The sequence below is a fragment of the Sapajus apella genome, unplaced genomic scaffold (genome assembly GCF_009761245.1).
Source record: "Sapajus apella isolate SASKATOON/1434 unplaced genomic scaffold, GSC_monkey_1.0 scaffold27, whole genome shotgun sequence".
NCBI lineage: Eukaryota > Metazoa > Chordata > Mammalia > Primates > Cebidae > Sapajus > Sapajus apella.
Window position 1 is genome coordinate 19,065,989 of NW_022436967.1, and position 144,179 is coordinate 19,210,167.

Below are 144,179 nucleotides of genomic sequence, written 5' to 3' on the forward strand. Positions count from 1 at the left end.
GGTCTGAGAGACTGTTTGCTATGATTTCAGTTCTTTTGTATTTGCTGAGAAGTGTTTTACTTCCAATTATGTGGCCAATTTTAGAGTAAGTGCCATGTGGCACTAAGAAGAATGTATACCTTATTGTTTTGGGGTAGAGAGTTCTGTAGATATCTGTTAGGTCCACTTGATCCAGAGCTGAGTTTAAGTCCTAAATATTCTTGTTGACTTTCCATCTCATTGATCTATCTAATATTGACAGTGGGATATTAAACTCTCTCACTGTTATTGTGTAGGAGTCCAGTTCTCTTTGTAGGTCTCTAAGAACTTGTTTTATGAATCTGGGTGCTCCTGTGTTGGGTGCATATATATTTAGAATAGTTAGCACTTCTCATTAAATTGATCCCTTTACCATTATGTAATGTCCTTCTTTGTCTTCTTTGATATCTGTTGGTTTAAAATCAGTTTTGTCAGAGACTAAGATTGCAAACCCTGCTTCTTTCTACTTTCCATTTGCTTGGTAAATTTTCCTCCATTCTTTTATTTTGAGCCTATGCAAATCTTTGCACACTAGATATGTCTCTTGAATACTGCATACCAATGGGTCTTGACTGTTTATCCAATATGCCAGTGTGTGTCTTTTAATTGGGGTATTTAGTCCATTTACATTTAAGGTTAATATTTTTATGTGTGAATTTGATCCTGCCATCATGATGGTAGCTGGTTATTTTGCACACTAGTTGATGCTGTTTCTTCATAGTGTCATTGGTATTTATATTTTCATGTGCTTTGCAGTGGCTGGTACTGGGTTTTCCTTTCCATATTTCATATCCTTCAGGAGCCCTTGCAAGGCAGGCCTAGTGGTGATGACTTCCCTCAGCATTTGCTTGTCTGGAAAGGAGATTTTATTTCTCCTTCACTTATGATGCTTAGTTTGGCCAGATAGGAAATTCTGGGCCTTTAAGAAATTCTTTTCTTTAAGAATGTTGGCTATTGGCTCCCACTGTCTTCTGGTTTGTAGTTTCTTCTGAGAGATCCACTGATAGTCTGATGGGCTTCCCTTTGTAGGTAACCAGACCTTTCTCTCTGGCTTCTCTTAACATTTTTTTCTTCATTTCAACCTTGGAGTAGCTGATAATTATGTGTCTTTGGGTGGGTCATCTCATACAATATCTTAGTGGGGCTTTCTGTATTTCCTGAATTTGATTATTGGCCAATCTTGCTAGGTTGGGTAAGTTCTCCTGTATAACATCCTGAAGTGTGTTTTCCAACTTGGTTCCATTCTCCCTATCTCTTTCACATACTCCAATCAGTTGTAGGTTCAGTCTTTTTACATATTCCCATATTTCTCAGAGGTTTTGTTCATTCCCTTTCATTCTTTTTTCTCTAATTTTGTGTGCCTGCCTTATTTTAGCAAGATAATCTTCCATCTCTGATATTGTTTCTTCCACTTGATCAATTCAGCTATTGATACTTGTGTATGCTTCACGAAGTTCTCTTGCTGCATTTTTCAGCTCCATCAGGTCATTTATGTTCCTTTCTAAACTGGTTATTCTAATTAGCAGCTCCTTTAATCTTTGATCAGGTTCTTAGCCTCTTTGAATTGGGTTAGAATATGCTCTTTTACCTCAGCAAAGTTTGTTATTAGCCACCTTCTGAAGCCTACTTCTATCAATTAGTCTATCTTATCCTTTGTACAGTTCTGCACCCTTGCTGGAGAGGTGTTGTGATCATCTGGAGAAGAGGCACTCTCACCTTTTAGGTTTTCAGCATTTTTTTTGTTGTTGATTCTTTCTCATCTTCATGAGTTTGTCTAGTTTTGACCTTTGAGGCTGCTGATCCTTGGATGAGGTTTTTGTGGGACTTTTTTTTGTTGATGCTCTTGTTGTTGCTTTCTGCTTGTTTGCCTTTAAATAGTCAGGTCCCTTTTCTGTAGGGCTGCTGCAGTTTTCTGGGGTTTCACTTCAGGCCCTATTCATCTGGTTCACTCCCACACCTGCAGATGTCACTTGAGGAGGCCGGAGAACAGCAAAGGTGGGTACCTGCTCCTTCCTCTGTGATCTCTGACCTCCCAGGAATGCTCCTGTATAGGATGTCTGACAGCCTTTGTTGGGGGTTCTCACCAAGTTGGATGGCAGTAAGCAGGACCCATTTATTGAGGCATTTTGGGTGTCTCTTGGTGGAGATGTGCTTTGCTGGGGGGAAACCCACTCATCTGGGCTGCCCAGATTCCTCAGAGCTAGCAGGAGAAATGGCTAATCGTGCTGGTTTGCTGAGACTACAGCCACACCTCCTCCTAGGGGTTCAGGATTAGGGAGATCAAAGTCCTGTCCCTGAGCCCCTGGCTGGAGTTGGTGTTCCTGCAAGGAAGTTCTGCATATACAGTGTTGGCTGCCCCACCTCCCCCAAGGAACTCAGAGGGCTTAGACTGCAGGCAGTCACAGCAGTGGTGATAGAAAAAGCATGGTTTCCTAGGCTAGGCAGCACAATCACTCACTGCCTCCCTTGACTGGGAGTGAGGGCTCTCCTGCCCGTGTGGCTCTCAGGTGGGCCACCGTACCACACTGCTCTTGCTTCCTCACCTTGGGTCATGCCAGCTACCTAAGCAGCCCTAATGGACAGAACCTGGATACCTCAGTTGCCAGTGCATAATTTGCACATTGTTTTGGATCTTTTTGATGGGAGTCTCTGATCGCCATTACTTCTAGTTGGCCATCTTGGCCCTACGTGTAGATAGTTTTTATAAGGTATCGTAATGCCGTTTGTACATTTGGGGAATTGACACTTATGGGGGTTAAACAACTTTTCCAAATCCATGTGATTGAATAGAAGATATAGTCTGTTTTTCTTCAAAGCTGCTTACCTCAAAATGCCTCTCCTAAAGTGGGTGATGTAGACCCTGTTACCAATCAAATAATGAATTAAGATCCCATAATGTAGTAAGAATAAGGTAGTAAGGTAGTAAGAAGAAAACTGGGTATTGGATCTTATTAAAAGGACTTTCAGCAGGCAAATCATTGTACTTAAAAAAGGATGATTTTAGGCTATTACATGTTTTTATTTCTGAAAATAATGATATGGAATTTTTTGATTTTTTTTCTGTTTTTCTCTTTTGATTAATTAGGTTTTAAAAATATCTGCTTTTTTTGAATGCTGGATATACCAAAAGAAGAAATAGCCTGTATTAATTTATATAGCTAGACTTTAATAAAGCAAATCATAGATCTTAGTGCACATTCTTATGAAAAGTTCCATTAATGGTAGCATGTTTTTAAAGAGCAGCTTTTTCATCACCTTCCTCCCTAAAAATACAAATCTCATGTTATTAGATTACATCATTTACCTTTCACTGTTACTGTCATCAAACTGAACACCAGATCTCACCTCATTTCCCTCTGATTTTAACTTTTATTATTTCCAGCATTTCTCTTAAGTTTTGGTAATTTGGATATACATATAGATTTTCCTTCCAATAATTTGGCTTCCCAGTTTCTTGACCTTCTCTTTTCTAATGATATTATGTCCTCTTTTACTAGAGACTCATCCCCATAGTCATTGTCCGTGCCTTGTCGTTGCTAAAAGCAGCTACATCCACCATAGTCTCAAGTTCATTTCTCTTTCATTCTGACCACTGCTTTTTATTAGCTATTTCCAGCTCATTTCTTCTAATTCTATTTCCAAGCATCTGGGACCTCCAACCAATTCATCCAGCCACCTTCTAACTGTACCTCATTTCCACATATCTTCTATTTTCTCTTTATCAAGTTTAAATTTCATGATCAATTATTATAATAATCTGGCATACCACCTCAACTTTCTTGCCCCTTTCTTGTTCCACTATACTAACCTACAAAATCACACCCGAATAAATAGAGCTCTTCTACTCTGTGCATGCACCCACAGTGCTGAGTATAGCTGAAGAAAATATACCATTGTCCTGACCATTTTCCCTGCTAAGTACATGACTGTGGCCCTTAAGTGGGCCATAGATGCTTCCAAGAATCGCAATCTATTCGCTCTTCCAATCTACATAATGATTATTACACTTTCTTCTTAAACCTCTAAAATCTCCTCCTTGACTATTATTTTTAGCCTTAATTTCTGCTTTGTGAAAAAAATTTAGCCAAACAGAGAAGTACTTTTACTAGAATTTCTTCACTTCTTTATCTATCTATCTATAATAATCTGTACACTTACTCTGTTTTCCCATCTGTTGCTAAAGAACGGTGGTTTTCAAATTTGGTATGCATCTAAATTAACTAGAGGACTCAATAGATCACAGATTATTGGGCACCATTGCCAGAATCTCTGATTCAGTAGATTTCGGGCCAGGGCCTGAGAATGTGTATTTCAAAAAGCTTCCCTGATGGTGCTGATGTTGCTAATAGAAGTACTACACTTGAGAACCATTAATAAAGAACTAATTTTGTTCCATCTAAAGCAAATCCCCTCACTTGGACACTATATTCAATCCACTTACGCATTTTCAAGGACCTCACTCTAGTAATTATCTCTCTTCTGCGTTATTAACTTTCCATTCTCTACTGAATCATCCTAGTGGTAGATTATATTGTTGGGAATACTTTTCCCCTTCTCAAGTTCATTTCTCCTCTCTGACCACTGCTTTTTATTAGCTATTTCCAGTTCATTTATTAACTATTATGCATTTTTCACCATTGACTTCAGGTATCACTATGTGACTTGTTTGGCCAATTAAATGTGAGAAGAGTTGTTATGTACCACTTCTAAGTAGAAGTGTTAAGTCTCATTGAGTGGTTCTGCCACGTTCTCCTTTCCCTCTTCCATGATGAAAGTAACCGCCCAGATGGAGAGTTCTCTTTCAACCTGGATCCCAGAGTAAACCCAACATGACAGAGATGTAGTTAAATCAGTAATGAACACATAGCATGAACAAGAAATAAACCATTTTGTAGCAAGCCACTAAAATTTCAGGGTCACTTATTCTCATAATGTAACTTACTCTAAACTGGCTGATACTACTATTAGCATATAAACTTGTGTCTATTTACCTCATTTTTAAAAAACCTCTTGAGCCTATTTCTCCTAGAAGCAAACATTTCTTGCCAATTCCGTGCTTCCAGTCAATCAGACAAAAAAATGTGGCTATATTCCTGTCTGCTCCTTCTCTCGTATTCCACACCCAATCCACTGAGATATCCTGTTGTTTCTACCTTTCAAATACATTTAGAATCTGATCACTTATCATAATCTCAAAACACCTTTAGTCTGTAACACAGCATCTCTTGCCTAGTTTACCACAATATCCTTTTAACTGTTCTTTCTGCTTCCACTCTCATTATTATTCTCAGCACAACAGCTACAGTGATTTCTTTGATCATGCAATTCTTTCCTCAAAACCTTTCAGTAGCTTCCCATCTAATTAATAGTAAAAGCCAACTTGCTTAGAATGTCTGATATGGTTTGATTCTGTGTTTCCACTCATATCTAATGATAAATTTTAATCTCCAGTGTTGGAGGAAGGGGCCGATGGAGGTGATTGAATCATGGTGGTGAACTTCCTCCTTGAAGTTCTCATGATAGTGAGTTCTCAGGAAATCTTGTTCAAAAGTGTGTAGCACTTCCCCCTTCACTTTATCTCTCCTGATATGCTTGCCTCCCCTTCACCTTCTACGGTGATTGTAAGTTTCCTGAAGCCTCCCAAGCCATGCTTCCTGAACAGCCTATGGAACTGTGAGTCAACTAAACCTCTTTGTTCCATAAGTTACCCAGTCTCAAGTAGTTCTTTATAGAAATGTGGAACAAAACAGAAAATTTGTACCAGGAGAGAGGGGATTTGCTATAAAGATATCCGAAAATGTGGAAGCAACTTTGGATCTGGGTAATGGGCAGAGGTTGAAACAGTTTAGAGGGCTCAGAAGGAGACAGAAACATGAAGGAAAGTTTGAAACTTCCTAGAGACTTGTTACATTGTAGTGATATGGACAATAAAGTCCAGTCTAAGGTGGTCTCAGATGGAGATGAGGAACTTATTGGGAAGCAGAGTAAAGGTGACTCCTGCTATGCTTTAGCTAGAGACTGGCAGCATTGTGCCCTTGCCCTAGATTGAGAGAGATGATTTAGGGTATCTGGTGGAAGAAATTTCTAAGCAGCAAAGTGTTCAAGATATAGCCTAGCTGATTCTAATAGCATATGCTTATATTTGTGAGCAAAGAGATAATCTGAAACTGGAGTTTATATTCAAAAGGGAAGCAGAATGTAGAAGTTTGAAAACTTTGCAGGCTGGGCATGTGATAGAAAAGAAAAACCCATTTTCTGAGGAGAAATTCAAGCTGGTTGGAGAAATTTGCACAAATGAAAAGGGACCAAATGTTATTGCAATAGCCAAGACAATGGGGAAAATGCCTTGGAGACATTTCAGAGATCTTCATGGCAGCCCCTCTCATCACAGGCCTGAAGGTCTAGAAAGGAAGAATGGTTTTGTGGGACAGGCCCAAGGACTCCACTGCCCCGCACAACCTTGGGACATAATACCCCGTATTCCAGCTTTCCCAGCTCCAGCTGAGGATAAAAGGGCCCCAGATATGTCGCGGGCTGCTGCTCGAGAGGTTGCAAGTCCCAATCTTGCATGTGGTATTATGACTGCAGGTGTGCATCAGGCAAAAGTTGAGGTTTGGGAGCCTCTACCTAGGTTTCAGAGGATGTATGGAGACATCTGTATATCCAGGCAGAAGTCTGCTGCAGGGCAGAGCCCTCATAGAGAACCTCTACTAGGGCAGTGTGGAGAAGAAATGTGGGGTTGGAGCTCCCACACAGAGTTCCCACTGGGGCATTCCCTAGTGGAGCTGTGAGAAGATCACCATCTTCCAGATCCCCAGATGGTAGATCCGCTGAAAGCTTACACCATGCACCTGGAAAATGCACTCAGGCATTCAATGCCAGCCTGTGAAAGTAGCTGAGGTGGTGGTACCCTGCAGGGAGACAGGAGCAGAGCTGCCCAAGGCCTTGGGAGCCCACTCCTTGCATAAATATGGTCTGGATGTGAGACATAGTCAAAGGAGGTTATTTTGGAGTTATGAGATTTAACGGCTGCCATGATGGATTTTGGACTTGCATGGGACATGTAGCCCCTTTATTTTGGCTGATTTTTCCCTCTTGGAATGTATTTACCCAATGTCTGAACCCTGATTGCATATTAGAAGTAACTAACTTGTTTTTGATTTTACAGGCTCATAGGTGGAAGGGATTTGCCTTGTCTCAGATGGGACTTGGACTATGGACTTTGTAAGTGTCCACTGGTGGATGAATGGATAAAGAATATGTGACACACATATATGCAGTAAAATTATTCAGACCTAAAACGGAATGAGATCTCACCATTTGCCACTATGCAGATGAGTTTGGAAGACTCAGATGAGTTTGGAAGTCAAATAAGCCAGACACATAAAGAATAGCACATGATCTCACTTACATTTGCAATCTGAAAAAAAAATCAAACATGCAGAGACAGAAGAGTAGTTACCCGATGGGGTTTGGGTAGATGGAAATGGAGAGGAAATGGAGCTACAAACCTGTACATGTTACTGTACTGAATGCTGTAGGCAATTATAACACAATGGTATTTGTATATCTAAACATAGAAAAGGTACAGTAAAAATAAGGCATAAATAATGAAAAAATGGCACACTTGTAAAGGGCAGCTTTATCATAATCTTTTGGAACCACCATCATATATGTGGTCCATTGTTGACTGAAACATCATTATGCAGTTCATGGCTATATGTACACTTATGTAAAAGTTTTGTGTAGACATATGCTAGAAGTAGAATTTCTGGGTCACACGGCGCCTCTGTGTTTAACCTTTGGGAAACTGCAATACTATTTTCCAAAACAGCTGCATTATTTTACATTCCCATGGGCAGATTATGAGAGTTTCAGTTTCGTCAGCTCCTCACCAATATCTCTTACTTTGTGTCTTTTTTTCTCCGCAACCATCCTAGTGGGTCTGAGCACTGCTGAGACTCTTTTCATGTGTTTATTGGCCATCTGTAAATCTTCTTTGGAGAAATGTCTATTCAGGTTTAAGGTTTGTTTTTAGTTGGGCTATGTGTCTTTTTATTATTAAGTTGTAAGAGTTTCTTATGTATTCTAGATACAAATCCCGTATCAGATATATGATTTTCAAATATTTTCTCCAATTTGAGGGTAGTCTTTTCATTTTCCTGATATTTTTTGAAGCACAAAAACTTTTTATTTTTATAAAGTCCAATTTATATATTTTTTTCTTTTGTGCTTGGTACTTTTGCCTAATCCCAGGTCATGAAGACTTATGCCTGTATTACATTTAGACCTATGATCCAGTTTGAATTAACTTCTGTGTATGGTGTGGGGAGGGGGTCCAACTTCCTCTTTTGCATGTGAGTATCTATTTGTCCCAAAATCATTTGTTGAAAAAACTACTCTTTTTCCATTGAATTGTCATGACACCCTTGCCCAAAATAAATTGATTATAAATGTAACAGTTTAGCAGTGGGCTCTCAGTTCTATTCCATTGCCTATATGTCAATTTTTCTGTAAGTTGTACATTGTCTTGATTATGTAGCTTTACAGTAAACTTTGAAATGGGGAAGTGCAAGTCCTTCAACTTTGTTCTTTTTCAGGATTCTTTTGCCTACTCTGGGTCTCTTAAATATAAATTTTAGTGCCAGCATCTGAAGTTATGTAACTTATTATTTATTATTTGACAGTCTTGTAACCCAGACACTTTTATAAATTCAAACTATTGTATTTCCTACCTGCAAATTTATATTGATGATTTGTATATATTCTGAGACACTGGAAATATTAATTGTGAATTTTTGAAATTAAAAAATGACATCAACTTAAGTTCAGCTTTCAGGGTAGAAATAGTCTTCATGTAGCAGTGATGGATCTCATTATTATATGAAGAATGTCTTTGAAAATGGCAATGTATTTAAAAATATATATTTGAGGGAGATAAAACATACTTCCCCAAATAGGTCACATGTGTCTCTGTTTAAAAATTACTTTATTAAAACACAACTTTTAGTGTGCACATATTTATATCATTAATGCTATCAAGAAAGACCCTCCGAGGAGGCAACATTTGAATAGAAACTTGACGAATGAGGGGGTGACGTTCTGTGTGAAGACCTGGGCAAATTATACCCTAACAGAAGGAATAGCGTATATGAATCCCTGAAGCAAGAACAAGCTTGTTATGTTGGCAGAATAGCAGGAAATCTGGCATAGCTGAAGCAGAGTAACAAGAAGGAGGAATAGCAAGTAAGGTTATTAAAGTAATTAAAGACCAGATCATGAGGGGCCTTGTTTACCACAGTAAGAAGTTAGAACTGTATTCTAATTTTATTAGCATGATTTAAGCAGAGGAGTGACATGATGCAATTTAATCTTTAATAAAATCACCCTGGCTGCTGTGTGGAGAAGAGACTGCAGAAAGCCAAGAGTTCAGGGGGGCAACTTAGAAGTCCAGATTAGGAATGATTATGAATTGAACCAGCATAGTAGCCTAGAAGATGATGAGATCAGATCCAAGACATGTACATATGTATTTATTTGTTTGCTTGTTTATTTATTTATTTATTTATTTATTTATATTTTCAATATAGTGCCACAGGGATTGGCTAATTAATTCAATACAAAGTGTGAGGATTTATATGTTTGTTCAAGGGTGACTTCAAGATGTCTTACTTGAGCATCTGAAACAATAGAGATGCCATTTATGAGTCTGTAAAACCTTGGGACAAATGTTTGTATAGAGAGGAGACAAAAGAGCTATATTTTGGGCTTATTAATTTTGAAATAATTAGATTTCCAGATGGAGATGTTGAAAAACTTTAGTTTGAAGCTCAGAGGCCAAAACTGAAAACACGCATTTGGGAAACAAAAAAAATTAAAGCCACCTAGAGAGAGAGTGGCTGAAGACAGCATCTTGGAGCATCCCCTAAAATTGGAAATAACCAAAATAAAGAAGATAGATACACCAACAGAGACTGAAACTGGATATCTATGGGAAAAGGATTAAACTGGGAAAAGCTTGGTTTCCTGAATTGCAAGTAAATAAAGTCATTGAGGAAGGTAGTGTGGTCAAATGTTTTCAAGAACTCCCGAAAATCAAATTAGATGCAGACTGAGAATTGACCATTGAATTTGGCAATATAGAGATCTTTGATAAGATTAGATTCAGTGGAGAGGAGAGTCAAATCTTACTGAAGCCAGATCAAAACAGAACGGAGTTGAAAAAGTAGGAATAATAAGCAAATTTTTATAAGGAACATCATTATATATAAAAAGAAATCACTGTAAGGGAGGCAAACAATTTCAATGGCAACCAGATGAGGTTATAGATAAAGGAAGCCTTCTATTTAAATGTGGAAAATAGTACAGCAAACATACGCTGATGAGAATGATGGAATAGATGGGAAAATTTGATGATGCAGAAGAGTAAATAATTGTAAAAGCAAAATGCTTGAAATGATGAGATGTGAAGTGGCAAGCTGCACGAATGAAAAGGTTGAACTCAGTGAAGACCAGAGGGAATAGTGAATATGCATGTTTAGATGAAGGTAGGCTGATATATTTGGTGGTGAAAACATAATTGCAAATGTAATTGCATTGTGAATGAAGTTGTAACCGTGCATTTTTCTCCAGCTGCATTGAGCTACTTTGTCGTAGGTGTGGGATATGTAAAGTGGTAGATTTAACTAAGGTTGACTTTGTGCCAGCAAGTAGGACAGAGGGGCAGAGGGGCAAGGTTGCCAAGAATGTATAAGAGATGAATTGTAATAAAGGATCATTGTGAGGAAGGTGAGTAGGAAATGAACTCTTTTGTGGTACTTGCACTTTATGTTAGAAATTTTACAAGTTTGGGCAAAAGCTTTGGCAGGGTGGATCAAATGCTCAGGCCAGCAGAGCTAGATTGGCCTTGTAGGCAACGAGTAGGAATATAGAATAGTCAGAATAAAAGGAAATCAGGGGTGAAAGAAGAGAGCAGGCAGACTACGCTAGCCTTGAAGTGTCAGTGGCCAGCAATTAGCTAGGTTGGATTGAGGCAACAGCTGGAATAGAATAACTCACCATGGGATGTTTTGCCCTTACAGAGACAGATACCAAATACTCTCTATTATGAGGTGTGTCAGCACATCCCTGAGCAATATTTCAAGCTATCATACTTGTAAAAAAAAATCCAAATAATCAAGAGTCCAACCCCAATGACAAAGATGCTTTAACTCAGTTCTCTCGTGCTGGCTCACAGGGTTAGTGTTTATTGTGTCCCCAAAGCTAGGACAAGGTCTCCAATACCTTGGTATTTGACTGGGTTGCTGACAATAATGTTCTTTTCTGACACAAATCCAAGTATCAACAAAAGAAGTTTTTTTCCTATCATTTTCCCACGATGATTCATTAGTATATTTTATCTTTTTCATATACCTTGTTAATCAGCAGGGTGAATGATACGTAAAAGATAATAAACTTTTCTTGTAATAGGAAACTATTTTCATGTAGTTCAAGTAGAATGTGTATCATTTATTAATTTTTTACCAGAAACCAGTCTACCTAAGCTCCTTACATACTTGCCTCCTTTATTTATTTCTATCTCCCTACAAGGTAGGTATTATCATGATCCTCTTTTTTACATATAAAATAATTGAAGCCCAAAAAGTATAGCCAACCTGCCAAAAGTCAGATGGCTCATAAGGATAGGAGCCAGTGCTGAAGACCGAAACTTTTCGAAAGTCTTTTCTCTCAGCCTGTATGGTGTTTTGACTCAGAATGGAACTGGAGATAATTACGGGAGGAGATACTCCTGTCTTCCTCACCACACAGTTCACTCAATTGCCTTGTTCCACAGCACATAAATTACTTGACTACAGAAGGAGCAGTTATACTTGAATTTCAACTACAACAACAACCATGATGATGATTATAATAGCAAAAATAACAACATTAGCAACTATGCATTTGCTTACTTACTGGATGTCAGAAATTTGAGGTCTGCAATCCTGACCTGAAATTTGAGATCCAAAATTCTGATCCATATATTGTCCAATGCCTTGTCTCCTATAACAATAGGCCATATAACAATCAAAAACTCTTCCATGAAAACACATGCAAAATTTGTAGAAAGCTGAATATACAGAACCTACAATTTTTAAATAGTCCATTTGATCTGGGGCTAATTGCCATATTAAAATAACCCTCTATCAAGAATTCAAATTGAGATCTTAAAGAAATACTTTATTTATTCCACATTCATTCCACCACTATTCACAATAGCCAAGATGTGGATACAACCTAAATGTCCATTAACAGATGCATGGATAAAGTAAATGTGGTATATACATAAAACCGAATATTATTCAGCCCTAAAAATGAAGAAATTTCTGGTACATATGACAACATGGATGAACCTTGAGGAAATTATGCTAAGTAAATAAGCAAGTCATAGAAGGACAAATACTGTGAAGTGTCACTTATGTGAAGTATCTAAAATCAAACATGAAAGCAGAGAGTAGAATGATGGTTGTTAGGGGCTGTGGGCAGGAGGAAATGGGAAGTTGCTATTCAATGGGCGTAATTGTTCAGTTCTGCAAGATGATTAAGGTCTAGAGATCTGCTGTACAACATTGGGTCTATAGTTAACAGTAATGTATTGCACATCTAAAAATTTGTTAAGAGGGTAGCTTTCATGTTAAGTATTCTTATCACAATAAAAAAGAATCACTTTCTGTCAGCTACTATTTTTTATGTGTTGGTTTCTTGTTTAATAAAACTTACACATTTTATTTCACTTGACTATGAATTCTAATTCTCTTTATTTAAACTTAATTCAAATCTTACCTTTATTTTGTAAAACTAGGACATATTAGTTTTGTGAAAACATTATTTCTAATTGTCTGCTAATGTCCCTCTTTCCCTTCTATCTCCAATAGAAGGAACTTGATCTTTATGCAAAGATATTCTAATGATGTAATAAAGATGTTACAGAGCAGCATATTATGTCATTTCTGTTGTGTAATTTATTTTAGTGTTTCTATTCATCAAAATACAGTATTTGTATGAGGTTCCTCTAAGAAGTTTCTTTTTCCTTGTGGATAGGCATATAAAAATTAAGTATTTGCTTGAGAACATGTAATCAGGCTGACATATGTTCTTAGTTGGGAATTTATATAGAGTTTTTTTCCAAAGAGTGCATTTAAAAATTTTTGAAGATGATAAAGATAAAAATTCTAATGTGAAGTTTATAAAGAAGGTTTTAATTAAGAAGAGGGCTGACAAATTTTACTGGTGATGACAACTCTGACATCTTTACATTTATTTGTGAGAACAGTGAGAGAAAGGAGGATGCTTTTTTTAAAGTCATCGTTATTATTACCCAAGGCAAAGAGCTGTTAAGTACAAGCTTAATTATGAACTCTGTTCATCATCCTGATACTTACTAATGCACCAGATGCACTTTTCCAGCTCTGCCCACTGTCTGCCCTGTCAGTTGAACTGAGCCTTCACTGTCAAATGAGTGGCTGTCTTCCATTTTCTGAGGAGATAGATAGTTTACTCACATCTAGCCCCAAGCAAAGGCTAACTCATTTTCTTCTCAAAATACCTTGTTCCCTGGGACAGATTCCACCAGAAATTAGACTGGAAATTTGCTTGCTGACTTGTCATGTCGTAGATCATAAGAAGCAGGAGGAAAAATCTTCATCTTTAAGACGATTTCTCAGATGACAGAATAATTTTAAGAGAAAAAGCCTTTTTTTTTTGACATGGAAACTTTCAAGAAGCTTTACTAGCTCAATGAGTTAATGAAAATATTACATCCTGCACAGATAAAGCAAAGGAGCGCAATTAATTCTAGTGCTTCTCTGATATGAACAATTCCTTAAAAGTCTTTCATTTATTTTTCAGAAGGGGTGAGCTCAAGTTGAATAAAGAACTGTATTTTTTTAAAGGCAAGGAACAAGGAGTTACAAAAAAAAAAAAACATATTGATTCTTATAAGTGGAAAGATGTAAATTAACATTATAAAATTCTAAACTATCCCTCACTGATGAAAAAAACAAATATCCTGTTTTCAAAGGATAAAAATTAATATTAAATTCCAAATTTTCTTACCAATCAAATAAACTTGCAACTCTTTCAGGTGCTCACCATTTTCTTATTTTGAGTTTTAATAGGAAAATTAGACCAGAGTTTAGGTAAAACAGCAGCCCTACAATTTTTTGTTGTTCGGTGAAGTGTTCTTTTCCTGCATATCTTCAAAGCTCAAGGATTAGTCTTCAGTGTTGTACTGACAAATATGGTCTAGGTAACATATGCAGCTATTTTTGTCTTGCAGAGTAAAAGACCTTGTTCTTCAACACACACACACACACACACACACACACACACACACACACCGACAACTTGAAAATTGAGCTTCTGCCAGGCCCCTTTGCCATCTGCCTACGGAAGAAATCAGTAATTTGATAGACTTTTTCATATAGACTGACCATCTGCAATCCTGGTAACTGTATTTAAGCTCTGAGCTCCCTGTAGGAAATCTGTCCAAATGCTTTGTCAGGTCATCCGGTACTTTATGTTTTAAGGATTGTAAAACTAAATAAACAGGTAACTTTGGCTATATTGTGAGAAATTTCCTTTCAAATAGAGAATGATCCAATTAAGCACTTCTGCAGATTATATCCAGTTGCATACAATTTGACATTGTGCCTTTTTGGGAAAATGTGAGACTAGTTGAAAATATCAGTCAGAAAACAGGGATTATGACAAGTTATGTTCAAATAATATAGAAATTGATTTTAGCACATTCATAGAATTAATATATTTTTGTTAAAATATTAGATAATCTTAGTTATTTGGAATTATTATAAATTAACATGGTTTACCTACTTTCAGAAAATTAACTCCCTATAACAGAAGCTAGACTCTCTATGCTGCATTAATAAGTGGCCCTTTTATAATACATAGTGAATGTACTGTACTAAACATAGTAGATGATAGCTTCAAGGAAAGTCCCATGACAAAAGTCATTTCTATAAATTATAGAAAGAACCATTAGTTTCCTCTCATACATACATAATAAGAATGCTTAATTTGTGTGAGTTAAAAAAAACACACACACAAAAGCTATGCAATAAATATTTAATTATTAGGTTGGTGCAAAATTATTTCCAGTTTTTGCAAATGGTGCATTTTACAAAGGTATATTTTTATGTCTAGTACCTAATTCAGTCTTAGAAAAACGCTTTTGTGTTCTTCAATCTTACAAAACTGAATGTACAAGGATGAGTTTGATTTTACCGTTTGTTCTCTATAAAAACACATATAGCTGCAAACAATCCAAGCCTATTCCTGATATTATTAAGTCCTATAGAATCACCAAAAGCATCTATGGCTCCAACATCAGAACCCAGCTTTCTGACTGTGGCAGGGAGTCACCTACAGCCAGTAGGCAACATCGAATGGAGCAGAGCGTAAATATCTGCTCCTCAGGATCAGTGATCACTAAGCCTGGAGCCCCTCCTAGCAATTCTCTTATCTCTTCCACTCTGGATCACGTTTTGCTTCTCTACTCCTCCCCTCCTTAGTCAAACTCTCTGACTACCGCTCTTTGTCTCCTTAAACTTTTTATATCTTCTAGCCCTTTTCTCTCATCCATAATCCCTTTCTGGCCCTCGTGGCCATCTTACCCAACTGTCACTTAACACCTTACGATGGTAACATATGTCTTTCTCCTCTTTGATTAAAGTTCCTCCAGGGTACACACCACGTGGTATGCCCCAGTGTGATCCCATGTAACCCTACAAAATACTTTGGTAATTAAATACTCAGTAAATTTATATTAATTTGGTCCCTAGGACATACAATTTCAACATCAAATATGTTGGACTTGACCAGAGATGATCAGTAGAGTTTAATTTGCATAATGCTCTGGTTTATTGGAGTTGACTGCATGAAGAGCTCTACAGAAAATAACTGATAAAAATATCTGCTGTGTTAGCAGAAGATGGGAATGACACACATGTAAATGTTTGTTCTCCAAGACTAAATGATGCCATGAATTAGGCATAAAAAGTTGCAGCTTCTCATCTAAATGTTTTCAAAAGATTTTGTTGAAGTTGTCTTTATATGAACTTTTATAGAATAATACATGTTCCTGGCCATGCTCTGCTTCTGTATTCTGAATATTTATTTCCTGTAGACCAGTGGGACACAATTCTGCTCAGGAGTCTGGGAAATGGGCTAGGCTGGGTATAGCCTAAAGTGAATGTTTGCTTTTGGAAGTAAGCCTTTAGAAGTGAATGAGACTACCCTTTAAAATTCATCTCTATCCTTATCTGTAACAATGGGCAGTGTAAAAGGATATTCAGCCTCTACAAGGGACCCTTTATGGTTTCAGATTTTGTAGTAATATAACAATAATAATTTTTGTAGTAATATAACAATAACATAACAATAAGAATTTCCTGACTCAGAAAACAGATTCTGCTTCATTTTATCTGATTTGTTAGCAATCGTTGACTTTTTTTATGCTGCTCATAAAACTGGAGGTCAAGACAAGTGGGCTGACTTGTATAAGTTTTGAAAGTAAAATAAACCATACTTTGCTCTTCCCAGAACTTCCTAACCCTACAAATAGCAAAGAAACAAGAGTGTCACTAAGTGTGAGGCTGGGGCTTTCATGTCTTTGTTACACATTGTCACATTGCACTACAGTTAAAGCCAATCTTGATTAAAGTTTCTTGTTTGTGTTCTCATCACAAGGCACCATAGTCCACACTAAAAAGTTAAGAAGTCAGCCAAGTTGCCATTTGCCTTTCATCACTGTCTTAAATCTTGGAAGTTTAGATTTCCAAAGGCCAAACAGTACCACTTGGAATTATAATGCATTATGTAACCAAGTCCATTGCCTAAGAAAGGAAGAGCTAACGTGACAGTTGCCTACCTGTGCCAAATGACCTACAGGTGCTTTGATTTTACTCCATTTATTTTCAGGACCTCTCAGCTGCTATTTCTCAAGAGTTGCCTGAAAGCACCACTTTTTCTAAATCTACAGAGCTCTTAGAATGTGGGTGTAATTCTCCTCTTAATTGGAGTATACAGTAAACAGACAAAGTCAGCGTCTTTGGTGGTACAAGGGTGATACAAACAAGATAAACATAAAATAATTTATAGTTGGAGAAATAATGACCTATTTGTTATGGAAAAAAACAGAAGCATAAAACGTACAAATAGTAATCAAGCATAGAAATGAAAAATATTCATAGCACATACAAATGTGTTAGCTCATATGTGAAATAATAAACTGAAGAAAATATGTTCCATTTTTACTTCTCTATACCCATCAAAGTTAATACTGCATAAAAGTATTTGTTATTTTGATAATCTTATTTATAAAGAAGACCTTTGCATACTTTTCTGTGCCCTTTTCTTTTTCTGATAGGAATTTTCCTACATGCATTTTATTTATATCTCTGTTAATAGTTTCTGCAGGTCAGTGTGACAATAAATTTATTTTCTCTTTAACAAAAAAGTATGCAAAACAACCTAAGTTTTAAGGAATAAAGAAAAGATGCTGCAGATACATAATGGAGTACTCTTCAACCATAAAAAAATGAGATCCTGTCATTTGCACCAACATGGATGAAACTGGAGGTCGTTATGTTAAGTGAAATAAGTCAGGCACAGAAAGACAAACTTTGCATGATATCACTTAATATTACTTAAGGTTACTTTTCATCCTGATTTTGTGGGAGCTAAAAGTTAAAACAATAGAATTCATGAAGATAGCAAGTAAGAATGATGGTTACCAGAGGCTGGGAAGAGAAGTGGGGATGTAGGGAAAGAAGTGGAGATGGTTAATGGTTACGCAAATATACTGAGAATAAAAAAGACATAGTACATGTCAGCACAACAGGGTGACTACAATCAATAATAATTTATTGTGCATTTTAAAATAACTAAAAAGGATAATTAGATTGTTTATAACACAAAGAAAGGATAAATGTGTGAGGTGATGGATACCCCATTTATCCTGATGTGATTATTATTCATTGAATGCCTGTATCAAAATATATCTTGTACCCCCTAGATATATATACCTAATATGTACCCACAAAAATTAAAAATAATTTTTTTAAAAAAGAGAGAAAAACAGGTGTGCTATTTTTCAAAAGAACTTTAAATAAGTTATTTAATTTTTTAAAGATTTATTTAGTTTTTTATGAGGAAATTGATAGAGAAAGTTTATAATTATTAGGTATACTTTTCTCAATATCTTGACATGGTTTTATTTCTCTTTAGGCGTGTTGGAGTATGAGCCATTTAAACACTCAGATGGTGTGATATTCTAGATGATATAGTGACAAATATCTTTTTAAACAAAAATCTAGTTAGTGCTTAGCTTTGTGAGGGAAGTGCTGAACTGAAGGCAGAGAACTGGTTTTCCATTTTCAACATACACATTTAAGAAGTAGTTGTATATTACATTCTCTAGAGTCTTTCCAGTTTCATGGCCCAGTAATTTAAAATGTGCACAGTATGATTTCTCTTCTTAAGGAGCTTAAACCTAAGTGACATACTTACAGATTTTCCCCATCACCTTCCCACTCACCTCCTTTTTCTCTCACTAAACAGATTACATAAGTTTACTTTTTACCCTGACTTTGAAATTGTCAGTACTTTGTATTCATATTATTTTAATTTTGTAGGAAATTAGATTATTTTATATTCTCTCCACTGGAGTGGGAAAGGGGTAGAGGAGATAGAAAACAACTTTTCAAAAACTAGATCAAAGCTAACCTGGCATCTTGACACTACCAGGTCTCACCTGCATCAGGGTTACAAAGAACCTAGTTGTTCTCTGTTGAGGACCTACCAGGTAAGAATAACTTGAATTCACATATAGTGTGCAAGTGAATATTTGCAAATGTGAAGATTCCATAAAATGTAGTTATACTAGAGATGAATAAACTGTCAAAGCAAGAAATGCAATACCCTTTGATATTACTATCCGAATGTTTGTAAATTGATTTTAACTTTTTCAAGTTAATAGCATCTGTGGTTTTGACTATCACTGAGAAGATTGAGAATATATCGATAATAAAATATTGAATGCTATATAACTCTGTAAATAATGTAACTTGTTTTAGATATATTTTCCACGGGCATAATATCTTTTGTCTGCCTCCGTTTTTACTCAAAAGTATTCATCAGATATCAATTACTTTCTATAAACATTTCACATTAAATTTTCTATTTGATTAATCAATTTGTTTTTTATATCCACTTTTACATTTTATAGGTTTTGCCTTTATGAAAGTTCTTTGGAAGCTTTCTAAAGAAATGATGTAGTGCTATAATTTAACTGACCACATTTTTTTCATAGTGACACATAAAATCATGGTACATTTGACATTAACTTTTTTAAGAGTCAGTGAAAGAGTAATTTAATTTTCCATATACATATATGTTTGCTTTTGACATAATGTACAAATTCACTATTGCAGAGAGCAAATGAAGTAGGTTGTAAAAGGTGATTTCCTTTGAGCATGTGACTAATTATTTAGTTAATTATTTTAGTTAAGGTAAGTTTGAGTGGAATGGAAAGGATCTAATAGGAGAAGGAACAAATGCCTTCTAGCTACTGAACTGAAGCCAAATGGGAAAATGACATACACAAATTTGTGCCCAGTGATGTGACCTTGAGTGTACTTTGTCCCTGTTATTGTGATCTTCATTTGCTCTCTGCAGTAGTAAATTTGTACATTATTAACTAAATAATTAGTCACATGCTCAAAGGAAATCACCTTTTACCCTTTTCTTTTCTTCTTTTTTTTCCCCCTTTGTTAACTATCACATTTAAAAGAAGTTATTGTGTCCCGACCCAGTGCCAGACACAGAACATGAGCTAAATAAATGCTAATGAAAAAGTTGATGTAAATGAAAAAAAAAAAAAAAGCCCATGAATAGGCAGATTCTATTCTCAAAATGTAAGAGATTAAAGAAACCAGTAGTTTTCCAAAGCAAAGGGTATCGTGCATTTATAGTCAGGTCTGAAAATACCATATCATCTCAATATTTTGCAAGTGTTCTGGATCATTTGATACTGATTTTCACTTCCAGTTTATTGGTTCATCTGTGGAAAAAATCTGCCAACAAAAATAATCTATATTTTGTTTGTGTATTATTTTAAGTTAAAGCAGTCATTCAAAAAGTGCATACAGCTCAATCGAAACATTGAAAGTAGCTGGAAATATGCAGCTGATATTAATAGCATTTTTTACAGGTAAATTCTTCTTTCATAGCAAGGAAAGAAGACAGAAAAGAGAGGGGAAAATCCACAAATCTGTTCCCTCTGAAAGTTGTAGAAACTGTATAGACCAGGATAATTAGAAAGCAAGTTGAATTGTTTGCAAAAAGTAGCAAAACATTCCTAATGACATAAATCCCTAGAGGTTTAGTGTCCCTGAATAACTATGGACAGAAACAAACAGGCCTAAACCTTGAGAAAAAAATTGGAGAAGTGGAAGACTGATAAACAAATTTAAAATTATAAAAGAAGAAGAGAAAAAGTAATGATGATAATTATAATGATTTGAGAAATACACAAAGTAAATTTGCATATAATATTAGAAAGTAGTGTTCAGGGTTTATGGAATAGCTGGAATTCATGAGGAAAATGCTAGAGAATAGGAAGATGTTCAGAGATTGAATACCAGAAATCTTCATTGGGTCCCCTATGAAGTTTTGGCCAAATACCATTTTTTAGTACATACAGGGCAAGATTTTACAAGGACTAGAACAAAACAGCTACTGGCTGACTGTGTGAGAATACTGATTCCAGAGATGATACGGTATGGGGAAAAATTAGAATTCCAACCATCCACAATGGAGATAACTTTCTAAATATCCTGGACATTCAGTTGACAGTATAGAGAGAATATGTTTGAGAAGTGAGGTTACACTAAGGGTTATGCTAGTCACAACCAAATAAAGTCTAATAGCCTTAAAGCAAGCCTCAATGGGATCAAGCTGATCCTCCATTAATTTAACTGCTCATAGTGCAAAGCTCAATGATCTTCATGGGAAGATAAGAAAATCCAGACTCTTGATAACAGCATCCACAAACTCCCTGCAGATAATAAAACATTACTATATATGAGAAGACATAAGGAAATATAATGTGGTTATGAAAAATAACAGACAAAAGTAACAATCACAGTGATGACACAGATCCTGGAATTGGTAGACAACATTATCTAAAGCTAGCATAAATAAATGAAGGGATAAAAATGTACATTTCAAGATGCTAAAGAGCCAAGTCATCAAGAAGTCATAATAATCCTCTTTCATATGCACCAAACAATAAAGTTTTAAACTACATGAAGAAAAAAGCATATTAAATAAAGAAAAATATTGACAAATTCACAATTATTATTGATATTTTAAACATTCCTCTACCGGTAATCAATAGAATAAGTTAACTGAAATATCTGGAAGAGTATAAAAGACAATTTAACCTAACTGACATTTATGGAATACTACACACCTGGTTCTTAGACAATACATATTATTTCAAAGTGCACATGTAGTATTTAGTAAGACAGATCATACACTGGACAACAGAAAAAGTCTCAATAAATGTAACTTTATTAGAGTCATGCAGAGTATGCTTTCAGACCATAATAAAATAAAATTTAAAATTAACACAAAGCTATTGGGAAAATTTCAAATTGAGAAACACATTTCTAAATAACATATACATCCAAAAACAAAATGTAAAGATAATTATGAAATATTTTGAAGTATGTGATAATGAAAACACAACAGGTCAAAATTTGTGTGATACTGCTAAAATAGTGCTTACGGAAAAACTTACAGTTCTCTTTTTGAAGAAAAGAAGTTCTAAGCTTCAACTTTAGCTGGAAAACAAAGACTAAATTAAATGCTAATACATGAAAAATGAATAAAATAATAAACATGTAAGTGGAATCAAGGAAGTAGAATATAAGCAAGCACTAATCAGCAAAGCCAATGTTGATTCTTTGAAAAGATTAATAAAATTGAAAAACTCATAACTAGACTGATCAAGAATAAAAGAGAAACAAATACTAATATTAGGAATAGTGAGGGTAAGAGTAAGGAAACTGAAGACATTATAATAAGATAATGCTATTAAAAACTTTATGCTTGCCGGGCACAGTGGCTCACGCCTATAATCCCAGCACTTTGGGAGGCCGAGGCAGGTGGATCATGAGGTCAAGAGATCGAGACCATCCTGGTCAACATGGTGAAACCCCATCTCTACTAAAAATACAAAAATTAGCTGGGCATGGTGGCGCGCGCCTGTAATCCCAGGTACTCGGGAGGCTGAGGCAGGAGAATTGCTTGAACCCAGGAGGCGGAGGTTGTGGTAAGCCGAGATCTCACCATTGCACTCCAGCCTGGGTAACAAGAAGCTAAACTCTGTCTAAAAAAAAAAAACCAAAAACCTTTATGCCAAAACCTAGACAATTCAGATGAAATGCAAAAACTCCTTTGAAGGGAAAAACACAAATTGTCAAAACAGATACAAAAAGTTAGAAAATCTAAATAGCTCCATATTTGTTTGAATTTGTAATTAATAGCTTTTCCTCAAAGACATTTTCAGGCCAATCTCTGAGGAATCCCACAAGCACTTAAGGAAGATATAAGACTAATTATATACTTTATTTCCTTTCAGGAAATAGAGGAAGAGAAAGAGAGAACACCTTCCAACTCATTTTATGAGACTGAGATAATCTTAACACTTAAACCTGATAAGAAAAGTACAAAAATTTTTTTCACATACCAATAACTCTTATGAACATAGACACAAAAAATCCTTACAAAATACAAGAAATTTAAATCTAGCAATCTATAAAAAAGAAAATATAACCAAGTGAAGCTTTGTACAGGAAGGCAAAGGTGGTTCAACATTCAAACATCAATTAATTGTTGATGTTAACTATATAAACACAATAAAAAGGGAAAATAATAATCATCTCAATAGAGGCAGAAACAGCACTTGAAGAAATTCAAAACCTATTCATGATTTTTGGAAACTTAACAAACTAGGAATAGACTCATAAAAGTTATTTGTACAAAATTTACAGCTAAAATTATACTTGATGGTTAAAGACTGACACTGCTTTCTCCCAAGGAGATTGGGAACAAGCATAATATTCACTCTTACTAGTCCTATTCAACACCTTTCTTGAGGCCTTAGCCAGTGTAACAAGGGAAAGCAGACGAAGTATTAAGACTGGAAAAAGAAAATGGAAACTCTATTTACATATAATATTATTGCTTATGTAGAAAATCCCTAAGAACAAAGCTGTTAGAAATATTAAGTGGATTTAGCAAGGTTGGAGGTTACCAGTAGGTCGAATACAAAAATTAATTGATTTCCTAGATTTTAGCAATGCACAATTAGAAAATAAAATTTAAAACCTCAATATTACTTATAACTAAATAATGAAGAAAATATTTAAAAAGAAAATGTGAAAACTACTATATATAAATAGCATTAAAGATCACAAAACATAAAATTCATAGGGATAAATTTAATAAAATATGTGCAAGAACTTCTCACTGAAAACTACAAATCTGAGAAAAAAAATTAAAGGATATTTGAGCTAACAGAGAGATACACCATATCCATGAATCAGAAAACTCAGTATTGTTAAAATGTTATTTTTTCCCCAAATTGATCTGTAGACTTAAAACAGCCCCAACCAAAATCCCAGCACGTTTTTTTAAAGGTTTGTTTTGTTTTTAGAAACTGGCAATCTGATTTCAAAATACATATGAAAATGGAAAGTATCTAGAAAACCCAGTCTTGAAAAAGGAGAGTAAGATTAAAGAACTGACACTATTTAATTTAAAGACACACTGTAAAGCTACAATAGTCAATAGTACTAGCATAATGATAGACAAATCTGTCAAAGGAAAAGCATACAAATTTCAGAAATAGACTCACATTGACTTTTTAACACAGGAACTGAAACTATTCAATAGAAGAAAGAAAGCCTTTGTTTTGAATAAGTGGTGCTGGAACAACTATCTATCGATTGAAAAAAAATTAACTTAACCTCTATTTCATACAAAAATTAATTAAATTTATATTATAAACCTAAAAGAAAAAGCTAAAATGTTTAATAGATCTAGGGGAAAAAAGCGAGACATTCTTCACTAACTTGAGTTGGCAAACACTTATTAGGAGACAGCACTAATCTTTAATAAAACAAAACTGAACTTTGTTAAAATTAAAAACTTCAGCTCATCAAGAGGTACCACTAAAAAAATTAATAAACGAGTCACAGGCCAGGAGATAATGTTTGCAAAACATGTATCAGACATAAGAAAGTTATGTCTAGAATAAAGAAATCTCAAAAATCACTCATTATAAAAGGAATTTAATTTGCAAAAGATTGAAAAAAAATTTGCAAAAGATTGAAAAGATGCTTTATAAAGGAAAATATATAATAAGACATGAAAAGTGGGCTTAACATTGTTAGTCAGCAGGAAAATTAAAACTGAACGCAAAATACAATACCACTACACACTTACTAGAATGGCTAAAATTAAAACAATGACAATATTAAGTGTTGGTGAGAATGCGGAACAACTAGAACTCACATTGCTAGTGGAAGGGTGAAATGTCACGAACATTGGAAAACAGTTTTGTAGTATCTTATAAAGTTAAATGGATACCTACCTATGTCACATTAATTTTCTATGTATTTATCCAATACTAAGGTAAATATATATCCACAGAGATTCATACAAGAATGTTCACAGCAACTTTAAAACGTCATCACACACTCAGGGTGCTCTGTTCAGTTCTATCAAGGCTTTGGTTTTGCTGATCTTAATGCATTTCATGTACTCAATGAACACACATTTTAAAAACACAATTTTTTCTCTAGATGTTTAGGTTTTTGTCATACTTTTCTTTCACTTGAGAAACACTAAATAATCTTACTGTGGAGACTCTGATCAGTGACTACAATGGGATTGTTTTTAGTGGGGGCATTAATCCCTTTTCTGAGTCATTAAACCTTGTCCACATATCTTGCAGCTTGGTAATAGACTACCTGCCATCGAAATATCATGTTCTGTGTTTTTGAGCTTGGGTACCTTTTTTCACCTTTGTGCTTGTTTTTTTTCTGTGCTCTCAATGTGGGATTGCTTTTTCTTTTCATGCCTTCCTCATCAATTCAACAAATAGTTATTGTCTGTCTACCATGTGTCAGGTGATGAGTGACACTATGTAAGATGTTAAGCAGTGGGAAAAAAAAAGAAAGAAAGAAGAAAGAAAGAAACAAAGAAAGAAAAGAGAAGAGAACAAAAGAGAAGAGAAGAAAAGAAAAGAAAGAGAAAGAAAGCCACCATGCAGAGGACTTTGTCCTCTTTGAAATTATACTCTGGCATATTTGGGTTCAGACTATAACTAAATAATCTAACAGGTTTGAGTATAATTAGAACTGTGAAACAGCACAACACAACACAAACATTGGAAAGAAAAGTTAAGTGGCACATGAGAGCATTTAACAAGCAGATTTCAAGTTCAATATAAGAAGCAGATTTTGTCTGATGAGATAAATTTTGAACTGTAGTCAAGAGGATTTGTAAACACAAAGTAGGAAATACAGATGAGATGCTGGATGGCATAAGTTTCAGACAGTGGGAGCTGTATCGTATGCCAGGTGGGGAGCTCCACAAAGGAGCTACAGGAAGGCCAGGGCAGTTAGGGAGCAGAGAGCAAAGAGCAGCCCAGGACAAGCTCAAGTTAGAGAGACAGTGTGCTATATTTTAGTCTTTGTTCTCAAACAGTGGGAAGCCTCCAAAGGGTTTTAAGCATGTGTTAGAAAGAAGAAACAGTTTTTGAAAACATTTGGGTTTTGAAATTGTCACTTTAGCAGTCAATTCTTCAAAGTTCTTTTATACCATTAAACCTTTCCCCTCAAGTGGAGGTGATTTCTGTCTGCTATGAACACCATAGCCATTTTTTGTATCTCTTATAAAATCTTTAGAATAGTTTTGTCTTGTACCATTGCATACTTGTTTTATCACTTCTACACTATAAACATTTTGAAGGTGGGGAATTCTTATTTCATTTTAAAATGTTCTGCTGTGCTCAACAGGGTAGTGGGGTCTCAATACATTTGTTGTTGAATCTATGAGAAAAAGTAAGGGGAAAGGTATGATTTATGCTTACCCAATGACCAAACACAGGATGAGCCAGAGCATTCCATACTTAGGGTGATCAGTGTTGCAGTGAAGATAGAACATATGGCAGTGAAGTCAGTTGTCTCTCAAGAGAGATCTGTTGGCTGCCTGACAGACCCCCATAGACAGGAAGACCATTGCACCATTGTCTCATTTCAGTTCAACTTTCGTGGTCTGAGATTTTTACTACAGGTACACCCAGAGGAAATCAGAACAGGAGTTGGTGACTCCCAGCAACTAAACACAGAAACAACTTTAAAACAACTTTATTTTTTAAAAGTTTATTTATTATACTGTAAGTTCTGGGGTACGTGTGCAGATTGTGCAGGTTTGTTACATAAGTATACATGTGCCATGGTGGTGGTTTGCTGCATCCATCGCCCCGTCATCTACATTAGGTATTTCTCCTAATATTATACCTCTCCAATCCCCTCAACCCCTGCCCTGGTGTGTGATGTTCCCCTCCCTGTGTCCTTGTGTGACACAACTTAAGAAAAAAGGATGCTATTCTTATCTACAGAGAACAACACAATTGTGAAGGGAACTAGGTACTTGTGTTCAGTTATTAGCAAATTTTCTTGGTATAGGTAAGTATACCCAGGAAGCCAAATTATATGCAGAATATTACTTGAAAAATCAAGAAACAGAATGAAGGAAGTTAATTGTTTCCTCTCCATGGCCAGAGTTACCAAGCTATGCCATTAGGATTATGGCAAGGACCACATAATCATATTTGTTGGCCACGGCAAGCTTTTTCTGGTTATTGCTGGGGGCACCATGAGAAAATTTCCTTACAAACTTTTTTCTCCTGGAAAGAGTAACTAACCCCATTAATTAATTAATTTATTTATTTATTTATTTTTGAGACATAGTGTAGCTCTGTTACCCAGGCTGGAGTGCAGTGGCACAATCTTGGCTCACTCCAACCTCCACCTGCTGGGCTCAAGTGATCCTCCCACCTCAGCCTCCTGAGTAGCTGAGACTACAGGCACGTGACACCATGCCTGACTAATTTTTGTAGTTTTTGGTAGACACAGGGTTTCACCATGTTGTCCAGGCTGGTCTCGAACTCCTGAGATCAAGCAATCTGTTCCCCTCACCTTCTCAAAGTGCTGGAATGAAGGTGTGAACCTGGCCATGTGTTATATTATTTTCTTCAGTGTGTTAAGAGTTTCCATTAGATTGTGGCTAAGCCTTGAACTAAGGGGTATATATTTAAAAAATCATTTAAAACAATGCCCAATGAATAATTATCTGATTCATTTAAGGTAATGTATTGAATACCTAGTCTCTGGTCCAATATAAATAAATTTAATAATTTAGCTTTGAGAGGCAATCTTATTTCTTCACTTTCATGTTCTTGAGCACAGAGAAGGTCCTTCCTTATTCCTTATTAAGAGCAAGTGTGGCATTGTGACTAAGCACAGCAGTCAAACAGGCAATATTTCCCAAATAGTGCAATGGATTATTCTAATAGTTTAAAAGATTTAATTAAGAATCCTACTGTGCCTAAATTACCTCCCCCACCCCCCAAGATAAACTCAGTCTTTATTAGGAAGCCTCTCAGTAGGAACATAAGTTTGTCAGAGCCCGCAGTTGTAACCTTCAACTTTATGGAGGTTAAATTTGTACAATTTATGAAATATCTATCTGGTAAGAGTGTCAGCACACTCCAAGATAGATTAGAACAAGGTTGTTTAATATTGTTCAATTTTATAAGAAACTAGCAATTACCTAGAGGTGTGTGTTAACATATTCCACCATGGTTATGAATTTGTAAATTTTGTCTTTATATATTTTGAGTTTATTTTTTTAGGAATACTATAAATTTAGGATTTTTACATATTCCTAGATAATAGTATCAAAACATTGTTACCCGTTGACCCCAATAACACATTTTGCCTTAAATGGTACTAGCTAAAATTCACACACATTTTTTGGTCTGTTTTATTGTCCTTGTACTTCCAACTTGTTCTTATGTTTTCAATGTGTTTCTTATAGATGGCACAAAATTATATCGTTTAACTTTTATTCCATGTTTAGGGATACATGTGCAGGATTGTTATATTGGTAAACTGTGTGTCATGGGGGTTTGGTGTACAGATGAGTTAGTCATCCAGGTAATAACTACAATACCTAATAGGTATTTTTCTTCCTCTCCCACTTCCTACCCTTCACCCTCAAGCTGGCCCTGTTTTTCCCTAATTTGTGTCCATGTATTCTTGTTTAGCTCCCACTTAACAAGTGATAACATGCGGTATTTGGTTTTCTATTCCTGCATTAGTTTGCTTAAGATAATGGTCTCCAGCTTTGTCTATGTTACTGCAAATGACACGGTCTTATTCTTTTTAATGTTTGTATAGTATTTCATGGTGTATATGTACCACATTTTCTTTAACCAGTCTACATTAATGGGTATTTGGGTTGATTCTATGCCATTGCTACTGTGAACAGTGCTGTAATAAACATACCTGTACATGTGCATTTATGATAAAAATAAATTATATTACTATGGGTATATACTCAATAATGTGATTGCTTGGTTGGACTGTAATTCTGTTTTAAGTTCTTTGAGAAATCACCACACAGCTTTCCCCAATGGCTGAACTAATTTACATACCCACCAGCAGTGCATAAGCATTCTCTTTTCTCCAGAACTTTGCCAGTATCCTATTTTTTGACTTTTTAATAATTACCACTCTGACTGGTGTGAGATAGCATCTCATTGTGATTTTGACTTGCATTTCTCAATGATGAGTGGATACTGAGCATTTTTCATAGGCTTGTTGGCTGCATGTACATCTTTAGAAAAGTATGTGTTCATGTCCTTTGCCCACTTTTTAATGGGGTTGTTTCTTTTTTTTTCTTGTTTATTTGTTTAAGTTCCTTATTGATGCTGGATATTAGACCTTTGTCAGATGCATAGTTTGCAAAAATTTTCTCCCATTCTGAAGGTTATCTGTTTACTCTGTTGATAGTTGCTTTTGTTGTACAGAAGCTTGATAGTATGATTAGGTCCCATTTGTCAACTTTTGTTTGTGTTGCAGTTGCTTTTGGAGTCTTTATCATGAAACCTTTGCCAGTTCTATGTCCAGAATGGTATTGCCCAGGTTTTCTTTTAGAGTTTTTGTAGTTTTAGGGTTTACATTTAAGTCTTTAATACATCTTGAGTTGATTTTTATATATGGTGTAAGGAAGGGGTCCAGTTTCCATCTTCTGCATGTAACTAGCCAGTTATCCCAGCATGATTTGTTGAATAGGAACTCCTTTCTTCATTGTTTATTTTTGTCAAGTTTGTTAATGATCAGACAGTTGCAGGTGTGAGGTCTTGTTTCTGGGTTCTCTATTTTGTTCCACTGGTCTGTGTGTCTGTTCTTATACCAGTACTGTATTAGTCCATTTTCACACTGCTGATAAAGACAAACCCAAGACTTGACAATTTACAAAGAAATTTAATGGAGAACTCATAGTTCCACATGGCTGGGGAAGCCTCACAATCATGGTGGAAGACAAAAGGAAGCAAGTCACATCTTATATGGATGATAGCAGGCAAAGAGAGTTATGCAGGGAAACTCCATCTTATAAAGCCATCAAATCTCATGAGACTTATTTACTATCATGAGAACAGCATGGGAAAAACTTGCCCCCTTGAATCATTTACCTCCCACTGGGTCCCTCCCATAGCACCTTGGAATTCAAGATGAGATTTGAGTGGGAACACAGCCAAACAATATAAAATATCACATTGGTTACTGTAGCCCTGTAGTATAGTTGGAAGTCAGGTAACATGATGCCTCCAGTTTTGTTCTTTTTGCTTAGGATTGTCTTAGCTATTTGGGCTCTTTTTTTGGTTCTATATGATTTTAAAAGAGCTTTTTCTAGATCTATGAAGAATGTCATCTGTAGTTGGATAGAAATAACATTGAATCTATAAATTACTTTAGACAGTATAGCCATTTTAATGGTTTTGACGCTTCCTATCCATGAGCATGGAATGTTTTTTGTTTGTGTCATCTGATTTCATTGAGCAGTGTTTTGCAATTCTCATTGTAGAGGTATTTTACTTCCATGGTTAGCTGTATTCCTAGATATTTTATTATTTTTGTGGCAATAGTGAATGAGATTGCATTCTGGATCTGACTGTCAGCTTGGATGTTGTTGGTGTAAGGGAATGCTACTGACTTTTGTACATTGATTTTGTACCTGTAACTTCTGAAGCTGTTTATTGGATCAAGAAGCTTTTGGATAGAGACTATGGAGTTTTTTAGGTGCAGAATCATGTCATCTACAAACAAGGATAGTTTGACTTCCTCTCTTTCTGTTCAGATACCTTTTATTTCTTTCTCTTGCATGATTGCTCTGGCCAGAATGACTAGTACTAGGTTGCACACCAGAGGTAAGAGAATACAATTGTATTTTTTTTTAATCCAGTCCTATAATGTAAGTCTCAAAGTATGATTTTCAAATTGTGGTCTAGAGCCCCTAAAGATCCCCAAGAACTTTTGATGGTGTTGGGGTATGTGAAGTCAAAATGCTTTCTAAATAAGAGTAAGACATTATTTGCCTTTGTCACTGTCATTCTTTCATGTGCACAGTGGAATTTCCCAGAAGCTGGGTAATGTATGACAAGAAATTGAATGCAGAAGCAGGTATGCAAATCCAGCCAAACCGTAAAGCCAGACATTAAAGAGATTTGTAAAAATACAAAACAGTGCTACTCTTCTTACTTAATACCATAGACCCAAAAAATCTGAGATAGGTCTCAGATTAGTTTAGGAAGTTTATTTTGCCAAGATTGAGGATGAACATCTGTGACACAGCCTCAGGAAGTCCTGACGTCTTGTGTCCAACGTGGTCGGGGCACAGCTTGATTCCCAGCTTGAACTTTCCCTGCTTAGTGATTCTGGCAGCCCAAGATATTTTCCTTTCTCAATACATTTTTGTTTTGGGAAATAGTTATTTTCACGGAAATTACCATTTATGTCAACATATGATAAGCTTATTACTGTTGTTTTAAATAAATTAAGAAGTATTTTAAATTTTTTTCTTTTAGTTTTTAATACGGTAAATGTTGATAGATGTGAAACCCATAAATAAAATCTACATGAAGTCGTTACTAACTTTAACATTTTTTTAAGCGTCCAGAATCAAAAATTTGAGAACCACAGCCTTAACATTTTAAAGCCTTTAAAACTTTAAAATTTTTAAGCTTTAAAATGGACTAATTTTATACTGTTGACTCAGTGTATTTATCCCTCCTTTTAATTATTTAAGGCCTACTGCACTGATTTCAATGACTCCATTTTATCTTGGCACTTGTGTGGTGATTTAACTGACGTAGAATGGCAGGTAATATATTCTGCCACTATTTTGAAGGTATATTCCATTGTTGTCTAATTTCTTTATTGTAGTAAATTGGTTGGGTTGGCTGAAATTCTTGGTAATATAATCTTGATATTTTATTACCTGTTGACTTTATCTCATGGAGTAAGTGTTTTCTTATGTGCTGTGATTTACTTGTCTTCATTGGGACCTAATAGCTGAACAGCCTGGAATGAGAGAGCCGGTCACTCCAAAGACATTTTGTGGAAGCTCCCTTCAAGTGAGTGCTTTGGAGTTACCATCGATCTGAGACCACTTCTTTTTTTATTGTGGTAAAATATATGTAACAAAATGTTTATCATTTTAACCACTTGTAAGTATACAATTCAGTGGCATTAGAGACATTTTCAGTGTTATAGAACCATCAGCATTATCTGTGCCCAAAATTTGTTATCATCTCCAATATAAGCACTGTACTCATTAAACAATAACTCTAATTCCCTTCTCGTCTCAACACTTGCTAACCTCTATTCTGCTTTCCATTCCTATAAATATGCCTATTCTAGATATCTCACATAAGTGGATTTATATAATATTTGCCCTTCTATGCCTACTTTATTTTACTCAATGTTTTCAAGGTTCATCCATGTTGTAGCATTTATCAAACTTTCATTTTGTTTGTGGCTCAATTTCTTTTAATTTAGTTTGATTTTAAGTTCCAGGATACATGTGCAGGGCGTGTAGATTTGTTGTACAGGTAAATATGCCATAGTGGTTTGTTGCACCTATCAAGCCATCACCTAGGTATTAAGCCCCACATGCATTAGCTATTTTTCCTGATACGCCTTCTCCTCCACATCCCTGACAGGCTCCAGTGTGTGTTGTTCCCCTCCATATGTCCATGTTTTCTCATTGTTCAGCTCCCATTTATAAGTAAAAACATGCAGTGTTTGGTTTCCTGTTCCTGTGTTAGTTTGCTGAGGATAATGGCTTTATTTTATTGTAGGTATATATTATAGTTTGTCTATCTATTCGTCTTTTGATGGACATTAGTTATTTCCACCTTTTGGCTTTTATAAACACAAATTGTAGTATACAAATATCTTTTTGTGTCCTTGCTTTCTATTCTTTTGGATGTACTCTTAGGAGTGGAATTGCTGAGTTATATGCAAGATTTTGAGGACCTGCCAAGCTGTTTTCCACAGGAACGGCACCATTTCACATTCCCACCAGAATGCACGAGGGTTCCAATTTCTCCACATTCTCACTAACAATTGTTATTTTCTGTTTTATTGATTATAGTCACCTTAGTAGGTGTGAAATGGGGACCACTTTCTATGTTAATTTCTTGTCTTGGGGTTACCTGGATCTCACAGGTGGTTCATACTCAAGATCCAAACTTGTGTGAGGTCTGACTAATGCAAGTAATTCTCCAAGCATATGACTTTTTCCATATAGAGCCTATGCATATCCCAACAAGCTTTTCCCCATCAGCTCATTGCTTCAGTGGGCAGATTTTTCTCAGATTTCACTGAAGTGTAGACTTTCAAGAGTCCCAAATGAAGTGTTAGGATTCAATCTACTTCTCTCTTAGCTCCCTTTTTCCAGGGCTCCAACAAGATTGGGTGACAGATTTCTTGCTACAGTTCCACTTGCTCAGTCTCCACACCACAAACCTGTTCCACATGCTCCCTTCATCTGTGACCCATGGGAATTTCCGTTACTTTGTTGCAATTTCAGTTACACTCTCAAAATATGTTCATTTTATTTTCCTTTTTGTGTGTGTGTTTTATTTTGTGTGAGAATATTTTCAGGTTACCTAATTCATCTATTGTCAAATTATCCCCCCCCAAAAAAATTATGTTCGATCTTCAGGCTTAATTTTCAAAAACCAATTATACTATGTGATTGACAAATAGAAATATAGTTATGGCTCTATTCATCTTTTAAAGATGTGTTCAATTCGTCAATAATAATGAGGGACTGTGTTAAAGGAAAAATCCTGTCTTCCCTGGTCCACAAGGGGTGTGATTTTAAAGGCAAGAACTTCCCAGCGCCATGCCTCCATCCACCTCTCCATCAGGGAACCTAGAGTTCTTTGTCTAACTTTGCTGCCTTGGGCTAGGTTAAATTTCAGGTGTGCTCCTTTGTTTTTTAAAAAGCCCGCGAAAAACTCTGGGAGGAAGGGCCTCTGTTCTGGGCCGGACAGCCAAACCAACATCAGAGTCTAAGATCAATCACTCCTGAGGAAGTTTGAAAGAACTCCTTTCATTGAACAAGAGCATGAATGGGGTGGGAATAACATCAAAGCTAAAACTCCACTGCACCTTGCCTGTGCAGATTTCCCTCTCTGGGATCCCCTCCCACAACAACGTGGGAGCTGTCTTTCCCTCTCTACCTGTGCGGTTAGAACCTCGGACTCACCGGGAAAAGAATCAGATGGGGAGGGAGCTGAGTGCATCCCCCTGCCAATCAGGGAATTGGAAGCGTCTTCAGACGCCTCTCCGCTCTCCCCTTCATCCAGCAACCCGGTTATAATAATATTTATAGATCTTTATATAAGTAGGTTGGAAATTACATCATGATCAAAGCTTGGATTATTGACATATTGCAATATTTCTCTGAGTGAGTTTTGTAAAACAGTTTCCAAAATAGACTAACATCTTAAATATGAAAATAGTTGTTCCATGATCAAGTTAGTAAAATATTTTGTTAAGCTTGATTAAACAGATTTCTTCACTGCAGGATTTACATGTAATATATGTAATGCATATGTAAATACTTTATCTCTAAGAAAGGATTTCTCAAATGTATCTGCTTGGAGCATCATGTGGTACTAAATATTCAAAGACACACAACTTCTGGAAACCTTGACATTCATATTTAAAGATGAAATTTCTAACTTTTCCATCAAGCTATATAATTAGGCCATTATCATTTCTGCATCATGACATAAATGATTCAGAAGCTTATGAATTAATGATAGGCTCTGATTCTTAGTAGCTACAATATTATGATATCTTAAGCTTTTATTTCTTTTTCATTTTGTTCTTACATAATCTCTGATACGTATTTCTGTATATCAATAATATTAATAAAATGCAAAATTGGAATACTTATCTATTTTGTTATACAAGATTATGGGAGTATGGAAAAGGAATTAGAGATTTCAATACAGAAGGGAAAACACACACTTAAGAAATTAGTTTTCCATAGCAACAGAGCCCTATTTGCTCCATAGTGATTATACCAAAATAACTTATCTGAATGCTCTGGACACTTCAAATTAATGGAAAAATTGAAGAGAACATTAAAGTCTCATTACCCTATATGGTGATTTATGGATTAGGTTTAATAGCCTAAATAGTCTCCCATCTGCTTAGAAATATATCTTTAGAGGTTTAAAGTTAATTTTAATAATTCCAGTTCTGAATGCAGTTTTTTACTTATCAAACTCATTAAAAGATTTTGCAACACTTCTGTGGGAAAATCTCTAAAGTTTAACATAATTGAAATGAGCTCAGAAATATAAAAACAAAAGGACCCTGAAAATATATGTAAATATCAAAAGAATGGAAATTACTTCATAAAAAGTCAGATAATTTATTGTTTATTAAGGGACTAATTTTTTCCAGTTTGTTGGGTGTTACATTTCTTAGAGTCTTCTCCTGACTTTTCCTACAAACTAGTCATGTCCCTGTTAATTAATAACTATATCAAAATGTAGTCAAAACTAAAAGCTTTAGAAAAATCACAACATATTTGAGTAGAAAAAGTCTTCACAGGGGATCTATTGAGGCCACTTATTTACAAATAAGGAGACATGGCAGGTGAGGTAAAAGATTTACCCATGTTTATTGAGATTCTTTATCACACTGCTGAAAATTTTCAGTGATCGATGTATAAATAGGCCACTAATTCTCCCCCAAAATATTTCATTTGTATATGTGTGTATATACCACTGACCCTCCAAAAGTATAAATCTGAAACTACATAAATATCAGGCATTGAGCTACATGACCTACTAGTTATTCTCTCTAAAATAAGTTATGTTTTCTTTCTTTTTCTCCATTTCTATACATTTCTGTTTTTCTTTCAATCTCTTAGTTTCTGCATTGTTTAAATTTTAGTAAATTCCATTCCCATAAATCACTAAAACTCAAAACGAAATGACCTTTTGAAAAATCTCATTTCATGGTAATTTCAACCAGGCAATAGCAAAGAATCCTAGCACTGGTCTAAAAGAATTCCCTATCTGCAAAACGTATGACTTCAATTGGTCACAGTCCTTTAAAAAGTTAGTCAGCCCTCACACTAAGAATATAGCTGTGTTTCAGAATTTTGTTTTCGTTTTCTTTGAAATCTTAAAATGGTAATAAGTATACCTCCCTTTTAGGGCTATCAGGAGAATTGAATGAGATAATAGACCCAGAGTCCCTAGCTCACAGTCAGGAGCATAGTATGTGGTCAAAATAGATATTTCTTTACTTCTTTCTCTGCTTTGTAATTGCATCATTATTTCAATTCCATAAAGAGATGAAAAATATGTTTGGTTGAAATGTAATAAAAAATTTAAAAGTAGATGGAAGACTTTGTAACCCACTTCAAATTATTTTGTCCAAGCTACTCAGGAGTTAAAAAAGGATTGAGGAAACATAAGCAGAAAAGAAAAAGAAAGAATTATCCCACCTTACTTGGGCTTACTTGGAAGAACTAAGACCAGTCAAACTAAGGATCGAACATTTGTCATGAAGTGCTCAGTCTATGATTTTAGTACTGGGAAGGAGTCTGGGAGACAATTAGACATTCAGAGACCACTCTGATGCAGGCATTTTTCCATAGTCCTGTTTTTATTCAGGTCTTCAACATTACATTAAGCAGCTGCTGTGTAGTAGCCACTGGGATACTTGATGGTTGTCAAAGTTAATAAGAAACTAGTCATCTCTCTGTTAAAATAAGCAATTGTTCTCAGAAAGCTGACACATCTATTACAGCAATTAAACTCCATGTGGTAAATGAAATAAGAGAGAAATGAATAGGATTGGATAATAGCGCAGGGAGACCTCAGCCTGCTTGGAGGTAGAAGGAGAAATTTGGCCTTGGCTTAGTCTTTTAGAAGAGGAATTGACCAGTCCAAGAATTGGCGGAAAGGAGACTATTCCATCCAAGAGCCTTTAGAGACAAGAGGTCAAGTAGTGTGAAATAGAAAAGTATCACTAGTGCAAAACTAGCAGACTCAATGGAAATTTCCTGCTGTTATTGTGAAGTTCAATGACTTCTTTCAGATGGAAATGTAAGGTCTTCAGAGAAGAAGCTTGTCAAATGTAAATTTAAAACAACACCAACAAATGATCAGATACAAATTCCCATACAGATTATTGAATAAACAAAGAAAGTGATGTGACTGATAAGATGGTCAGAACTGGCTTCATAAGACCAGAAGGAAAAAAGAAGATGGATGAAGTATCTGAAATAAGAAAGATGTTGAGGCATTAGAGCAACAGGAAGAAAGCTGGAGTGGCCACAGAGGGAGGAAAACAGGCAAGAGTAAGTGAGAATGTGGTTGAGATATGTTTTGTATAGAATTAATTTTTTTCAAGCCAAAAAGACAACAGAGAAAATACATATTTAATTGTGAAGTTAGTTGAGTTTTTAATTTTAAGATGATCCCCTTTTATGTTTTAGATATTACTAGAAAAAAATTACAATCTAATTGTATATTAAGTTAGCTCAGGAGTTTGTAACCAGCCTGGCTAACATGGCAAAATTGTGTCTCTACCAGAAAAAAAAAAAAAAAATTACCTGGGCCTGGTGGTGGGTGCCTGTAGTCCCAGGAGACTACACTCAGGAGGCTGAGGCAGGAGAACTGCTTGAACCTGGGAGGTGGAGGCTGCAGTGAGCTGTGATTGTGCTACTGCACTTCAGCCTGGGCAACAAAGTGAGACTATGTCTCCAAAAAAAAAAAAATAAAATTAGCTCAGTATTTTCTTCTCCTAACAAATTAATTACTAGTTTACTTAGGTAGCAGTTTTTTCATAAACTATTTGAAATGTGATTCAGTTTGAGAAAAATTGATTTACATATATATTTTCAGGGCCATACACCTACGAGAAATGTATTTTATAATTCAACAATAATTTTTATTATGTTGTCACATTCATTTTAACTGATAAAAATCAGAAGAGACCTTAAATATACAGTCACACTCCAAAGATGGTTAGTCCTCTCAGGATTACCCAATTGTAAATAAGATTTGTTTACAATTGTTCCTGTCATATAAAATAATACCAGTAAAAATGTAATGTTTTTTGTCATTTAAAAAATTAACTTTATTTCAAGAATAAGCAGGCCGACCTAAATAGAAGTACAAAAATACCTATTTCTATCCATTTTTTACTTTTTAAAAAGTAATTTGAGGTGCTTATCATTGGAGAGATTAAATTAATAGTGGCAAAATATTTCAACTGTTTCAAAGTGGTCAGATCCAAACTAACCAGTTTTTGAAAAACATGAATTACATGTTACATCGTTGTCTATTTGACTTTTCCCTTTTGAATATACTCTAGTTCAAGGTAGATAATGCTTTGTATTTTATGGAAGAAAAACATTAAATAGCATGCATAAATTAAATGCTTAATAACTCTTTCATGATTGTTAAAGACTTATTGTTCTAATTCAATTTTTAATCTTAAAATGACCCATGGTAATTAAATAGTAATTGAATTCCAGCACTGGAAGAGTTAATAATTCAGTCCAAATTTCTCATTTTATACATAATGTAAATGAAGCCCAGAGAAATTCAATGACTTGGCTAAATTTTATAAACTAATACATAACACCTAGGTTTCTTTGACCTGCAAATTTTCTCTTCATACTCAAAGAAAATAATTTAGTCAGACATCACTTTTTCTGCCTCTAAATATGTACTGCCTGGTGGTTATCTTATTAGAATAGATGGAAAAAGAAAAGTATTTCATATTCAGTGTTAAAAAATAAAACAATGTTTATTCTGCTTTCAACTGTTAGAAAAAAAGGCAGGAAATATTTTAAAAAATGAAGATCTATAACGTGTGTATTTAATACCAACAAATAGCTTCAACAGGGTCAATGCTATTTTCTGGCGATAGGCAATTGCGAGTTTTTTATTCTTGCCTATTATTACAAAACTTCAAAAATCATCTACCTTCATAATCACTTTCTATCTTCAATCAAGGAATTTGCAGTTTACCTTACCCACAGAGTTTCTATATGTTGTTATTGCTGTTGTGTTAATGGTGACATCATCAGTTTGAGGCTATCCAGCCAAAGAATTGCCTCTGTCTTGACTTATGGAAAAGTTAAATAGACAACTAGATAAATTAAATCCAACTCTTGAAATGCATGGCCACTTTCTAAAATAAAAAGAATTTTACATTCACAAAGTAAAGAAACGTTTTGGTTTGGAGGACTTTTTCAGAAATCAGAGCTGAGGACTGATAGGGAAGACCTCCAGAGACCATCTCACTAATTAATCTCTCTGGTATCCAGAGGTTTATTGTCTCCATTGGCACCTATTTGTAGGAAGAAAATAATTCTGAAGGTAGATTCATTTTCAAGTTTTGTAATGCTGAACAATAAACCTAGTCATTACCCAATATATCACCTGTCTTTACTAAGAAATTACTTAACAGATTTGAGATGATGGGTGAATAATATATAAAATATTTAGATATTATGGAAAGTTACTGAATCAAGAGTTTAATTATGAATATATGAAAGGAAAGCATTTTAATATTAAAAGATTATCTAAAATTACAGATTCTACAATTTCTTGGCCACTTGATCCTTTTTAATCAAATTCAATTAATCTAAACTTAATAGAGCCACTTCAAATAGAAAAGTATCGCCCTAAAGAGACTTGGATTTAAATGTTCTTAGGGTTAAAGGTATATTTAGACATAAATTAATGTTTCATGAAGACAAAGTGGATTATAAATTAAGAGAAAAATTTTGGTTTGTCAAAACACTTTGTAATCTAGAAATCAAAATAATCATGTGGAGTATTTTTATAACCAAAAATTTACAATACAGTTCCTCCCTATTTTCTGAAGGACTAGATTAGCTCCCCCAGCAGTCACGTTATTCTCCCATACTTGTCTATTTTTGGTGTCTTCTATGTAGAAAATATGTTAACTTACTTTTCAGAGATAACATCCAGAGACAGTTAAAGAAGCAGAAAATTTCATAGTCAAAATCTTTACTGTCTGACATAGCTGAAACAATGTTTCTCTGAGTTGTCTTTTGGCCCCAAATAATATTTCTAGGAAAAAAACACAAGAGTATTGGGGTCATCAAAAGCAGAAGAGCTAACATGTCAGACTCCTACAGAGTTTTGCTATTTAAAGATAACCTAAACCCTATCCAACCATGTTTTCATGAAGGAGGTCCTTAACCTGAAGGCTGAAATAGCTGAGTGAATAATCTAAATGTCAGGTTCTTGAAATGTATTTTATTGATGAATTATATATATATAAAATACATTTTACTATTTTTTGTTTACATTCAGTACCTCTTTTGGAAAGAAATACACGTTATGCTTTCAATCTCAAATAGAGAAGACCAAATCAATCTTTCAGCTCTTGCTCTTACACTTGCCTTTTTCATGGTTCCATCTGCCTAGGCCTGGTCTGGAGTTCATCTGTATGATACTCTGAGGCTCACTCAAAATCATCATACCCTTTGGCACTGAGACCAATGGATGGGCACCTGGCCTAATCTGGGGAGTCGAAGGCAGGCTTCTCTTAGAAAAGGACATTTGAATAGCGATCTGAGTAGTAAGTCACAGATTTAAGAAGTAGAATGAGACTAGATAAGGAAGACTATTGCAGGTAGAAAGAACAGCCCGAAGGACACAAAAATAAGGAGGAAAGTAGCACAGAATGAACCCAGTTACAGGTGCCGAAGGCCACTGTGATGGGCTTTGTAGACCCCGTTAGTCAGAACTGGACATGGGGTAGGGAGGGAGAAGGATTATGAGAGGACTGCTAAATTTCTCACCGTCTATGAGAAGCAGACAAAAACATTTTTAACTTTGATTTCTGGATAACTATTATCTATTTGAAAAGATTTTTGAAAAAAATTAAAAGAAATCTTTTACACATTCTGAAATGTCAGTGAATTTATACGAGTGATAAGGAAATCAGTAAATATGGCAGTAAGAGAAATGTGTAATATGGCCAGGTAGCATAAGTATTAAAAGAGCAGGAGTATTGCCTGGAAATGGTAATAGTGAACACGAATAATGAGCCCATTCTAGGCCCCTACACATGTGAGGGGAGATGTAATAAACAACTTCAGGTAAGGTGAGACAGTAGTGATGACATTTGAAGACATGGTTGAAAAAGTAGAAGATTCTTATGACAATAGAAAATGAGTTATCCAAACGAGGGATTTTGAAGGAAAAGATGAACTAGATGAACAAATGAGAGGTAAAAAAATACAGAGAAAATATGATAATATTGTGTGTTTTCATGGAAATGGTTTCATAGAAATGGGGAAGGTAGTGATTAAAGTTGGGCTTTTCTTATAAAAATAACTATAGGAAGTATGGTAGAATTAGTCTACTATGCCCTCTCTAACTTCACTTTGTCACAGTTTTCCCACACACATGAACTTAGTTTCTATCTCCACACTCCAATGAAACTACTCTCTAAATTCACCAATGACTTCCATGCTACTCAGCCCAGTGGATAGACTTAACATCATCTAACCATCAGCAGCCTTAAGCATACTTGACCATGCTGACTTTCCTTTCCTGTGTCCCTGCTCTCAAGAATTCCCCACTGTTCCATGGCTACTATTTCTGTTTCCTTTATTGACTTTTCCTCTTACCCTACTCTGAGACTTCTTTATCTTTTTTCACCCTTTTTCTGGATAATATCAACCAATTTCATGAGTTTAAATACCATTGTAATGATCCCCAAATTTGTATTTCTAGCCCAGGCTTCCAGACTTTTCCTCTGAGTTTGAGTTACATTTATCCAACAGCTTACCTGACATCTCTATTTGCATGCCTAAAAAGCATTTCAAAATTAAATGATTCTCCAATTCCTTCCACTTCCATCCTGCTTCTACCATCACAATACTGTCAGTAAATAGAACAAATAATTAAAATGAAAAACTAGCAAGTATGAAAGGTACAGTCTGTGTCTCTTCTTGATTTTAATGAGAGAGATTTATTTTCTTTATTATAGTTATTAATGGCTTTTAGTTATTACTTTTCAGTATGAGTCAAATAAGATTAACATCTCACAATAGCACTGCTTAGTAACTTAGTAAACTAGAGCCACATTGAGCTTGCACCTTTTAGTTCGATTCTTGCTCCATTATGATTACTATGTTTTATTCTGTTTATCGTTATTCATCTTTTATGTGAAAGAAATCTTGTCCTTGTATAATTTCTCTCACATTTTTTTCTGGAGAATTATCCTTTATAGCAGCGATGTAGAGGGATGTGGCTCGTGGACTCCAGAGCCACACTGTCTGGATGCTCAGCCCACTTTCACATCTTTTCAGCCAAATAACTTGTCTCTGTTTCTTCATCTATGAAATGGTGGTGATACTGATATTAGCTACCTTGTGAAGATGATTTATTACACACAAAGCTCATAAAATGGTTTCTGACAAGTAAGTTGTCATAACTTATGTTTATTTATTACTCTTACTCAACCATACTGTTGTTTCTAATATGCCAGAGGAGGAAGAAGCCTATGCTATCACCCACTTCAGTTGTTTTCAACTAAATATTATTTTCATTATTAACATTATTTTTACCTTACTCTTATATCTACAGTTCCTGGGGGGAAAATTAACAAACTGATCTTTTTAAAAAGGCAGACTATGTTGAGAAACAACAAACCCATTAAATAAAACATCAGCCCATCTTTTATAAATCAAACCAATTACGTTTCAAAATAGTAAGACAATCAGGTAACTTGTTATAAATTTTCAGACCTCACTTTGAGTAAAATAATTCTTTAAGAAGTTATTTATTCCAACAACACAAATTGGGTCTAATAACGAAAAAAACAGAAAGTTACAAAATTGAATTGCATCACACTCCTCAGTTACAATATTCTTCTAATTTGAAAAAAAATGTTTTAAATAGTCTCTGAAAAAACTTAAAAAATTCCAAGTATATTCCAACATGAATTGATTAATCTCAAATCTAATTTCTAAAAATAAAAAAAGTTATTTAAATAATATAAAGTCAATCTCTGTACTTTATTTACTTTAACTTCATTTTTAAAGCCAAAAATTCTCAGGTTTTAAACATTGTATTCTTGTTAGAATTGGTCATCAGGTAAGTTTTAAAAATTCATATTAAACTCTACTAAAAACAGAAATTAAAAGGCAGCCTTGAAAACATAAACTTATCTTTTACCAAGTAAGGTCCAAGGAACATATTAAGCAATGCTAGGCTCAGGTGCCATTTTAAAATAGTTTTGGCACAACAATTGGAAAAATTGAGAGCTCAGAACGAACTGTGTCACACATAATGCCAGTAAGCTTTTATTTTGCCTAAGTGCATAGATGATAATCAGATGGATTGTTTTAATAAGAATTCTATAAAAGAAAACCATAATAGTTCTTCTAAGGTTTTATAAAATTTTGCTGGCTTTAAAAATGGCATGGAAGTGGTTCTTTGGATTATCTATCAATTATTACACTATGAAATATAAGTAATTTGAGTATGATGCCCTTCAACCTTGATAACTTTTCCTTCTTAAAATGCATGTAAAATAAAGTTAGTGCTTTCATCAGACATATGAGGAGTACCCAAAGCAAGTATAGTCTTATTGTAGGTTTTACGGAGTTTGCAATTCTGATAAAGACATAAATTTTTCTCACGAAGTCAATAATCAATTAGAAGAGAAGATCTGAAAATGTTTAAACCGAATATGGGCAGGGAACAGTGGCAAGCACCTGTATTCTTAGCTACTTCAAAGATGAGGTGGGAAGATCATTAGAGCCCAGGAGTTGGAGGTTTCAGGGAGCCATGATTGCAACACTGCATGCCAGCTTGGGTGACAGAGTGAGACCTTGTCTCAAAACTAAAATAAAGGAATAGGTGCCGTGGGGATACCATCAGTATTGTGGTTAAATTTCATATACTTTCTCATAGTCAAACACATTAAGATAATTAGTAGGCACCATTAAATGTAATAATCCTGGCCAAGATAATTTGCTTGTTGCTGTGAGAATATTCTACACTCATTAAAGTAATTAATTATTAAAATATATAAAAGGACAGATGAAGTTACCAGATATATTTTAATTTTAAATATTGAATTGTTGTAGTAATTATTCTCCTCACAGTAAAATAATGGAACAGGTCTTTACCTATCACCTTATGAAGTAAAGAAAAGAAAATTTCTTAAAGAGCAAATTTAACAAACACCACCAACTTCAGTGTCTCAAAAACTTCACTATAACTGCATGTTATAAAGACAGAAATTCACAAGCAAAACAAGAGAGGTGACAACAGTAACAAATTCTTGGAACCTGAAAAATACAATGAGAATGCTTCTTCCAAAATCTGCGGTAAATAAATATATACCATGGAATACTACTCAACAATTAAAATGAACAAACTACTGATACATGCAACAAAGATATGACATTGACAAATATGCTAATGAACAAAGCCATTTTAAAGATCTGCATGTTGTATGATTGTATGTATATCAAATTTCTATAAGAGACAAACTTATGGAGTCAGAAAACAGATCAATAGTTGTCTGATGCTGAGGGTAAAAGAAAAGATTGACTGCAAATGTGCAGAACTAACTTTTAAGAGAAAAGAAACAAATCAGAAAAGACTACATATGGTATGATTCCAACTATGTAACATAAAAAGCTAAAGCTATGGAGACAGTAAAAAGATCATTGGTTACCAGGGCCTCAAAGGATTGGAGATAGTTTGGCAATTTCCTATTTACAAACAAAAAGAGGGTCTGGGCGTGCTGGCTTATGCCCATAATCCCAGCACTTTGGGAGGCAACGGAGGGTAGATCACCTGAGGTCAGAAGTTTGAGACCAGCCTGACCAGCATGGTGAAACCTTGTCTCTACTAAAAATACAAAAATTAGCTGGGCATGGTGGCACGCACCTGCAATCCCAGCTACTCAGGAGGCTGAGGCAGGAGAATCTGTTGAACCTCAGAGGTGGAAGTTGTAGTGGGCAGAAATCACACCACTGCACTCCAGCCTGGGTGACAAAGCGAGACTCTGTCTCAAAAAAAAAGAGAGTTGGAGAAGGGATGAATAAGTGAAGCATGGAGATTTTTAGGATGCTAAAATTATTCTGCATTGAACTATTATGGTATTAATACATATATGACATCATGCATTTTTTAAAACTTATAAAACTGTACAATGGAAAGACTGAAACTTGATGTAAACCATGAGCTTCAGTTAAGAATAATATAGCAATTTTGTTCATGAATTATAACAAATATACCACACTAATGCAAGATATTAATAATAAGGGAAACTGTATACAGGATGGGGTGGGGGCAGGGTAAAGCAGGTATATAGAACTCCAGGCTACCACTCTGTCTACTATACCCTTACATTTTCTGTAAATCTAAAACTGTACAAAAAATAAATGCTTGGAATATTCTGAGTTTTAGTTTTTCAATAATAACTATTAAATAAAAGAATTTCAGATCTGTGAGGCATCCTTTCCCTTCTGGGCCCAAAGAATAAATATATACATTTCCCTCCTGCTACCATCAAATCTGTTTTCCTTTTCCTCACAGCAAATCTTCTTAAAAGAATTAACTATATTCAGTGTCTCCATCTCTTCCTCTCTATGCTATCTATACTGATTTTACATTTATTATTCTTGAAGAAGGCAATCAGTGACCTCCTTCCAATGGATGATTTTCAGTGCTGATATTTTACTTTATGCAGCATTTTTATATTTTTCTCAGGGCTTTCAGGGACAAATGAAATAGAATAGAATGTATAAATTTTAAATTTGTCTCTATAGCTTTTTAATATATGTATTCACCTCTGTGACAATCACCCTAATCAAGTGTTAGAACATTTTCATCGCACCAGAACATTCTGTTTTCCTTTTTCAACCTCCTTTTTCAAAAGTCTGACTTCTATTATCATTGCTTTGATTTATCTGTTCTAGAACTTTATATAAGTGGAGTAATAAAATATGTACCTTTTCATGTTTAGCTTTTTTCACTCAAAGCAGATATATTACTATGAGATGGATAACAAAAATAAACAGAAGCCTAGGATCCAGAGGTCCAAAAAAGCTGTCCAGCATAGACAGAGTCTTGAATGCTCATGCTCCATATCACACTGTAGCTGACGGTCCCCAAAAGCACTTTTCTCGGGCTTGCAGACCCTGGGCACCATTTGGCTTGCTGGCTGCAAGCATTGCAGACCATCCTATTCTAGGAGGATGATATGGTTTGGCTCTGTGTCCCCACACAAATCTCATTTTGTAGCTCCCATAATTCCTACATGTTGTAGGAGGGACCCTGTGGGAGATGACTGAATCATGGGGATGGGTCTTTCACATGCTGTTCTCATGATAGTGAATTGGTCTCATGAGATCTGGTGGTTTTAAAGATGGGAATTTCTCTGTACAAAATCTCTCTTTGCCTGCTGCCATCCATGTAAGATGTCACTTGCTCCTCCTTGCCTTCTGCCATGGTTGTGAGGCCTCCCCAGTCATGTGGAACTGTAAGTCCAATTAAGCCTCTTTCTTTTATAAATTGCCCAGTCTCATGTATATCTTTATCAGCAGTGTGAAAATGGACTGATACAGTAAATTGGTACCAGTAGAGTGGGGTGCTGCTGAAAAGACACCCAAAGATGTGGAAGCAACTTTGGAATTGGGTAACAGGTAAAGGTTGGAACAGTTTGTAGTGCTCAGAAGAAGAAAGAAAAATGTGGAAAAATTTGTAACTTCCTAGAGACTTGTTGAATGCATTTGACCAAAAGCCAGAAACAATATAAACATTAAGGTCCAGGCTGAGGTGGTCTCAGATGGAGATGAGGAACTTGTTGGGAACTGGAGCAAAGGTGACACTTGTTGTGTTGTAGCAAAGAGACTGGTGGCATTTTGCCCTTGCCCTAGAGACTTGTGGAACTTTGAAGTTGGGAGAGATGACTTAGGTTATCAGGCAGAGGAAAGTTCTAGGCAGCAAACTATTTAACAGGTGACTTGGGTATTGTGAAAGGCATTCAGTTTTATAAGGGAAGTAGAGCATAAAAGTTTGGAAAATTTGCAGTCTGACAATGTGATAGAAAAGAAAATCCCGTTTTCTGAGGAGAAATTCAAGCTGGCTGCAGGAATTTGCATAAGTAATAAGAAGAATGTTAATCCCCAAGAAAATGGTGAAAATGTCTCCAGGGCATGTCAGAGGTCTTCACTGAAGCCCATCCCAACACAGGCCTGGAGACCTAGGAGAAAATGGTTTCATGGAACGGGCCCAGAGTCCCCGTGCTGTGTGCAGCCTAGGGACTTGGTGCCCTGCATCCCAGCTGCTCCAGTCATGGCTGAAAAGGGCCAACGTAGAGCAGGGGTCATGGCCTCAGAGGGTCCAAGCCCCAAACCTTGGCAGCTTCCACATAGTGTTGGTCCTGCAACTGCACAGAAGTCAACAATTGAGGTTTGGGAACCTCTGCCTAGATTTCAGAGGATGTATGGAATGCCTGGATGCCCAGAAAGAAGTTTGCTGCAGGGGCAGGGCTCTCATGGAGAACCTTTGCTAGGGTAGTGCAGAAGGGAAATGTGTGGGATCAGTGCCCCACTGGAGCACCAACTAGTGGAGCTGTGAGAAAAAAGCCACTCTCTTCCAGATCCCAAAATGGTAGAACCACTGACAGCTTGCACCATGTGCTTGGAAAAGCCTCAGACACTTGCTGTCAACCTGTGAAAGCAGCCATGAGGGAGGCTGTACCCAGCAAAACCACAGGGGTGGAGCTGCCCAAGACCATAGGAACCCACCTCTTGTATCAGCGTGATCTGGATGTGAGACATGGAGTAAAAGGAGATCATTTTGGAGCTTTAAGATGTAACTGCCCCGCTGGATTTCTGACTCACATGGGTCCTGTAGCCCCTTTGTTGTGGCCAATTTCTCCCACTTGGAATAACTGTATTTACCCAATGCCTGTACCTCCATTGTATCTAGAAAGTAACTAATTTACTTTTGATTTTATGGGTTCATAGGAAAAAGGGACTTGCTTTGTCTTGGATGGGACTTTGGCCTGTGGACTTTTGACTTAATGCTGAAATAAGTTCAGACTTTGGGGGACTTTTGGGAAAGCATGATTGATTTTGAAATGTGAGATATGAGGTTTGGGAGAGGCCAGGGGTGAAATGATATGGTTTGGCTCTGTGTTCCCACACAAATCTCATTTTGTGGCTCCCATAATCCCCATGTGTTATGAGAGGGACCCAGTGGGAGATGATTGAATCACAGGGACATGTCTTTCCTGCACTGTTCTCATGATAGTAAATGGGTCTCATGAGATCTGATGGTTTTAAAAATGGGGGTTTCTCTGCACAAGCTCTCTCTTTGCCTGCTGCCATCCACAGAAGATGTGACTTGCTGCTTCTTGCCTCTGCCATGCTTGTAAGGTCTCCCCAGCCATGCAGAACTGTAAGTCCAATTAAACCTCTTTCTTTTGTAAATTGTCCAGTCTTGGGTATGTCTTTATCAGCAGCTTGAAAACGGACTAATACAGAGGAACAAAGACATCGGCTGGATTTTTTCCAGACATTTCATCCTTATCTTAGAATGTTGTGTTCTCAGTATATTCAGCAGAATCGCAAACAGGAGGAAGAACTGGGTCAAATAAGGGCACCCATGGACATATTCTCCTGCCCTTGCCAAGTTTAGTTTCAGGGTTCTCTGGCCTCATAGAGCTAGTTGGAAAGCACTTTCTCTTCCTGTATACTTTGAAAGACCTTGTACAGGATATCTTGCTTTTTCCTTTATTGTTTGGTAGACTTCATTAGTAAATCTATCTGGGCCCAGAGTTTTCTTTGTGGAAATGTTTTTAATTGTAGATGCAGCTTTATTAACAGGTATGGAACTTCTGTAGTGTCTATTTATTTTTGGATTAGTTTCAAATAATTGTATTTGTCAAGGAATATATATTTCTCCCAAGTTGTCAAACTTGTTGGAGTAACATTGTTTATACTATCCATTTATTCTTATTCTTTTTAATCTGTAGTCACATATCTCATTTTATTGCTGACACTGATAATTTACATTTTTTGCTTTTTCTTAACTGGTCTTGCTAGAGGATCACAACTTTGTATTAATCTTCTCAAAGAATTGACTTTTGGATTTGTTGTTATTTTTCTATTGTTCATCTGTTTTGTATTTCACTGATTTCTGTTCTTATCATTGGCATTTCTTCTTCTACAATCATGAAGTTTAATTTGCTCTTTTCTCTCTAGCTTTCTGAAGTGTAAGATTAAATTTTTTAAATAAAATTATTTTTGTTTCTAATATTTGCATGTAGTATTAAAATGTTTTCTCTTATCAAGGCTTTAGATGCCTTCCATAAATTTTAATATGTTGTATTTTCATCCTTGTTTGATCTAAAATATTTTAAAATTTCCCTTATGATATCTCCTATGTGTTATTTTAAAAGTTATTTCTTAATTTTCAAATATTTGGATATTTCCCAGTGATTATTTAAACTCTGATTTTTTAGTTTAATTTTATTTAAGTCAGAGAACATACTCTGTATGATTTCAATCCTTTGAAATATTTTGCAACTTAATTTATAGCCCAGTTTATGGCCTATTTTGGTGAGTGTTGAAAATGCATTTAAAAATCATGTGTATCAAAGGTCAGGAGATTCAGACAATTCTGGCCAACGTGGTGAAACCCCATCTTTACTAAAATACAAAAAAAAAAAAAATTAGCCAGGCTTGGTGGTGCAACTGTAATCCCAGCTACTTGGGAGGCTGAGGCAGAGGAATTGCTTGAACCAGGGAGGCAGAGGTTGCAGTGAGTCCAGATCGTGCCACTGCACTCCAGCCTGGTGATAGAACAAGACTCCACTGTCTCACAAAATATATAAATAAGTAAAAATAAAATAGGCTGGGTGCAGTGGCTCACGCCTGTAATCCCAGCACTTTGGGAGGCCAAGGCGGGCAGATCACCTGAGGTTGGGAGTTAGAGATCAGCCTGGCCAACATGGAGAAACCCTGTCTCTAGTAAAAAACACAAAATTAGCTGGGCATGGTGGCGGATGCCTGTAATCCCAGGTACTCAAGAGGCTGAGATAGGAAAATCTTGAACCCAGGAGGCAGAGGTTGCAGTGAGCCGAGAGCGTGCTATTGCACTCTAGCCTGGCCAACAAGAGTAAAAATCTGTCTCAAAAAATAATAATAATAAAATAAAATAACGTGTATACTGCAATTACTGAGTATGTTGTACCATCCATTTCAATTACATCAAGCTGCTTGATAGGTATTATTCAAATCCATCATATACTCATTGATATTTTTATATGCTTTATTTACAGATTTCTGAGAGAGGAGTGTTAAAATTTCCAGCTATGATTATGGATTTGTCTGTTCTCCCTTTTACTTCTGTTTGATTTTGTCTCAAGTATTTTGAATCTATGTTACTAGGGGCATTTGCATTTAGAATTATTATGTTTTCCTGATGAGTTGACCCTTGGGTTATTATGAAATGTTGTCTTTATTCCTGGTAATACTTATTGGCTTGAAGTCTACTTTATCTGACATTAATATAGCTACATTAATCTTTTTATTATAAGCTTCCCAATCCTTTTATTTCCGAACTCTTTGCATTCTTATGTTTAAAGACTAGATAATGTCAGGCTGGATTATAAAAGAACATTCAATTATAAACTGTTTTGTTGGGCCTTGTTTTTAAACTAAATCCAACATGATATTTTCTGTACTTTAAATGGAGTTTTAATTCTGTAAATATTTAATGTAATTACTGATATTGTTGAACTTGTGTTTTCCACCATGCTGTTCCCTTTGTCCCAACAATTTGGCAAAGAAACAATTTTTCTTTGCCAAATTGTTGGGACAAAGGGAAAACAGATCTCCAGGCTAACCTCAGAATCCAAGTGGCCATTGACATGTGATAATCCAGATAAATTTATCTAATTTTTGAATTCGGTTCCTTTAGGGTTATTTGATTCTACAACTCTTTGATGACTTAAAATACAAACATTGTATTAGTACATTCTCAAACCGTTATAAAGAACTGCCTAAGGCTAGGTAAGTTATAAGGGAAAGAGGTTTAATTGACTCACAGTTCCACAGGGCTGAGGAGGCCACAGGAAACTTACAATCATGGCAAAAGGGGAAGCAAACACATCCTTCTTCACATGGTGGGAGGAGAAAGAAGTGCAGAACAAAAGGGGGAAAAGCCCCTCATAAAACCACCAGATCTTGTGAGAACTCAGTATCATAAGAACAGTATGGTGGTAACCACCCCCATGATTCAATTATCTCCCAGCAGGTCCCTCCCATGACACATGAGGATTATGGGAACTAGAATGCAAAATGAAATTTGTGTAGGGACATAGCCAAACCATATCAAACATTATTTTTAGTTTATCCATAGCTACAAGGAAATCAATGGTCATTTCCACCTTCTGTAACCTAACCAGAAATGTAAAACAGTGGTGTCCCTGGTTACTCACTCATCTTTTTCCTTGGCATTCAAGATGTTATAATATCCAAATTTCCCTTCTCTCTTACTGTGAACTCCTTTTCTTCCTTTTTTAGAAATGCTGGCATTCCTCAAAACTCTTTCCTCTGTCCTATTCTTTCTCATTACATTTTCTCTCTCAGGATGATCTTACCCAATCTCTTCCATATGTTAGTGATCCCAAAATCTTTTCTTGCCTAAGCCCAAGGGACCACATAAAAGCTTTAAGCCTTTTGAAATCTAAAATAGCTTTCAAGATTAAAGACTTTAAAAACAAAGAACAAATGACTTCAGTTTCTAAAGAAAAGGGCAGGATTTGAAGGCAGAAGTGTTTATTTTAAAAGAAAAAAAAGCACACTAATTGACAACCATATGTTTAAAAATTTCAGTATAATTTGCAGCCTACGGAAGAACTTACAAATTTTATACAGATTCTTTCATCATAGATGATTTACAAATACAATTTTCTTTCAAGAGAGGATCATAGTTTTATAGATGAAAAAGTGAAGCCTTATAGTAGTTAAGCTGGCTTCATAAATAGCTTTCAAAAATCACAATCAAAAATTATAATTGGCTAATGAAACTATAAATGTTATGACAATACTTAGATTGATCATTGTGTTACGCTCCAATTTACTAGTTTCTTAGAAAAAACAAATATTATTAATATAAAGTAATATTATTTTGTTAGACTAGAAACATACTTGTTATTAGAACTGTCATTATGTTTAGATCCTAATATACACTCATGTTTAGTGTTATATGAAAGGAACTTTCACAATCTCTTACTGTCATCTGTGGAGCTCAAATCAACTCTGCAATAAAGTTCCCATTCATCAAATAAATAGTCTCTCTTATAGATTAAAATCACTGAACATTCAAAAATCTTTTATATGTGGTATAAATGCCTTATACATATTGCAGATGAATTATTAAAAACAGAACACATGCCCACCCCAGCTTTTTAAAGAGTGATATTTCACAAGTTTGCCTGGTGAAAATACCAAAGCTAGATCACCCATAATCTCATATTAAAAGCCATCCAAATAAGCATAACATCCAAGTCAAAAAGTGTCCTGTTATGCAAACAAAGCTTCCATACAACTTTCCTAGACTCTCCTTCCAAATAGAATCAGAAATTCTGGAGCTACTACTCCATAGTTGTTTTTGTTTCCTCATTATGACACAAAATTACTTAAATCTCAATATGGCTAAAATACGAGTTCTGAATCCTACAATACCTGAACCTAAACATTTTTTGGTTGTTGTTTTGAGACAGGGTCTCACTTTGTCACCCATGCTGGGGTGTAGTGGTGCAATCTCAGCTCACTGCAACTTCAGCCTCCTGAGTTTAAGTAATCTTCTCACCTCAGCACCCCAAGTAACTTGGATTATAGGTGTACACCACCATATCCTGCTAATTTTTTGTATGTTTCATAGAAATGTTTTGCCCTGTTGCCAAGGCTGGTCTGGAACTCCTGAGCTCAAGTAATCAGCCTGCCTTGGCCCTCCAAAGTGCTGGGATTGCAGGTGTGAGCTACCACTCCTAGCCTGACCTTGAACTTTTTAAACCATAACACTTATAATCCCTGAAAATTTCAAAATAACCACTGCATTTTAATTTTTTAAATTTTTGTTCTTTTTTAACTCTTATTTTAGAATCTGGGGTACATGTGCAGGTTTTTAACTAAGGTATATTGCTTGATGCTGAGATTTGGAGTATGAATGAATCTGTTACCCAGGTAGTAAGTATAGTACCCAACAGGTATTTTTTTCAATCCCTCTTCCTATTCACTCCTTTATACTTCCCAGTGTGTATTGTTCCCATCTTTGTGTCTTCAGGTACCCAATGTTTAGCTTCCTTATAAGTGAGAACATGTATTTGGTTTTCTGTTTCTGCATTAGTTCACTTAGGATAATGGCCTCCAGCTGCATCCATGTTGCTGCAAAGACATAATTTATTCTTTTTAGAGCTGTGTAGTATTCCATGGTGCAAATGTAGCATATTTTCTTTATCCAATTCACTGTTGATGGGCACCTAGGTTTATTCCATGTTTCTGCTATTGTGACTAGTGATTCACATATCTTAAATTAACTTTAAAATACATCAACTTTGATGTGTGATACTATGTATGCATTATTTAGTTATACCCTTAAAATATATCAACATTGATATGTGATACTATGTATGTATTATTTAGTTATACCCTTAAGTTATACCTTTAATTGATAATTCACTTTCCAGGGATGATCTCCTGGCATATATCAGAAAGTCCACATTTCAGAGAAATGTACTACAAGGACTTCAGCTATCTTTATATCTCATCAGTGTTAGATTTCTGCTGATTAAAATAATGCATATAGGCTGAGTGTGGCAGCTCATACCTTTACTCTCAGCACTTTGGGAGGCTGAGGTGGGTGAATCATGAGGTCAGGAGTTCAAGACCAGCCTGACAAACATGGTGAAACCCTGTCTCTACTAAAAATACAAAAATTAGCCCGGCATGGTGGCACACATCTGTAATCTCAGCTACTCAGGAGGCTGAGGCAGGAGAATTGCTTGAACCCGGGAGGTGGAGATTCAGTGAGCCAAGAGCATGCCACTGCCCTCCAGCCTGAGCAAGAGAGTGAGACTCTGTCTCAAAAAAAATGCCTATAAGAAATGAGGCTTCATTTGTGAAATTAATGCTTGTATGAAAGCATAATGAATATTAAAAATAGGTTCTTATTGGTAACAGTAGTGGTATCCGATGATATATGAAGGTTGTCTAAAGATTTAGAGATACCTCCCATCCTTGCATGAAAGCATCTTTGGACACAAAGTTTGAAGCTTAAATCTTACTTGCATTGGAGTCCAGACACTGAAGTGGAGAATTCTGTTTTCCTGATGCCAGATATAGTATTAGCCAAATCTTGCCTCCAGATTATTGTTACAATTGTTTCAAGTAAACCTTTTAAGCAAGGTGATCTTCAGGGCACTTGGAAAGATGGAGAGTGGGGATGTTATCAAATTTTCAGAAGAAATTGGGCATACAGTTTTGTTCACATTTGGTAAACTGTGTTTGTTTAATAATTTGGTTTGAGATTTGAATTTATTATAAACTAGTAACAATGTTGTGGAGAAATATACAAACTGTATCTCCCTCAAAACTTTTTGCAGCTATCAATATTTTCTAAAGGAACCTTAAGGATTGCACTGTCTTAAGTCAGTTTGCATCAATGTTTGTCCATAAGCTCAGAGCCCCATCCAGAATTCCTGCAATGGACACCATCCTGGGACTCATTTCTTAAACATCTTCTAAGAATTAGTGTATGGAGAGGCTCTAGCAATGAAGCATCTCTTATGAAGGCGTAAAAGCTTTTAATAATTAAGGCAGCAGGAGCATATTGAGTAAGAATTCCAGGGGACTCCACAGGCTTTATTATTCACATAAACTATGACTACAGATGTTACAAATATGGGAGAGACTAGAGAAAGAAGGGCAGATCCGCACTCACCAGAGCTTTGCAATAAAGGCTGTTTGGATTCCATGAATGACCAAACTTAAGGACAGAATACTTGTATTGAAACACTTTCCCTTATATAATAGATAATTCATGCCTTAGAGAAATTTAATAACTTATTAAAAGAAACCACCTGTTGCTTTTTTTTAGAAATAAGCAGATTTTTCCTTAAGTCATTCAGCTTTCAGAAATCCACATTATGGTGCTTAGTCACATACATTTTCATAGCATTTACTCATAGAAAGCCACTGACACACAACCTACAGCCAGTGTTCTGCTTCCTCATACAGTGCCTGAACATTTTCCTCCAAGTTCTCAGTGTCATCCTGCCTCTGTATGGTAATTTCCCTCTGGTCCTCCTCCTTCTTAAGCCTTTTCTAAACTTGTCTTTGAGCAACTGATTGATGATGACTAGTAGCAGCAGAAGAATAGAGCTGAATAAAAGAAAAACAAGACTTTTATTCAAGTACTAGAACCAAAAAACTTTCCAATTACAATATGTCATTGTCTATAAAGAGCACAATATTTAAGGCAATTTTTTAAAAGTTTCCACATTGTTTTTGGTTGAAAACAAAAGAAATGAATTCAAATTACCTTAGGCTTCAAAAAAAGTTACTTGGGAGGATCCTCAGTATCTAACTGCATCACAGGTAAAGCTTACTAATCAAGCTTCAAGAAAAAAATAGAAGGGGCCTTAGTAGAAAGTGTTCATGGACTCTCCGTCTGAGTCACACTGCCATAAGTCACTTGGTTTTAACTGCCTTTTTTCCTCCTATGTACCAACTCAAAATTCAAATTTCTGAGATAAAGAATTATCTTGGCATTGCTGAAATTGTTTTTCCACTCCTATCATCTGAGGATGAGGCATGTTTTGTGCTGGTCAGACATACTGAAGAGTATGCAGGGGAAGAGATAACATTTCTGTAGATGAATAAAATGAAATGTATCTGCAAAGTGAAAAAAGAAAAAGCATGAATTTACTGTGTACCATCTAGTCAATTATTGAAAAAATTTGATTAAAGAAAAAGAACTACTCTGTTGACATTTCAAGTCCTTGATTATAAACATTCTATAGCATTTGAAGCTAATATGGAGAGATATTTGCCATAATGAATTTAAGATAAAACTGATTTATGTGTGCTTTTGAATCTCAAAAGGTACAAGTCAAATCTTTAAATTTATTTTTAAACAGCGAGGAATGATGAAAGAAATGAAAAAGTCAATGTAACCAAGAATTTTTCATGCATTTTAAAAACAGATACTGAGTTTTACAATGTCTCTTGAGGAAATGCTATAATGTTGATGAAATGGCAGTTCAGGACAGCTACTTCAATTCTACAAATAGTTGTTGAGTATTTCTAGTTCATGCAAGCCACTATAGCCACACACAAATAAGTGAAATCTGTCCCTTTCCGTAAGGAGCTTAAACCATAATAAGGAAGATAAGCTGAAATTTCTGATAACTATAATATCAGGCAATAAGACAAAAACCATAGAAAGTTATAAATAAAATGGCATATATTATACAAAAAAGAAGGAACAGATTATAAGTAATTAAAAGGATCCAGAAAGAATTTAGAAATGAGCAGAATTTGAAAAAAAGCGTTTAACAAGTAAAGTCAATACTTTCTGATTACCTACACTTTTTCAGAAGTCTTGCATCTACCATCTCCTTTAATTTTCAACACCATTCTTTGGAGTAAATATTATTGTCCCACATTCTTACACAAACTGAGGCAAACCCTAATTCAATAACTTGCCCAATTTCACCCAGTTGACAAGTGATCCAGTTCTGCCTGATTGTGTACTCCCCACTGGTTCTTGGAGATATGCTCTTGTAACATATGATGGTGGAAAGACTCTGCTTTCAAATAAATATTCAACAAAAATAACCTTGTCTTGGGTTTACTATAAGGAGATTTACAAAAGAGTGAGCAAGAACAATAAGTAGATATGTTTTTGTCCTTTATTAAAATAAATTAAATTGGAAGAACTTCTAGTTAAATAGGGTAGAGTAAAAAAGTACTCTCTTACTCCATTTGGGTTGCCATAACAAAATACCTGGGTAGCTTATAAACAAAAGAAGTTTATTTTTCCCTCTTCTGGAGCCTGCAAAGTCCAAGATCAAGGTATCAGCTGACTCAGTGTCTAACGTGAGCCTGTTTCCTTCATAGATAGATGCCTTCTCACTGCAACATAGTATGGCAGGGGCAAACAGGCTCTTTTAGGTCTCCTTTTTTTCATAATAAGGAATGCATAAGCATCCCTTTTCTTTACAGCCTCATCAACATCTGTTATTTTTTGACTTTTTAATAATAGACATTCTGACTGATGTGAGATGGTATCTCACTGTGATTTTGATTTGCGTCTCTCTGATGATTAGTGATGTGGAGCATTTTTCATATGTTTGGTGGCCACTTGGGTGTCTTCTTTTCAGAAGTGTCTGTTCGTGTCTTTTGCCACTTTTTAAAGGGCTCATTTGTTTTTCACCTGTTGATTCTTTTAAGTTCCTTATAGGTTCCGGATATTAGACCTTTGTCAGGTGTATAGTTTGAAAGATTTTCTCCTAATCCATAGATTGTCTGTTTACATGGCTGTATGGAAGCACCTGGTTTAATTAGGTCCCACTTAGCAATCTTTGTTTTTGTTGCAATTGCTTTCGAGAACGTGTTTATAGATTCTTTGCCAAGGCTGATGTCCAGGAAAGTATTTTCTAGGTTTTCTTCTAGGACTTTTTTCTTCTAGCATTGTTTTAGGTCTTTACATTTAAGTCTTTAATCCACCTTGAGCTAATTTTTCTATATGGTGATATGTAAGAGTCAAGTTTCATTTTTTTGCATATGGATAGCTAATTATTCCAGCACCATTTATTGAATAGTAAGTCCTTTCCCTGTTACTTATTTTTTCAACTTTGTCAAGGATCAGATTATTGTAAGTGTATGGCTTTATTTCTGGGTTCTTTATTCTGTTCCATTGGTCCATATGTTTGTTTTTGTACTATTACCATGCTGTTTTATTATATTAACTGTGACTTTGTGGTATACTTTAAAGTTGTGTAATGTGATACCTCCCTCTAAGAGAACTAATTCTATGTATGAAAAAATCACCTCTAAAAGGACCCTACCTTTTCATACCATCGTCTTAGAGGTTAGGGCTTCAACATACATTTTGAGAGACACAGACATTCAGAACATAGCAAGCACCTCTCTATTACTATCTTGACCCAAAATCCCCCAAAAGAGTTTTTTAAATAAGGGAGGAATTTCTGATTCTTGTATTGACAATGTAATATCCTACCAGAAAGCTCTTCCTATGTAAAATAACTGTAAAATCCAGACATACTGCAAAAGGCAATTTCCTGAAGACACTAGAGAATGAATAGTAGGCACCCTCTTGTGCTATGTGTACACTTGAGAAAGGAGAGAAAAGGAGTTGTACAAAGAATATTTCTGTTTTCATGGCTTTTAGCCTGAGGCTAGCTAGCATAGCACACTAAAGGTAGGTGTCAGTGAAAATATCATAGTATTTCTGGCTCAGGGAACAAGAAAACTGAAGTTAGATAAAACATGGATGCTATAAAAAGTGGGAAATATTTGAAAGAAAAAAGCCCATTGAACAGAGGATCTCCAAATGCCATCTATTCACATCTTTCACTGGCCCTTTATCTCAGTCAATTCTGTACTGCTGTAGAAATCCTGCTCCCTCAAGCCCTTCTTGTAGTGGCATAATACATTAGGTCATGAGGCAGAACCCTCATGACCTAAACATCTCCCACTGGGCCCTGTCTCCCAACACTGTTCCACTGGGGATAAAGTTTTCAATACATGATTTTTGGAGGACACATTCAGATAGTATCGTAACACCTCTGGACCATGCATATGTGGCATAGATTCAAAGCAGATTAGCAAAAATAAAAAAATATAACTGATGCTGGAGCTTCCACTTAAGAAACAGAGTTTACATTTCAATACCAGCCAAGATACTAGCCCAATAAAACAAAGGAAACAGCAATTATTGGAGAAAAATAGCAAAATCCCCACAACTTAATAGTTACAGTGTTCAGAATATAATTCAAAATTTCTTAACATATAAAAAAATGGAAGACTTTTCAACCAAAAAGAAAATCAAACAAACTCAATCCTAAGATGAAAGAGATCTTGGAACTAGCAGGCAATGACTTTTTAAAACAAGTCTTATAATTATTCTAAACAAAGTAAAATAAAATATGCTCATGATGAGTAATGAGATATAAAATCTTAGTAGTCACAAAAAGTAAAATGAACAAAATGGAAATTTTGTAAATGAAATATACAATATCAGAACTAAAAGTTTCAGAGGATAGACTGAATGACCCAAATCCAGAAGAAAGAAATAACAGAGGAAAGAATAAACAAACAATACAAATTAATAATTATTATCCATTATATGTTAGAGAGAAAAGATGTGGTCAAAACAGAACAGAGACTGAGGACCATTAAATATCAAATGATATAACAGACATATAATTATAACATATATGTAATCCAACATATATGTATCCCAAAGGGAAAGCAGCAAATGAAACAGAAAAAATATTTTCATAAATAGAGGCTAAAAATGTCCCAAATTTGGTAAAACAAAAGAAATGTACAGATACAAGGTGCTAAGTTAACATCAAACAAAATAAACACAAGGAAACCAGTGCTTAACTTTCTTATAAATGCCTAACATGTATTAATTACTTAATACATACAAAATCTTCAAAAGGTGGGTAGTCTTACTTCATGTTTAGTTAGAAAACTGATACACACAAACAGACATACACACACAAGTGGTTATATACTTGCACAAGATAATCAATAGTCAATCTGTAATTTGAACCCAGCAGTTTGACTCGAGGCCATGCTTTTACCACTCTACCATGTAGCCTTGCAGATATACTGAACCAATATTGTAAACTCTTGAAAAAGAAACTGAAATTATGAAACAGAAAAATATTTAATTATATAGAGGCAAAAATGGAGATGTCATGTCCAAGGAAAAACTGATGAATATTTACCCACTGATCTACATCTTGGGAAGTTAGTAAATTTCATGCATAAAATATTACAGATACCCAAACTAAAAAGGCAAGTCATAAGCAAGTTAGAAAACATTATACTGGCCTCAAGCTGTGTTACAACTGAGAATAGAATATATATGAACCTATTAAAAAAAAAAAAGAAAAAACTGCCTGATGAAATCCAGCCAGCTAAATACAATTAAAAACTTGAGTACTCAGAAGGAAACAGTTCATAGTAAAAAGGACTTCCTGAGTTCTGACATTTTAATACTTCTCTTGGAATATAGAACTAAGGCTGAAAATTGAATATTATGGCCACAAAATGAAAATAAGTTCATAAGTCCAGATGATGTTGAAATATTGATATCAAAACCAGTAATAAATATTTAGAAGCAGATGAGAGAGAAGATGAGGGTTATTGTAGGTGTGTGCCTCAATTATCTAATGCTGTGTAAAAAAATATTGCAAAACTTAGTGGCATAAAGCAACAGTTTTTATCTCACACAAGCCAGCTCTATTCAGTAAGGGAAGAAATATAAGAATGCAAGAAAGTGAGAATCACTGGAGGCCATCCTGGCAGCTGTCTACACTGTGTGTTCATTCATTTCCTCATCTTTCCTAGTGATATGGTTTGGTTGTAGTCCCATCCAAATCTCATCTTGAATTGTAGCTCCCATAATTCCCATATGTTGTGAAAGGGACCTGGTAGGAGATAATTGAGTCATGGTGGTGGTTTCCCCCATACTGTTCTCATGGTAGTGAATAAGTCTTATGAGATCTGATCATTTTATAAGGGCAAACCCCTTTTGCCTGGCTCTCTCATTCTCTCTTTTCTATGTAAGACATGCCTTGTACCTTCCTCCATGATTGTGAGGCCTCCCCAGCCATGTGGAAATGTGAATCCATTAAACCTCTTTTTCTTATGAATTGCCCAGTTTTAGGTATGACTTTATCAGCAGCATGAAAACAGACTAATACAATAAATTGGTACCAGTAGAGTGGAGCACTGCTGAAAAGATACCCCAAAACGTGAAAGCGACTTTAGAACTGGGTAGCAGGCAAATGTTGGAACAGTCTGGAGAGCTCAGAAGAAGACAGGAAAATGTGGGGAAGTTTGGAACTTCTTAGAGACTTGTCGAATGGTTTTGACCAAAATGCTAATAATGATATGCACAGTGAAATCCAGGCCAGGTGGTCTCAGATGGAGAAACTTGTTGAGAACTGGGGCAAAGGTAACTCTTGTTATGTTTTAGCAAAGATACTGGTGGCATTTGGTCCCTGCTCCAGAGATTTGTGGAACTTCAAACTTGAGAAAGATGATTTAGGTTATCTGGCAGAAGAAATTTCTAAGTAGCAAAGAATTCAAGAGGTGACTTGGGTGCTGTTAAAAGCATTCAGTTTTAAAAGGGAAAAAAGCATAAAAGTTTGGAAAATTTACAGCCTGACATTGCGATAGAAAAGAAAACCTCATTTTCTGAGAAGAAATTCAAGCAAGCTGCAGAAATTTGCATAAGTAACAAGGAGCCAAATGTCAATCCCCAAGACAATGGGGAAAATATCTCTAGGGCACATCAGAGAATTTTGCAGCAGCCCCTCTCATCATAGGAGAAAAAAATGGTTTTGTGGGCCAGGCCCAGGGTGCCCTGCATCCCAACCACTCCAGCTGTGGCTGAAAGGGATCAATGTAGAGCTTTTATCATGGCTTCAGAGGGTACAAGCCCCAAGCCTCAGCAGCTTCCACATAATGTTGAGCCCGAGAGTGCACAGAAGTCAAGAATTGGGGTTTGGGAACCTCTGCCTATATTTCAGATGATGTACGAAAACACCTGGATGTCCAGTCAGAAATTTGCTGCAAGGGTGAGGCCCTCATGGAGAACCTCTGCTAGGGCAGTGTGGAAGGGAAATGTGGGGTGAAGCCCACACAGAGTCCCCAGTGGGGTGCTGCCTAGTGGAACAGTGAGAAGACGGCCACCATCCCCTAGACACCAGAATGGTAAATCCACCTAAAGCTTGTACTGTGTGTCTGGAAAAGCCACAAACATTCAATGCCAGCCCATGAAATCAGAAAGGGAGGCTATATCCTGAAAAGCCACAGGACTGGAGCTGCCCAAGACCATAGGAACCCACCTCTTGCATAAGCATGACCTTGATGCAAGACATGGAGTCAAAGGGGATCATTTTAGAGTTTTAAAATTTGACTACCTTGCTGGATTTCAGACTTGCATGGGGCCTGTAGCCCCTTTGTTTTGGCCAATGTCTCCCATTTGTAACTGCTGTATTTACCCAATGTCTTTACCCCATTGTATCTAGAAAGTAACTAACTTGCTTTTGATTTTATAGGCTCCCAGGTGGAAGAGACTTGCCTTATCTCAGATGAAACTTTGGACTGTGGACTTTAAAGTTAATGCTAAAATGAGTTATTACTTCTGGGCCTTGTTGGGAAGGCAAGGTTGGTTTTGAAATGTGAGGACATGAGATCTTGGAGGCGCCAGGGGTGGAATGATACGGTTTGGCTGTGTCCTGACCCAAATCTCATCTAGAATTGTAGCTCCTATAATTCCCTCCTGTTGTGGGAGGGAATCGGTGGGAGATAATTGAATCATGGGGTTAGTTTCCTCCATACTATTCTCATGGTAGTGAATACGTCTCACAAGATCTGATGGCCCCTTTCACCTGGCTTTCTCTTGTCTGCTGCCATACAACACATGCCTGTCACCTTGTACCATGATTGTGAGGCCTCCCTAGCTATGTAGAACTGTAAGTCCATTAAACCTCTTTTTCTCATAAACTGCCCAGTTTGCGGTATGTCTTTGTCAGCAGCATGAAAATGGACTAATACACATAGCAGATAATTTACTAATATTGTACAAAGTTGACACATGGTGTTACCTTATTTAATAACTCCAGATTCAGAATAGTTTTTAAATAAGAAACTATGGAAGATGTTTATTTTAAAGTGGCTTTAATTCATTTTGGTAACTAAGTTAGAAACTTTTCTATCATTTATCAGTAGTCTGTACCAGAATTATTCAGTACCATAACACATTCACTCAGGAGTGTTCATGGCTCATATGGAATGATTCCATATTTAATCATAGGCCTTCTCTATGGAAAGTAACTTTATTTTATTCTGGAAAGAAAATTCAAAATTTAATTTCTCATTTTAGCATCAGTAGGAGGAATACTGAATAGAAATAGCCTTTTATACATTTTTAAAATATATTTTATAAACTTCAGGATTAAGAAAATTTATAAATTGATAGAAACTGTACAGAAATAATATAAAAACTGATAATTCTAGGCAAAAGTAAAGGAAAAGTCACCTTTTTGCAATATGGAAAAATTATTTGGTGTGACTTTTCTAAAAAAATTTTGTGTTCATTTTAATTTTATTCTTTTTAAAATTTTCATTTTCATTTTAGATTCAGGGGATACATGTGCAGGTTTGTTCCATGGTTATATTGCATGGTGTTGAAGTTTGAGCTTCTGTTGATTCTGTCACCCTGGGAGTGAACATAGTGGCCAATAAGGGGGTTTGCAGCCCTTGCCCCACTCCCTCCACCCATTCTTTTGGAGCCCCCAGTGACTATGTTCCCCTCTTTATGTCTGTTTGAACTCAAGGTTTACCTCCTACTTATAAGTGAGAACATGTGATATTTGGTTTTCTGCTTCTGAGTTAGTTCTCTTAGGATAATGGTCTCCAGCTGAGTCCCTGTTGCTGCAAAGGACATAATTTCATTCTTTTTTATGGCTGTGTAGTATTCCATGGTGTATATGTACCATATTTTCTTTACCCATTTCACCGCTGATAGGTACCTAGGTTGATTCCATGTCTCTGCTATTGTGAATACTGCTGCAATGAGCATATGTATGGATGTGTCTTTTTGGTAGAGTGATTTACTTTCCTTTGAGTATACACCTAGTAATGGGATTATTTGACCCTCTGTTTTTATTCTACCAACCTATCTCATTTCCCATTATTTTTCAACAGACCTCTTCATTCTTTAAGATCAGAATCTTTCTGTTGGAAATATGCCTGCCTCCCTCTCCTCATGTGAACTTTACACATACTGTGCTTTGTTCCTGAAGGACTCATCACTGTGTTAGTTAAATCCCCAGCTTCTACTTGAATTCAAATATTTATGGTCTCTGATCTACAAAACTTAAAGGTGATATCATATAATCTAATACTAAAATATATTCTGTCTTTTATCAGTCATTGTTTTTTCATTGGGATTACTCTCTTCTCCCTAAATAGATTGCAAACTTTTTGGTGTCAGAAAATGTGTTTTATTATTTCCTATTGCCCATTGCCATGCATTCTGGTGTACACTTAATAGCCATAATATAGTTTCTTTGTTACTACCTAAAATGAAAAAAGCCAATGATATGAAAAATGCCAATGATACGTTGAGTTCAAAATGGATATTTTTAGCTGAATGTTATAACAGAAATATAATGGTATCATATAATAAAATGTAGCAATGAATGCTGAATGTATAAATGTAATGTTATTTTGGGCTAGTTACCACCATCAGTCATTCTGTTTTTGTTTACAACAATAAATAAGATGTGTTGAAAGGTATCTTTACTATTGTTAATAATATCCATCCTATTTATTGACAGACTATTATATATCAAGGTTTTTCACACTTAATGTGTATTCATTTTCTTAGTCTTACTGCAGAAAGAAAAATTTTGAGTAGAAGAAAAATTTAGCCCTTTTGTGACTAAAGGAAAAGAATGGTAATATTTTTGAAAAGTATAACTTGGATGTTAGAAGAATCTGAGTTTAAACTCTGGCTTCTTCCCTTACTAGTTAAGTGACATTAATATTTCTGATTCTCATTTTTTTTTACATGGAGATTAGTAAAACCAAATTCACAGTGTTGTTGCAAAGAAAGCACTTAATACAGACTCTGGCATGCAGTAGATGCTCAATAAAAGATAGTTTCTTTCAGCACATTCTAAACCAGTGTGTTCCTATGAAACTTTAAATGGTGAGTCCTTCTCATTCTCGGGTGAAGGAAGCTTTCTACAGATGATATGTGATTACATTCCTACTCCCCAATACCAAGACTGCTTTAAAAATATGAAAGGGAAGTATTTATTTGTCAGAGTATGCTTACATGTAATGCTCACCAAAAAGAATCTGGATCTTAGATATTGGTTCCAGATATTAATCCCAGCATAAAATAAAGAATGAGTACTTTCAGTGTTCAGATTCTATTATTCTAATTATTTCATACAATATTCAATGAGATCAAAATTAGAAGATAATATACTTATGATTATTAAGTCAAAAACAATCAGACTGCAATATGTAAAATATTTTTAAATAAAATTTTATTTATTGTAAGTAGTTTAAAGTAAAAATAATTTTTTAAAATATAAAAATGCCCAGGTGACCTGGCTTATGCCTATAATCCCAGGGCTTTTGTAGGCCAAGGCATGTGATTGCTTGAGTCTAGGAGTTCAAGACCAGCCTGAGAAACATGGCAAAACCCCATCTCTACAAAAATTAGCCCTGCACGGTAGTGTGTGCTGTACATGGTCCCAGCTACTTGGGAGGCTGAGGTGGGAGAATCAATTGAACCTTGATTTCGAGGATGCAGTGAGCAGTGATTATGCCCCTGCACTCCAGCCTATATGACAGAGCAAGACCCTGTATCAAAATAAATAAATAAATAAATAATTTAATTTAATATAAAATGTAAGCATGTGTGTATACAAATAAGGTTTATCTCTGTGCTGTGAGATTATGAATACTTTTTGTTCCCCTTTGTTTTCTACAATGTTTAGGTGATATTCTTAAAGGAATCTGATGTAAAGCTTGAACATCCCTTCCTAACCTTTCTTAACTTCTATTCCTCTATAAAGATTTAGTTTCCAGTTCAGGAATTTGACCTATTCTCTCTTCTTTTCTTTGTTTTCTGAAGCAGACACAGTATTCCTCACTTTCATTTACTTAAACAAGAGGAGGGAATATGGCTTTTAATCCCTTTTTCCTCTTCTTAATCTAGGTAGGCTTGTGACTACATCAGAAAGGACATAGGCAACTTCCAACACTAAGTCATAACAGGCAGTAGAGCATTCATCTAATTCTCTTGAAGTGTGGCACCATGCTCTGAGAAAGCCCTGACTGGTACATGTGGAGAGGATGCATAGAAAAACCACAGATACATGCTCAAGTCAATAGTCCAGCTAAGGGACTAGCCAAAAACCAGCATCAATCACCAGTCATGAAGGAAACCTGTCTCCATATGATACAAGCCTCAGTCATCAAATCACCCCAGCTTTCAAATATATCCAGCTCAGGCCCCAGAACATTCTTGGGGCAGATAAGCCAGCCCTGCTGTGCTCCATCTAAATTGCTGGCCTGCACAAACATTGAAAGATCATTTAGAAGACTCATCCTTTGCCTTGTACTTGGAATTACTACTAATTCCTGTATTCATTTAGAATTTGCACCATTTCTCTAGATTGTTAATAAAGTTTAGCTATGGTTTCAAAGAATTTTACTTTTAAAAATAACTTTTATCTTTTTCTTAATACAAAAGTACTGTATGCTTATAGTAGTCTACATGGTCTGTTTTAAATGTCTAAACCTACACACAAAAGTTTGGCATTTGATATTTTAGGCGATTAGCATAACAGCTGGCCTCGTCCTTATTTTAAGTCATTAAGTATTGGAGTGATTTGCTATTTAGAAATAGACAACTAGAACATATCTCCAAAACCTAGTGACTTACAAAAACACCAAATAAAGTTAGTATGGCTGAGTTTTATGGACCAAGAATTCAGGCAAACCTCAGCTGCGTAACTGTTTTGTTTCTCATATCATTGACATGCTGCTCAGTGGCAGTCAGCTGGTGAATGGTCTGCTTTGGAAAGTGCAACACAGTTTCACTCACATGTCCAACATCTGGAAGTTGGGGCTTGAAGATGTGACTGACAGCATGAGCACTTCTCAGGCATTGCAGGCTAAAATTAGTCTTATGTGATCTTATGTGTTAGTTCAGAGATCAAAGAGTATTCTTTTAGGCCCAGGTAAAAGTTGCAAGGCCTTTTAGTTCCTGCCCTCAAAAGTCCCAGAAAGTCTCTCCCACCATGTTCTATTGGTTAAGCATGTCACTAAAGCCTGTCCAGATTTCAGCAGAGAGAAATTACACTCCACCCCTAAATGGGAAGAGTAGCAACAAATCTGGTATCACAAGAACCAGTGTGAGAGCAAGGAGTTTACAAGAGTGAGAGTTTAAAGGCAATAGTACATCCCTTTTCTTTATCTTTAGGTTGAAATATACTCCTCAATAGCTATTTGGACCCTCAACTAAATGTGTTTGTTTTTTTTTTTTCATTTCAAACCCATTATATTAAGCCCAGCTGTTATGCTAATCACCTAAATGTCAACTGCCAAACTTCTGTGTTTAGGTTTAGAAATTTAAAACAGGCCATATAGACTACTATAAGTATACATTGCTTTTGCGTTAAGAAAAAGATAAAAGTTATTTTTAAAAATAAAATTATTTTAGCCCACAGCTAAATTTTATTAACAGTCTAGATAAATGGTGCGAATTCTAAATAAATACAGAAATCAGTGGAAATTCCAAGTACAAGTCAAAGGATGTGTCTTTTAAATAAAATGAATTTCAGATACTTGATATTTTCACACATGTTGTTGCAACATATTCTGCTTTGTGTTATAATTGCCAGTAGGACTATGCCAAGGAATTATTAAAAGCAAATTTAATGCTAAGCAATGATTTTCATGTCAACAGCTGCCTTCTAGCAAGCTTTCTGTCTTAGGCATATGGAACTTCTGCTTATTTCAATGAATTATAATCATCACTGACTTAATAATTAGTAGATGGCTGTTGGATTCATACTTTTTTACTTTAATAGTTTCAAAGTCTCTAGTTTGAAATCCGCTATTCATTTTGATTTGTACATTCCACATTTATTTCTCTTTCTAAGAAGATTGTTTAATGAAATTGTACTTACATTTATTCCTTTTTAAATCTAGAATGTATCTCCCCAGGTTAAAATAAAAAACTAAAAGAAGCTGAAAACGAATTCGAGATTTTTTTCATGCAATCTCTCTTCTTCCTTCTGCTTTTTATTTTTCCTTATTATCATTATTAATACACAATGATTAAGGGCCTGCTATATGCAGGGCACCTTGGGTGACATACTCTGATTAAACAATACATCGAAAACAAAGCCTATATCAAGGGTTTTACAATCTTGTTGTAGCTATGTGACATATATATTTTTAGTAATAACAATATAAGTTATTGGCACTGGTGTGAGGTCCCTCAACATTGAACAATGTTATCTAATCTAGGGAAACATGACCAGATACATTACTCCTCCCTTTTTGAAGACCACTCTGGTACCCTGACCATTCTCTGGTCACCCAGGCTCCTGGTGGCATCATTCAGGACATCCTCAGAAATAACTTCCTGCTATCATTCACTCTTTGTGGAAGCGTCTTTTTGTTCAGTTCCCCAGATGATTACTACATAAAGCATAAAGAGTTTCCCTCTTTATAGAGTTTTCAAAAAGGCTGCTGAAAGACGCCATTATTATTAAAACTAAGAAATTAACATTAACAGGAATAAGAGGGAGATAGAAAAACACAGAGAGAGAAAACATACTAAAATGGGGTTAGAAAACGGGTTGCTATGGCATGAAAAATAAGACAAAGAGTAAAAGGCCAATACTGTCAAAGGAGCAATAGTTCCCTTCAAGTCAGCGTGAGTTACCTATTGCCACCATAATGTCATATAACAAATTATCACAAAGCATTGCTAACACACAGGGAGCATTTCTTGGTTGCACGTCAGCAGACATTAGGCATTTCTAATCTTGACTAGGCTTGCCGTGAATCTTTTTCTTGGCAATGGCAGAGAGGCAAGAGCAAGCAGGCTCAATTGCACGAATATTGTACAAGGTTGTCAAGTAGAAACAGGAGCTCAGAGCCAGAGAAGACCTGAGTGTATACATTATCCTACATGACCTGAGGCCTTGTAGAAATATTGGTGATGACACCAGAAGGAACACTGAAGCCAATCTTATCTTGACACTAAAGAAAGAGAAACCCAAGCTGATACCTAGTGTATTTTTTTTATGTTGCTGCTGTAACAATTATGAATTTGGGAGCTTAAAACAACAAAAATACATAAATATATTACCTCGCAGTTCTGTAGGTCAGAAGTCTGGGTTAGCTTCACTCATTTCTCTGTTCTGTTTTCACAAGACCAGTATCAAGGTGTTCATTAGCTAATGTTTTTAATCAGAATGCTCTAGGAAAAATACACTTCCAAGCTTATTAAGGTTGTTGGCAGAATCCAGTTCCTTGTGATTGTAAAGGATACCATGTTCTCGCTGTCTGCCAGCTCGAGGTCATTCTCAGTATCTAGAAACCACCCACAGCCTAGGCAATACCATTTTGGATGTAGGATCTGGCAAAGATTTCATGATGAAGATGACAATAGCAATTACAAGGGCAGAAATTGACAAATGAGATCTAATTACATGAAAAAGCTTCTGCACAGCAAAAGAAAATATCAACAGAGTAAACAACCTACAGAATGAGGGAAATTATTTGCAAACTGTGCATCTGACAAAGGACAAAGGTCTGATATTCAGCGTCTGTATGGAACCTAAATAAGTTTACAAGCAAAAAACAAGCCCATTAGAAAATGGGCAAAGGACATAAATAGACACTTTTCAAAAGAAGACATACATGCAGCCAAGAAGCATATGAAAAAAAGCCCAACATCACTGATCATTAAAGAAATGCAAATCAAAACCACAATGAGATACCATCTCATACAAGTCAGAATGGCTTTTATTAAAAGTTTTAAAATAACAGATGCTGGCAAGGTTACAGAGAAAAAGGAATGCATATATGCTGTTTTGGGGAGTGTAAATTAGTTCAACCTCTGTGGAAAGCAGTGTGGCAATTCCTCAAAGAGCTAAAAAGAGGACTACCATTCAATCCAGCAACCCCACTACTGGGTGTATACCTAAAGGAATGCAAATCATTTTACCATAAAAACTAATGCATGCCTATGTTCATTGCAACACGATTCACAATAAGAAAGGCATGGAGTCAACCTAAATGCCCATCAATGACAGACTGGACAAAGACAATGTAGTAGATTTACACCATGGAATACCATGCAGTCATAAAAAGAATAAGATCATGTCCTTCGTAGCAATATGTATGAACCTGGAGGCCACTATCTTTAGCAAACTAATGGAAAAACAGAAAACCAAATTCCACATGTTCTCACTTTTAAGTGGGAGTTAAACAACAAGAACACATGGACACAAAGAGAGGAATAGCAGAGCGTGGGCGGAAAGTGGGAGGAGGGAGAAGATCAGAAGAAATAACAATTGGGTACTAGGCTTAGTACCTGGGTGATGAAATAATCTGTACAACAAATACCCATGACACAAGCTCACCTGTGTAAAAAACTTGCACATGTATCACTGAACCTAAAAGTTTTGTTTTTTAAGAGAAAACTGTATTACATTGGAAAGTTATAAATAAAATAGCTGGAAGTGACTATACTAAGCTATGAACAGAAATAAAATCATATTGAAATTTATGCCAAATTATTAGGATTTGTAGCCTCCATTTGCTTATGCCGATACTAAGCCCCTCCCCTATCCCCTTCTCCTTTATTTCAGAATCTCCCCTGTATATTTCTGGGAATCTTCTTTGGGGTCTTGCATTTTTTTGTGACCCATCTGATTGCGTGCCTCAGCTCTGTCTTCTTCAACTGGGTATGACTCCATCACTTTTGCTCCTGGGGCTATACAATGGAATACAATCTCACATGCTTAACAACCCCACACCAGTGGCCCTCTGACTCTTAAAGTGACAACACAACATTGGACTCTGAAGCTGAAGCAGGAGCTGGAGGCAGAATTAGAGTTGTCCTCTCATAAAAAATACATGCTATAAGTGATCTGATGGGCTCCAAAGCAATGCTTCATGTATCTAATGTCTCAACAAGTCTTTCATAACTACAGTTCTTCCAGCTTCTAGCCTCCACTTCTCTTGCCACTGGGCTCAAAGTAGACCCTAAAGACTAGAAGAAGAAAAATTCATCCCATCCCCTGCACAGGAATCATGTCTTCACCACTTAACTTCCACAAAACTCCTCCCTCCTTCTGCTCCCAAAACAAAAACTTGACAATTCTTACACATAGTACCTGAAAGGGATCATCAGTCTACCAATTTCACAACCAATCTGACTCTATTTCTCCTTTTAAATTCAGCTAGGATTTACAGCTCAGTAATAAAAGAGTAGCTAAGGAAAGTCAGAGGAAGGTGAGACTACTGAGAATAGAGTCAGTAAAAGAAATTGAACAGAGGAGGAAAGATTTTAACAGGAAGTATGAAACTTAGATAAATGGAGAGATGGAAGGCATTCCAGGCAAGAATTTCACAAAAGAAATGTCACTAGAAAAGAAAAAATGGAAACACAAATTTGGCTGACCAAATATTACAAAGGTAATATTCATCTCACTTAGTCACTTTTGCTTCTGTTAAGTTCATTATTTATCTCAAAAGTCACTTTTGCTTCTGTAAGTTCAATATTTATCTCAAAAGTTACTTTTGCTTCTGTAAGAGATAATATTCCTCTCCAGGGTCTGGGATCCCTTCTGATCTCAGCCTTTGTTACCTAGTCAGGTCCCAGTTCTTAGTGAAATAAATATTACAAAGGTAATATTTATTTTAAAATTGGGTGCTTCACAGGTATCCAATTTTTTAAAAAACACCTTTAATTACAATCCACAGGTATCTCCTTTCATTACCCCTTATTGTTAGAAAAAATTTCCACATTCCTGGGAATAATTTCGACCAAAAATATTATTTTCTCATTCTCTTAAAATAGTATTTTTAAAACCCAGATGACTCGCCCTAGCTTTGTCTACAATGAGCTATTTCAGTTTGCTTTACTTCACCTATGCCACAATTTTGGTTTCTGTTGGGCTTCCATGCTCTCCCATCAGGCAAACTTCTTGTTTTCCACTTTTCTTCTCTTAGGCAATACCACAAGCTCCAAATTGCAATTTTCACCCCTCTGCAAACCTATATGGAATAGAAACACCTTCTTCCCCATTAACTCTTCCTGGCCACCTCAATCTTGCTAACTGGAGGTCTCAATGGCAACAGGACATAGCTACGTGCTGTTCACATCCAAGACAGAGCAGAACACTCCTAGAAAAAAGCATGTCTTTTCCCACATTCTCAAGGGATCTAGGTTCCTGTTAATCCAGAGCTGATTTCTATCCTCAAGCCTTTATGCAATTATGACCTCCACCACTTCAGTTCTGGTTTATGCCAACTGCTGTGTGTGTGTGTGTGTGCACGTGCGCGCGTGTGTGTGTGTGTGTGCGTGTGTGTGTGTGTGTGTGTGTGTGTGTGTTGAGGATGTGTTATGAAGAGTGCTCATGTATGCTCATTTATTTTTCAGCAGAACACAGAGGTTATACAGACACTAATCCTAGGGATTACTTTTTTGTGGGTCAATTTACGGCTGTGGTTTTGTCTCAGAGGAATATATTTTGGTGAACAGAGTTCGCTCAGGACTTAAATTACTCTAATCGTTAAATGCATGAAATGTTCTTATTCCAAGAAAGGGAAGGTTACTTGCTTGTTAAGAAAACAAGAATTACAATTGGTTGACAAAACCCAACTGAAATAGTTATGAGAGGTCATATAAACAGCCACATGTTTTTGTAGGGCTCTTAAAAATGTTAAACATCTATAGACAGTAAAATAATCCTGGTGGTGATACAGCAGCATTGTGAAGTCTTGTATAAGAGTCTGTTTAATGTAAAAGACATTTAATTCACTCATGCTGAAAAGTCCATTAAATACACGCTAATCTATTACTGAAAACTCACCAAGTAAAGAATTCAATCTGTTACATTTCTTTCTTGATTCTTTGCAGTCACTGAAATATATTTGGATTAAAAAAATAGGCATGGTAATCTGTGACCTTCGCAGTTGTTAGGGTACAGATGAATCCTGTTTAAAGTTTCCAAGACTTGTTGTTGTTGTTTTTACAGTAAACGCTACTTGGAAAAAAATGACACATCTTTGGGAAGTGTTAACATTTTTTTGTCGCTGTTATTGCTAGGACTTTTGTAAGGAATTCATCAGAAGTTATAAAACGTTGGCTGAAAAGAAACATTTTCTGAAGGTCTGAAATGTCTTGGGCACTTTGCCACAGAAAGCTTTAACTTTCATGTCAATTTTCAACACAGGCATTATTATTTTGAATTTACAAATGTAAAACTAAGAGTCCTAGATAAAGGAAATTGCCTGCTTATGCTCATAAATGACCATGTTTATATTCCGACCTAGATCTAACATGCAAATTCTTTCCCATCTCAAAACTTTTGCTTCTGTAAGTTCATGGTCCTGGAACATTCCTCTCTGGGGTCTGAGATCCCTTCTGATCTCAGCCTTTGTTACCTAGTCAAGTCCCAGTCCTTAGTCAAGTCTCTCTGGAACCCCCTCCTCCACTGCCCTGCCCCATCTCAGTGCTGTGTTTCTTTCCTATGACCCACTTAAGATACTTGTTTAGTTGGTTGATTTTTGCCTATTTCCTCCTCTAAAATGTCAGCTCTATGAGGACAGGGACCATATTTGTTTAACTCATTTCAATATTACCAAAGCTTAGCACAAGCCTGACATAATAGACAATTCAATAAATATCAGGTGACTCTAAATGACTCCAGGCATTTTTCACTCACTATGTTGCGACTCATGGATCATTAGTTCTATTGAAAATTGTTTTGTTCATTAATTCCCAAAGTGAGAAATATGAAAGATAAAATCATAACATTTCCTGATTGGATACTTTGGTTTCATATTACTGTTTCTCATACAAATCTTTCTGGTTTCTTGCATCATCTGGAAATCAAGATGTTTTCATATTCTCCAAAACATTTCCCAACCTGGAACAATTAGATGACAATCCTGAAAGAGCTATATGTTTTGTTGAAAGTTCAGACTTTTGTGTCTGTAGCACTAATTTTTATCTTCTCCATGATAGGGTTTGGCAGAACAGTATATATATATATATATATATATGCTACAAATGTATGAAGGTGGCATTATGTTGTTCTTCGGCAACTAATATAAGTTAGGCATTGTTCTCTGTCTGGAGATTCAAAATACCAATAGAATACAATTCTTGTCCTTAAGAAACTCACAGTTACGTAAATCAGTTTACATTAATTTTCATGTTTCCACCTACTAAATAAGATTAACATTGACAACCACCTATCTCCCAGGGATACAAAGCCTGGGATGTGGAGGGCAGAGGAAATAGCAGTAAATAGCAAAAGGCTTGCAGGGCTTTGCTTATTTCTTTTATATTATTATTAGCTACTATGTAGTGTATGTGCCAGAGTTGACCTTAAAGGAAGGACTTGACTTGCGAGAATTTGCCATTTGTTTCTCATTGTTTCCTGTTGTTGGTTGCCTAGTCATAATCTAACTGTAATTAAACCCCAAGGGACGTTTAAAAAGCATATTTTATTTCCCACTTCACTAACAGTAGGAGAATGCCATGGGAAAGTAGATTTGTTGCCAAAGGTACAAAAGTCTATAAAGCATAAGCATACCAAGGTGGAAGCTCCACACATGCATATGATCACACCACAGATGAATTATCAGTTCACATTGGAGACGCTGAGTTATGACAAATTTCACTGTAACAGTATATCTGTCTAGAGTTTTATGACATTTGAGTCCACATTGAGGAGTTTTTGACACCATTCTCTCATATGTTATTTTGGGCAATTCTTAGAACAAATGAAACAGAGACTCAGAGAAGCAAGCATAGCAAGGGTTACCGAATTTTTGCACTCATACTTACTATTGTAGTTATACCTTAAAGATTGTTGACCCCAAATATAAAAATCAGTAATGGAAAAAGGGCATTGCTATCTACAGATGTACACTGATTAGAACCATGGCCTTGAAGAGGCATTTTCTAGTTTTTCCTTTTCTTTCCTCATTTTCTTTTTCTTCTTCCTTTTTATCCTTTCTTTCTTTTATTTATTTTTTTTTGTTTTTGTTTCGTCAACTATATTTTTAAAATACTGAATTATTTTTATAAAGTGAGAAATCCAAAGCAGATTGTTCTAAAGTTTACTGTAGAGATAACTCCAACTAACATGCCAACTATCACTGTCAATGGGGAAGTGGCATTCTTTGCTCTGGATTGCTGAACAGCTTATAAATTCTATGGATGTTTGTGATTTTTCTCAAACTTTTCATAATACTCCCATAGTACAGTTGTATGAAAAGTTCTTAAAGGCAATGTTAATAGCTTAGTGGACCACCCAGGAACACCACAACTGACTACCATCTGTATGAAATAAAAAAACCACTACCCCTGAGATTATGAGAGAGTGCCTACAAGTTTGTGCCTGCAGGTTTGAATTAAAGTGCCAGAGTTTAAGGGCATCATGTAAGAGTCGGCTATTTTTGTTTTTTTTTTTTCCCATGAATAGCTAGCAAGAGAGACACCACAGGATTTACTTAAGAATTCAAGTTACTTACCTACAGTAGTCGACTGTCTGTCCTTTCCTTTTTTTCTCCCATTCTTTACTTTTTTTCTATTTTCTTTTCTTGCTTGGATATAATTTATATAAAAAATCAGTTTTTGTTTTGTTTTGATTTCTAAAACTCTAGATTGTTTACTTGGTATTATTTTTGTGTTACTTTTACTTTTAATTTATATTGTAATATTTGCTATCTTTCTGTTCTTACTTTAGTAACTATTTGCTTATTTGATCTTTATTTTCCACTGGCTGACCATTTGCACAATAATAAAACTGGACTTCTACTTTTCACCATATACAAAAATTAACTCAAAGTGGATTAAAGACTTAAATGTAAGACCTCAAACTATAAAAATTCTAGCAGAAATCCTAATAGATGCTCTTCTAGACATTAGTTTAGGCAAATAGTTTATCATGAGGACCCCAAAAGCAAGTGGAGCAAAATGAAAAATAGGCAAATGGGACCTAATTAAACTAAAGAGCTTCTTCACAGCAAAATAATCAACAGAGTAAACAGACAGCCTACACAGTGAGAGAAAATATTTGCAAACTATGAATCTAACAAAGCCCTAATATCCAGAATCTATAAAGAACTTAAACAACTCAACAAGAAAAAAACAAGTAGCCCCATTTAAAATGTGGGCAAAGGACATGAACATGAAAAAATACTTCATATAACTAATTATCAGAGAGATGCAAATCAAAACCACAAGATACTTTCTCACACCAACCACAATGGCTATTACTGAAAAGTAAAATAATAATAATGATAATAATATTAATATATTGGTGAGATTGCAGAGAAAAGGAAATGCTTATACACTGTTGGTAGGAATGCAAAATAGTCCAGCCACTGTGGAAAGCAATTTCAAAATTTCTCAAAGAACTAAAACATGAACTACCATTTGACACAACAATCCCATTACTGAATATACATCTAAAAGAAAATAAATCATTCTTTCAAAAACATGTATGTATTTATGTTCATCACAGCACTATTCTTAATAGCAAAGACATAGAATCAACATAGGTGCCCATTAATGGTGGATTAAACAGAGAAAATATGATACATATACACCATGGAATACTATGTAGCTACAAAAAATAGTGACATCATGTCTTGTGCAGCAACACAGATGTAGTTGGAGGCCATTATCCTAAGTGAGCTAACAGACAAACAGAAGAGCAAATACTACTCACTTATAAGAAAGAGCAACATTTTTGGCTCACACAGACATAAAGATGGGAACAATAAACACAGAAGACTCCAAAATAATCGAAGGAGGTAGGGGCCAAGGGCTGCAAAACTTTTTATTCAGTATTATGTTCACTATCAGGGTTATAGGATCAATAGAAGCCCAAACCTTAACGCCAAGCAATATACACTTGTAACAAACCTACACAAGTACTCCCCTGAATTGAAAATAAAAAAGAAGTGTTAAAAAAAACCGTACTTTCCTGCTTTTATTTTCTTTAAAAATATTTTTACCCTTAGAATTTGATATTTACTTTTCCCTTTTATTTTTACTAATCTCTGTTCATCTTTTATTTTTTGATTTCTACATTTGTGATTTCTTTTGATTCACTATTACTACTGTGCTCTTGCCCTGAAAGGCTGACATTATAGATGTCTCATGTTCTGCAGCTTCCAACCATGAGCAAATAAATTAGTAATTTTAAAATTTTTAAATAAAGAATTTTAAAATAAGGTTTGACTATGAATTTTGTATGTAAACCCTACTAAAATTATGAGTGGCTATAACAAACACTATAATTGTGTAGTTTGTAAACTACAGATACTTATTTCTCACAGATCTGGAGGATGGGAAGTCCAAGATCAAGGCACCAGCTAGCTCAATGTCTGGTGAAGGCCTGTCTCATGACCCATGGATATTGTCTTCTCACTATGTCTTTACATGGTAGAAGGGGCAAGGAGTATCTCTTGGGCTTGTTTTATAAGGGCACTAATTACATTCATGACGACCTTGCTCCCATGACCTAATCATCCTCCAAAAGCATCTCCTAACACCATCACCTTGAGGGTGAGAATCTCAGCATAAAATTGTAGGAGGACATAAAATTCAGACCATAGGTGAACCAGAGCTTGACCTGCCCAACTGCTCTACTGCAGCATCCCTAAGTAAATGCCCTGGCAGATATCTATTTGGAATGATCTGCATGAAGAGCACTCTGTCTAAACAAAATTACCCCATTGGTCCATGTGGACCAGCAGCTGCATCCCACACCAAGTATGTGACTAAAACATGATGCCTCTAAATTTGTGAGTGGTGGAAACCAGAATTTAACTCTACTCATGTGTGTAGGGGTGTGTAATGTGTTCATGTGCACACACACTTAAACATTAATATATTTGTTTATATAAAGAAAGAAATCTAAAGTTTTAATAATGAGTACTCCTGGAGAGTAAAGGTGGGTGGGGTATTTAAACTTAATGTATCCATATTACTTGATTTTTAATGTACATGTATCATTTTAATTTTAAACAATTATTAAAATTTAAATATATCACCTATGAAATAAATACATAATTCATCACTTTCTTCGAATACTCTAATACTCTATAGACCAGCAGGAGTCTGTACCTGAACTGTACCATTCTAGTCTCTGCTGGAATAAATTTTAAGTGAATTATTTTTTAGTGTTATGCCATTGAACTTTATTAAAGGAGTTTCCAAGAAATTTCTCTGTGAAATTTGTTGTTTTATTCACCCTACGTATGTTGTTAAGAAAGCAAGTCATTACATTTAAACCTGGTATTTAATACCACGATTACTGTGCAGGTCCCCTGAGAGGCAGCTTGGATTACTTCTTAAAGAGTTCATGAATCTTGAAACTAATTACATTTCCCTCTTCACTTTGGTTGCTAGAAAGCTCTGAGCCAAATAGCAAGCCCACTTTTAGCAAGTAGACTGAATCTTGCAACAAACGTTACATTCACTCACTCCTTGTTTCTTCCTTGTTTCATCTTGTTTTTTCCATAATATCTTCTCTTTACCTTGATTCCCTCACTTATTTGTTTTTATTTTCTTTATTTTGGTAAGCTGTCTGAAATCCTTTTGAAAACAAAGCAAGGTATAAATAACTAAAATCATAAATATGCAAAGCAAACAGTTCCACGAGACTGTGACATTTCCATTTATGACCTAAATATTCCTGCTAGTCCTAATACTAATAATACTTTCATTTCCACTCCATAGCCCTAGGGAAGCCATTTGTTCTTAATATACTGTTGAGCCTATTAAGCATCTAAGGATTTTTAAAAGAGAAGATTATTCAGAGAAAAGAGAAAATTTTATCATAATTTTATATGAGTCTCCAAATGAGAAGTTTCCTCAGGAGTGCAATGCAGGGGAAAGGCTATATTTATCACGTTTAATGAACAATGTGGAGGTTTAAGCTGTCATTTACATTTTCTATTAGTTAAATCCAAAATTAGATTATCATTCATTTATATTTATCATTCATTCTCTTTATGTTGTTATTGATTGAGCCCCACTGACATGCAAAAAAAATTAAAAGCTATGTAAGTTAAAAGTAATTCTACTTTTGTTTTATTGCAAATACTCTGAAAGAGATAAATACAAAATATTCCTTTCAATCTCTTGCCTAATTAAAAAGGGATTCCTGCCAAACACATCATGATAAAGCTGTTTTGATTTCACTACACTAGATGTACCTACAAAATAACAAAGAAAAAAGAATAGAAAACTCTGGACAAACTAAGAATAGTCCCCAACTGTGAACTGTGAAGAATACCTGCCAAAACCAACAGCATGCCACAAACTAATGCATGCCTCTCCAGGGTTCTTGCAGAGAAGGGAGTTTGGTAAGTGACATAGCTTTGGAAGCCTCAGCAGCTATTGCTTGTTTGCATCAAGTTCTATAGATACCCAGTTCCACGCACACAGAATCATAAAGTAGAAATGACAAAAGAAGGAACCATTTATACACACTGCTTTTATTTCCTGAGACATAGCTTCCTAACCCAACAGGTGGAGTAGGAATGAGGAAAATATATAATCATATTTGCAGTAGATACTAGATTCAGTCAATAAAATAACTAAATGAAAACAAGCTCATGATTTGGAAAACCATTAACATATAGTATTTCCCTGTGTGTCTGTTTAAGTGTAGGAGAATGTACCTCTAAAAAAGAAGACAGAAAATATGTGAGAAGGATTTTGAGACAAAACTCACAAATCAATGCTGGTAGCTTCCCTAGATCATGCTCCATGTTTCCCTCTACACACAATATGTATACAAATCACTAGCTTTTTATTTATTCATCCATCAATTAGCATTTAGCTTCTTTCCATATCTTGGCTACTATGAATAATGCTGCAATTAACAAAAAAGTACAGATATCTCAAGATCTTGATTTCAATTCCTTTGGATATATACCCAGAAGCAAGATTGCTGGATCATATGTGATATGATTTGGCTCTGTGTCCCCACCCAAATCTCATTAGTTCTAATCCCCACATGTTGAGGGAGAGTACTGGAGGGAGGTGATTGGATAATGGGGCAGTTTCCCCATGGTGTTCTCCTGATAGTAAGGGAGTTCTAATGAGATCTGATGGCCTAAAAGTGACAGTTTCCCTTGTGCACTCTCTTTCTCCTGCTGACTTGAAAAGAAGGTGCTCTCTTCTCCTTTACCTTTCACCATGATTGTAAGTTTCCTGAGGCTTCCTCAGCCATATGGAACTGTGAGTCAGTTAAACCCCTTTCCTTTATAAATTACCCAGTCTCAGGTAGTATTTTTATAGCAGTGGGAGAACAGACACTAATACAATATGATAACTTTATCTTTAATTTTTTGAAAAGCGTCCATACTGTTTACCATAGCAGTAGAACCATTTTATATCTTCACTAACAATGCACAGAGTTCCAATTTCTATATACCTTACCAACCCTTGTTATTTTTTGCAGTTTTAATAATTACCATTCTAATAGGTGTGAGGTGATATCTCATTGTGCTTTTAATTTAAATGTCTATAATAATTAGTGATATTGAACACCTTTTCAGATGCCTGTTGGCCATTTGTACATTTAGAGAAATGTCTGTTCAGGTCCTTTGGCTATTTTTTAATCAGGTTTTTTGCTTTTTTGCTATTGGATTATAGGAGTTTCTTATACACACTGAATCAACCTCTTATTAAATATATATTTTGCAAATATTTTCTCTTATTATTTAGGTTGACTTTAATTATGTTGATTGTTTCCTCTGCTGTGCAGAACCTTTATGGTTTGATACAATCTCACTTAATTTTTGCTTAATTTTTGTCTTTGCTAGTGGTGTCATACACCCAAAAAAACCATTGCCAAGACCAATGTGAGGAAGCTTTTTCTGTATGTTTTCTAGTAGTTTTATGATTTAGGGCCTTACACGTATGTCTTTATTCCATTTTGAGTTTATTGTTGTGTATGGGGCAGGATAAGAGTTCAAATTTATTCTCTTGCATGTGGATATTCCGCTTTCCCAACACCATTTATTGAAGAGACCATCTTTTCTGTGACTTTATCCTTGGTGCTGATTTTGAAGATTAGTTCAACATATATGTATGAGCTTATTTCTGGGCTATCGTTTCTGTTTCACTGGTCAATATGCCTGATTATATGCCAGTACCATATTTTGATTACCATATCTTTGGTCTATAATTTGAAATTAGAAAGTAGGATGGCTCCAACTTTGGTCTTCTTGATTGTTTTGACTATTCTAGGTCTTGTAATTTCATATGAATCTTAGTATTGTTTTTTCCATTTTTGTAAATAATGCCATTGGGATTTTTGACAGTAATTGCATTGAATCTGTAGGTCATTTTGACAGTATAAACATTTTAACAGTATTGAATCTGATAAATGGAATGTCTTTCCATTTATCAATATCTTTTAAATTTTCTTCATTAACATTTCATAATTTTCAGTGTATAAATGCTTCACCTCTTTGGTAAGGTATGTTTCTAAGTATTTTAGTCTTTCTGTTGCTATTACAAAACAAACTGTTTTTTAAATTTTCTTTTTGGTTAGTTCATTGATAGTGTAAGGAAATGCAACTGATTTTTGTATGTTGATTTTATGTCTTGCAAAATTACTGTTTTTGTTCATTAGTTCGACCAGTTTTTTAGTGGAATCTGTAAGGTTTACAATATGCTTAAAATTATGTTATCTGCTATCAGAAATACTTTTACTTCTTCCTTTCCAGGTTGAATAATGTTAGTTTATTTTTCTTGCCTATTTGCTCTGGCTAGGACTTCCAAACTATGTTGAGTAGAAGTGGCTAGCATGGACATCTTTGTATTGTCCTTGATCTTTTAGGAAAAGCTTTCAGCTTTTCACTATTGAGAATGGTGTTATCTGTGGGTGACACTGTAATTGCCATATGACACCACATACGGCCTTTATTACATTGAGGTACATACTTTCTATACCTAATTTGCTGGAAGTTTTTTATAATGAAAGGATGTTGAATTTTGTCAGATGCTTTCTCTGCATCTATTGAGATAATCATATGGGTTTTTGTCCCTCACTTTGCTAATGTGGTGTATCACAATTATAGGGTTACATAATTGGTGCCCTTTTTGTATTTCTGGGGACAGTTCCGCTTAGTCATTATATAGGATCCTTTTAATGTACTATTGAATTTGGTGTGTGTTTTATTGAAGTTTTTCAATCTGTTTTAAACAATGATATTGGTGGGTAATATTTTTTTTCTTGTAGGATCCTTGTCTAGCTTTGTCAGGGTAATGCTGCTCTCACAGAATGAGTTTGGAAGTATGTCCTCTCTTCATGTTCTGAAAGAATTTGAGAAAGATGAGTATCAGTTATCCTCTAAATGCTTGGCAGAATTTAGCAGTGAAGACATCAAATTCTAGACTTTTCTTTGATAGGAAACTTTAATTACTGAATTGATCTACTTTCTCATTATTGATCTATTTAGATTTTCTGTTTCTTCAGGATTCAGTCTTAGTGGATTGTACGTGTCTGGAAATTTATCTATTTCTTCTAGGTTATCTAATTTGTTGACATACAATTGTTCATAGCAGTTTCTTATGATTCTTTGTATTTCTGTGGTATCAGTTGTGATGTCTTCATTTTCATTTCTAATTTTATTTGTTTGAGTTTTTTTCTTTGTTTAAAGGTTAGTCTTTTAAAAAAACTCTTAGTTTTGTTGATTTTGCTTATTGTTTTTTTGGTCTCTATTTTGTTTATTTCTTCTCTTCAATTTATTTATTCCTTTTGTTAACCTTGGGCTTAGTTTGTACATTTTTTCTCATTCTTTGAGGTGTAATGTTGGGTTGTTTATTGAGATCTTTCTTTTTTATTGTAGTTATTAAGTGCTATAAACTTAACTCTTAGAACTGTTTTTGCTGCATTCCATAATTTTGGTATATTGTATGTACATTTTTATATGTCTTGATATATTTTTCAATTTTCTTTTTGATTTTTTCTTTTACCTATTAGGTGTTCAGGAGCATTTTGTTTGATTTACGTGTATTTGTAAATTTGGGGGAATTTCTTGTTATTATTTTCCAGTTTCATACCATAGTGGTTGGAAAAGACAGTTAATATGATTTCAATCTTAAATTTGTAAGACTTGCTTTGTTTTCTAACATATGAGCAATTCTGAAGAATGTTCCATATGCTTTTAAGAAGAATACATATTCTGTTGCCATTGGATGAAATATTCTGCATATGTCTATTAGGTTCATTTGGTCTTTAGTATTGTTCAAGTCCTCTGGCCTTAGTGATTTTTATCATTGATCTATCGTTGTTGAAAGTCATGTATTGAGGTCTCCTACTACTGTATTGCTGTCTGTTCCTCCCTTTAGTTCTGTTAATATTCATTTTATATATTTAAGTGCTGTAATGTTGGGTGCATATATATTTACAATTGTTACATCTTCTTGATTAAATGGCCCCTTTATTATTATATAATAACCTTCTTTATCTCTTACGAAAGCTTTGACATAAAGACTACTTTGTCTAGTATAAATACAACTACCAGTGGTTGTCATTGGGATAAAACATCTTTTTCCATCTCTCCATTTTCAGTCTATGTGGGTTTTTAAAGCTAAAGTGAGTCTTTTGTATATAGCATGTAAATGGCTCTTCTTTTTTTAACCCATTCAGTCACTCTGTCTTTTGATAAAATAATTTAATTCAGTTACTTTCAAAGTTATTATTGATAGGAATGACTAGATATTGCCATACTTTTAATTATTTTCTAACTGTTTTGCAGTTTCTTTATTTCTTTCTTCATTGTGGCCTTTTTTGTGATTTGATGATTTTATAGTGTTATGTTTTGATTTATCCTGTGATATCTTTATGCAACACTACAGATTATTTTGTAGTTACCCATGAGGCTTACATAAATAAAACATCTTATACTTTTGAAAGTCTATTTTAAACTGATAACAATTTAGCTTCAATAACATACAAAAATCTACACTTTTACTTCTCTACCCCCACATTTTTATGTTATTAATGTCACAAATTATATCTTTCATATTTTGTGTTCATTAGCAAATGATTGTAGATACAGTTATATGCCACATAACAATATTCTGATCAAACATAAACCACATATACAATGATTATCTCTTAAGATTATTATCGATTTGAAAAACTTCTTATTGCTAGTCATGGTATAGCTATTATAATACCATAACACAATGTATTGCTCATGTCTATATCATGATGTTAACATAAACAAACCTACTGTGCTGACAGTTATATAAAAGTATAGCACATACAATTATGTACAGTACATATTTAATAATGATATTAAATAATTATATAACTGTTTTATATATTTACCACCTATACTTTTTATTATTATTTTATAGTGTACTTCATCCACTTATTGAAAAAAGGCTTACTGTAAGACAGTATGCTATTTTATGCCAGCAGCAGCCTAATACATCTTGTGTTTACTGGGTCCTTTGATTGTATTACTTTATCCTGTAGTTAATTTAGTCTAATATTGTTTTGTTTCCCATGGCCCTTAAGCATGAAAAATCTACAAATAATGCTGCTGGTAAAAGCCACATCAAGTGATTGACCTGACTGATTTGAAAATAAAAGTGATTAAAGATTATACAGGGGAAAATCAGTGATGGTTATTGCTCACCAGTCAGCCATGTTCCATTCCAACATAGGTACAATCTTGAAAAACAAGAACAAAGTGAAAAACAGTTAAAGAATCGGCTTCATTGAAGGCAAGGAGACTAACAAAACTTTGCTGTGGGTCTATATTAGATATGGAGACACTTCCAATGAACTGGATTGAAGACAAGACACAGAAACATATCCCTCTTAGTCCCATGAAGATCATGGCCAATGCAAAAGGTTTGTCTGAAATATTGAAGGAAAAGTTTGGACCTGACTATGTTGATAGATTTAGTGCTCGCTTTGGGTGGCTTAAGTGATTGAAAAATTTTTATTCATTACATAATGTGAAAGTGAGTGGCGAGTCTACAAGTGCTGATGTGAAGGCAGCTGAAGAATTTTTGGAAACTCTAGATAGGCTGATTGTGGAGGAAAATTATTTGCAGAGCAAATATTCAATATAGATGAAATCTCCTTTAAAAAGTTCAACTCAAGGAAATAAGAAATAGAGTAGTGGTTACCAGAGTCTGGGAGAGAAGGGGATGATCAAAGAGATGCTGGTTAAAACATACAAAATTTCAGTTAGATAAAAGAAATGAGTTCAAAAGATCTATTGTACAACATGGTAACTATAGTTAATAATAATGTATTCTATTCTTGAAAGTTGCTAAGAGAGTAGATTGTAAGTGTTCTCATAACAAAAATGATGTTTGTGAGGTAATATATATGTTAATTAGCTTAATTTAGCTATTTCTCAATGCAAATGCATTTTAAAACAATATAGTATACATAATAAATATATACACATTTTACGGTATAATCAGTTTTTTAAAAATAAATATTTTTAAAATTTAAAAATATATATTTAAGAAAATACTTCCTGGCAAGAGTGGCATCCTGATAATTTAAATGGAGGCATTTGGTTACACTAAGATAACTGTGAATACTCCAGGTCTCTAACTGCCTGAAACAGCAGGGAGGCAGCACACAGGTTAGCAGACTTTCTTCTGTCTGATAAATAGAGACTTGTCTTACTTTAGTCTTTAATGGCTTTATCTGAGCAAGGTATCTTTAAATAGGCTGCTGAGTCTTCTCATGTTTCACTCCTTCCATTTGGTTATTATTCTCCTCCGAGAATAATAACCAAAATCAAATCCAAATGTCATGGTGAGAATGGTAGAAATACTAACTCAGAAAGTCAACAGCATATGCACCAAAGTAATTAAACTATTTTGTTATTTTTGCATTGTTGTTAACCTGGAGAATATCGTAATAAAGGATTCTAAGAACTCCAAACCAGGGACAAAGAAACAGAATTACAGACCACAATGAATTTATACATATAACTATACTTTCACTAAATAAACTAGACATGCCAAAAATCCTTGGAATACTGTAAAGAATTTCTAGTTTTAAGAAAATAGAAATGTTAAATAGACTAATCAGGTATAACCCACCTCCCAACTAGATTTCCTAAGGGGACCTATACAAAATAGAATGTGATTCACTTTTAAAAAGAAAGATATTCTGTTGTTTGCAATAATGTGGATGGAATTAGAAAACATTCTGTTAAGTTGAATAAATGAGACATAAAATGACCAACATAGCATGTTGTCACTTACATGTATAATTGGGAACAATCAGACTCATAGAAGTAGAGAGTTGGTTACAGAGGATTGGAGGGGGTGATATAGGGAGAAGATGGTTAAAGAGTACAAAACCTCAGAATAAGGTGTTTTTGGGGGGTTTGAGGTCTACTTCACAGCATAGTGAATATAATTAATAATAATGTATTTGAAATATTTCCAAATTGCTAACAGAGTGCATTTCAAATGTTCTCACCACAAAAAGTAATAAGTATATGTCAGTTAGCTTGATTTAATTATTCCATATTGTATTCATAAATCATAACATCACTTTGTATCTCATAAATATAATTATAAATTGTCAACTTATAAAATAAAAATAAATAAATGAAATTTACAATTAGAAAGGAAGGGAATACTTAGCCATCAACTGATAATCAGAGTTTTGGCTCAACTTCACCTCCAAGTGGGCCTAGTGTGTCTAAGAACATACTTGTGTTTATTCCCTCCATTCATGAGTGCTCAATTATAAGAGATATACTTAGCTACTGACAGAATCCCAACACTGGATCCCTGAACTATGAAGAAACGGACTACAGTAGAAACAGCAAACTTAATGCCACAGGAATAAGTACTTACCACTAAAATAGTAAATCAAAATCAATTCTGCACTTCTGAGAGAATTTCAGATATTAGTGCTTCCATCGAGTACTTTACAAAGTCTAAAGTTGTAAATTCTATTTTGTCCTCATTTAACTTGTGCTTTTTTTAATCATGTAGAAAACAGATTAGCCTTAGAAAAAAATCAGCAGCTTATTATTATTAACTTAATCAGGTGACGAGTTCACTCATAGTTGCTGATACATATGGAAGCTTTTTAATGGAACAAATCAACTAGGCTCTTGGTACTTGTTTCCAAAAAGCTTTCAATTTATTTTGCCCAGATGCATCAGAGGAATCACTATCTACAACAGCAATAGCCTTATCAAACACGTTTCTTAAATAATAAGACTGGAAAATCAAAATTATTCCTTGATCTATGAGCTACAGAATGAGTGTTGTTGTGTTAGCAGGCATGAAATCAGTATTAATCTTTTTGTACGTCTCCATCAGAGCTCTTGGGTGATGTATGCTACAATTCACACACACACATTTTTCTTCAGCCAGCAGTCAGAAGGTTAAGGTCATGATTTCTTCCTTTCAATCATTTGGCATTGTGCCATAGTCTGCAAAATCTTACCTTATTTCACCATTCCATAATCCATCATGCTGATTTGCTATATTAATGACATAATGCTGGTAGAATCTGATGGGCAGGGAGTAGCAGTTACCCTAGATAGTAAGCAGAGAGCAGTGTGAACCCTAGGCCCTTGGAGAGGTAATTCCCGGGGAAGTTAAGTTTCCTAATAGATCTTTGAAGTCTTAGGGAGTTCAGAATCTGAGGCATACCAGGATATCCCCTCCAAGGTGAAAGACAATGGTTCTGCACCTTACTTCATTATCACTAAAACAAAGATGTAACATGGGGTAGGCTTTTATGAACTTTGGAGAAAATGTCTACATGTGTGTCTTCCTTCAGTTCATTAAATAAATAACATATAAGGCTGCTAACTTTAAGTAGAAGCCAGACCACGATAAGACATTCATGCTAACCCAGTCTGCAGTGTAAGCTTCTTCCTAACCCAGCAATTGGAGTAGGGAATCCAGAAGATGTATCAATAATCCAAAGGTCTATGGAAGAACAGACTTGAATTCACTCAATGGCAATCCTTGATTGGAGATTCACAATAAACTTGTAGAATTTTGGAGCCACGCCAGCCCATTTTTAGAAGATAAGTGTCTTCCTTATACAAAATAGATATGCTCTTCCTGCCAGTCTTCTTGGTAGAGGCTGTGACTTAACAGTGAGATGTATACCATGAGATGCGACTGTTCATCATAAACCATGTATTATGTGATCTGGGAAGCCCTAACAGTGGCATGTGAAAATGAGATATACAAGCCTGGACTGTAGCAAGACCTAACGGCACAAGTAAATTCTTTGAACATACGCTTTTGCTGTGGTGTCTTTTCTCCTTTCAGTAATTCTACTCACAGCCTCCTTGGCATTTCCTAGGGCTAGTTCACTGAGGAAGAAAAAAATTGAGCTTGGTTTGCCAAAGGCTCTGCATGATATGCCACACTAGCCAAAAGTGGTCTGCTATATAGTATTACAATTTTATACTCAGATTCAAAATAACAAGCTTATTGAAAAAAATTACTACAAAAGTAATTTTTTATAAGTTGGTGTTCTGTTGCTCTCTTACCAAGTACCAGCTTGGCCAGAAAGACCCACACCCAGGCAGTGCCGAAGGCAATGAGAGGCAGACATCCAGATAGAACAGCAGAGTGGGTCTATCTTGGGGGCCAACAGCCTTCTGAACTGAGAGCCTCAAGGGCTGTCATCATTCCAGGCTGAAGGCCTCGGGCAGATTCTGACCCATGTAGTTAGTGTCTCTGAACAGGTGATTATTATTAACAAACGTGTTCCGTATTTTCTCATAACTCAAAAATATACCAAGCAGGTAGCTGTTACCCACTTATCACTGATTACAGATGAACTAAAAGGTATTCTCTACAAGGATCCATGGGGGCAGGGTCATATATCTCAAAGAACTATTTTAACTGGTGTGTGATATTTATATATTTTCCTGCCACTTTGGAATGCCCCAAATGGTTTTCTACTTGGCGGGGAGTCAGCTAGGTTTTCCTTGCCATCGTTCTTCCTAGCAAGCAATATATTCTATCATACACTCAGCATTCATTAATATTCATAAACTTAATATTTCTCAACATTTTGACAAACAGTGCTCTGAGTGGAGTTATATGCATTAAAGTAACAGGTACAAAAAGCAGAAAGCCAAAGAATGTTAGCTAAAAATTTAACTTATAAATGTTTTAAAAGATAGTGAAAATGCTTTGAAATTTTCATCATCATAAAAAGTGTACAATTTTCAATCTATTGCAATATATTTGTAATCTAACTGAGCATGTTAGTTCGGAAGCTCTGGCCTAAAAGATGCATTGAGGAGATGCAGTTGAGACAGTAACCCATCATAGTCAGAGAATCACAGAGACACATTATGTTTGGAAATGTAAGGTCTGGCAGGGGACAGGAGTGAGATATAGTACTACAAATGAAGATCAGTCGAAAATGGGTAAGTACAGAACATTCAACTCCCAACCCTACCCCTTTCCCATGTGTACACACAAATATATCATACATTTAACAGTCAAGTTTCTGCCCCTAGGCAAAGAATTAGAGGGTTCCCCTCAAAAGGAATTGACCAGCCCTGAGCAAATACCTTCATATAATGGCATTTAGGGTGGGCTTGCACGTAAAATACTTACAGTAAAAAATTGTTTGTTGTTTATCTAAAATTCAAATTTAACGGTGTGTCCCATATTTTTATTTGTTAAATATGGCAACTATAATGTAGAGTTTCTCCACTTTAACACTAACCTCCCTGCATGGTCACCTCAAAGCAAAGTCTATCTGTGAACAAATAAATATGTTCTTGTAATGTGAACAAAAGTCCCATCAACACATATAACTGCTTTACAAAAATATATAAATAAACAAGCAGGGATTATCAAATATTTGAAGAGAGCTTCAGCATGAAAGTGAAAGACCAAGATTTAGAAATGGAAAAATATTATCCTAAATAATATACAATATTTATTATTTTAATAATATTTTAAAATTCTTTTCTTCTTTTATACTTTGCATCCTTTAATCAGAAGGAACAGAATAAAACTTAAACAAACCTCTTATTGGAAGAACAAAAATGTTTAGAGGAGATAGTACATCAACAAATAAAACATATTATAAAAAAGGAACAATCAGGCCAGGTATGGTGGCTCACATCTGTAATCCCAGCACTTTGGGAAGCCAAGATGGGAGGATTACTTGAGCCCAGGAGTTTGAGACCATGCTAGGTAACATAGAGACACCCAGTCTCAAAAACAAAACCAAAACAGACAAACAAAAAGGACCAATCAGGAAAAGAACACCTTGACTGAAGATTGAACAATTCTTATAATTTTCAGTTATGATTACTAAAATTTTTTAATTTAATAGAATATTTGGAAGATATAATTAAGAAAATGTTTCTGTGAAAGTACAGTAAGAAGAAAAAGAAGGGAATCGGGAGAGATGAATCAGGTGGATAATGAATTCACAAAGTCCAAAACCAGAATAATACAAGTCACAGAAGGAGACATCCAAGAAAGCAGAAATAAGATTATCGAAGAATTCAAGGAAAATCCCAATACTAAAGTATATAAATCTGGAGATGAAAGTATACTTCATGCTCATTCTAGTGGATTTTTTTTTAAAGATTAGACATAGTGATATAAACTTTCAGAAGAAAAATCAGATGGACATCAACATTTTATCAAAAAGACATCAAAAGTATTACTGGGTGCTAGGAGACATTTTCAGATACAGACTCAGAGAGTTATTTCCCATATTCCTTTATTTAGAGAGCTGTGAAAATAAACTATAGCAAAATAACCAAAAAATATGTTGGAATAAATCCAGAAAAGCAAGAAAGGAAGTACCAAACACTGAGATGGCAGCTGTGAAGCAAGATGAGAGAGCAACTAGCATGGGGAGGAGCACGGGATGCAACTCCCAGGAGAGAAACTTGGGAGATAAAGGGGAATTTCATGATACTATGAAGAGTTTTAAAAGAAAATGAGGAGACACAGTTTGAACTCTGATATGTAAAGAGATTTGATGTCATCATTCCCATCCTCACAAGGCAAAAGTTGTACAAACTGAAAATTAATGAATTTTCTTAGTTCCCTCAGAGAATTAAGGTGACAGGGCTAATTAACACCTTGAAATCTAGAGACAAGCTAATACAGAGAGTCATGGCTGAAATCAGCTTACTTGAAGCTGAAGCCACTAGACTCAGTAACTCAGTAGGAACACATAAACGGTAATTTTGTTGACTCATTGAAGTTGAGTATTAGTTTGAGTGTTAAAACCTCCTGAGGGCCTAATTTTAGAGAGGCCTCATTTTTATGGGTTTTACTTCCAGGAACTCCAACAGATTTTCAAGGTGCAGAACAAAGAAAAATTCCCACTTATTTTTGGGTAGAGGAGGGGGATGTAACTATTTCGAAATCTTTTTCAGAACGCTCTCTGTAACAAGGATCTGTCATTCAGAGCCTTACGTGATCTGAGGAAAAGGCAATTAGTGAACTCCAGCCCTCTATCTTTCCTCTTTTGGGCATTCCCAAGACCCACTCCTTGGATTTGATCAATTTGCTAGGATGGCTAACAGAGCTCGAACTAACACTTATGTTTTCTGGTTTATTATAAAGAATATTACAAAGAGTGCAGATAAACAGCTAGATGGAAGATATGCACAGGGCAAAAGGTATGTGGGAAAAGATGTTGAGCTTCCATGCCTTCCCCAGGTGAGCCATTCTCCAGAAACATCCATGTATTCAGCAATTCAGAAGCTCTCTCAATCTACCCAGTGCTGTTAGGTATTTATAGAGGCTTTGTCACATACGTATGATTGATTACATTATTGGCCATTAGTGATCAACTCAACCTTAAGCCCCTCTCCCTTTCCTGGAGGTCATGGGGTGGGACCGAAAGTTCCAATCCTTTAATCATATGGTTGGTTCCCCTGGCAACCAGCCCCAATCTTAGGTTACCTAGACGCCCCCAGCCAACAGTCATCTCATTAGCATGCAAAAAGGTATTTATCACTTAAGAGATTGCAAGGATTTCAAAGGCTATCTATGTACCAGGAAACATGGAGAAAGACCAAATGTATGTTTCATAATATTAAAATGGTAAATTATTTAGAGTGTTGAAAGGAAAAAAAAAAACTGGAAATCTATGAGTAGCAAAATTAGCCTCCAATAATTAAGTAGAAATAAGACTTTCCCAAACAAGTAAATTCTGAGACAACTTGTCATCAGCAGGCCTGCCCTGCAAGAAACATTCAAGGAAGTTTTTCGAAGAAAAAGAAATGATATAGGTCAGAAACTTGGATCTATAGAAAGAACAAAAGAGCATCAGAGAAGGAATAAATGAAGATAAAAACACTTATATTCTTCTTATTCTTAACTGATAGAATAGATAACTGTCTGAAGTAACAATAGCAATAATACATTGGATGACTATAGTATATTGACAATTCAATGACAAGAATATTATGAGGAAAAGGAGGGAGAAATTGAACTTATTAGGTTATAAGCTTTCTGCATTGCTCATAATGCAGTATTGTTATTTGAAATTTGGCTTAGATTAGTTGCAAATTCTAGGATAATCATTTAAAATTTTTATGTAAAATGCATAATCAATATCCCAAGAGAGGAGAGAAATGGAACTATAAAAAATATCTGTTTTAAAATCATACAGGAGCAAGATAGCAGAACAGGAAGCCTGGACCTTACTGCCCCCAATGGACACATCAATTTAACAACAACCAAATAGATTCCCTTTGTGGGAAATCCATAAATCACTTGAGAAGTTTCTGTACCACAGGTAAAGGAAAACCAGTATTGTCAAAGTCAAGAAGAAAATTTGAGACACCCTCTCCCAATAAATTATATTCTATGCACAGAGCCACATGATCAGTGACATAGTACCACATGATCCCCCAACTCCCAGATTTTTCCTTTGGAGAGAAGCAAAAGACTGATCTGTATGTTCAACATTCTAACTTTTCTGCAGGCTTCCTGAGAGACTGCTTTTTGTCCTGGCTGAACCTGAATGCTGACAGCAAAAGGTCATAAGTATGAAGCTGCTGAAAACAAAGGCAGAGCTTTGTACTAGTATGCACACACTTGCCACAGCTTCTCTAGCTCAGCAAAGAGTGAGCCAGCAGAAACCCCCAAATCCCAGCTTCTCCCTGGGGAGGAAAGAAGCTAGACCATAAATCCAACATTCCAACATTTCTGGGGCTATCTGAAGACAGAATTCAGCCAGACTGAATTCTATCTTGCCTGTCTTAGAGTGCTGACAGGATCTGCAATACTCTGGATGTCTGGGAGCCTCTGAGAACAACAACAACAAAAAGAGTTCAGGGCATGCTGTTTCTCTAAAAGCCCACAGTAGGGCAGATGGACACCAGAAGTAGTAAGAGATTATAAATCCCTGAAAAATAATACCAGCAATTCTCTCCAATTGGAAATTTACATGCACAAACCCAGAAAAAATGCATACACAAAGGAGGCTTGAGAGACCCCCAGAATATTTGTCTGGGGTGATAGTGATGGCCTTTACCTGTACATGACCAGTTCTTGAAGACTGAGAGAGGTGGCAATTTTTGTAATGAACAGATACCAACACAAAGACTCGAGGGGTGGGGGGGGGAACAGAAAATCATGGCCCAAAGAGAAAACAAAGATAAATATTTAAAATCTGAGCTTAATGAAATGGAATTTTATTAGTTACCAGACAGAGAATTCAAATAAAAAAAAAAACTGCCATAGATGCTCAATAAACTCAGAAAAACAATGTATGAACAAACTAAAAATTTCAAAAAAGATAAGGAAATATAAAAAAGAAGCAAACATAAATTTTGGAACTAAAAATAATAAAGAAGGTAAAATTCACTAGAGGGATTCAATGGCAACCTTGAGCAAGCAGAACAAATAATCAGCAAACTCAATAGGATAGGTCATTTGAAATTAACCAGGCAAAAGTGAAAAAAAAGACAATGAAAAAGAGTGAAGAAAGCTTAAGATGGTACTTCTATAATGCATATACTGGTCAGTTTGATGGTAACATATAGGTTACCATCAAACTGACCAGTATATGCATTATGGAAGTACCAGAGAAGAAGAAAGAGAAAGAAAAAGAAAGCTTACTCAAAGAAATAATAGCTAAAATCTTCCCAAATCTGAAGCAGGAAATAAATGCCCAGATCCAGGATATCTAATGGGCTCTCAATAAGATGAACCCTAGGAAGTTCACACTGAGACACATTATAATTTAACTGTCAAAACCCAAAGTCAAAGAGAGAATTTTGAAAGCAGCAAGATAAAAACAACTTATTTTATACAAGGGAGGCTCCACAAGACTGTCAGTAGATTTTTCAACAAAAACCTCATAGGCCATAGGGAAATGCATGATATATTCAAGGTGCTGAAAGAAAATACTGTCAACTAAGAATACTATTCCAGTAAAACTGTATCTTCAAAAATGAATAAAAGATGAAGAATTTACCAGACAAACCAAAGCTATAAGAGTTCATAATTTCTAGACCTGCCTTGCAAGAAATGCTAAATTCTTCAAGCTGAAAAAAAGGACCCTAAATAGCAACATGAAAACATATAGACATAGAACTTGCTAATAAAGGTAAATAATATAGATGAATACAGAATATTGTAATCTTTTAATGCTGGTGTAAATCACTTAATTCTAAAATAGGAGTTAAAAGAAAAAATATTTTTTAAACTATGCTTATGAAAAATATATTAACTTATACATATTAAAAATATATTTTGGGACATCAATAACATAAAATATACATGAGGGAGACTTAAAAGTCTAGAGTTTTTTTTTTTAATGCAATTGAAGTTAAGTGATTATCAGCTAAAATTGACTGTTATAACTAAAGAATGTCTTAAGTAAACCACATGGTAACCTCAAAAAATATCCTTTAGAAGATAAACAAAAGAAAGCAATCAAAGCATGACAATAAAAAAATCAATAAAACACTAAGAAAGATAGCAAGAGAGGAAAAGATAGACCAAATAGCTACAGGGTAGACAGAAAACAATTGATAAAATGTCAATAGAAAGTCCTTTCCTAACAATAATTGCTTCAAACTCTCTACTCAAAAGAGATAGTGTGGTTAAATGAACTTAAAGATACATGATTCAACTATATGCTACATATAAGAGATTCACTTAAATTAAAAGACACACACATAGGCTGAAAGTAAAGAGACAGAAAAATATTTCATGTAAATGGCAAGCAAAAGAGAGCATAAGTGGCCATATTTATATCAAACAAAATAGACTCTAAGTGAAATATTGTCACAAAAGACAGAGAAGGATAATACATAATCATAAAAGTGAAAATTCACTATGAACATATAACAATTATAATATATATGCATACATCCTACATCAGAGTACCTAAATACATGAAGAAATACTGACAGAGCTGAAGGGAGGTACATTTCAGTAATGTTAGGAGATTTCAGTATCCTACTTTCGCTAACAAATAGAACATCCAGACAGAAAATCATAAGGAAACACAGCACTTAACAACATTATAGACCAAATTGTTCTGACAAACATACACAGAACTTTTGACCCAACAGCAACAGAATACAAATTCTTCTCAAGTACACACAGAACTCTCTCCAGGATACATTACATGTTAGGCTACAAAAAACTTTGAACAAATTTAAGAAGACTGAAATCATACCAAGTATCTTTTCCAACTACAATGGAATGATACTAGAATCAATAATAGGAGAAAATTTAGAAAATTCACAAATACGTAGAAATTAAACAAAATAGCCTTGAACAACCAATGAGTCTGAGAATAAATCAAAAAGAGTATTTAGAAAATACCTTGATAAAAGTGCAAACTAAAGCACAATATACCAAAACCTACGGGATATAGCAAAAGTAATATTAAAAAGAAAGTTAATAGTGATAACTGCCTACATTCTAAAAGAAAAAAATATTTGAAATAAAAAAAAAACCCAATGGCACACCTCAAGGGAGTAGAAAAAGAACAATGCCCAAAGTTAGCAGATGGAGGGAAATAATAAAGGTGAGCAGAAATAAATGAAATAGAGAATCAAAAACTTTTTAAAGTAAATGAAACCAAGAGTTGGTTTTTTGAAAAGACCAACAAAATTGGTAAACCCATAGCTAGACTAAGAAAAAAGACCAAAATAAATAAAATTAGAAGTAAAAGTGGAGACCTTACTGATAACATAGAAATTCAAAGGATTATATGAGACTACTATAAATAAGCACATGCCAAAAAATTGGACAACCATGAAGAAATGGATACTGTCTTAGAAACATGCAACTTACCAAGTCTGAATTATGAAGAAATAGAAAAACTGAACAGATGAATAAGAAGTAAGCAGATGGAACCTTTCAACAAAGGAAAGCCCAAGATCAGATGACTTCATGGGTTAATTCTGCCAGAAATTAAGAATTAAAATCAATCCTTCTCAAACCCTTAAAAAATTTGAAGAGAAAGGAGTAATTACAACCTCATTTTGTGAGGCCAGAATTACCTTGATACCAAAGCCACACAAAGACATTCCAAAAAAAGAAAGCTACAGACAGTATCCCTGATGAACATAAAAGCAAAAATCCTGAACAAAGTACTAACAAACTGAAATCAATGGCACATTAAAAGTATGATACAACATGACCAAGTGAAATTTATCCTAGGATGTCAGATGGTTCAACATATAAAAATTAATCAATGTGATACTCCATATTAACAGAAAAAAGGATAAAAATTACATGATTGCTGGGAGTGGTGGCTCATGCCCGTAATCTTAGCACTTTGGGAGGCTGAAGCAGATGGACCTCTTGAGCCCAGAAGTTTGACATGAGCTTGAGCAACATGGAAAAACCCCATCTCTATAAAAATACAAAAATTAGCTGGGTGTGGTGGTGCATGCTTGTAGTCCCAGTTACTCAGGAGGCTGAGGCAGGTGGATCAATTGAGCCCAGAAGGTAGAGGCTGCAGTGAGCCCTGATTGCATCACTGCACTCCAGCCTGGGCAACAGAGCGAGACCCTATCTCAATTTAAAAAAAAATTGCATGATCATATCAACAGATACATCAAAAATATTTGACAAAATTCAACATGCTTTCATGTTAAAAAAGACACTCAATAAATTAAGAATAGAAATTATCTCAACATAGTGAAGATCATATATAAAAGTCCCACTGCTAACATCAAACTCAATGGTAAAAATACTGAAAGCTTTTCCTCTAAGATCCTCTAAGAACAAGGCAACGATGCTCACTTTACCACTTATATTTAACATAATACCAGAAGCCCTAGCCAGAGCAGTTAGGCAAGAAAAGAAAATAACAGTCATCCAAATTAGAAAAGAAGAAATAAAGCTATCTTTGTTTACAAATGACATGTTCTTATATGTAGAAAACCCTAAAGATATTGTTTTAAAATAAAAAACTGTTAAAACTAATAAGTTAATTTATTAAAGTCACAGGATACAAAATCAATATGCAAAATCCAGTTGTGTCTCCAAATGTTAACAACAAAATACCTAAAAAGGAAATTAAGAAACAATCCAATTTACAATAGCATCAAAAAATGAAATGCCCAGGAATAAACTTAACAGAGAAGAACAAATGTGTACAATGAAAACTACAAAATATCACTGAAAGAAATTTAAAAAAAGGAAGAAATAAATAGCAAGACATCTATGTTCATCAATTGGAAGACTTAATATTGTCAAAATGTCCCCATTACCCATAGCAATCTACAGATTTGATTCAATCCCTGTCAAAATCCCATTGGCATTTTTTGCAGAAATAGGAATAACGATCTCAAAATTCATGATTGCTGGGCATGGTGACTCACACTCATGCTCATCTGGTGGCTTCAAACCACTTTGAAACCACAAAGGACTCTGAATAGCCAAAGCAATCTTAAGGAAAAAGAACAAAGTTGGAAGCATTTCACTTTCAGATTTCAAAATATATTACAAAGTTACAGTCATTAAAAGAGTGTGGAACTGGAACTGGCATACAGCCAGCCATGGAAACTAACTGAAGAGATTAGAAAGGCCAGAAATCAATTCACCCATATATGGCCAATAGATCTTTGACAAGAGTACCAATAATACACAATGGAGAAATGATAGTCTCTTCAACAAATGGTGTTGGAAAAACTGGATATTCATATGCAAAGAATAGATTAAATGCTTATTTTATACCACATGCAAAAATCAACTCAAAATGGCTTAAAGACTTAAAGACTAAACATAAGACCTGAAACTGTAATACTCCTAGAAGTGTGCATAGGGGAAGAGCTGCATTATATTGGCCTTGGCAAGCATTTCTTAGTTATGACATCAAAAGCACAGGCAACAAAAGCAAAAGTAGATAAGCCAAATTACATCAAATGAAAGAGTTTTGCATAACAAAGGAAACAACAGAGTGAAAGCAACCTACATAATGGGAGAAATGTTTAGAAAGCATACATCTGATAAGGTGTTAATGTCTAAAGTGAGTGTGTATATGTGTGTGTGTGCATGTGCATATATATAGAGAGAGAATGTGTGTGCATATATATATATAGATCTTCTACAACTCAATAGCAAAAAGAGCAAATAACCCAATTTAAAAATGGCCTGAGAACCTGAACAGACATTTGTATAAAGACATACAAATGGGCAACAGTATATAAAAGGGTGCTTGGTATTATTAAACATTAGGAAAATGCAAATCAAAATCACAGTGAGATAACACTTCACACCTGTTGGAATGGTCATTATCAAAAAAAAAAAAACAGAAAATAACAAATTTTAGTGAGGTGGTGAAGAAATTGTAATCCTATGCACTATAAAATATGCTTAAATATTGTATGGAGTCTCCCCAGAAAATTAAAAAAGGATTATCATATGATACAGCAATTCCACTTCTGAGTATTTATTTAAGAGTTAAAATCAGTATCTTTATAAGATATTTACACTTCCATGCTCATTGTGGCATTATTCACTCTAATCAAGATGTGCAGCCAAGTGCAGTGGCTCATACCTATAATCCCAGCTTTTGGGAGGCCAAGTCAGGAGGGACACTTGAGCCCAAGAGTTGGAGACCAGTTGGGCAGCAAGGCACAACCCCATCTCTAAAATAAATATTTATAAAGTTAGCCAGGTGTGGTTGGCATGTGCCAGTAGTCCCAGCTACGCAGGAGTCTGAAACAGGAGGATCCCCTGAGCCCAGGAGTTTGAGGCTGCAATGAGCGATGGTCATGCCACTGCACTTTAGCCTGCGTGACAGAGCAAGATCCTGTCTTAATAACAAAAAGAAGATGTAGAATCAACCTAAATGTCCATTTATGGATGAATGGATACAGAAAACATTATATATATATATATGTATATATATATATATACATATATATATATACATATATATATACACACACACACACAATGGGATATTATTCAGCCTTGTCTTAATAACTTTGTGTTGCTACAAAGGGAATACCTGAGGCTGGTTAATTTATAAAGAGATTCATTTGGATCAAAATTCTGCAGACTGTAGAAGAAGCATGGCACCACCATCTGCTTCTGGTGAGATTCTCTGGCTATTTCCAGTCATAGAGGAAGATGAAGGGGAGCTAGTATGGGGAAGGGTGAGCCTTCCTGGTAGTGGGCTGGGGGCAGTGAGTCAGTTCTCACTGTATTAGTTCCCACAAGAGCTGCCCCCATTAGGATCCACCTTCAAAATTGGGGATCAAATTTCAACATAAAATTTAAGAGGACAAATATCAAAGCTATAGCAAGGTTTAGAAAGGAAGGAAATCTTGCCACATACAACAGCATGGATGAACCTCAAGGACGTTATGCTAAGTAAAGCTAGTCACGGAAGGACAAATGCTACGTGACTCAATTATATGAGGTATACAAAATAGTCAATATTGCTGGACATGGTGGTACATGCCTGTAGTTCTGGCTCCTCAGGAGGCTGAGGTGTGTGGATCGCTTGAGGCCAAGAGTTTGAGGCTGTAGTCCCCTATAATTGCACCTGTGAATAGTCACTGTACTCCCGCCTGAGCAGCATAGCAAGACCTTATCTCTAAAGTAAGTAAATAAATAGTCAACCTCAGAAGCAGAGTAGAATGACATTTGCCATAGACTGGGGGTTGAGAGAAATGAGGAGTTGCATTCAATGAGTATAGTTTTAATTATGCAAGATGAGAAAGTCCTAGAGATCTGCTGTATGAAACTGTGCTTTTAGTTAACAATACTGTACTATATGCTTACAAACTTTTAAGAGATACATCTCATACTCTTTTTTACCACAATAAAGAAAAATGCAGATAAGGCATAAAATGTGGTAATTTTAAAAAAAAAAAAAAAACAAAAAAAGGAAACAAATAGAAAACAGTTACAAACATAGTAAAATTAATCTGACGATATAAACGACCACTTAAAATGTAAATATCCTCATACACCAACTAAAAAGACTATCAGGGTGGTTGAAAAAACAAGACTCAACTATATGTTATCTACAAAAAAACCATTTTAAACATGTTTTCACAGATAAACAGTAAAGGGTTAAGAAAATCACACTGCCACGTGTGTTCCTATGCAACAATTTTGCATGTTCTTCACATGTACCCCAAAACCTAAAATGCAATAAAATAAATAAATGGGGAAAAAAAATACACCATCAAAACACTAATCAGAAGATGAGGTAGCTATACTAATGACAAATGAAGCTGACTTCAAAACAAGGAAATTTTCCAGAGATAAGGACGGACATTACATAATAATAATGTGATAAATTCTGCAAAAAAGATATAACAACTTTTAATGTGTATGCATCTAACAAAAGCATCAAAAACAAGTGAGTGAGGCAAAAACTGACAGAACTTCAAGGAAAAATAAATAAATCCACGATTATAGCTGGAGTTGGCAGATATTAATAACAGCTTCCTCAATCGATAATTGACAGATCCAACAGGGAGAAATTCAATAATGATATACTTCAACCGGACACCATCAATCAACTGGATTTAATTGACATTTATTGATGGTTTCATTCAAAAGCAGCAGGTTATACATTTTTCTCAAGCTCACATGTAACATGCACCAAGGTCAACCACCTTCTGTTATAAAAAACACACATTTGAGCGGGCACAGTGGCTCAAGCCTGTAATCCCAGCACGTTGGGAGGCCGAGGTGGGCGGATCACGAGGTCAAGAAATCAAGACCATCTTGGCCAACATGGTGAAACCCCGTGTCTACTAAAAATACAAGAAAATTAGCTGGGCGTGGTAGCATGGGCCCATAGTCCCAGCTACCCAGGAAGCTGAGGCAGGAGAATTGCTTGAACCCGGGAGGCGGAGGTTGCAGTGAGCCGAGATCGCACCACTGCACTCCAGCCTGGTGCTTGGCGTCAGAGCAAGACTCTGTCTCAAAAAAAACCCCAAACCAAACCAAACCAAAACAAAAAAACTCCACATCTTTATCTTAACAAATTAAAAAAATAGAAATCATACAAAATATGCTCTCAGAGCACATTGGAATGAAGCTAGAAATCAGTAACACTCAAATGACTGGAAAATCTCAAAATATTTGGAGATTAAGCAACATACTTCTCAATAATATATGGGCCAAAGAAGTCTCAAGGTAAATTTTAAAATATTTTAAAGTAAAAGAAAATAAAAATACAACTTATCAGAATTTGTGGAATATAGCAAAAGCAGTACTCATAAGGAAATCTATAGCATTAAACGCATATGAAGAAAGAAGGAAGATAAAAATTTAATTATCTAAGTTACTACCTAATGTAACTAGAGAAAGAAGACCAATATAAGCCAGAAATCAATAAATAAACCAGACAATAGTGAAGTCATAATTAGGAAGGTGATGTAAATGAGCAACAACAACTAGAAAAGAAGTCAAAAGATAATGTCACAATTTAATAGAGACAGCTGTAAGAAGCATAGCATTTAGAAACATGAAGGAAAACAGAAGAAGTAGGCTAAAACATCAGAAGAAATAGGCTAAAAAATTAGATGTGATCCTCACAGGGAATATTTGGTGAGACAGGGGTGTGAAAAGAGAAGGATAGCAAATGGACTAGGATTTGAGGTCATAATCATGGAAGAATTTAGTCTTGTCTGTAACACTTCAATTTTTATGAGCCATTTGTAGTTGAGTATCACTTAAATCACTGACTATTTAGAAATGGGCAATATTTGAAAATATGATTAACTTGTTCTAAAAAATTAAGGTCAAACAGCAAAAAGGGACTGTATAGTTTTTCTTATGATGCCTACAGAGATTAAAATGTTGAATAAGACCCAATGTGGATAAAAGTGTAAAAAACAGGTTTATATACACCGTTTTCAAAACTTCTGAAAAAATCAATTTGCTATATTTTTCAAAATTTTAAGTAATTTTATTATTATACTTAAATATTAAGTATAATGAAATATAATATATAATATATATTATAATATGGAATATATATAATTATAATATATATAAACATAATATTAATTATATATATTATATATACAATTTTTATTAAATTATACTCCAAATTCCAAAAGCGTGTTTATTAAAATTCATAGAGAAATATAAAATTAACACATGGAATGAGTTTCTCTCAATGTGATAGCAAATAACTTTGTTTTTCATTACTGCCTTCAAAGTAAAGCCCTCTCATCCTCCCAGGATAATCTACTGAGGATGCACCCTTAACTTCCTGGTCATTTCAGTTATAAGAACAAATCATATTTCATTAATTACAACTCATTTTCCTGCCTTACAAAGTCCAGACTAATCCAATTTTATCCTTTATTCCCTCATGTAACAAAACTATCCCCAGCCTCATCCAACCTAGGCTCACAGCTGGGCTTGGAGAACTACAAGATAATAGGTCACTGTCAGCATAATCAGCTCTCTCTCTCTCTCTCTCTCTCTCTCTCTCTCTCTCTCTCACACACACACACACACACACACACACACACACACACACACACACACAACCTTTCCTTCCTTCCCTTGGTTTTTCACTCCACCTTCCCTACTTGTAAATCTACCAAACTCAGTGCAACAGAAATGGAGATTAGAGGAAAAGAATCATTTCATAGTTTCCCTACATGGCTGCTGTACTCTCTGACTGCTCTCTTGATTCTTCCCTTAGCCTCAGCACCCAGTGACCTACCCACCTCACAGTTCCTCTCTCCTAGGATCTCTTCTCTGGAGAAGGCAGCAACCTGGAGCAGTGTCTCATTAGGACAGCTCAAATCTAACTACTTCCCCTTGCCCTATCGGCTCTATAAAATTGTAGGAAAGTGACTTCCCTTTCTGCTTCTCTCTCTCTCTCCCTTTCTGTGCGTGTGTGCGTGTGCGTGTGCGTGTGCGTGTGTGTGTGTGTGTGTGTGTGTGTGTGTCTGCAGCCTCCTAAGCAGCCCCAGTGTTCTCTTCCACCCGCCACTTCCAGGACTTCCGAAGAAACTGTTGTTGACATATTCTTCCTATAGCTCGTGGTGGCAGACACAAAGAATGCATTTCAAGCTCTTCCAAGAACTTTTGCAGTGCTCCATCCCTGCATCCTCAGAAATGGCCCTGAGTCTCAGCAGCTCAAAAAGACTCCAACTGGATAGTAGGAAGCCATTGCTTCCTTGCAAGAACCTTCCCAAATTTCTCTAAATGATTTTCTTGGTATCTCCTCCTATCTATCCTGGAATAATGGCAACATCTGCATAGGGAAGAAAAGAAAAAAGACCAAAGCATTCATTACTTCTATAAATTCCCTTTCTTCAGTAAATTATCTTAAATTTCTGGTTTTCTGTTTATATAGATTGGATGGTAAGGGTGGTAAGTGAGGGGATGTCCACACATTAATTTAGCCACTTCTTAGCAAGCCCTTTGATTTTCTGTCTCTCTTGAAAATGTCCAGGTACTTTATAATCTATTATTCTCATCTTCCAGGCCTCAGTCAAAATATCACAAAAACAGGAAATTCCCATTGAACCTTCAATTAACCATATTTTTATAGTTATTAAGATAATATATTTAATTTTTTCATATGCATGCTGATACTCGGACATTTATCTCATTTAGGCAGCAGCTAGTGAGTTCTATGTCTCCAGGAGAGGATAATGCAGAAAAATATACAAGATTTTTTTAAAAAAATCAATGTTTTGGCTTTTGGCGTTCAACAACAAATGCCCATGTATAAGGCAAAAAACTGGGGAGAAGAAATGACCGGATAGAGCCATGCTGATGATCCAAGACACAAACAAAAAGTGAAAGGCAGGAGCCTGTGTAGAAAGATGATAGTGGTGCAGATGAGCTGACCCCCCATCTCCTTGATGCTATTTGATCTCCCAGAATAGGGGTAATCAGAATAATGGGAGTTCCATGAAAATTTAAATTCATGTATAAAAATTAAAGTTATATAATTGCACAACCAGAGGCTCTTATTTGAAATTGGGGGCCAGGCATGGTTGGTCACTCCTGTAAACCCAACACTTTGGGAGGCCTCGGGGAGGAATGCTTAAGCCTAGGAGTTAGAGACCAGCCTGGGAAACCTAGTGAGACTTCATCTCTACAAAAAATGAAAAATTAGCTGGGCATGGTAGCATGCATCTGTAGTCCCAGCTACTCAGGAAGCTGAAGCAGGACGATCTCAAGCCCAAGAGGTAGAAACTAAAATGAGCCATGATCTTGCCACTGTACTCCACCCTTGGTAACAGAGTGAGACTCTGTCTCAAAGAAAGAAAGAAGGAAGGAAAGAAAAAAGGAAGAAAGAAAGAGAAAGAAAGAAAGGAAGAAGGGAAGAAGGAAAGAAAGAAAAGAAAGAAGGAAGGAAGGAAGAAGAAAGAAAGAAAGAGAAAAAGAAGAAAGAAAGAAAAAGAAAGAAAGAAAGAAAGAAAGAAAGAAAGAAAGAAAGAAAGAAAGAAAAAAAGAAAGAAGGAAAGAGAAAAAAGAAAAAAAGAAGAAAGAAAGAAAGAGAAAGAAAGCACACACACACACACACACAATTTGGGGGCCTTGATACGGTTTGGCTATGTGTCCCCACTCATATCTCATGTTGAACTACAATTCCCAGTGTTAGAGGAGGGGCCTGGTAGGAGGTGGTTGAATCATGAGAGCAGACTTTCCCCTTGTTGTGGCAGAATTCTCATAAGACCTGGTTGTTTGAAAGTCTGTAGCACCTCCCCCTTTGCTCGCTCTCTCTCCTGTCAGCCATGTGAAGACATGCCTGATTCCCCTTCACCTTCACCATGATTGTAAGTTTCCTGAGGCCTCCCCAGAAGCAGAAGCCTCCCCAGAAGCATAGCACACAGAACTGTGAGCCAATTAAACCTCCTTTCTTTATCAGTTACCCAGTCTCCATCTCAGGTATGTCTTTATAGCAGTGTGAAAATAGACTAATACAAATATAGCATGTATCTATTTAATATAAATAAAAAAATTATATAAATATATCATATGTATAAATACATCAAGGCTAAGAAAAAATAAATATATACATATATAATGTTTGGAAGAAAGCACAAAAAACCATTAATGGTGTTTATGTTTAGGGATTAGAACAAAAGGGAAGTAGCAGGAAACATGCACTATAGATTATTTTTTGAAAATGTAGTTAACAATTAACAGAAACATACTAAAAAATACATGCTAGAAAAACTACTCAATGTAATTTTTTCTAGGTTCTAGGAGAACAACAAAATAAAAAGAAAGGAGATTCAGTAGAAAAGAAGAGCAACGAAGGAGCCAAGAAACAGACAAGGATCTCTAGAAAGAGACTCAGCAAAGAAAGAAATAGAAACATTAATTTCATGTATGAGTAGCATGAGGTCAAGGGCTTCAAATACTGTGTCTGTAGCTTCCATCCTTTTAGAAAAAACTGGAAAACTAATGTACACCTAAGAGGAGACAAGCACATTAGTGAAGAAAATGGGAGCCATACTGGCTAAAGAATCATGGCAAGTTCATGTTCAAATGAGATCAGAAGGCTTATAAAAACTATAGCCACCTGCAAATAAGTGAAAGTCTATCAGATGGCAGAAAATTATACTAAAGCTTTGCCTCTGTAGCAAAGAATTAAAACTGAAGAATAATTTAAAAGAAGTAAATTACTTTTGCCAGAAAATTTTCTACAAATTAGATACATTAATTTAAAACCAATTCTCTACACCTTTCAGAAGAGTTGGAAGTGCTGTGAATTATTAATCCTTTGGCTTTGTTTTGGACTTGATACCAAAGTAGCTGCATGCAGAAGTAAAATTGTTAAATATGTCACATAAAAAGTGAGGGTGAGTTCAGCATGAAGGAAGAGCCTCGTCCATTGGTGAGGTACAATTGTTCTTATGTTTAATAAGAGAAAAAGTCATAGCTGTAAAAACATCTAGATGACCAGGGTTGCCTGACTTTAGGGACCCAAGAAAAAAAAATTTTCTGCAGATAGAATTCATGTATAAAATTTACACATGAATTTATTCTGCAGATAAGAAAAAGTGTAGACACAAAGGCACTCCCTTCCTGCGTTCTTTTTTCTTCTTACTACCACTGTCTACCACTAAGCAACAGTAAGACTTAACTCTGAATATCATCCTTAAACATTTATGTGTCAGCACAAGTTGCATCACATTAGATGTCTGATGGCTAAGAAGTGTTCAGAATAGCTTAGTATGAGAATCAAATGTCAGCATTATTTTAGAATGGCAAAATAATAGACCAAAAATATTCTATGTCCCAGTTCTCTTCCAAACATTAATCACAAGAAAATGAGCCCTTCTAATTATCTTTAATTCAGGAAGGAATTCACAAATGACAGCTTGTTATTTGCAGGTTAGAATCAAGACAGCATGTACTATTTAACAATCTTGAAGCTGGATAATTAAACTGAAGGAAAAAAGAGAGACTAGATAGAAATCAAATGGGTAGTTGTTTCCTTAGCAGGTATTTGCAGGAACACTCAATAACTTAATTGCAAAGGTTCTTTTTAAACAAGAAAGGCTCCTCACATCTATCTGTTGTGGTATTAAATAGTCATTCAGAGTCTAGGTTAAGTGTTTTCTCTTGGAATCAGAGACAGCATCGAGAGTTCTCTAATAAGAATCCTAAGAATAAGTAGTTATGACTATTGTTATATAGCTCTGTGCAATTATATATGCTTTCTCGTATATTAACTTGTTTAATCATCGCCACATCACCCTCCTTCCTGAATTTCTTCTCTATATTAGAGGTGAATAAACTGAAAACTGGAAAGATCAGTGTCTTAGCCAGAGTCAAGTGGTTAATTCAGAGTTTAATACAGAGTTTAATACCTCAAACCCATAACATTCACCTTTGAACAGTGCCTCCCTCTCTGAAATACTGGTTCTGTCATTAATTATTAATGACTCTTTAATTTCTCTTGATTTTCATTTTCTCCTATGCAAAATGTTGTTGCTGAGTTGGATTCCAAGTTCTCTTTCTGATCTAATATTCCGTCATTCCTCTATTAGAAAGGTAACGTGAAACCAGAAATAAAGTATATAATTGTAATGCCAAATTATTCAACCCTTTAAAATAAAGAATCAACAAATAAATCATTAGCTCAATATTTACTGAGAGCCAACTCTCCATCAGAGTGATGCTTGTAATTGACACGGAGGGCAAAATGATTTTAAAAAGTAAGATTCCCACCTTCGTGGAACTCAGAGACTAATGGGGGAAATGGCAAGTCAAGAAAAAGTTTTAATATTGTATGTTAAGTCAAGAAACTGGACATGAAAGAAGGGGCATGTAATAGACACCAGCAAGTCAGAAAAGGCTCTCTGTCAAGGGAAATGCACTTTGAAGGACAAGAATTTAACCAAGTAAATAAACAGGAAAGAGAAAGATGTTTCATGCAGAGAGCTGCAGATAAACATATGAGAACAAGCATAGTCTAAAAGTTAATTTGCATACTGTAACCATTCAACTCTCAAAATGTACCATTATATGCCATCTAAACCACAGGACCTCATGTAGCAGAAGTGATCCTAAATAAATCTGCTCTACAGTTAAGCAAAAATGATTTTCGTAGATGTTAAGCAACATGACTAAGCCATCCCCTTGTGTCTGATTCCAAAGTACAAATCCTGTGCTCTTTTCCTTTAATCATCACCGTCTCTTTGTACATTTCTTTCTTGAAGCTCAGCTGAACATAAATAATCCTGGGGCAGAACACTGGACAACTGAAGCAATACTGAATAATTCAAAAGAATATATGTGTATGTAAACTCAGTTGAAAAACCAGATATGAACCTGCTCTAAACCCATTTCAAAAGCCCTCCTTTAATCTGTTCAGCAGCCATATAATATAGGCATCTCAAAGAAAGACTTTTTTTTGCAAAATGGTAGCTGAAGGGGAATTTTCTTTCCTCTGAGGTTTGAGAGGGAAAGCCATCAAGCCCACAGAACTGTAAACGTACAATCAGGCTCATTTTGTATGAGCAAAAGCATAATTATATGTGTGGCTTGACAATAATGATAATTTATGAATTTATATATTTTAACAAGGTATTACTCACCTATAATTTTTAAACCAAAAAGGTAAAACAAATGAGTTTTCCTTACTAATATTTACATCTCAAGGAAGGGATGGTTTTTTCAAATGTCCATTTCATGACATTCATTTCTTAACTGCATGTTTGGTGTATTGAGAAAAGTAAATGCCCTGAAGTGTGTGGATTTTATATTTAGCAGGTGTTTCTCCAGACTTGGCTGGCTTTGAAAAAGGTGCAGACATATGAGTCACATTCTCAATGACAACAAAAATGAGAAACCAATACTCCAGAGATTAAGGCCCCAAAAGAGAGCCACAGATTTTTCCAAAGTTTGATGCTATAAAAGCAATTTATGTCAGTTCATGCTCTCTAAAGATTTTGACTACTCTGCTTCAAGATACTGTTCATCTGTTTAATTGCTAATTCCTTTCTTAGAAGGTTTCAGAGTCCCACCATGTAGCATGGCTCCCTCTTCGAACCTCAGATTAAGATGAACATATTCAGTTGCACATTCACCTAGCAGCATATTTCCATTTTAATGGTATAAGCCGTGTCCTTGGTGTTTCTCCTAACCCAGCTGAAGCAGCCTACATAGCTATTTTTCTAGAGGAAAAATTCTCTTTCCAAAAGAAACTCTGATACTAATTGTTTTTGTTTTTAAAGATGGGAAGATAATGCTTTCCACAAAAAATGACACATAACATAATAATTTTGCTAAATTTAATTAATTTTGAAAAGTTATCATAAATAACAAACATTAATCAGAGAGATAAAAAGACCTAAGGTGGGGAATACTTTCATTCCATAAAACCCTTCATTCAACATTTATTTAATAAACATTTACTGAGTGCTATGTGCAATGCTCTGTATTAAATGAACAGTGAAGAACCAAACAGACATGGACTCCTGAAGTTATAGCCCGAAAGGGATGATTGCTCATTTTTTCAAAGTCTACATACATAGAGCTTGCAAAAGGTGATGTGAAGAAAATAAGAGAGTGCAATGGCAAAAAGGAGTAAGAGGCATCTGCTTGGAGAAGGTGGTCAGAAAACCTGCCTGTAAGGAGGTGATATTTGGGCCAAGTCCTATAGAATGGGACGACAGTGTCCACCTGAAGACTCAGGTCAGAGTGTCACTGGCAGGACAAGTCTCTGGGGAGAGAAAGGAGAAGCTGAAAGGAAGCCAGTGTGGCTGGCCACAGTCACTGCAGACAAACACAGATCTTCTCTCTGTCAGTCCACCCTTTGTGACAATGAACAGCAACCTTCACCTGCTGAGCCACTCACACTCCTACGGCTCCATGTGCAGCCCTCTTCCTCCTACTCTCTCTTAAGGAGGGGCTCCTTTTAAATGGAAGCCTTAAATGCTGTGTTGTGGTGACACTGAAGGAAACATCCACCAAGCCTTCAGGACATGTCAGGGAACTGTAAATACTGATCCATCTGCAACTCATTTGCTGGCCCTTCAGAAAGTAGACCAACAGACAAACTTATGACTGATGGCTAGATTTTTGTTTTGTTTTGTTTTTAAATCTTGATTATTGGTAACAGAGTCATCAAAAATGTTATGTTTGGGCAGGGACCTGTGGCAGTTACTTGATGAAATGCAGCATTTCACATTAACAGTCTAAAACACCAATTAAAAGCCTTTAGAAAAACACATATGGACATGGTAGACAATATTTGTCCAAAAAAGAGGATATTGCTTATTCCTAAGTTAGTATTGGTTTGAGCTGGATTTAAATAATTTCTTTTTTTTCCCATTTATTTATTTTATTGCATTTTAGGTTTTGGGGTACATGTGAAGAACATGCAAAATTGTTGCATAGGTACACATGTGGCAGTGTGATTTAAAGAATTTCAAAACCCTTTCTATTCCAACCAATGTATGACTTATATACTCAACATTGCTGATGCATCTGTGCCCTATAAACTACTTCTTTGGTATCACAAGTGAAGGTAGATAATAAATATATGAATGAATTCTCTCTCAGAGTCCATTTAACATTTCTTTTTTTCTTTTTCATCTAGAGACAGTTACTTGTAGTCTTATCAAAATGTGTTAATACAAATGAGCAGGGAAAAGTAGATAAACCATAATGATAATTACAACTGAATTTATCCATCACAATAATTGTAATGATAATTTCTAATCTTGGTGGTAATTCACCCAATGAGAAAAGCCTACCAAGGCTAGGCAACTTCAGAGCATAACACCTGTATCAAATTTGGGGACATGAGAAGGATCTTAGAATGCATTTGAGAAGTAGAAATCAGGAAATTATTACTTCTATTTCTATTCAAGTCCTCAACATCCATCTCAAGTTTTACCTTTGAATGTGAGGTGGGAGAGCATATATTTTTCTGAAAAGCATATTAATTTCCATGTTTTTCTCTACTTGTTCCTATCTGTAAAATAGGAAGAGTAGACACATGAAAAGTAGAGCCTGTCCATGAATGAGCATATCCACTGACAGATGACATTCTTCCAGCCACTGTTTTTCACCCTGCTTGCTATTATTATTATTATCATTTATAACAAGTATTTCTGTCTATGATGGTTTTGAAAGGACTTCAACATAGTATCCCTTAATAATAAGAAACCCATAACCTAAAACAATGACCCTATTCACATGGCATTTAAGCTAAGAGCCTGTCAGGTCACACAAAAAAGAGAGACCTGGGACTCTAGAGGAGCATCACGAACATTCCTTGATTCCAGGAACATGCACCCCAGTTGGTGAAGCCTAGGTGTAAATGGGAAACTGTGAATTGGCCAGGAGGACCACTCACTCATGGGAGGAGCCGAACTGGAGCTGAGTTCCTCAGCAGACTGGGCCCTCGAGCTCAGTGCAGGCTGAGCGGCAGCCAGCCCCTCCCGAAAACTGTACTCCGTGTTACAGATGTTTGCATTTGGCTTAAGCATAGATTATCCTACAGTCTTGGGGGCCAGAAAGACCCAGGTTGGCTGGGGTGCAGGGAGAGGACCACCAGCATGTTCTCTGTAAGAGTACATATCAGAAACAAGAAATCTAACACTGAATAGAATGAACAGATTCTAGCCTCACTGCTACTGCTTTCTTAGTATGTGACCTCAAACAGCATAATTTTACCTAGGGATGATAATACTAATAATACCCATCTTTGGATATTTTTAAAAAAACATGTAATGAATTAGTGTATATGAAGTCACTCCTTTGAACATTGTCCTAAAAAAATTGTCAGTATTTGAGTCCGCAGCATGTGCCCAACAAATAGCTGAATAGTTTATAAACATAATTATCTCAGTTTACATGCGTAATTATCTCACTGAGTCCTCACAAATATCTTAGGAGGTATAGCCATTTAGAGATCAAGAAAATGAGGCATGGAGAAGTAAACTAGCTTTCCCAGAGACAATCAGCCATCAATCTGACCCCAGATCTTGTGTTCTTAACCACAGTAATGTAACACTTTTATTTTTTATTCTCAAAGGTGCTCATTATTAACATTTCAATGACCAATATTCTCATCATCTTGCTTTTATTTAATAAAACAATAAATTGCATTAGTTAGCGAAAATCATCTTTTTTAAGATAAGATTTAAAGCTATTTTTCTTTCAAGTGAAGAAAAAAGTAGCCTATAGAACACTTCTTTCTGAAATTCTTTACCCAAAAGGTTATTCACCATTAACGTATACTGTTTCACTGTAATATCACAAATGTGTAAGGCAGGAGAGGAGACTGAGTTTAAGAGATGTTAAGCAAATCATACTGCTAGTAATAATAATTATTTATTTCAGGTGCTTTACGTTATACCTAATCCCTAGAATGGCACAAGGCAAAGTCACCCTCACTTCCAGGATTACAGAAAATCAGGAATTATAGAAACTTGCAAAGGGCTCAAGCTTTTAAGTAATGAAGCTAGGGTTCAGGTTCAGGCCTCCCTCACTCTTAAAGCTGTACTTTTTCTAGCTCAGCAAGCACTGTCATAAGTAGTTGCCTCCTTACTTTTTCTTAATTGTGTCCTTCCTTTCCCAGACTTTGTCATGGCCAAGTTCAAGCCCTTATCATGCCTCACTGAAACATGAAAAACGGTTCCAGATTTGCCGCCTTCAAATACACCCTACACACTGCCACCAGAGTTATATAACACCAATGCAGGTTTTTAACTGTGACTGCTTTTCTTATGTCAACAAATCACTTCAATTACAGGCCAAGCTTTTATCCCAGCTGTGAAGCCTCGATGACATCTGCCTGAACTTTGAGGAAGCCACATCTCAGGATTTAACTTCTAGTAATACGAAACTACATTTGGTTCCCCAGGCACACACTATTATTCATTCTGCACTGCATTTTTGCTCTCTTTTAGCGGAATAAAAGAGATTTTTAGTCATAAACATGTGTGACCTGGTTTATGGGTGGAGAAAAGGTGATGATTTCCACGCCTAAAAGTCATCTCAGGGATCTTCTCCTCTAGAAATGCTGGCCACCTCTTATTCCTCAAGCTGAAGAAGAAGAATCTCTTTCAAACTCACAGTGCCCTGTGCCCACTTCTCTTATTATTATGAAATCTTCTATGCATGTTTATATTTCACTTAGCTTTGTTTCTCCAGTACTTGGTAATACTAGAAATCCAGTAAAATATTTTTTGAAATAAACTGAACCAATTTACCCAAGAAAAACATCTAAGAAACAGAAGAATCAGTACTTTAACTTCGGGTCTTCTGAGCCTGGGTCCAGTGTGCTGTTACACCCTAAATTAACACATCTATGCAGTTAAGGATTCAATTGCATAGTCCTTCTTGAAGTAGAACCTGGACAGAAGAGCTAGATCATGCCCTTTCATAAGCCTGCAGTAATTGTCATCTTGGGAGCAAATGATAGAGAAATATTTGTAAACATGCTATAAACCGATTCTATCAATATATGGTAAATCTCTGCTAATTTCTAGTGTGGATCAGTGCATTTTATGAAGTGTCTGAAATACAGCAGCAAAGTTTGCATCTAAATGAAATGTGTTCATACCAACTGTGCCCTTTAGTAATCGTATAATTACTGCATTGCCTGGTACTGTTTGCAGATATTCAGTTCTTAAATACAGATTTAGATGCAAGGAAGGAAATAACAGTTTTTCTTGTTATGCTCTCTACTGAGAAGTAATTGAAGACTTAAATAGAAAACAAGGCATGAAAGACCTTCCACAAACCAAAAGTTAAACATGTATTAAATGATCATTATCTTTTACCTTAGGAAAATTATGTAAATTGAAAATATTTTGTTTATCTACTGTCTATAAAGGGTGAACATATGTATTAAATATTAAAAGAAAGAATTTCAAATCAATTCCTTGAGACTGATATTGTCTCCCTGCTGAATTTCAAATTGAAATAATTTGCCCTATTGAGAGAAATGCCTTCCTTTCTTTCACTGGATCCCTTCTTTCATTTACCTCTTAGATGTGAGGGTCTCTTGGATACAAAAGAGACTTTGATTCTTTTCATCTCTTTTGCACTCTGTACATTTCATCAAGGAACTTCACTTCAATTAACAGAACCAGATTACTACCAAGCTCATAACTTTGACCCATTTGTCTCTTCTCTCCCCCTTTCTTTCACAAATATCTTGTAGACATTTGCAGGTGGCTATACATGAATTACCTTAGCCTCAGTATATCTAATGAACCTGGTCATCTGCACAAAACAGTCCTTAAACACACATTCCTTATTCTGATAAATGACACCATCCAGTTTGCATCCAGCTTTCCCCTGCTCCCTCCCCTACATTCAGTTTTTACCTAGTCATGTTGATAGCTCTTCCTAAACATCTCTTCATCTGGCTCCTCCTCTTGCACCCCATTGTAACCGCCTTAATTAAAACATCCATCATTTCTCAGTGCACAATTGCAACAACTGGTTTTCCAGCCTCCACTTTCTTTTCCAATCATACTTTTATTCCACTGTCAGAGACATATTTCTATACTGACAGTCTGATCACATGACTCTCCTGATTGAAATATTTCAATGCACTTCCACCTACAGGAAAGAAAATTCAAACATGTCTTGCAATATGACTGTGGCTTACCTCTCATAAGAAGTCCTCTTCCATCCCCAATGTCTTCACCTTTTTCATTCAACCTGGCATGGCTCATGTTATGCCCTCTACAAAATTATTCTTCTCTTTTTTTTCCTCTCTCACCTTCTATTCTTCTCTACCCTGTATCTTTCCGGAGAAATATACGCATCCTTCAATCTTAGCCAAAATGAAACTCTTCCTTGGATTCCTTCTGTGATCCCTCTAAGCCCTTTCTGCCAAACCTGTGTGCACAGAAGCATCAGAGTTCTTCTAAGATCTGGTTGGTGGTGCAGAATCTCAGGTATACCCCAGAACTTCTGGGTCCCATCCCACCCTAGGTGGTTTTTAAGGACGTTAAAGTTTAATAAGCCCTGTGGGTAGCTATTGCTACTCCCAAAAGCACAGCAGTATCAGCAGCACCTGGGAACTTGCTGAAAATGCAAACTATAGTCTGATAAAAGACTTGTATCCAGAATATATAAAGGATTCTTAAAACTCAATTTTAAGCAAACAACTCACCAATTTTTTTAATAGGCAAAATATTTGAACAGACACTTCACCAAAGAAGATGTACACATGGTAAATAATCAATTGAACGAACGCTCAACCCAATTTGTCACTAGGAAAACTACCCATAAGTATAACTATTTACCTGTCAGAATAGAAATAACAAAACCTGACAATATCCACTGCTGCTAGCAAGAGTGTGAAGCAACTGGAACTCTCAAACATGGCTGGAGGAAATGCAAGCTGGTATAGTCACTTTGGAAAATAGTTTGTCAGTTTCTGATAACATTAAACATACATTTAGTACATGACTCAGCAAGCCATTATTCAATATTTACCCAAGTGGAATAAAAAATTATATTCTGGCCAGGCACAGTGGCTCAGGCTAGTAATCACAGAACTTTGATAGACAGGTGGGTAGATTACTTGAGGTCAGGAGTTCAAGACCAGCCTTGCCAACGTAGTGAAATCCTGTCTTTACTAAAAATACAAAAATTAGCCAGGCATAGTGACACACACCTGTAATCCCAGCTACTCAGGAAGCCGAGGCAGGAGAATCTCTTGAACCTGGAAGGCAGAGGTTGCAGTGAGCCCAGATTGTGCCACCGCAAGTGAGACTCTTTCTCTCAAAAAAAAAAAAAAAAAAAAAAAGAAAAAGAAAAGAAAAGAAAAAGAAGGAAAAAAAAAAGAAACAAGTATTATATTCTGGGAAAAACAATGTAGATAAATATTTATGACACCTTTGTTTGTAATCTCCAACCAACCTTAATGTCTAAAACTCAAACAAGCCTAAATGTCTAAACGTCCTTTAACTAATGAATGAATAAGGTAATTGTGTTTCATTTACACAATGAAATGCTACTCAGCAAAAAAATGAATGAACCATGGATATGCGCAAGAACATAGATAAACCTCAAATGTATCATGCTAAGTGGTAGAAGAAGCCAAACTTAAAAGTCTGCTTACTATATGATTCTGTTTATATGACACTCTGGAAAAGGCAAAACTATAGGAATAAAGAACAGGTTCATAGCTGTAGGAGACTGATGGTATGGGGAGAAATTGACTACAATGGGACATAGGAGAATTACAAAGAGTGATTGAACTGTTCTACATCTCACTTTTGGTGGCAGGGTGATTATGTAACTTTATATTTGTCAAAACTCACAGAACTATACTCTAACATGGGTGAATTTAATGTATGCAAATGATACTTTAATAGCAAAATTTTAAAAATTACTATACAAAATATTGTAATCCATTCATTCGAAAGCAATTTTTTTTTGCATTTTAGCATTTCTGAAATTTTGAGTTATCTTATAATCAATGGCATTTAACATCATGTCATGTCTCCAATAGGCAGCATTTCTCCCCAGTGAAACAAAAGGTAATCGTGTATCTCATAATAGGTGGTATTGTAGATTTGATGATATATAGTATGCACATGTGCTTTCTCTGATTAGTTAAGTTACACAAGTTTACTTTTGAAATTGTATAAAATACAAGCCAGGTATGGTGGCTCACACCTATAATCCAACACTTTGGGAGGGTGAGGGAGAAGGATTGCTTGAGGCCAGTACTTCAAAATCAGCCTGAGCAACATACTGAGATCCTGTCTCTACCAAAAATATATATATATTTTTTAATTTGCAAGGTATGGTGACACGTGCCTGTGGCCCCAGCTACTCAACAGGCTAAGGTGAGAGAATCACTTGAGCTTAGGGGATCAAGTCTGCAGTGAGCTGTGACTTCACCAATTCACTTCAGCCCAGGCAACAGATAGAGACCCTATCTCAAAAAAACAAAAATTGTACAAAATATAGAATTGTAAAAGGAAAAGTAAAATTAGTCAATAACTCTAGTGATTATAGCATTACTACTTTTGGAGTTTTGTATTTTATTGTCTTTTACTATGCTCATACATCCATGCTTATAATTGAAAACGTTTGTACTTTTGACAAATTACCTAGTTTTGAGTGTCACCTCTACACAAAATTGCTCAGCTGACACTAGGTGACATTTCTTACCTTGTCAGTTTACTCAAATGACAACAGAGTTGGCCCTATTGCACCACCATGTCTAGCTAACTTTTGTATTTTTTATAGTGATGGGGTTTCACTATGTTGCTTAGGCTGGTCTCAAACTCTGAGGCTCAAGCAATCATCCCCTTATGCCAGAATTACAGGTGTGAACCACCGTGCCCCGCCTTCTTCTGTCTCCTATTTCAAAAAAAATCTTTTTTGAATTTCCAGAAGGAAGTTCATTGAGAAAATATCAGAAAAAGCATCCGTAACAATTGTTAAATGCTTAAAAATCATATTTTCCGCATATTTAAATGACAGGGAAACATTCCTATTCTTCTCAATATTATTCTCTAATACTTGAAAGCACCTAAGAATAACCTAAAAACATACAGTAGTAAAGCTTTGTCTTAAATGTAATTGAATATTTTCTGGAAATATTGAAAATTTTAAAATATGTTGGGAAAAACCATGGATAAAATTTTAATGCAATTTCTTTCAGACTTAATGTGTTTTGTTCAATAGTGACTAAAATCTGTTTTTCCAAGTCATGCCATGTGAGATTTATCCTGATTACCATGAATCTCCTCTTAATTTGATCATAAAATGTTTAATATTTTCTATATCTTTTTAATAAAAGTTAAAACTATAAACTAGCTACCAGACCAATTGTGACATCTGTGACAGCTTTTGTTTCAAATTAAGTTTTGAGGAATGTTTGCGTAGCAAAAAACCTTGGAAAAAAGAGATAGTGTCACCTTTGGGCACGGAAGGCAGAATTGTTTTAACCAAGATAATAAAGAAAATATTCACCTTTGGGGAAAAGGTTTAATAACAGATCCTTCAAAAGACTGAGAGTTTCCCAAGGTTGGGATTCCTCAGCTGTTAAGCAGAAATCTACCGCAAGCATATTGTTCCCCAGGTGGACAAAGGATGCCAATGTAAACATGGAGTTCACACTACTCACTGCCTGCTATGCTGTTGAGTATTAAAGCTCCTTTTCTCTGACCCAGAAGTCTCATGTCTTATCAGCATCTGTGAAACTGTGACAGGCTCATTTGTTACCTTGCAGGCAGGGTAAAATCTCAGGCCTTTCACAGTTCTTGCCAGAACCAACACTTTATAAATGGAGGGTAAGAGCCTAAGGCAGCAAAGAAAAGGGAAGGAAGGAGAAGAGAGGCAAGCAGTGTACTATACTAATTACCATAACAAAATCACAAAGAGACATAGCAAGTTATTTAGCAGTCGTAGTCACTCTATGTTTTAGACTTTTCTGGAATGGATAAAAGGAGGAACTTCAATTCTGAGTAGTGTATAAGAGAGAGGGAAAGGGGGGAAATTTTCTCCTTGGCTCCCTTACTCTTCTTTTACTTGATCAAGATTTATATCCACATGATCTAGCTCCCCCATACTTCTTGGTTGCATCTTGGTGACTGCTCAGAAAACCAGGTCCTATTCTTTAAAGCATAGTGTCTTTTTCCAGCATGAAAGTGGAAGAGTGACTGTGCAAGTAAAGTGCTGATGATGGCAGGGAAAAAAGGGTGTGAACAAGATAATTTGAGAATGTGCCCAACGTTTCTATTTCAATATAATGGGCAACAAATTTACTTGCAAGTCAAACAGTTCCCATGTTTTTTCTTTCTATAAAATTGAAAAGGAATCCAATTGAGTTTTCAGCTGATTACTTACAACAACAACAACAAGCATTCCTTAGTAACTGATTATTATGTGATTTTATGTTTGGTCATAAAACTAGAAAGGAGTTCAAAAACTGGGTACCAACGCTTTAACTGGTACCCAGTTTTTGAGCTGGAAGTTCAAAAAAGAATTTTTTGAACTGTAATTTTTTGAGCTGGAAGTTCAAAAAAGAATTTTTTTGAAATAGAAGGCAAAAGAAGGCTGGGCACGGTGGCTCACGCCTGTAATTCCAGCATGATGGGATGATTGCTTAAGCCCCGGAGTTTGAGACCAGCCTAAGCAATATAGTGAAACCCCATCTCTATAAAAAAATATAAAAGTTAGCTAGACATGGTGATGTGTACCTGTAGTACCAGCTACTTGGGAGGATTGCTTGGGCCCAGAGGTCAAGGTTCCAGTAAACCATGATTGCGCCGCTGCACTCCAGTCTGGGCAACAGAGCAAGACCTTATCTCAAAAACAAAACAAAATAAAACTAAAACAAAGGAAGGAAGGAAAGAAGAAACATTGCTAAATAAAAGTTATACTTTTATACCTTTATACGTACCTGAATTCATCACATTCTTAAGTGGCAAAAATATCAGTTGCTACCTCTAGGCTTTATCCTTAACAAAAGTATGTGTAAAGCTGGGAGAGCCTAAAAGGCCTCTAGGTTCATGGTGTTATGATTAATCACTGGAAGAGGCTTGCCTTCCTTAGGCACGCAGATTTGTTTAGCCTATGGGGTAATGCAACAGAGTAAGTTATAAAATGAATGAGGAGTATGCATATCCTTTATAAAGTGGTACTTGGGTTTTTGTGAACATAGGCTTGTTTTCTGTCAGAACGATTTTGGGGGAAAAGCTACATACGAAAGTGAAGTGTCAGGAAATTGATTGCCTTAAAACTCTTCATGTTTAGGTATCTTGGAAAATGCTCACATCCTCTCTGGTTGGCACCACTACACTATGTTATATTGTACCTCTCAAGATTGGGAAGGATGCTAAAAGCTTATGAAAATAATCAGCAAGTAACCGATTTACAAAAGCTCAAATGTGCCTCAGTGAAATACTAAAATCTAGTCTTATTGTCATGGTTAGAGACAAGACATAAGGAAGATAATATTATTTAACCTGAGAAAGACTAATAGTATTAGAGAATTTTGTATCATCCTACCATTTTTTTAGGACTGAAGTCTAGTATATGTCTTCAGGTAAAAACTTAAACCATTTATAATTTGGTTCCTTTGAAATTAAAATGCAATAGCAGTTTGCTGATGAATATTACCTTTATGTTCTACAAATTTGTATCTCCTTTGCAAACTTTTGTTTTTTAAGTTAGCATATTTGATAGGGTTTGGCTCTGTATCCCCACCCAAATCTCATCTCAAATTATAATCCCCTCATGTTGAGGGAGGGGCCTGTAATCTCCACATGTCTAAAGAAAGGAGCTAATTGGATCATGGGGGCAATTTCTCCCACACTGTTTTTGGGATAACAAGTGAGTTCTCATGAGATCTGATGGTTTTATAAGTATTTAGAAGTTCCTCCTTCATACTTCTCTCTCCTGTTGCCATGTGAAGAAGGTTGTTGATTCTCCTTCACCTTCTGCCATGACGGTAAGTTTCCTGAGGCCTCCCCAGGCATGTGGAACTGTGAGTCAATTAAACCTCTATCCTAAATTACCCAATCTCAGGTATTTCTTTATAGCAGTGTGAAAGTGAACTAATCCAGGAAATTGGTACAAATGTAGTGGGGCACTGCTATAAAAATAAGCTGAAAATGTGGAAGAGACTTTGGAACTGGGTAACGGGAAGAGGTTGGAATAGTTTGGAAGGTTTAGAGGGTGACAGGAAGATGTGGGAAAGTTTGGAACTTCCTAAAGACTTGTTGAATAATTTTGACCAAATGTTGAAAGTGACGTGGGCAATGAAGTCCAGGCTGAGAGGGTCTCAAACGGAGATGAGGAATTTGTTGGGAACTGGAGCAGAGGTGACTCTTGTTATGCTTTAGCAAAGAGACTGGTGACCTTTTGCCCTGTCCTAGAGATCTATGGAACTTTGAACTTCGGAGAGATGATTTAGGGAATTTCTAAGAAGAAATTTCTAAGCATCGAACCATTCAAGAGATGATAGAACGTAACAGTTTGGAAATTTTGTAGCCTGTGTGGTAGGAAAGAAAAACCCATTTTCTGGGGAGAAATTGAAGCCAGCTGCAGAAATTTGCATAAGTAACAAGGAGTTAAATGTTAATAGCCAGACAATGGGGAAATGTCTCCAGGGCACATCTGAGACCTTCATGGAAACCCTTTCCATCATAGGTCCAGAGGCCTAGGAGGAAAAAATTGTTTTGTGGGCTGGTCCCAAGTCCACACTGTTGTGTGAACCCTCAGGATTTGGTGCCCTGCATCCCAGCTGCTCCAGCTCCAGCCATGCCTAACAGGGGCCAAAGTACAGCTCAGGCTGTTGCTTCAGAGGCTGCAAGCTTCAAGCCAGTGTCCATGTAGTGTCAGGTTTGCAGGTGCACAGAAGTCAAGAACTGAGGCTTGAAAACCTCTGCCTAGATTTCAGAGGATGTTTGAAAATGCCTGGGTATCCATGCAGAAGTCTGCTGCAGGGATGGTGCCCTCATAGACGACCTCTGCTAGGGCAGTGCAGAAGGGAAATGTGGTGTTGGAGCCCCCACACAGAGTCCTCACTGGCTTACTGACTAATGGAGTTGTGAGAAAAGGGCCACCATCCTCCAGACCCCAGAGTGATAGATCCACTGACAGCTTGCATCATGCACCTGCAAAAGCCACAGATGCTCAATGCCAGCCCATGAAAGCAGCCACAGGGGCTGAACCCTGCAAAGCCACAGGGGTGGAGCTGCCCAAGTCTGTGGGAGCCCACCCTTTGCATCAGCATGCCCTGGATGTGAGATATGAAGCCAAAGGAGATTATTTTGGATTTAAGATTTAATAACTGCCCTGTTGGATTTCAGACTTGCCTGGGGCCTGTAGCTCTTTGTTTTGTCCAATTTCTCCTATTTAGAATGGGAGCATTTATCCAATGCCTAAAACCTCATTGTATCTTGGAAGTAACTATTAATAACTTGCTTTTGATTTTACAGGCTCCTAAGTGGAAGGTAATTGTTTCAGATGAGACTTTGGAATTGGACTTTTAAGTTAATGCTGGAATGAGTTAAGATTTTGGAGGACTGTTGGGAAGGCATAATTGGTTTTGAAATGTATAAAGGACATGAGATTTGAGAAGGGCCAGGGACAGAATAATATGGTTTGGCTCTGTGACCCCATCCAAGTCTCATCTTAAATTGTAATCCCCACGTGTTGAGGGAGAGACCTATAATCCACATGTGTTAAGGGAGGGAGGCAACTGGATCATGGTAGCAGGTATCTCCATGCTGTTCTTGGGATTGTAAGGGAGTTATCACATTATCTGATGGTTTTATAAGTGTTTGACATTTCCTCCTTCTCACATGCTTCTCTTTCTTGCTATCCTGGTGAAGAATGTGCCTGCTTTCTCTTTGTCTTCCACAGTGATTATAAGTTTCCTGAGGCCTCCCTAGCCATGCAGAACTCTGAGTCAATTAAACCTATTTCTTCTAAAATTACTCAGTCTTGCGTATTTCTTTATAGCAGTGTGAAAGCAGACTAAAACAATATTTTACCATGGAGTATCATCTTTTGAATACTGTTTTTCTCTTACAAAAGTTATAATGTCTTTTATATTAGAAACTATGAAAACTGAATAGAAAGTCATGCTTAATTGTTCATTGAGGACTTTAGGATATGAGATGTTTAAAGCATCAGAAAAACAGAGATATTTTTATAATGCAATATGATGTGAAACTGAAAATTGATCACTTAAAACCTATTTATATAAGATATGAAGAATTGGCACACAGAGAATAGCCTTTCAAACATAGGCAAGTGCAACTTGCTTTGAAAAAAGCCATGATAAGAAGAAGCATACCCATAGAGGAAAAACCTTTAGGCTCCTAAAATCAAGAGAGGTTTGGGAGCTGACCTACCACTTCTGACTACTCTGGGTACAAATTTTCATTGAAATTTTCACCTGGTTTCACTTGATTCCTGTATTTAAAGTACTCAAAGTAATTCTTTTCTCTGTATAATTTTGAACTAAAACATTGATAGTAACTGAATTCTAAGTATGGAATAAGAAAAATATATAGTTAAGTTTTAATGAGTAAAATTATGTATTGGCCCAAAACCTTAAAAATAATATTGTGTGATTCTGGCATTTCCTTCAATGTTTTCAAACTAAGGAACAGATTACACTCTTAGGGGGCTATGAAAATGTTTTATAAGTCAAATATTTTTTCTCTCTTATTTTAATAGAGGTTTCATTGTAAACTGATTTCTGTGTTTCACATCATTTATACCTCATATGAGAATTGCTAGATTTTTTACTCATTTTTATAAGAATTAAAATCAGTACCAAGTATTCTTAGGTTCTCCAACTACAGTTGTTCTAAGTTTCTGCTTTATTTAAAGATTCTCCATAAAAAATTCCTGCAGCCCTTGGATTTGTTCTTAGAATGTAATGAGCTTTCCTCCCATCCAATGTGTGCTGTAAATTCATGCTACAGCTGCTCATCATGTAAGAAATGGTGACTCTATTTGTGTGGTACACAGCTTTCAATTTCTCTTCCTGTTCTGCCTACAGACTCTCTGGTTTCTCTACAAGGCATAATGTAGTTTTTCATTTTTTAGAGGTTCATTTTTGGAGGTTCCCCCATCTTTTCATTTGCTCCATACTACACTAGGAAGGATTATATAGATCAACCCTTATTTTTTGTTGCAATTATATCCCTGATTACTTGACTTAAAAAAAATTCCCCTCACTAAACCCTATTAGAAATAAATTTTGATCCCATGACATTCTCTTAGTCAGTCAAAAATCCCCTCTGATCATTGAAACCATTTTATGTTCATTGTAGTGTGGACAATACTTATTCCTCTTTCATCCTGCCTCTTCACAGGATGTAATCCAAATTTCACAAATGCTCTTTGTTACATTTTCCAAACATATCCATCTTTTCAATGGCAACTTAAAGACATTTTAAAGGAAACTTAACCCCTTATCTATTTCTACATCCAAAAGCAAAGCCATAAAGAATATTGCCTAAAAATGGCTAAAGATTTTGTCATTTTAATTTCAAAACCTATGAAGCATTCTTCAATTGAAAGCATGAGCACAACTGTTTCCTGAGGAGAAGCAAACTCCCCACACTAAGTAGGCTGGTGTCAGGGATCACAGTTGGACTTCTCATAAGTCCATTAAATGTATACTACTTTTTTATCTGTGTCTGAAAAAGTGAAGACCTGGTACATTTATTCATGTTATTAATGCCAAGCAAAATTCTATTATTGACAATAAAGGGAGATTTCAGATTATGTTCCTTGATCAAATGTTCTGTTTAATTGATCTACTTCCCTTTTTATTTTTTGTATAACAATAATCCTATAACAGTATACATAAATAAACTCAAGGCCAGAGCTGAGGGTGGAAGGAAGGAAGGAAGAAATACGTAAGAGAGAACTGGGCTAGACCCAGATGGTCTTTATCTCTTTCATCCTCTTCAAACTATCTTTTTGTAAGGCAGTGAAGGTTAACTGAAACATCATCTTTCTTGAACTCTACTTTCTGCCCCTAATTTGGTCCCAAACATGAGGAAACTACCCCTGTGTGTGATTTACATGGGTGGCCTACCACTAGAGGAGCCTCTCTTATTAGCAGGGTCTCCCTGACAGCAATAGTGTGATAGTGTGACAGAGTAGTGCACTGACACAGGTGCACTGACAACCCTGGAAAGCAGATTTCACTAACCTCTAATTGTGAATCACACTCTTATATGTTATCAGCAAGTTATTATAGGGATTAACTGTCTAATTTCAAAGAGATAAGATGAAAAGACAATCCAAAAAGATAAAACAAAAATCCATACATGAATTAGTGTAGATAATAACAGCTACTGACTAACTTGATAATATGCATTTGGCTTTATAAGATGGAGATTCTTTAAAGAGAAGAAAATAAACCATTCAAGGATGCCCTCTCTCACCACTCCTACTCAACACAGTATAGGAAGTTCTGGCCAGGTCAATAAGGCAAGAGAAAGAAAGAAGGGCATTAAGTTTGAAGAGAGGAAGTCAGACTATCTTTGTTTGCAGATGACACAATATTATATTTAGAAAACTCCATAGTCTCAACCCAAAAGCTTCTTAAGCTGATAAATAACTTCAGAAAGGTTTCAGGATACAAAATCAATGTGCAAAACCACTAGCATTCCTACACACCAACAATAGTCAAGCCAAGAGCCAAATCAGGAATAAACTCCCATTTACAATTGCCACAAAAAGAAGAAAATGCCCAGGAATACAACTAACAAAAAAGGTGAAAGATCTCTAAAAGGAGAACTACAAACCACTGCTCGACAAAATCAGAGATGACACAAACTAAAGGAAAAACATTCCATGCTCATGGATAGGAAGAATTAATATCTTTAGAATGGCCATACTGCCAAAAGTCATTTATAGATTCAATGCTATTCCCATTAAACTACCAGTGGCATTCTTCACAGAACTAGGGAAAAACTATATTAAAATTCATATGGAATGAAAAACAAATAGCCAAGTTAATTCTAAGCAAAAGGAACAAAGATAGAAGTATCACACTACCTGACTTCAAACTATGCTACAGGGCTGAAGTAACCAAAACAAGATGGTACTGGTACAAGAACAGACAAATAGACCAATGGAACAGAATAGAAAACCCAGAAATAAGACCACACACCTACAACTATCTAATTGTCAACAAGTCTAACAAAAACAAAGAATGGAGAAAGGATTCCTTAGTCAATAAATAGGGCTGAGATAATTGGCTGGTGGTGGGAAGTAAAAGTTTTTCTTTAAAGTTTCCTTTCTTGTTAAAGAATAAATCCTAAGTATGCTAATAACTCTTTGTTAAGCCCTGTCTTATGTAGCTGCTAGACCTACTTATAGGCACATAGTACATCTTCAACCAAAATATCTGTGCTGGACATGCTCACAGGCATGTCCCAGCTCTCCATTGCTTTCACACATTTAAAAAAGTTTTAAGTTATTAGTCAATTGGGTTTTAGTTTAAATCGTGAGGTCTGGCTCCAGCCAATGTAAATCAGACACAGCAGTAGGGACAACCCCAAATGTTTAAGTGATAAACATGTCTGCTTTTCCTTCGTTCATTGGACTCTTGTGGCAAGATGGCTAGTGAGGGTACTCGTTCTGCAGTCCAGGAAATAAAAATTGCTTGCTGAGAGATCCTTTGTCTCAGTGCTAATTTTTCTTTGCAGCACTGGGCATATGTTTCCAACAAATTTGGTACCCCAGATGGGACCCAATCTCTCTGAGGTGGTCTCCAGCCAAGACCCTCCTGATGCAAGGAATAAATCAACCTGGTCTCTCAGCAACATGGAGAAAAGAAAGGCTTCAAGCTTTCGTCAAAATTTTAAAGGTTAAGTAAGTGTAAATGTGCATGCATAAGCTCAGTGTAAGTAGTTACTCTCTACAAAATCTGTCATTGTTTCATATGGCCTAGAGGCTGGAAGAAAAAGCAAAGCAAAAGTAAAAAGAGGTTAAAAAGGGCAGGGGGGATAGTTAAAATTTTCCCCTGGAAAAAGAAAGGCAAATGTAGCCAAGATGACTTCTGAGGAACCCCAGTAAAAGTCCCCTGAGGTGGCCACAGTGGTGCCTGCAGCTGGGCCAGCCACCAATTGGGGCAGGGCCCAAGGAGGCGAGGTCATGAGCGCATAGGGGCCAGGCTGCTCTGAGTGGCAATGCACCTGGGTGGCACACCTGTGGAGTGCTGGGGTTCTGCCCAAGGCTAAATATAGAGCAGACTGGCAGAGGTCACCCATGAGGCCCCTGGCAGGAGAGGCCAGAACAGCCTGGTTGAGCAGCAGTCACAGCAACAGCAAGAACATCCAAGGCCATGAACTGGGAACCTTTTTGGCAGACAGATGCAGCAACCCCTACCTGGCCGCCTATACCTCAATATATGTGCATCAGAAAAAAGGCAGCACCCATCAGGGAGTTATAAATAAACCCCCTAGATTCTTGGGGTAGGGCACCTGGGAAAAGGGGTGGTTGTGGGCATAGCTTCAGCAGACTTAAACATTCCTGCCTGGCAGCTCTGAGGAGAGCAGCAGATCTCCCAGCACAGCATTCAAGCTCTGATAAAAAACAGACTGCCTCCTCAAGTGGATCAATGATCCCCATGTATCCTGACTGTGAGATAACTCCCAGTAGGAGCTGACAGATACCTTATACAGGAAAGCTCTGGCTGGCACCTGGCGGGTACTCCTCTGGGACAAAGCTATTAGAGGAAGAAACAGGCAGCAATATTTGCTGTTCTGCAGCCTCTGCTGGTGATACCTAGGCAAGTAAGCTCTGGAGTGGACCTCCAGCAAACTCCAGCAGACCTGCAGCAGAGGAACCTGACTGTTGGAAGGGAAACTACCAAACAGAAAGGAATAGTTTCAACATCAACAAAAAGGATGTCCACTCAGAGACCCCATCTAAAGGTCATCAACTTCAGAGATCAAAGGTAGATAAATCCATGAAGATGGGGAGAAACCAACGCAAAAAAGCTGAAAATTCCATAAACCAGAATGCCTCTTCTCCAAGGGATCACAACTCCTCACCAGCAAGGGAAAAAAACTGGATGGAGAATGAGTTTGATGAATTGACAGAAACAGGCTTCAGAAGATGGATAATAATAAACTCCTCCAAGCTAAAGGCGTATGTTCTAACCCAATGCAAAAAGCTAAGAACCTTGAAAAAAGGTTAGATGAATTGCTAACTAAAATAATCAGTTGAGAGAACATAAATGACCTCATGGAGCTGAAAAACACAGTATGAGAAATTTGTGAACCATACACAAGTTTCAACAGATGAACTACTCAAGTGAAAGAAAGGATATCAGAGATTGAAGACCAACTCCATGAAATAAAGTGACAAGACAAGATTAGAGAAACAAGAGTGAAAAGAAATGAACAAAGCCTCCAAGAAATATGGGATTAGGTGAAAAGACGAAATCTACATTTGATTGGTATACCTGAAAGTGACAGGGAGAATGAAACCAAGTTGGAAAACACTCTTCAGGATAGTATCCAGAAGAACATTCCCAACCTAGCAAGGCAGGCCAACATTCAAATTCAGGAAATACAGAGGACACCACAAAGATACTTCTCAGGAAGAGCAAACTGAAGAACAAAATCGTCAGATTCACCAAGGTTGAAATGAAGTAAAAAATGCTAAGGGCAGCCAGAAAGAAAGGTCAGATTACCCACAAAGGGAAGCCCATCAGACTAACAGTGGATCTCTTGGCAGAAACCCTGCAAGCCAGAAGAGAGTGGGGGCCAATATTCAACATTCTTAAAGAAAAGAATTTTCAGCCCAGAATTTCATATCCAGCCAACCTAAGCTTCATAAGCGAAGGAGAAATAAAATCCTTTGTGGAGAAGCAACTGCTGATTTTGTCACCACCTGGCCTGACTTACAAGTGCTCCTGAAGGAAGCACTAAACATGGAAAGAAATAACCAGTAGCAGCCACTGCAAAAACATACCAAATTGTAAAGACAATGGACAATATGAAGAAATTGCATCAATGAATGGGCAAAATAACCAACTAGCATCATAACGGCAGGATCAAATTCACACATAACAATATTAACCTTAAACGTTGATGGGCTAAATGCCCCAATTAAAAGACACAGACTGGCAAATTGGATAAAGAGTCAAGACCCATTGGTGTGCTGTATGCAGGAGACCCATCTCACATGCAAAGACACACATAAGCTCAAAATAAAGGGATGGAGGAAGATTTACCAAGCAAATGGAAAGAAAAAAAAAATGCAGGGGTTGCAATCCTATTCTCTGATAAAACAGACTTTAAACCAACAAAGATCAAAAGAGACAAAGAAGGGCATTATATAATGGTAAAGTTATCAATGCAACAAGAAGAGCTAACTAGCCTAAATATGTATACACCCAACGCAGGAGCACCAGAGTCACGAAACAAAGACCTATAAAGAGACTTAGACTCCCACACAATAATAGTGGGAGACTTTAACATTCCACTGTCAATATTAGACAGATCAATGAGACAGAAAATTAACGAAGCTATCCAGGACTTGAACTCAGATCTGGACCAAGCTAACTTAATAGACATCTACAGAACTCTTCACCCCAAATCCACAGAATATGCATTCTTCTCAGCACCACATCACACTTATTCTAAAATTGACCACATAATTGGAAGTAAAACACTCCTCAGCAAAATACAAAAGAATGGAAATCATAACAGTCTCTCAGATCACAGTGCAACAAATTAGAACTCAGGATTAGAAACGCACTCAAAACTGCACAGCTACATGGAAACTGAACAATCTGATCCTGAATGACTTGGATAAATAATGTAATGAAGGCAGAAGTAAAAATGTTGTTTGAAATTAATGAGAACGAAGACACAATGTACCAGAACCCCTGGGACACATTTAAAACAGTGTGTAAAAGGAAATTTACAGCACTAAATGCCCAAAAGAGAAAGCAGGAAAGATCTAAAATTGACACCCAAATGTCACAATTAAAAGAACTAGAGAAGCAAGAGCAAACAAATTCAAAAGCTAGCAGAAGACAAGAAGTAACTATAGGCTCACGCCACCACGCCCAGCTAATTTTTATATTATAAGTAGAGATTGGGGTTTCACCATGTTGGCCAGGATAGTCTCGATCTCTTGACCTTGTGATCCACCCCCCTCGGCCTCCCAAAGTGCTGGGATTACAGGCATGAGCCACCATGCCGGCCAACATAAAGTATATTTAAAAAAAAAAAAAGTGTGTGGCACTTCCCCCCTGCCCCTTGCTCCTGCTCCAACCAAGTAAGATGCCTCACTTCCCCTTGCCTTCTTCCATGTTTGGAAGCTTCCTGAGGCACCCCCAGAAGCAAAAGCCACTGTGTATTTTGTACAGTCTGTAGAACCATAAATCAATTAAACCTCTTTTCTTTATAAATTATGCAGTCTCAGGTATTTCTTTATGAGTGTGGGAAGTGACTAATCCATTGATTGTTTTTCCCTTGCTTGTCTGTCTTTTGTCTAACTTAAAGGGCTCCCACTGAATAACCCAGGATAAATAGAGAAAATGAATTGTTTCCCACTGTGCACTTGAAATGAGAGAAGTTAAGTTACATAGGTTGGACCATTCTGAATGGAAGCCAGTATGGAAGCCAAAATAGCTGAGGTACAGTCCTGAAGAAACTTTCATCACAATATGATTCTATGGAAGTCCTCAATAAAAAGAGAACTTAGACTCCAACAAGAGCCAAACTCATAGGCAGCTATTCAGAAGACATTCATTGTGGAAGCAGGAGGCAATGCTTAAAGGAACCTAGTGGGTAATCCAAACAAAAGCCAAGGGTGGGAAAAGCTGAGGAATAGACAGAGTTGGGGACCCAAGCTGTGATGTACTTAGCAAGACTCCGGAAACAGGAAGCCAGACACCAGCAGATGAGAACACCTTCCACTGAGCCCTTTGTGCTATGTTGTTTTAAGCCTCAATACCCTATCTCTCCCCAGAAAATAAGGATCTGCCAATAAATGTTTAAATGCCCCAACCTAGCAATGCTAAATAAATGAATGAAGCAAATACTTCTCTTTAAATATAAACCAGCACTTCTAAATTATGTTTCATAGATTTTTGAGGAGCTGGGTTTCTTAAAACACATCACTGATTCATAATATTTAAAAGAACAGCATGATTAAAAGAAAAGAAAGGAGAAACATAAAACAAGTTATTTAAACTATATTTTTGTTATTCTTATAATGTTTTTGCCATGGTTCTTTAATTCCCCTTGTATATGATTTCTGCCTCATCCTTTGTTCATCACAGTCAGTGAGTTTTAAAAAAAATCAAGCCTTTAATCTAACAAGAAGCTGAAACAAATTTAAGATGCTTTGAAGCTAGTAGATAGAAACCCAAACATATGCCTAATCATCTGTGATGAACTTCAGTATTAAATATATATTAAACATGCTGTACTCTCAAAAGGAATCATTTTTATGTTTGACACCACCAATTATTATTCAAGCAGATAGCAAAAGATGAAGCTCAGAAGAGGATTAAATAATAAGGCAGAGGTACCAATTGAAACATGCATACTTTGGAGTCTGTAATTTCAGCAAATGGCTGACATACATGAGTATGGAGAAAAATGTTTGCTTTTGCAGGATCTAAATGAAGATTAATAATTCAGATGAAGTGTTTCTGTTGTGTTTGAGAAAACTCAATAATCAACTTCCTTCTAATCATAAATTCCCAGATTTCTCTATACCTTTCTTCCCTCAAAGGTCTTCTTATTCACTTCCCAGATTTGATCACAATTTCCAAACAGATGACTATAAGTCTGTATCTCTGTCCCAGGCCTCATTTTTGGAGCTTCAGGCTTACATTTTCAGCTATTTCTTGGTTGTTATTTCCTAAATCATTTATCTGAACCTTAAATTCAGCATAATCCTAAACTAGTTTAATAACTTTCTTCCCCAAAGGAGATCCTTCTGTGCTTAGCAGGTAATGGGAATTCCATTTCTTCTTATGTTCATGTTCATACTAGCTAAGTTGTTTTCAGCTTTTCTTTCTCCTTCACCTCTAAAATTCTGTCAACATCTAGTCATGCAGATCCTATCTCCAAAGTATTTCTTACATTCTTCCTCCTGTGATCCTCATTTCTTTCACCTTGTTTAGGTCATTATTTTTAACTGAAACTCCATAATAGGAGACAGAAAGAGAGACCCCCTGTCCATCTTGAGCACTGCTACCAGATTATTCTTTCTTATCCACGGAGTCTCATCTTACTCTGTGGCTCTAAAATCATCAAGGGCTCTTCACTGTCTATCAAATAAACATTTACCCTCTGGTATTCAAGATCCTACCAAATATGCAGGCCTGGCACACATTACCAATCTTATTTTCTAGTACTTCCCTCAATGCCTGCACATTCCAGTCAAATCTGATTGCCCCTCCAAATAGAATATGTGCTTTCATCCTTCTAAAGCGTTCTTCCCTTCCTGATACTTAAAAGGCAGCAAATATGGTGGAGAGAAGGGCTGGGAGCCTTGGAGTTATGTTGCATTGCATTCCATTTCTCATTAATCAGCTGTGTAATTGTTGGCAAAGTACTGCGTTTCTCTAATCTTGTTTTATAATCTATAAAATATGCATAATTCCTACATCACAGTTACAATTTAAACTTTAAATAAGATAATTCAGTAAAAGAACTCAGTTTTTCCTACTCACTTTCCTGCATGTGGACAAATCTCAAACATCATGCTCTCACTCCATTAAGCCTTTCTTTATCCTCTAAACCAGATATGATCTGTCCTTTATTTTTAGCATGAATTTTTGTATGAATCTTAGGGCATTACTTTACTGTGTATTAAAATCATTTAACAAATTGCAAGATATTTGAGGTCAATGATTTTGCTTTACTCACTTCAGGATTTCTGTGATACCTCACATAGTGTCTTGAATCTAGCTCAGTAAATATTTATGTAACTGAACTCATTCAAATGCTTCCAATAAAAAAAAGCGTGTATGAAAGAAGCCCCTAATAGGCCTTGGGCCTATGGAGACAATCTACTAATTAGGAAAATAAGGAAGGAGGCTGCAGGATAGACAGAGGACATATTCAAATACAGAGAATAATACTATGTGCCTTCTCACAGATTCTTTTTAATTTATGAAGACACCAAACTAAATATAAGGACCATAACTCCAAAAGGGTGCAGGACAGTCATTACTGTGTCCTGAAATTTGAATAATTCAGCACCACTATGGGGAAATAACAGCAAGAGTTAAAAGCTGTAAGAGGTTAGAGGGAGAGCTGGCAGAGATGATTTCATCAGCAGATGCCAAAAGTGAGCAAAGAAACAAATAGCATAAACTACTCAGCACAGGCAAACCAGCTCTATCAGGTAGAACACACCTTCAGCCTCTTTGTTACTATTCTATGAAACATCTCTATTCATTTTTTCAAAGTATTTTCTATTCATACGTATTTCACATGAATAAAAATTGATATGATATGGTCAAAGGTTGCATTTATCTCAGACCCCAAATCCTTGTCAAAATGGCTTTGGCAAAGCCATCCTTATCTTATTATCTAGAATTTCTTCAGATACATTTTTTTAGATATCTTAAGAAGCTTGGAAGTTCTCCATTTTTCAGTATCAATTTGAAGAAAAATTCCTACACATTTGCCCCTTAATCTGGAGATATTTATGTTTTAATCTATATAGTCAACTCTTTTTCAAGTAGTTTCAATTAATAGCTATAGGGACACAAACAAGAGAGGATTAATGTGTAGAGAAGTTTTTAAAGATTTTTGTTTTTGTAATTATTTTACTTTTGGAGAGGAAAGTAGGAAAATAAATATCAAGTGTGTTCATAGCCTCATAAGAAAGAAGTAGCAACTTTGAGTGGGATATTGCTGACCTGGCTGTATGAATGTTTTTATTCCAGCATTTTCTAAGCATTGTTTTCCAACTGAGCCAATAATATTAGCCACCTAACTTGTAAAGCATAGTTCTTAAGAAAAATGGAATTTCCCCTTTTAATGGAGCAGCGATGGAGAAGATAGAGCAGTCAGGAACAGGGCTTTGCTCCTGATTATAGAAACAAAGAAAGAAACCAGGACCAATAAGCAAAGAAGGACCAGGACCAAGGCTGGACAAAGAAAACACACAGTGCATATTCTACTTAGTCAGAGGTCAAACCAGCCTCACACTTTTGGCTTTTACAGAGACGGGGATCCTTGGCAAAGATGCAGCTAAAGTAATTAGCATGCATCTGTCATCACCCACATCTATCCCACACTTGACTCATGAACATATCCTGCCCTGGGGCCAACAGCACAAGATTGGAAGAGCTGATATTCTTTTACATCCCCTTCTTTTCATTGTGCCCAATAAATAGACTCAGTTATTTTATTATTTATTTATTAGGAGCCTGATGGTCAATATTCATTTAAATGAGGTCACGGGGGTGGATTAGGAAGAAGAAGCATAAGCCATGTCTCCCTATTTTAATTGTTCTAGCTAATTCAGTGGATTTAACAATCATTTATAGTAAGTACATCACAAATAAATTTAATTTTAACTAGCATGTTTCCAGTTTTGGTGTTTATTCTAAATAGTTTTACCGAAAGTCATTTTAAATAAGACTAATATAATGTTTAATGTGTCACTAATGAAAGTATCTATTTTGTCTAGGTGGCAGTAGAATGGGTTACTTCACTTGTGATATTAAAAAAATCACCTGAGTTTATAGCATGGGGCTTCACACATAATGCTGCAGATCTAATCTCCATAATTGAAATACGGTTCTTTCAGTCAATGTTAAGACTGACTCGAAATTAGCAAGCTATGTTGAATATTCAGTTTACCCCTAGATCAATGCTTCAAAAGAGAATGAAAGATTTCTGTAGCCTAAAGGAAAAGAGACATTTCTTTTGTAGCCCACACAGTAGATTAAAAAAAAAAAGAAAATACATTGCTCTATGAGTATTACTCTTGCTAAATATTTATACAGTATTTTATATTATAAAATCATTAAAGAAGGAAAGCTTATTTTCAGATGATAAACTCTTCTACACATGTAGCTCCAACCCAACTTATTTCTGTCTCTCAAACTATTTTTTTATAGTCATGAATTAGAAATCTCAAATAAGACACTTTTCAGAACATCAATATTAAACCATTTATTTAAATTTACTTTTTTTAATGAGTAAATCTGATTTGGATGATTGATTCAGTATTTTCCATCAATTGAATGAACGACCTTCAACTCCAATTATTAGAAGAGGAAACACATGCATGCACACACGCAATAGTGCTTGCAAGTAACGATTCAAATTTAAAGCACTGTACTATCAAAGTTGTATGAAATCGATACTTTAATTTTTAAAATTATTTCTGAGTTAAAAGTCAAAACAAAGGTGAGTCTAAGAGCAAGAGTAATATCCATGACTGTCATTTGTTTAATTCTCTGAAGATCTTTTTGGTATACTCCTAAATATTGAGAAAATGAATGGCCCTGAGACTGGGTAACAAATTCATTTGCAACTTGGATGGTTTCAAAGAATTTATTTTCAATAAAATTGAAAAAGGACTTAATTGAATTGTTAGCTGGTAGATAACTTAAACATAATATTTAATAATAAAAACTTACATAAGGAATTCCTAAAAAGAATGTATGCAATGGTTGTAACAATACTCCTTCCACTCTCATCTACTTTTTATGGGAACAAGTCTTTATTTTTAGTACTTATCTCTGTAGAAGTCATTCTCAAAATATGGTCCCAAAATGCCTTTTAAAGGTCCACAAGATTCTTTTTTTCTTTTTACATATTTGTGTGATATCATATTTTTCTTATATATTTCAACAAAGCAACATATTGCAAAAGACGGACTGTGTAACAAGAATATAGGAGGTCTTGAGTCCAAAAGATTTGAGCAATACTTATCTATATAAACAAAAAATAGGAAAATGATGGTGAAACCTGTCTCAATATAGCAATAAGTAATATTTATCAACTAATAATTTAATAGGTGAAAAAATACTCAGATCTATATAACTCATTAAGATATATGTATTTCAAATAAATGCTTTATGCTTTATAAAATTATTCCTAATATTATTTTTTATGCTTTATAATTTGTTGAACTAATCAATTGTATGCTACTAATAATTATAATACAACATAAATCCAGAATAGAAATGTTAATATTTAAGGCATTATAGACACAGAAATTTTTTTTTTAATTCCACTTCAATTTAATACACATATTTTTTCTGGAGATAAGTATAATAGGCTGATCAATAAAAGATTTTAAAGCAAAACATATATTTCATTAGGATGATATTATGTAGGGTAAATGGAATAGCATTATGTGTTTTAAGAGAAAAGAAATAATATAAAAATTTTGACAGTTACAAAAGAGCTTGCCAAGTTGCAAACCACTGCAGTACATCATTGCATTTTCATAAACTTAAAAACAAGGTGTGTTTATTGTTCAAGGAAGCAGAGTTGTCCTCTAAACTTTGTCTCCAAAGAGAAAGAAAATAAGATTAGAAGCAGGACAACACTAGCCAGGATATGCTTCAGACTGGCCAAAGAGAAGAAAAACGTGTCAGAAGCAAGACTACAATTTTCAAGGACTATAGAGAATTCCAGGTGACATCTAAAAAAGTAGGTCTAAAATGAACTCAAGTCCGAATGAAGAGAACTTGGAGATAAGTTCCATGAAATATTTAGAACTACAACTGGCATATGGCAAGTCATCACTAATATTAGCTGCCCTAGTCTGCTTGAACTCCTACAACAAAATACCACAGACTTGTTTGCTTACACAACAGATATTTATTTCCTTTCAGCTCTGGAAGTTAAAAGTCTGAGTACAAGAGCCCCTTTTCTGCCTCCCAGATGGCTGCCTCTTTGGTGTGATTTCACATGCTGAAGAGAGAGTTCTGGTCTCTTCCTCTTATAAAGACACATATCCCATAATGGGAACCTCACTCACCCTCAGGACTTTGTCTAAACCTAATTACCTCCCAAAGGCCTCACCTCCAAATATACTGGAGAGTAGGGTTTCAATATATAAATTTGGGGTAGAATACAAATATACAGTTCATAATATTCCACCCTGGTGCCCCAAAAAGCATGTCCTTCTCACATGTAAAATATATTCGTTCCATCCTAATAGCCCAAAAGTCTTAACTCATTTATTCATCAACTCTCGAGTCTAAAGTCCGAAAGTCTTATTTAAATATCATCTAAACTAGAAATGGGTGAGGCTTGAGGCAGGATTCATCCTGAGGCAAGATTCCTCTCCAGCTGTGAACCGATGAAACTAAACAAGCTGTGTGCTTCCAAAATACTATGATGGGGCAGGCATCAGGTAGACATTTCATTTAAAAAGGGAGAAATCAGAAAGAAGAAAGGAGTAACAGGTCCACAGCAAGTCTGAAACCCAACAAACCAAGTTTTATTGGATCAAAGCCTCAAGAATAATCTGCTTTGAATTGATGCCCTCCTCTCTGGACATACTGGGGTGGTGGTCCTGCCTTCTATCCATTTGGGGTGGTGAGCCCACCTCTGCAGCTCTGCCAGGAAGAAGTCATGCCCCCCAAGGCTCTGATTGGTCACCATTTGGACTATTAAAACTGAGAAGATATCCCCACAGGCACCCTTTAAAACTGAGGAGCCAGGACTGATGATCTCTGAATTGCCTTTGGTGTCATTCTTCCCTTGTCTTGTAGAACAGTGTATGTTGACAATGGAATAGCTCTATGGTCCAGTTCTATAAGAGCTAGTAAGTTTGGCAGCCATCCTTCATTTCAACCCCTCTATTTCCTTCAAACTGGCAGTGTTTCTGCTAGAGTAGCTATTAGGTCTGTAGTTCACACTTGTACTAATCTCTTTATCAAATGGTTCTTTGCCCCACCCTTAGTGTTCTCTTATCAACACACTTTCTCATTTTTTGAAATATGAATAGGCTGAGAATATTTGAAATCTTTAAAAGATTTGGAGAAAAGTTAGAAAAGTTCTGATTTATTTTTGCTTCACAATTCCTTCTTCAAAGTAATTCTCTCTTCTTGCATGTTAGTATAAGCAGCCAGGAGAAACCATGCCACTACTTCAACACTTTGCTTTAAAATCTCCTCAGATAATATCCAATTCCTTTGCTTGTATGCACCACCTTCCACAAAACACTAGAACATGAACACAATTCGGTAAAGCTTTTTGCCACTTTATAACAAGGATATTTTTTCCTCCATTGTCCAATAACATATTCCTCATTTTCCTCTGATACCTCAGCGGAATGGCCTTTGCCATCTATTTTTTTTAATCAACATTCTGTTCATGATGATTATGTATTATCTAAGAAGATGGGAGCTTTCTGTATAGCTCCCCTCTTTTCTTTCTGAGCCCACACCAGAATCACCTTTAACGGTCCCTTCACAGCAATCTTGGTTTTTACTAGAATGTACCTCAAAATAATTGCAGCCCCTACTGATAACCCAGTTCCAAATCTGCTCCCACATTTTCAGGTGTTTGTTACAGTAGCACCCCATTCTCCATACCCAAATCTGTATTAGTCTGGGTTCTCCAGAGAAACAGAAGACATACATGTATATCTGAATGACATAAAGAGATTCATTATAAGAAATTGGCTGACATCGTTATGGAAGCTGCAAAATTCCAAGATATGCAATGGGCAAGACAGAGATCCAGGAAAACCAATGGTATAGTTTCAGTCTAAGTCCAAAGGCCTGGGAACCAGGAGAGGTGATGGTGTAAGTTCCAGTCCATGTCAGAGCCCAAAGGCAGAAGGCCAATGCCCCAGCTTGAAGACAAGCAGAGAGAGAACAAATTGTCTCTTATTCTGCTACGTTTTTCTATTCAGGCCTACAATATATGGAATGAGGCTCAACCACATTAAAGAGGTTAATCTTCTTTACTCGGTTTGCTGAATCAAGTGTTAAACTCATTTAGAAACACCCTCACAGACAAAGTCAGAATGTTTAATCAAATATCTGGGCACTCCATGGCCCAGTCAAGTTGACATATGAAATTAATCATCACATTAGTCATTCTTATTTATTGTTTTTAACATTTCATTATCAATTTTTGTGGCCTTTTCGAGTATTCAGAATTCACCTAAGAATTCACAGGAACTAGGGAACTATCCTTCCAAAGGATAACCCTTGGCCTTCAGCCTTCAAATGGTTTTCTCCATGGTGCTTCACTATCCTCCTCCTTCACTCCATGACACTGACACTCACTGCTGGTTCTATTTTTAATATTCTTATCATTATTTGACATTCCTTTTTGTAAGCTAACTACTCTTCTGTGGCATACTTCTATTCTCAACATTTTTTATCCCATAGATTCTTTCTGCATGATAGCTTCAACTGTCCAGACTGGAATGCAGTGCTGCAGTCACAGCTCCCTGCAGCCTCAACATCCTGTGCTCAAGCAGTTTTCTCATTGCAGCCTCCCAAGTAGCTGAGACTACAGGCACGCACCACCATATCTGGCTAATTTTTTTTTTACATTTTAATTTTTTTGTAGAGATGGGGTCTTGCCATGTTGCTCAGGCTGTTCCTCCAATTTTAACCTGCCCTCACGTCTCTGAACCACGCATTCATTGAATATAGATTTGAATGCTCAACACAAGCATTTTCCCCATCACCAAAAGTACAAATCTAGGTTACATCCACTGTTTCTTCTATCCTCTTAGCATTTCTTCTTCTTAGCATTGTGTTCTGATTTTAATTCTAAGACATTTATTAATTCAGTTCTCTTCTCAACAACCCTTTTCCATTCACTGCTGTTGTTCAGATGTCATAATCTTTCAGCTAGAGTATTCTAATGGCCTATTAACTTGTCTTCCCAACTATCATCTTGCTCTTTTCAAATCCACAGTCTCCAGCCATTTCTATCTCCTTTAAATATTTTTCAGTGGCTTCTTATCAAGTTCAAGTTCTTTAACACTGCACACTATGATCACCACTTCTTCACCTCTGCCTCTTCCAACACAATGTGCCGTATTATGCTCCAAAAGATGAAACTGCTTGCATTTTTCTAAACCTAGTTATCTTTATTTTGCTTGATTCTTTGCCTGAAATGTTTGCTTCTTGTCTTAAATAATTTGTATTCATTTATTCCAAGAAGCCTTCCCTGGTCTCAACAGTTTGAGGGCTGAGGGTCATGATGTATAGTTATAAATTATCTGTATAATATCTCCCTATCCATATCTACAGATCCTCCATTAGCTTATGATATCATTAAGACATGGATTTTTTTCACATATCTATTTATCACCAGCACTTCATCATAGTACTTAGACTATCCTTATCACACAAACAATTTTAACCTAAACTGAAGTTTTGGGAAATTGTACACAATTCAGGGTCATTCCTGGATAAGTAAACAAACAAGATGAAATAGTTGTTTCTGGGGGAAAGTAAAATCTGTTTTAGATGAGGCTTCACTAAGAACCTGAAAGGGAAACATAAGAAGGAAAGAAGGAAAATGCAAAGACTTGAAAGGTAGAGTTTGATTATCATAAAATCATTCAAATCTAGTTACAGATTGTCTAAAATCATCAGTCTTCCACTTTCAGCTCTATCAAATTTGGATGCTAGTTTTTGCTTCCCTCTCCAAAAGGACTGAATTATTTAGAGGTGTAGGATATACAGTGCTCTTCCTCATCCCCACAGCTTTACCCCTGCTGTTCTTTGCATAAAATATCCTCACAATTTTCTTCACCAGACTAACTCATACATTTTCAGGCTCAGCTCATCGGTATCTCAGGAATAAAATTACAATAGTTAAGTGCAAAAGACATTTACAAAACAGCATGAATTGTTTGATTCCATCTTGAAATGTGTATACCTGCTGATATATTTGTCTGCATGTCTTTTAAACCCAAATGTATGCCTTTTTTTTGCACACAAAAATATCCCAGAAGGGTACATTATTTACCTCTGGGGAGTAAGACAGAAGAATTGATTGTTGAAATTTGTACTTTACCTTCATAACATTTGAAAGAGTTCAGATTCCTTCTCTTGGAAGTCTGGCTGAACTGCCTGGGTTGGATGAGGTCTGCCCTCTTGTTGCTCTGTAGTATCCTGGACACACTCTCAAGCATGGCCACATCCCAACGAGTTTTTGTCATATATTATTGGAGTATCTCTGAATATCTATAAGCTTTTTTGAAAGTGAAATTTGTTTCTATGCCACCAACTGAAAACAGTATTTGACATATAATAGAAACTGATTTTCACATAGATTGGTTCAACAAATATGAACAGTTGAATTGAATTGCCCCATGACTGTCAGTCCTGACCTTCTCTGTAAGAAACAGAAGTATCAGTTTCAAGAGAAAAAAAAAGCACTCAAAGCTTTAAAATTTGGTTTCTTTAGATAGATCCCAAGATAAGAAAATTGTCTATAATATTCAGTCACATTTTCAATAGCTTTCAAAAACTCAGGAAACTTACTCTTATATCTTTGCCAAACATATGCCAGCTGATTGAAAATGTTACTTAAGCCATACTTGTATGTGAATGTTCATAGCAGCCCTATCCATGAAAGCCAAAAAGTGGACACTATTCAAATGTTCAACAGATGAATGGATAAACAAATTGTGATACATACATATACAGTAGGATATTATTCAATCATTAAAAGAAATGAAATACTGATACATACTACAAAGTGGATAGACTTTGAAAAACTTTATTCTAAGTTAAAGAAGCCATACACAAAAGGCCACATATTGTAGGATTCCATTTATATGAAATTTCCAGAATAGGTGAATTTATAGAAAACAGAATTACCAGGGAATAAGGGGGTGAGGGGTGGAGGGTAATTGCTTAGTACGTATAGGGTCACTTTTTGGCACAATAAAAAGGTTTTGGAACTAGATAGAGTTGATGGTAATGCAACATTGTAAATGTACTAAGTAAGTGTCACTGAATTATTCACTTTAAAAACGTTATTTAAAGAAAATGTTATTTTTATTTTACACGAATTTCACTGCAATGAAAAATATATACCAATGGTTTATGACTTAAAGAAAAGGCAAAAGTAGTTACACAGGAGTAAGTTTTATAAGTCTTTCCCATCACAGACCAAGCTTTAAAGGGATAAAAATTAGCATATAAAAATCTTATTTATTCATGGGAAGCTAAATTTTTACCACATTCTATTTCTGTTAAGTTTAAAAGTTTGAAGGAGATGACAGAAATTAAAAACAGAACTCTTGGGAGACACGGTCTACAGTAATTAATTTTTGGAATGCCCTAACTACAAAAACAGAATTGCAAGTTTCATTTTTTTGCATTGTTTTTTTTTTTTTTTTGTTGGTTTTTTTTTTTTTTTTATTTTTGAGACGGAGTTTCACTCTTGTTACCCAGGCTGGAGTGCAATGGCGCAGTCTCTGCTCACTGCAACCTCCGCCTCCAGGCAATTCTCCTGCCTCAGCCTCCTGAGTAGCTGGGATTACAGGCACACGCCACCATGGCCAGCTGAATTTTTGTATTTTTAGTAGAGACGGGGTTTCACCATGCTGACCAGGATGGTCTCGATCTCTTGACCTCATGATACACCCGCCTTGTTAACTCTGTTTTAAAAAGCTAAATGAGTTATTTCCAATAAAAATCACAATTAATTATCATTATTAAATAATCTCTATATGCACTATAAATTTTAAACTCCAAAAATGGATATCTCAAGAATATAAAACATATTTCTTCAAAATAATGTAATAAAATTTATTTGGATTCAACTATTAACGTTGCCTCAGTTGGAACTGGCTTTGCTGTCTTTCCGTGAGAAAGCAGAAGTGACTTTTCCATATGAAAATTTAAGAATTTTAGCACAAAGTAATATATCTACTTTGTTAGTAATACTAATTGCTGTCCTAATGCCATGGAGTAATAAATAGAACTTTTAATATGGTTAACTTAGGTGAAAATTACTTAGATTTAATAGAAGGCTGCACATATGCACAGTACATAGTAAGGAGATACTAAAATGTATAATATCACTTCTAGAAGACTATTAATATCGCAAGGGAAGTTTTCTAACTTACACTTTAAGTTAAGCCCAGCTTAGCAAATGTTGACTTTATATAATGTGCTGAGCACATCCTCCTCGCCCTCTCATGGGTGATTCAGTTTTTAATGACAATCTAAATGGATGACATTATCCAGGGAGAGAAGAAGACTTAAAACCCTGAAGAAAACCAAACTTAAAATATACTTTGCATAAGTAGTATTCTAAAGAAAATGTCATAGAAGTAGGAGGAAATTCAGAAGAGCATAATGTCATGGAAGTCAAAAGAGAAAACAGTTTTAAGAATGGAATGATCAGCATTGTTAAATGCCAGATGAAAACTGAGTAAAACAAAGACTGAAAAATATCTATTGAATTTGGTAATTGAAAGGTAATTTTAATGGGATGGGGAAGATGGAATACAGATTTAAAAAGGAGGACAAGAAAGTAAAGTTATTTTATCTCCTTATTCTATGTCACCTTATTTATTTTGTTATTTTTATGCTTTGCAAAGTTGTTTCACTAAGATGATTGAGAGGAAAATAAATAAAAGAGGCATTAGCCAGGGAAATAACTTTCACAGAGTGTTTTAGGTTTCTCCTTTTCAGTGGGCTGAGCAATTTTTTTTTTTTTTTTTTTTTTTTTTTTTTAGGAAAATAGTATCAATGGTAGTTTGGCATTTAAAATTTTCCCACAAGCAGGAAAATTCACTACTGAAAATTTTGAAGTCATTTAAGATAGAAATTTTAGGAAATTCTTGACATCAGGGAAATCAGCTCCTGGAAGCAAGACATCCTAAAAACTTCAGATTACCACCTATGAGCAAATAAATGCCTTTCGGAAGTGATACATATCAAGAAGTTATTGACACCATAGAGATGGTAACATATGCTGGTTAAAAATGGCTCTGGAATGTTTCTGTTGAGATTTCAGGCTTGGCGGTACTCTACCACTTTATTGTTGTGTGGTCTTACCCAAGTTATTTACATTGTCTTAAGTCTCATTTTTCTCACCTGTAAAATGGGGATAATAACATAATCTATGTGATACTGTCCACTAGCAGTAAATCAAATAACATTTATCTTGCATTTAGTAATAAGATTGATGATGTTGATTTGGTATCTTCCAGATGATGATGATGACGATGTTTATTGTACATATTTATGCAATTAATTCATATTTAGAGCCATGAAACTGATAATTGATTAAGACTTTGAAGGCAGTGAGTATAGATAGAAAAAAGAAGAGGTCTAAAAAAACTGTTTCAAGCCCACTCCATCTCTAAAATACTGGATCTTGAGGAAGAACCAGCAAAGGAGACTAAACTGAAGCATCCAGTGTGGTAGGAGAAAAACCAGGAGTGTACAATCATGGAAGCAAAGGAAATAAAGTCTTTCAAGGGGGTGTAAATGATCAATTGAGTCAAATGCTACTAATAAATCAAGCAAAATGAGGACTACAAACTGATCCCTAGATTTGTCAAAGGAGAAATCTTTGGTGACCCTGACAAACATGATTTTAGTGGACACTATTTGTGTCTTTATGTTATCTTGATCACTTTCATACAGCCAAAGAACAGGAGAGTTTTTTGTTCATTACAGTATTTGGTCCACATAGGGCCAATGAAATGTGGTTGATGTTCGCTGGTAGCTTCTGGGAAAGAAGTTTACATGCTCTTCTCAGTGAGTTAATGGAAAAGACTTCTTTGCCATTGGACATTACCAAGAAACCCAATATCCCCAGGGTTTTGGGTAGATATCTTAGAATCTTGAGATGGATTAGTTTTGCCACAGAAAAAT

The 144,179-nt window shown here is 35.8% G+C and overlaps 2 long non-coding RNA genes across 2 annotated transcripts; one reads left to right on the forward strand and one right to left on the reverse strand.

The window, feature by feature from the left end:
- Positions 1-39,794: 39,794 nt before the first annotated feature.
- Positions 39,795-103,227, reverse strand: LOC116560878. The gene is made up of 3 exons (XR_004273183.1): positions 103,114-103,227; positions 42,022-42,156; positions 39,795-39,874 (listed from the first exon to the last, which is right to left on the reverse strand). It is a non-coding gene; the product is annotated as an uncharacterized LOC116560878 (long non-coding RNA).
- On the forward strand, positions 44,595-49,523 carry LOC116560879. The gene is made up of 2 exons (XR_004273184.1): positions 44,595-44,637; positions 49,452-49,523. It is a non-coding gene; the product is annotated as an uncharacterized LOC116560879 (long non-coding RNA).
- Positions 103,228-144,179: the final 40,952 nt, after the last annotated feature.